Genomic DNA, 116,826 nt, shown 5'->3' on the forward strand with positions numbered 1-116,826 from the left:
TCTCCATCTAATTTAATAACATTGTTGTGTCTAAGAGATTTTGGTGGGGTTTTTTCAGTGCATGTTTGTCTTTAAAGTGCAAAGCAAACATGTCAAGTATTCTTTTCATGTTGATATGTTGATATCCTCTGAAGCAGATAAAGTGATTATGAATAATCCAATCTGACCTGTGAAATGGACAGTAAATGCTTTGAAGGCACATATTTTTTCAAAAGATCCCTTTATGTTACCGTATGCATGTGTTTGTTTGTGATAACATGGGTCGAAAAAAATTAATAAGAGTGCAATACTATGTGGTTTGATTGGATTTGAAATGGCTTTTTTAATTTCAGTTTATTTTCTAAGCTTTTAAAGAGAAAAAATAGCTCAGCATGGATGTTTTCTCTCAATCCGCAGTTATGAAGCAGTGCGCCACAAAACGGATAGCTCTCTTAAATGGAGATGAGGTATGAATTTATTACAAGTCATTTTATAATTAACAGTGAAGTTTTGTTTCTCTATTTACATATCTTGCATAGCAGACTGATTCACCAAACATCTATTTGCAAAACATATTTTTGTAACGCATAATTGTGAAGGGAAACTAAACAGGGGATATGCTTTTTATAAAAAATAAATAAAATAAAATATAAAAATGTATTCAGTTCTCTTTGTTTCATGCCACATTCACTGCCACATTCACTGCAATATCAGTTAGCACCAAAGGTTTACATGGACCTTAGCAGCTTCTTCTGATTCCTTAGGAACAGGGACAACGGCGACAAAGAGAGTTAAAGTGCCTGGAAAAGCTACATATGTGCTGCGTTAATTTTTTTAGCATGTTGTCACATTACAACCACAAAGCCAACACCTAATCCAAACACACAGTTCCACTTGCACACCAATGCATAAAACCCAGGTTTATCTACAGGTTCAACCTGTCTACTTTGATGCCAGAACCAACCCTGATCAATCAATCAATCAATCAATCAATCAATCAATCAATCAATCAATCAATCAATCAATCAATCAATCAATCAATCAATCAATCAATCAATCAATCAATCAATCAATCAATCAATCAATCAATCAATCAAATTTTATTTGTATAGCACATTTCAGCAGCAAGGCATTTCAAGGTGCTTTACATAATAAAAAGAATTAAAAACAGCATATGATGTGACATTGAATAAACAGTAAGAAAGAGTAAGGGATTTTGAAAAACAAAAAAGATTAAAAAAGAAAACAACATACTTTTGTTACGGAATTAAAGTGCCTGTCGTCGCTGGACTCCACCGTCCGTTTAACACGGGTATTATCCAGGCCCCATCGCCTAACAGGACAAGGTCTCCAACCTTGCAGCACCAGGCTCCGTCCACCTGTCATGCTAATTTTTACGATTTTTGTGCACTATTTTTACCTGTTGAAGTCTAGAATTTAATCAAGTCAATTCAGCAATTAGGATGCCATAAATATGTATTTTTTGTAAAGTAAGCGACCCCCTCCAGGCATATGAAACAACCAGTTTTTCCATATGGTAAACATAATTTAACTAATCAGACTAGATTGCCACATTTGGTCTTGTGTGTGCACATCTACACAAGTAAAAAACAATAAAAATAAAAACTTGTGGGGTCTAAATGAGCTGTCTCTTAAGATCATGTGAGGATGCAAATTATAAAAAAAGAAATTATGGCAGTTTTGAGGTGAACCCGCATATTAATTTTAAGATATTGTTTTAGGTCTATTTCCTTTGTCCTTTCTTTATGTGTATATTCTGAGTCTATTCTACAGATTTATTCAAACTTTTACCACCTTCCGAATAAAAAAATAAGGTTTTAGGTGCCTTAAAACTTTGTATATCAGAAATTACATGTAAAAAAAAGAAACTTGTTTTGTACTACTTAGTTGATTTTGTCCTCAAGCCTTTGACCAATGAAGGAAACTTCTTCTTTTTGTGTTTGATTAATTTGTGTCTGGTTAATTTATTATCCCAGGCACTATGGTCTGGTGTTATGCTGTTACTTGGTGTATCGTTGTTTGCTTAACCCAGTAATATGTTTGCCAAGAAAGAAAGTAACTGTACAAGTATTATCACAAACTAACAAACATGAGCAAGACAGTAAACAGTGAGCTGTGCATTAAATCCAGAAACTTGACTATATGTTTGGAAATTCTGAAACACATTGAAAGAGTTTTCCTCTCAAGCCTATAAGCTTGTGGAGCTATGGGACATGAATGTGTTATGACACTCTCTGCAGGCATGTAAATTTAAACAGGAGCCCTCATGGGAGGAGGCAAACATACTTAAGTTGCGATTTTCAGTTCTTCTTGTACTCCAGCATGTACGCAGAGCAGCTTGCTTAACGCACTCACTCATAGCCACACACACACCAAGACATTTACACAATCTTGCAAAAGCCGAGCTTGCATTATGTATCCCTGCTTTTTCTGAATACCGAATGGATAGTCTTGAATTTGTCATACTGCTGTATGTATTACTTTAACATGGTGTCAAACTTGGACCTTCCTACATCTTATTCCAAGTAGTTTGTTTTTTTGATGGTGTGAAAAGACACCATCACAAATGTATTTGTTGTTTATCTTTTTGTTAAGTCATAATTAATAATTGTCCAGGTCTATGATGACATCCTCAGTGGCAGAGTTGCACAGAAATTGCACTCAAGCAAATGCATAAAAGATACAGTGTAATAAATCTACTCCTAAAAGTTTTTTTTGTTTTTTTTTCAAAAACTTACTCAATGTAATGTTGTACTTCTAATTCCTAGTGTATTTAATTAGTATTCAACACACTTATAAAGTGGCAGGAAAAAAAGTGCTGCAACAGTTGCACATTTTCTCAGACAATGTAAACATTTTGATCTGCAGACTAAAGCGGACGGTGCACATTCTGATGTTTCACAAAGTTAGAAACACAGAGTTAAATATGTTCTGTCACCCCTTCTAGAACCGAGGTTCATTTGAGAGTACCCCTCTGCTCTGATTTTTCATATGTTAGCAGCTGCAGCAGGTGGTCCGTCCACCGTCTCCTCAGATCGCAAGGGCTGAAAATCTGCTCTGCTCTCATTATCAACCCAAATTCAATTATGTAATAAGAGGTCTCAGCTTCTATGAAGCTGAATGGAATTGATCTTGATAAGGAGCAGAGACCCGTGAAATCTGCAGGGTCTATGACCCACAGACCAAGTAATAAGAAAAACTGAGAAGATAGATGAGACTGCCATGATGAGCAGAGCCCTGCTGTGTGAGAGACTGGCTGAAAATTACTTAAGTCTAAAGTTTGCGTTCATATTCATGACTAAAGGTGCACTTCTGCTTTTTTTTATGTGTGTGTGTATAAGACACTTTTTAGTAAAATACGGATTCGCAGTTATCAAAACAGACAACAAGCTGAAGACAAACACACATCCTAACACGCCAACGTTGCTCTGTGTGTCTTCTGACTGAGCCTCCCATGCCACCCGAGGGTCCTTACTTGTCCAAAGCACTGTACTTTCACGTCAATTTGCCATTTCACAGCGGATATCCAACGCTCTGTTTTCCATTCACACGCTATCCCTTGACTCAGATAAAAAGTTTCAGAGTAAAAACTTCTGGAAATTGACAGCATCACTGACATCAACATCTTGCTGATCTTGCTCAATTTTAAATAATAACTATAAATTAATAATAAATGTCCTATAAAGATAGCAATGCTCTTTGCTTAACACATCTTAACTTTATTCCTGGACATGGAATACATTTCTGGCTCAGGATTTGTTTCCACCGTCAGTCCTGCACTGCGTTACAAAACTCTCCAAACAATCAGAAAATAGTCAGGATTCCACTAATTTTATGCAAGATGATTAAAGTTGACATTTTACCCATCTTGGCAATTAGCAAATAGGTTAGGTTTGCATTGCTAATAAACACCAATCTCTGTGTGTCTCTCTAGAGTTAGCAGACCTTGGCGCTAACTGTGGGATTTCAGATAGACTGCCAACATTTTCTAATTCAACATGATTCATCGCAAACATATTTGGAATCTTCAAAAAGGATAAAACATAACATTCAGCTTCCTATTATCTGCTGATCTATAACTCCCTATTGTGACAGCTTGAATAAAGAGAAGACATGCTGCCACAGAAAAAAATCGTCATATCTCTACATCTCTCTGATAAAATAGTCTTCTTCGATCAGGCAGCTTTCATAATGGAGATTGTTATTGTCAGTGCAACCTGGTAACACAGCTGGATTCAAATGAACCAGACCAGCCAAATTAGTGTTTAAAGCTTGAAAGAATTCGATTTTCATGAGAGAGTTTGTTCTTTGGGGACACATTCAATGCAAATCCAGTCATAAACTTGGCAGTTTTGGATGAATTCATGAATAACCGACTACAGGACTGTGGGCAGATTAACAGATGTTACGTTGATCTGTGTTGTGTTTCCCCCACAGCTCTACACCACCGCAAGTAAAAACCACAACTAATCATTTCAAGATGGCCCTAAGTAGTGTGTTATGCTCATGCTAAGGTGGATCTGCGCCACCATAAAAGCTTAAACATCACCTGTGTGGTCCGGAGCTGCAGGGAAACACTTATTGATGGAGAAAAGATGATCAACTTAACACTGGCACTTTTCACTGAAATTGTAACTCACGATTTTGGCGGGATCTTGCAAAAGTAAGGTTGGATCCTTTTTTTTTCCTTCATGTCCCCTGAGGATTCCAGTCATAGACAACACAGCTTGGTGGTTGCATTATTAAGCACATTTTAAATATCAAAAATATTTATCTAAACTTCAAATTTTCTTTAACATCGTCAAAGAGCAGTTATGTTAGGATACAGAAAACGTACACATTATATTGAAAAGATAAGGTTGTCAAAGCATTTGTCTGTATGGACATTGTAACGCTGTTTTTGGGTGCGCAGGTCTGACTGCACTGTTTTGTTTAAGTAATCAGTTTGTACTTTAATTTGATCAGAAATAGGAATGGCATGGAGTCATGATTTAGGTGAATGATTTAGACTGATGAAGAGATAATATCTGCTATTTAGAGATCTCTGATACAGAAATAGACTGCTATGTATTACGATTGGCAGTAATAATAATAATAATAATGACAATAATAACAATAATACAACAAAAAATAAACAAATTGGCTCAAGTGATGGAGAAAGAAATTAAATAAATAAATAAATAAATAAATATCAGTGACACTTCAAAACACAATACAAGTCAATCACATTCCGCAGAGTCCAAAGAAAGTCCAAGATCAAGGGGGGGATTATACTGTATGTATATTTTTTCCCCTTTAGTGTTCCTGAGAATTTGGTGCGATTGTTTCCTGAGTGGGCTGCACAGTGGCGCAGTTGGTAGAGCTGTTGCCTTGCAGCAAGAAGGTTCTGGGTTCCATTCCCCGGTCTTTCTGCATGGAGTTTGCATGTTCTCCCTGTGCATGCGTGGGTTCTCTCCGGGTACTCCAACTTCCTCCCACAGTCCAAAAAATATGACTGTTAGGTTAATTGGCCTCTCCAAATTGCCCCTAGGTGTGAGAGTGTGTGTGGATGGTTGTATGTCCTGTGTGTCTCTGTGTTGCCCTGCGACAGACTGGCGACCTGTCCAGGGTGACCCCGCCCCTCGCCCGAAATGTTAGCTGGAGAGGCACCAGCACCACTCCGGACCCCACTAAGGGACAAGGGTGCAAGAAAATGGATGGATGGATGTTTCCTACCACCAGGTGGTGTGAGGGTAGCTCATTATCTTCAGTCATCAGGTGATAACAAGGGGGAAAAACCCTGACCTAAAAGGCCAGAAAACACACATTAAGTCCATATATGCATATATAGTCACATATAGATATTTTAGCTAAATAGAAATTGTTTTCCTTAAAATTGTTAAATTATTTAATTTACATTTACCTCATTGACAGTGGGTTAAATCAGCCTATTGTCTCTCCTCCATGCAATTCTGCTCAAACTACAGAGACCAATTTGAATTTTAAGACAAGAGCAATCAAATCTGAGTTATGGATGCAACATCAAACACTATGTTCAATATATTCTGTTAATTTTTCCACATGGTTTCGATAAATACATTACTTTCTGTCTAGACTAGTTCGATTGTCCGCCAAAATTACCTTTTTAATTGACTGTCTTTTTATTTTGCACATTTGTACTCTGCATCTTAAAGAAATTCTAAAAAGTTCCACCTTATCCTCATGTTTTTACCTTTGTCCATAGCTGTCATAATGGATGCAGTATCCAACCTGCTGGCTCAAGGGAGTCAGTTGCACGATCTATCTGTTATGCTGACCTGCGTTTGCCACCCTCCCTATTACAGTCGAAGTAATATCGAATGTACTTTGTTGCTTTGAATTGACTTTACCTTTGTGGGTTCATTAAATGTCTTTGCTGGATGCACTTTGGGAAGTCAATTCTTAGAAAGACGGGTGAGCAGTACCGGGCTGTGTAGCAGTCATTCTCATGATGAGTGCTGATAATTATCCATTACCAATTATCTCTGGGCGGGTCGGTGGGGAGAAAAGTGGCGTTAAAATGAGAATTTAAATACGTAAATCACAATATTTTGCATGGGAGAAAGAAAGTAGAATCACAAGGAATGGAAATAATAAATTGACAGTTAAAGCTTCGATTTTAAAACTATTTAATTTGGAATCAGAAAAATACATGTATTTTATGTATTTATTTTTATGTAAAAATACACCAGAACTGCACCAGCTCTGCAAACACCACTGCATCACCACTAATAGTGCTGGTGTAGAAATACTACTATTACTAGCTAGTAGTACTATCGTAAGACTGATATCATAAAGTAATCGATAAGCCTGCAGGAATCCATCTGATCGTATGACAGAATGCTGCTGCCTCAGAACCTTGTAGAAATCACAGAGAGCAGACAGATAACTGACTTCAAGAAATTCAGACACTGGATCTTATCTGTGTTCTGCATTCATGGGGAGGAAGTAGAGAGGGAAGAGATCTTAAAGTTTCTTGGTGAGCGCATCTCGCCTGACCTCAACCTCACACCAGGTGGAGGAAGACACAGAGGATTTACTTCCGTGGGAAGTTCAAACACGTTGACCTTTTTGTATCACCTGCTGACATAGATCCACCAGGAAGGAATAGTGAGTGTTTGTCCTATTGCTGGACACTGTGATTCACAAACTGCCTTGCAGAGAAAAAGGAGTTTATTGGAGTTATGAAAGTGGAAGAATGTTTCACATGGTTTTTGTAGAACAATAATTAAATGGGAAAAGCATGCATGCATCCAGTTTTCCTCCTAAACTAAACAATGTCATACCAAACTTTACTTACATTTTTTTTAACAAAGAAGAAAATTAATAATCTAAGACACTTCTTAACTCTTACCACAGTAAAATTAGTAACAAAATTATTACTAATATTACATTTTGGCGTTAGTAATTATTGCATTACTAATGGTGTAAGTAAAACATAAAAGGAGGAACAAAAAACAGAAATGTATTGTTGTTCATTCATCAGGTTGAATGAACAACCTAACTTCATATATTTTTGCTTTGTGAACAGTCATTTAGATGAACAACATAATTAACATTTGTTCCAAGAGATGTAGATGGAGCAATAAAAAGAGAATTAAACATGGACTCGGAGCTAGAATCCTTTTGTCCTCATCTTCAGCTCAGAGGATCACAAATAGGAACTCTGAGGCAGAGTGCTATCAGTAGATTCAGCAGAAGTTAGAGCAACAGAAAGGGCCTGGTTTCTACACAAGGTGAGTTAACCATCTGACGTCTGCCTCATGAAACCGCTCCTCCTGATTGCTCTTGATGATGTTAAAATGGGGATCAAAATTGCCCGTCATGCCTTTCAGAAGAGGAAGGTAAGGGAGACAACGTACATTCACACCCACTCTCCTGCACACAATCTCCCTTTTTTTTTATTTTTTTCATGACTGCATGTTCGTTTTTTTCAAGGTTTTATTGGCTCTAGTGGCCTTTATTTGATAGTGAGTTAACAGGAAATTAGGTAATGAGAGAAGGGGGAAGACATGTGGCAAGGGTCACCAGGCCGGGAATCAAACCTGCGACGGCCGCTTCGAGAACTAAGGCCTCCACATGTGGGTTATGCTTAACCCCTCCACCACCACAGCACATCCTGCCACATCCTTTTGCCATAAAACTATATTTCTCCAAACTTTTAATTACCGGTTGCTCATCAAAAATGAAGAGCAACAGAGCAATCAACTTTTTCATGACCACTTTGATAGGTGATCCACCTTTAAATTGGAAACATATAATAACTTACAAAGGTCTGCACTTTGCTGCTCCTCCTCAATCTGACTTGTCCTACATGAGAAACCAAAAAAAAAATTGACTACCGGCCCTAAAGGACTGACATTGAACGCCGCTGCACCACTCCTAGCTGCACAGGGAGAAAGCAAACATTAGAAGTACATTTATCTGAGTCTTCATTACTGCTGAATTGTATGCCATGCACTGCTTTATATTTAATAGTGATAAATATAGCAATTTCTCCATTGCTCTGTTGGGACATGCATATATATCAACAGTAAAATTATGTCCATGCACACGAAGTTTATAGTCTTCATATTGCCAGCTGAGTTTCACTTGCACGATAAATGTTCTAATTTAAAGGTTAAGTTTGATACACACCTTCATTTAACGAATAATGCATTATGTAACAGATCATTTTCATTCATAAATAATCACACTAAATAAAGTTATAGAGGAGGGACCATACATTTCTCTGAACCTTTGTCATTCGCGTTTAGTGGTGAAATAATTTTAAAGTGTGCGTCGTTTGAACTGGAAATTGGATCAGTAGTCTGGAGTCCAGCATGTAGCACTTAAATATGCTGATGTAAACATTACAGAAAGATATGTTCATGGCACATTGTGGTTGCCTCAACTGACATCTCTTTTTTTTCAACTTTTGTGTATATCAAAACCTTAATCTAATTTTACATAACATGAGAATGAAAATATTTAGTTTTTAAATATCAACGTGCAACCTTGTCTATGAGGCCAACATAGTTTAATATGCAAAACTTGATGTAACGTCAACACCAGAAGTTTGCATACATCTTTTTTTTTTCTTATTGTTTGAAGTTAAATCAGACCAAACTTTTCTTGTCTGCCACCACCTGTTTTGGAGGGAAACTGCTGGTTGCAGTGCTCTGTTGCTGAGTTTCCTCCCGATGGGAACAACCAGTCACTTGGCATGAGAGGCTGGCTGTGCTGGCTCCACTGGCCCACATCCCATTTCTCAATCTACTCCATTTCTATCAGTTTTGAGAAACATTTTAACTTAAAATTGCCACATCCACTTACCTGCGTGCAGGTTGCTTGTTTGGCTGTGAGGTTTCTCTCCAGGGTGTAACGGCCAGGTGGAGCATGCGCAGCTGTATGTCATCACTTTCTGTAAGGAAGTTGCATACAGCTCCCTCAGACAGATAACAGATATTGTTATCAAGGGGTAATCAGGCCTTGGTCTCCACCTTATGTTGTGCTCCAGTTGTCCTGGCGCTAATTCCTTGTTTCTCTCCCCAGAAAGCTGAGTTTCCTCCCTGGGGCTGTCGAGCTTAGGCTCGCTGCCTCCTCCGTGACCTCTTTGTCTGCAGCAGAGCTCATTCACCTGGATCCTATTCATGCAGCATTCCTGGTAATATGCACACTTACCTGTCTATCCACTGCTCACCTGCCAGTCCACCCTGTAACGAGTCCTGCGATTGCAAATCCTGGCTGAGGAAATCAAAATAGATCTGCACAGTCTGCTTAACTGCAGCTCCAAGCATCTGTCAAGCTCCTGCCAACCTCGGATCAATGGTGCGACCATCTCCTCTCGCATCTTCTACTTATGCCGCACACATCCTTCCCTGAGAACCAGGTATGAGAATCTCCACTGCACATTTCATCCATCCATCCATTTTCTTTACACCCTTGTCCCTTGGTGGGGTCGGGAGGGGTGCTGGTGCCTATCTCCAGCTAACGTTCCGGGCGAGAGGCGGGGTCACCCTGGACAGGTCGCCAGTCTGTCGCAGGGCAACACAGAGACAGACAGGACACACAACCATTCATACACACACTCACACCTAGGGGCAATTTGGAGAGGCCAGTTAACCTGACAGTCATGTTTTTGGACTGTGGAGGAAACCGGAGTACCCGGAGAAAACCCACGCATGCACAGGGAGAACATGCAAACTCCATGCAGAAAGACCGGGGCCGGGAATCGAACCCAGAACCTTCTTGCTGCAAGGCAACAACTCTACCAACTGCGCCACCTGCACATTTCATTCCTGTGAAAATCAATCTGTTAAATGTTCCGCCTGTTTAGTTGTGGCTAAACAGATGGAACAGTCACGACAAATACAGGTTGTGTGCAACGCTGGGAATGTGGCAGGAGGCGACTCGGGCTTCTGGGAATACGGAATGATTTTATCTTTTAACAAAAACTACCAGTGCTGAAAGGCCTTTCTGATTTTTATCCTCTAAAACCTTTTTGGAAATAAATGATGATCACATCCAAAATCATAAAAATCAATGGAAAATGTGTTCTTTGTCAGCATGTGAAGCAACAAATGATTATATTTTAAGTCTAGTGAGTAGTATTTGAGCTTTAGTTATTTGTGGCACATTCACACCTACCATGTTGTTTGCTTTAAAAAGTCTAGTTTGTTTGGCAAGGTATGAATGTCAGGAGAAATAGCTTGCGGTCACATGTGAAAGAAGGACGAGTTTAAAGGTCTGGCAGAAATAGATGAAAGAACATTACAACTGCTGGTAAGTATTTACAAGAACAATTAAGTTTTAAAGTTAAATAACAGGAAATTGGGGGTTGTGAGATTCTTCCGTGCAGTAGAGCGACGCTGCACAAAGCTGAATCTCCATTTTGTTTTACAAAGTGCACTGTCACAGCAGACTCGGACGGGCAAAATGTGGCAACCCCAATCGAACCATGTCCCCAAATGTACCAGATATACTGGACTTTTTTTTTTTTTATCTATTAACAAGTTTGCAATATATTGCCGATCGCAATATTCTGCCATTATGGATACAACAGATCAAAATGTGCAACGTTTAACCCTCCACAAAAACATTTGTCCACATTTTAACAACTTGTCCTTTCCTCCCCAAATTACAATGTCAGATGGAAAGGCGACAGTCATCATGGGAAAAAGCAGAGTTTAACCATTTGGATTAATGATCATTTTTTCTTTTATGGTATTAGTTAAATTAGCATTAAGCATATCTGTCAAAAATAAGTTATGTTTATTGCAAACAGGATTAAATTTGCTTATGCATGAATCAACTCCTGATCCTGGGACACGCTACGTTCTCAGTATAGCTGTTTGTCCTCTTAATTGATTAAATTATAACAGCCAGCCCATATATGTGCATCGGCTCAGCAGTACATCGGACTGCCAGTCCACCCCTGAATGGGAGCATTTCACAAGGTAGAAAGAGGTAAAAACAATGCCAAGTATATAGAGAGAACTGGACCGAGGCTGGGGGCATTTCCTGACTGGCTAGAAACAATTATCTGGTGATGAGTGTTGGGAAGCTTTTTGCAGATATCCTGCATGGTCACAAGCAGATGAGCTGCAGCTTTGCCAGGAACCGTGCCAGGGAGTAGAAGGCCAAGCTGCAGAAGCCAAATAGGTAGAGAAGCTGACAAAGATGTACGGACACAAAACAGAAAGAGACAGAATGAAGAAAGAAGCACACTTACTGCCAGCATGAACTGTCATACAGAGGCAGATTGGCCTCAGTATCTGAGGGAACCAAAGGCCAAAAAATCTGAAAGACACATCTAACAATAATACAGAACATGTGGTAGTTGCAGGCATTACCAAAATCCCCACAGAGGTCCTACCCCCAATAGCAGGTGAGAACAGCAGGATGCACAGAGCGATGGAGTTCCATGTTCAAAATGGAGAGGATCACTTTCTGTTTCAGAATCCAACAGAACATCTTTTTGGAAAAGATGGGAGGGTTGGATTGAGTGCACAAAACATATGAGAGTAAAGCGATAAATGACCACTTTAATTCTATTGCTCATCTGACCCTAGAGAAAAGTTACTTCATGAAAAACACACCCAAGTGTTTATCATTTTGATTCTTTTTCACTCTTGCCCATATAACCTTTGTCAATAATAATAATACAAAAATGTGTAAATGCGATAGCAAATATTAAAATAGGCCTGGCACGCAAAATGTGACAAAATAATGATGTTACCATTTTATTTTTTAGCATACTGTATAGCAAACTATTCCTTAGAACAATGCAGGAAAATGCACACATGCACATACTTGTGTAAATGCAGATATACATTAAGAACAAACGTAGAGTGACACAGATGAGATGCTTAAGCATCGTATTGAAACACTGAGCTAATGAGGCAGAGTGACTAGTGAATAGTCACAAAAATATTTCAGGGTAGATTTTTTTCTTTTTTCTTCAAATCCTGGGGTACGTCATTAGTGTACTGCCTAAGAGCTAGTAGTGAGCAATTTACAGATAAAACAAAGTATTCCTTTATGTGAATCCCATTTTCCAGGAGCACCCATTTTTAGAACATTGAAGTGAAAAACCAGAAATAGTACATCAGAAATGTTTGTTTTTTTTTCAGACTTTTTACATTTAGAAAAAAATATCCTATGAATGTAGAATAATCATTGTTCTTAAATGCACAGCTCAGAGTGACGGAAGAAAACGGTGCTCTTGCTGAAATGCTGCAAAGGGAGAAAATTACACTAAAGTACAGGCTGAGTGAAGTGGCAGTTGGGAATGGATGGAAAGATAATGTGAGCCTTCGGCAGAGCGAGGAGGAGATAGGAAGCTAAAGAAAGCATTATTTATGCAGGGAAACCAGATAAGTTGAATAGACAATGAAGAAGACAGGCCAGTAATGCATGGGAACAGGATAGAGGGGCTTACCAGGAGTCATGCGTTGCATTGATTACCTCCATCTGTCATTTGCTACAGTCACCACACCTAGAGCAAACATAGAAATAAGAAAAAGATGAGATTGCAAACTACTTGGCTTCTTACTTATGAGAAACATCCCTGCACAAAAATCCAACAGTAAAATATTTTATTCTACTTGTGTATTTTTTTTTTTAATCTAAAGGCAATTTGATGCTCGCAGATGTGATACAATAGGCCTAATGCAGAAAAATAAAAAACTGTAATAGACATGTTCAATTTGCCAAACCCACTTTCAGAACTCAAAAAGACCATGAAATCATTTATGAAAATCATATGCAGCAGGCAGGCCAACATGAATCAAGTCTTCAAAGAAGCACACTTAGGGCCTAAAGGTTTGCAGGTACAAAAACAGGTGCAAACTTGCTCTACAAACAACACGCAAACAGGATTGCGTCATGAATATGTAAAACATACTGTATGCTGATCAACAGAAAGCTGTGCTTGCGTCTATATTTGGTATGCTTGAAAAGAAGTGGCATGCAAAGATGTCTTTGGTCACTGTGGCGAGAAGGAGGCGTACATATAATAATAGAAAGCACTGCTTGGCAAGTATTTGTAACATTTAGAGAATATAAAATAAAAATAATAATAATAAAATAAAAAGATTAGAAATATATTCTCCAGCATTGATGATTCTGAGGTGCAGGATTATCGAATAATTCCAGCGCTCCATCACTTTATGACGGCACACTGTTATGTCTTGATCCTGTAAATGAGTGTGTCTATAAAGCCCAGAAAAAGTGATGCAAATGACCTTTATCTGCTGCATGTTCCACAAACTTAAATATCGTGCCACGTCACTTAACAAACAAAACCGAACGCAAACAGCCAGACAACCATCAAGGAGTCGAGGGGACAATGAGGGTAAAACAAATAAAAGGATCCCTTATCGCTCTCTTTCTCAAACTTCCTCTACAGGCTTGTATGAAACTCATTCTTGTTGTAGCAAATTAGCATGTGCAAGGACAACTGCATGTGGTCATTTAAATCCTCTTCCTCACCTGTCACTAAATAGCTGTCTGTGTTTGTATTCATGTGTGTCAAAGACAAAGCCGCACGAAAAATTGACTTTGTTTAGATTTTTCTGACTCTGTAAAATAAATTGCCTGTTAAGTCTGGTGCAAACAGAACCCAATTCAGTGAAACAAGAGTATGAGCAGTGATATATCATTTTATTGTGACTCATGATATAAATGCACCAGTTCTCAAATAGACTGACCCTGGTGTTAATCATGTCCTAAAAAGCATAGGTAGAAATGGTAGATGGACCCTCATAAGTGAAGAGTTGGTGGTGGTCATTTTTCCGCCAACTCTTCTGCAGAACTAGCCCAGTCTGAGTGTGCTGTAAAGGCTTAACAAGGGTCCTCCACTTAGTTAAGAGAGGTATAGTCAGTGAGCGGTCTGTTGCCCAGCGACTTGAAGCCTCTATTAAGATGTGTGCCCAAGTATTTGCCGTTGTTTGATGGTGCATGTGTGTTCAATGAGTCATAAGTGCCAGGACAAAATTAAACCACACAGAGCAGACTCATAAAGAATTCAAAGAGACATGAGCTAATGCAAGGCAATGGCATATGCACACACACACACACACACACACACACGCACGCACACGCACACGCACGCACACGCGCACACACACACACACACACACACACACACGCATGCACACCCCCGCACACACACACACGCACACAGACACAGAGGAACATTCATACACAGACATTTTGAACCATAAACAGACTCATAGCCTGAGGCTAGCTTGGAAGGGTTGTTAAATGCAATCTTATTGAAGTATTTTTTCCTTTTTAATTTGGGTGGTCAGAAAGCAGACACAGTTTAATTGGGTTTTGGAAGGGCACAAGTGAGGACGTGACAACTAACAGTTTAAGACTGTGACTTTGCCTCCTGGTCTTAGCCTGGGACTATTCTTTTTCTTTTTTACATTAGGAAAATTGAAAAGAAAATATTTTGCTCATATTTAAAAAAAAAGTAAAACACTACCACTACAAAAAAAAACAAGATGCACTCACCTCCCTGAACCTAAACGGACAGGCTGGCAATCTATCAGATAAAGGAAAAGAAGTCCAGTATATTTATGGATCAACTGCTGAACTTAACCTTTAGGAAAACTATCAGTCATACATTCCACAGTCTGGTCTTTATTAAAAGTCTAGCAGGAAGACAGTCCCTGTTGAAAGATAGCTACTGCAGTTTGCCACTGGCCAAGTAGGGACACAACAAATATGCAGATGAAGAGGGCACTCTGGTCAGGTGAGATCGAAATACAATTTTTTGGCCCAGGTGCAACACACTATGTGAATGGCAGAAACATACTGAAAGTCCCAAATGGTGACGGCATGGCAGCATCACACAGTGGAGCATGCTTTGCTTTAGCAGGACATCACCATTGGTCACCGATGATGGGTAGATGAGTCCATCCATTTATCTATTCCCTGTACCCACTTGTCCTTGCAAGGTTGCTAGTGGGCTGGTGTCCAATCATTCATTGGGTGTTAGGCAGAGTAAACCCTGGACACATTGCCAGCCCATCACTGGGCAACACAGGGACACATAGGAGAAACAACAAAGCATGCACACACACACACACGCACACGCACATGCACGCACACCCCAACGCGAACGCACACGCACACACGCACACACACACACACACTCACGCACACGCGCACACACAAGCACACTTAAGTCAATACAGACAAACCCAATGGTCATGTTTTGGACTTGTGGGAGAGAATCCATGCATGCAAACTCAGACAGACCTTCTAAACACTGATGGGAATTTGAAAATTTGTGCATGTATGATTTGTAATAGGGCATTCACACTTAAGAAATATTCAAGTACTACTTTTTATTATGCATTGTTTTCTCTTGGTAAAATGTCTTAAATAGAAATTTATCATCATTATAGTTGCGATTAAGCAAATTGATGCCCCTCGAGGCTAAAATGTTAACACAGCAGTGACATATTTTGGACAATTAAGCTCATCATTATTCGTGTTACATTACAAAAATAAATTAGCTTGTAAAATTAGAAAAGTAATTTTGTGTGTATGGCATTTTTCTACAAGCTCTGGGGTCCTGACTTTTACAGAGATGCTCTGCAGAATTTGTATAGAACATGAATATCTGCAGCATTAATTCCACAGTTGTTGCAGAGGTTTTCCAGTCAGTTCCCAGGAAATCTCTGGTAGATCATGGAGTCAGATAATTTGTGAAAGTAGCAGTTAGCCTTCTGGGGCGTGCACTATGTGTTAGAGAGTAAGTGTTTAAATTGACTCTGTTGCAAAAAGTCAGCAAAAAATAAAAATAAAAAAAAATCAGCACATTCCCCAGAAAATATTAGCTGTTAATGTACGGAGAAAATGCTATTGTCAGTGTGAAAATAATTGTGTGTATCTGCGTTCATGTGGGTGTGGACTATAAGGAAGAATGTTCAATTGTGTTTTAGCAAAAGTCTATTTGTAATGCATAATTTCTTTGGTGTTTAACTTGTCCTTGTCTTTGCATATTGACTCGCAGTAACAATATGCAAGTGAACACTTAGTCATTTGGACAAGGATCTGTGGACCTCAGTTTAGTTGCTTTTGCAGAAGCACACAGTAGTGCAAAAAATTATAAATTGGAGTTAATTTATAATTTATAATTCCTCCCTGCCTAGATAGAAAAATGTGGCTTGAGATAGTGTGGATGTTGTTTTCTGATGTCTCTCCAACATTGGGAATTTGGCAGAAGAGCACCAAAAGTTTAGAAATCCTTAACTTTGACTTTGAAACACTAAGGAAGTAGTACCAGTAAAGAAATAATAATAATAAAAGAGCATGGTAGTAAAAATAGCTATGAATCATAAGATTTTCTCCCATTCCTCTTTAGATGTTAGAGAACATAGTCTGATTAGTGACATTAGCCACATTTTCATTGGCTCCTAGAATGAGATCTTTGTGTTCATTCAACATCTTAATTACATTTTCATTCGTCAAAACAAAGAACGTTACTTCTGTAAAAAGTCTAAATTTTTTCTCTGAGTCTTACATTTCTTTTCCACCTTGGGGAACATAGAACATCTTTAACAAACCAGTAGTGAGGTTAACAAAGCAGTCACTGTTCATTTTTTAAATATTGCAGCTAAAGGCAAGCACAACACTCCAGGACTCTGACATGAACGACGAGCGTCTTCTCATGTCAGAGACCCGGCCGCAACAACATCACTTGGTTTCGTTATTGGGATTGTGTCACATTACAGCAAGAGGCGTTGGTAACTTATTTAATCAATAATAGTAAATACTGCCAATTATTTAAATGAATTACAATCATAAAATCAGATTTACTAATCTTAATCCTACTAAAGACCTCTGAAAGATTGATTTAAGATATTTTAATTCAAATTAAGACCTTATTTTTAGATTAATTCAATGCCTGATAAGACTTTTTAAGGGAACCTTGCTCTACTTGTCCATGTGTCCGACAACGCTCCACTGCCCGGCCTGCTGCAAACCTCCGAAGATCCTTCTGCTCCAGCGGCTCCAGGTCTCTTTCTCGGTCTCTGCTCGAGCAGCCTGGAACCCACTCACATCTCCAACCACATCCCCTCACAAGCCAACCCTTGAGACTCCACTCATTCCTCCCTGGCGGACATTCACACCACCTCCAGTAACACTCTTATCTCTATATCTCACCCTGCACATTATATTCCTCAGCTCACCACCTTTCATCTGCTTCCTCTCTGTGTTCCTGATCCCCTGCGCCGTCGAGGTTCACCCGCTTCCCACACAAACTCGTCTCACTGTTCAAAATTCTTGTAAAATAAAACTTTGCTGCATGATGAGTTCTCCTAATATTGCAGGCATATTTTCTAATCTGTGTTTCTAATTTGAAAATATTGTTGCAATTTGCAATGCGCAAACCCCTTTGCAATGAAAATGTATATTTTCAAGTTAACTTTTGTAATAATTTTGCTTTTCGACCAGAATTATTTAGCAGTTCTTAGAGATGCAATTGGTTCAATCTCCCACTAAATCTACCGCTTGCTGCTTCCTGTCACGTTTAGCTCTGTGAATTTTCACTCATCTCCTTTAAACTGAGCTGCTGCACATTCATGTGTCTGTACATGAATGGGTGTTAAACTTAAATGGCATAACTACTGATACTGTCCTATCAAAGGTCAACATGCTATTGATTATTTCACAAGGAGAAATTTTAAAGGGAATGAAAGAAAAGAAGTGATGGGGTAGGAAACAGGTACCGCTGTAGAATTACAGTATTCCCACTAGATCACGGATATACAAGTTTTTGTGGTAAACAAAAGAACTTAAAGAACCTTGAAGTGAATGCTCATTTCTTTAATATATTTTAGTATTAGACAATATAAAATAAATGGCCATATAAAGAATAAATTGTTCTAATACAGTTGAAGCCAGATATCTGCATACGCAGAATAAAAAAGACATTCTCTGAAGTTAAATCAGCTCAAACTTCTCTTGTTTTGGGTTAGCTATATCAGAGGTAAATTTACCACGCACAAGGGGGAATTTGATAAGTTAAAGCTGCAGCATGTAACTTTTACTAAAAAATATTTCTTCTGTATTTGTTAAAACTTTCACTACATTGTGACATTATAGCAGAAGAGAGCTTGGTTGTGAAAAAAATCAAGCTCCTCTGCCTTCTGCCCGATGACGTGTACAACATGATAAACGTGTAATCTGAAACCCAATGACGACATAATCATAATGTTATTATTTCTGCTCACAATAGACAAAAAAAAAAATTGTTTTTTTGTTTTAGGCTCATCAGTTTCACATGATTAGCCCAATAATCACAGAGTCTATGGTATCAATATCACTACGTTTACGGTAGCAATCGTAAACTGTGAGACACTGTTTCATTGTCTCAAAATGTGAGATAAACCACAAATTGTTTTGAAGCTGCCGTCACAAGGCATGACAGGGAGTTCTAGGCAGACTCTGACAACGACTAACATAACATCTTTGGGACTCACTTAAAAAGAAACTTTAGAAGCCATTTAGAAAATACATAATATGTATTTTTTTTTCTTTTTTAAAGATATATCTTACAGGATCCTAAAATCCTGGAATTTAACTTTCATGTGTTCTGGAGTTACATGCTCTCATATAAAGAAAATGTTTCAGTCCCCTAATTTGATTTAATCTCCATCTGCTTCTGTCATCATAAAAACTACTCCTTTCTTTCCCATGTGTGCTTTTATCTTTTTCAGTTTTGTTTTTTATTTTTTTGACATTGCCTAATTCTCACTTTCACTCTCCCCTCCTGTCCTGCCTTTTACTATTTTACGCCCAAGTATTCACGTGTAAAGCAAACGCCCCGATAACTGCAGCGGCTGAAATTGATGTGACATGTTTCAAATTTTCTTCAGTTCTTTAATATAGCATCTGCCCACCCCATCTCCACCCTCGCTCTATTCAATATCTCACTCCCTCCTCCGTGCGCTCTTTCACTGAGTTGAGCAATTCTAAAGCTAGCAAAGTCATTCCATTCTGCAGGCTAGTTATTAAATTTGTTTGCAAATCTCTGTCCCTTTCACCACCCTCCCTCCCTCACTCTCCCGATATTTCTTTCTCCGGCGTCTTCATCTCTCCATCCCTCCCTGCTCTTGGCGAACTGCCACATCCCCAGCTGTCATCAGCATTCAGACCCATAAATGCTGTAATGGCAATGAGAAATTGAGGGAAGGAGAAGGAGGAATGCCAGTGTTGAGACAAAGAAATGGGGAGAAGCCAAAGGGAACAGAGAGAAACATATCTCCTGGAAAAATAGCTCAGTATGATATTTTTGAACATGGAGCAGCCTTTAATATTTTTTTTTTTATAACAGCAATTTGTTACCAACACTCCTGACTTCACTGGGGGATGAAAATGAAGGCAGAAAACCAGGCAAAGATGCAAAAAAGTGGAAGTGAGGTTTGGAGAACTTTGGTTTGGGCCAACACATCTACTGACATGTCTGAATGATTATAAAAAACAAAAGCCATACATGAATAAACTGAATTACACATGAAAGACTGCTTCACTGACATACAAACTCTCCACCGCTTTGTTAAATTATCAAGATTACTTAATATCATCATATCATCTCCTTGTTTTTATTTTACATTACTGCATTAACCCTGAGTTTATTATTTACATATTGTATGAATGAAGAATTTCCAATGTCAAATTTTGATCAAAAAGGAAGTGAAAGGCTTTGTGACAATGTAAAATTATTTCCTTAGTCTTCCTGATGCAACATATAGCATAAAGATGTTTACCATTACTGTTTGATGTACTGCATACTTGAGGCAGTGTATTAGTAAATGGCTTGTTAAAATCTTCTTATCCACCAGAAATCCATGTTGACATGCCTGTAGGAGCTGGTTAAGGAAGGGTCACAAAGGTCATGCTCAGAAGACAACTTGTTGTGGCATTGAGAAAAAAAAATTAAAAAGAAAGAGATATTCCCTGGCTTCTCCAGTTGCTGAAAGCTGAAACTTGCAAAGTGAAATAATAACAATAAAAAAATAACAACAAATAAACAAATACAATTTTGCTTTGCTTTTCTTGTTTAAATTTCTCTTGAAAGTGATTTTGAACAGGTAGACTGAAATTATTGTAACAGATAATTTGAGTTAAGTCAACTCAAATTATCACTAGGATTTAAGTTTCAGATATATTAAATATAAGAATTTGTCTTTCTAAGATATTTCTATTAAAATCAACTTAGAAAAAATTACAATAAACTTAAGCCATTGAATACATTACATATTGAAATAATACAACATTGCAAAAGATTTTAAGTTGACTCAACTTTTAATTGAAAGTGTTATGCTTATATTAGTCAGACATTAACCCATGCGATGGATTCTTAATGTTCAAAAGTTCTCCTGAACAAGTTTTCACTCTAAAATATTGTTGTCTTCCTCTTTGTCACTTCTGCATCTGTTGTTTGTGGTACAAATTCATGCTTAGGTTGTTCAGTGAGAACAACCACAACATAGCAAAAAAGGAGTAGTGTAGATCTACTGAGAGCGACATAGAATAAGACTTTAAAGTTGTAAAAGTAAGGAGCAAACTCTCACCATTTTATATACTTAATATAAAGTATTTGCTATATTATACACTATGCTACTTACTAATTAATTTATTTATTATCATAGAAACTGACCATTTTGTGGAGTCTTAAGGACACACAAACACACACAAATAAAATAAACTAAAAAATGAGAACATCATATACATGTTTCTTTTTGACATGACCAATCTGCTCTGTGAGATTTCTTTCTTCAAATTTTCTAAATGTGTTTACTTAAAAAAAAAGTGAACATGTTTCTATGTTGTGTGTAACTGCAAGTGGAGCACAACTGTGGAGTTTTCTCCACAGTTTCAATCTAATTGGATTTAGATGGACACAAAGGACCAATGTACCAGCTAACGAAATAATTATTATGTTGTCTGGGAATAAACACTGAAACTCAGAGTCTAATGATGGTGGGATCTTGTAAAATAATGTTTTCATATAGAATCCACTAATTGTAGCTGTAAAAAAACTTCAGCAGAGACCTTGGAGACTTGTGGAAGATACAGACATAATCTTCTGCAGACTGGGGGTTACTTAATTTGTTTTTGTTTTGTGGTTCTCTGTTTTAGCATTTTTCTGGATCTTTCCCATTACATTTCTGTGGGTCAGGTTTGATTACTTGGTTATATTTTACTACTAGCTTCACTGGGTCAGTGGAAGTCACTGTCCATGCTAGGCATCCAGACACAGTTCCCAACTCCTTAGTAAGGAAAGTAGCTTTAGTATTTACCTTCCTAAAAGTTGTTCACTGATGCCATCGCCTATAATGTGCACTTCGGTCATGTGTGATTGGGCAGTATAAGTAAAGGAATACAAATGCTGGCAAGGCAAAAATTATTTAAAATACTGTATATATAACTTCAGATGAACTTGTGTAAATGTAATAATGTAGATACTTTGCCTGAACCTAAAGTACATAAATCTGTCTTGTCTAAAATCACATTTATCCAGAGCCATACACAATGGAAGGAAGTATGTATGTACTTTGTGAGAGAGAAGCTTTTAGGCACCGGCTGCCACAAGAGAGTCAAGGCAACACTCTACGTATAGTTTTAATGAGGGGATATTATTATAGCATGATATAAAGCTCAATTTTACATAAAACACCTCTGCCCCTCTTTAATGCACCTCTCCACGTCCATGTATGCAGTTCACTTTGCCCTTCAAGGCAAACCTCTGCTCCTATCTTAGCTCAGCTGAGCTACAGTTCACAACAGGCTTTGGAAGCTCTGGTTTAAAAACTGTTTACTCAGAAAACAAGAGGTAAAAAAAGAGCCAAGAGGAAATAATGAACTGATTTGTCACTTGAATATCAATGTTTTTGTATCATTGTTGTCCAAGAGAGACAAAACATCCACAATGAAATATCACTGAATTTATTTAAAACAACATTTGTTACATTTTTGTCTTCATGATTTGACCCATTGTCTTTGTTATCTGTGTTTGGCGCCATGCTCTGACTGGGACTATTTTTGTTCCTTGCCGGCACATGAAGCCTATGTAGTAACATAAATCTTGGCTTCATGCACATTTCCACAGAGAGTTCTAGCCAAGCAGCGACGTTGCTTTTTGATCCTGTGATGTCAGCTCTTCCTATCATTGCTAAGCAGAATTATCTGATAGAGAATGAGAGCCAGGTTCAGACACAAGAGGGAGAATCTAGATGATGAGATTTTCATCAACAGCTTTTACAATCGAGGGGACAGTAGAGTAGACTAAGACGCATAAATTAGGCCAAAAGCACTTCAGACCACACTAGCCTAAGCTGTGGTCATTGTATGTAACTTATTATGAAGCATACTGAGCGACCATTGCATCTAGTGAAGAGTGGTGATGGTCCAGCACTGATGGGTCATGCTCATGGCGAATCAGAACAGCCGACTCCCATCGAACGAGTCGAGGGCACTTAAAATTATGTTGTAAACCAATTGCCTTAAAACAAATTAAGTAATTGCACTTTTGAGTGAACCAGAATGATTTTAAGTAAGTACATTGTATTTGTTTAGCACCTTTCACAGATAAAATCAGATATAAAACACAGGAAAAGTATGAAAATAGACATCAAATCTCTGCCACTAAGCTCCTTCAGACTAACCAGCAGTAATTAGCAAATAGCTGGTGGAATTGTAAATAGGCCAAGCTCATCAAAATAACTACTTTTCAATTCAACACTCTTACGAATGATGTAAAAAGCTTAAATTAAGGAATGTTGTGATGTTGTGCTGAAGGTGGCATGTCAGAAAAAGCAGGAGTTTCTTAAACAGAGACCCAACTTTCAAGGTGTTAAATTGCAAAGTACAATTTATCTACAGTATTTAATAACACAATGTTTTTTGACTGTTCAATAAAATGGCACCATAGGCCCACAAAACACATAAAACTTTGAGATCATATGAGCAATTTCACAAGGCAACAAAAATATGACAAAAGACAGCATTCTGCAGTAAATGTCACTTATTCAGAGAGTTGCGTGAGTGACAAAAGGGTGAGTTCATAAATGGAGTACAGAGGATAGTTTGGCAAAAGGCAAACAAAGTCAAAGAGAAAAACAATGAGAAAGTTTGACAAGAAGGTAGTGGACATTGAAGTTGAGAATGGCTCCAAGAACGGGGATTAGTAATAAACAGCGGTGTGGTGGAGACGAAAGTCCCAGGCACTTCTGAGCAGAAGATTGTCTCTTCTCATTTCCTTTGAGCAGAGCACCAGGCTGCCCTGCACCTATTTAGGGAGTCATCTACCAAATTGGATCAATAAGTAATTAACACGCTGGCTCTTTGCTGGCAAGTTCTCTTACCTCTCTTCAATGATGCTTGGTCTAGTGTGATAGTTTATGGAAAAACAAGCACACACAGAAAGGATAGCAATAGTGGTGCGGTCACGCATAAATACATGCAAATTTTTCAACTTTAGATTGTTGTGTTCATTGCAGGTTGTGCATGTTGTATAAAAAAAACTCTCAGGTCATCCAAACATCTTGGGTTTTAAATGTCTCACATTTTCCACACTATGCTCTACATCTTGATCCTTCTTCACACAAATACATACAGTAAAAGCCTCCTTTCCCTTCTTTTTCACTTTATATATTTTTCTAGTCTCATTTAATAACAGTGTGGTAGAAGTTTTAAGGGATAGTGGCACCTGGTAACATACATCTAAGGCTGCGTTCACACTGCAGCCTGAAGTGACCCAATTCAGATTTGTTTTTTGACGTAATGTGACCTGTATCTGATCGTTTCATGACAGTCTGAACAACACAGATCGGATTCTTTTCGAATGCGGCCCAGGCCACTTGGATATCCGATACGTATCTGATTCAAATGCGACATAATGTCCAGGTCGAATTAATTCGACTTGAACGTCACTGATTCTCGACAAACGTCACTATTCTGAGTCTTGAAATGCACAAGCGGGAAGAATAACAACAACCATGACGAACTATAATGAGGATTAAGTTAATATGCTGGCCCTGGTCGGACAACTTCAAATGTGTCGATAGCATCCATTTACTTCCGCAAACACTTATGGCGGTTGGCAAAACACCAACGCTGACGTTATTTCGCCCTCTACTGCACATGTGGGACAGTTTCAGGTCGTTTGCCCATTGACACTGGAGAACACATACAGGTCGCATATATTTGGAAGTAAAAAAATCTGATTTGATAAACAATCGGAATTGGGTCACTTCAGGCTGCAGTGTGAACGCAGCCTAACTTGTAGAGATAAGAAAAAGAAGTTGTGCATGAATGAATCAAATGGAGCAGATTGAATGAGTAGCAGGTGGAATACTGCAAAGGAAAATGTACCAGGTAAACCTCTACTGTATGCTAATGAGAAAAAAAGGAGAACGAGAGAGAGGGGTAGCGACTGACAGAATGACAAAGGCAAAGACAAGAGAGACAAGAAGACAGGATTGGAAAGATAACATCTCTGGGCAAAGTAGAGGATTGATGTGTGAGGATTCAGCACAGAGCCCTATCATCAATCCTATTGGCTAATCACATGTACAGCTGAATTATTGATAAGAGAGCTTCATCAATAATTGCAATGCTGCTGCTTTTGGACCACAGACCACAGAAGGGAATCAGGGCTGGTGGCTTTGCACAAGGAAAACATCCGACCTGGACATGGAGATTATATATATATATATATATATATATATATATATATATATATATATATATATATATATATATATATATATATATATATATATATATATATATATATATAGTGGGGGTGTGCGTGTGGGGTGTGCGTGCGTGTGTGTGTGCGTGGGATAATTTTCTCCTCCCCTTCTCACGTGGGATAGACTGATTGACAGGGTCAAACAACATTGAGTGAACATTGTGGAATATTTGGCAGCTGAAGAGTCAAATATTTCCCTCCCATGTTTATTCAGACCAGAAAAAAAAGCTACAAGTAGAGAGAATATTGAGCTTAGATTCACTAGAGGCTCAGAAAGACAAGTCCAAAAGCAATTGCAGTAAAACAATAAGTTCAAAGTTTCTGCTGCCCCCAGATGGACATAAATTGAGTTGTGCAAATGTAATATAGCATAGGTCAGTGTGACTGCATGTGTCTGCATTTTGTGAGCTGCAACCTATGAGGCTTTTACTGTAAATGTGGCTAATTGCTTTAACATATTGATTTTCTACTGTGTTGTAAAATGACACACCTCTCCATAGGCTCTAGATACTGACAAAATATGGAAAACGCATTCAGACCCGTTACCTTTACCTTTCATTTGCAGTTTGCATTCATATGGGGATTGCCATCTCAAAAGCAAATGTATATTTTTTTTTATTTTCTGTTAAATGAATTTAAAACTACAATTTATGCAGATCTACAGCTGCACACGCTGTGAGTCTATAACTAATTAATAATGTACAACTGAAATAATAAAAATGAGAACATATTGTGTAGAAAATACAAGATTTTTCTTAATCTGAGTTTTGTGACCCCAGCTTTACTTTTTTGCCTCAACTAAAAGCTCAGTATGCTGGACTTCTAAATCTTATATGTAACACTCTTTCTTCTCTGTCTCTCTAGATGAAAGTTGAAATGAATCTAAATTAATGAATATCATTACAGCCTCTTCCATAGCTGCGCTGTGTTACTAACCTCTCTTGGCTTTATCTCCCTCGGCACATGGGTCCTAGGCAACCAAACCTTTCTGGGACTTACAGATAGAAAAGTGTAACTACTGTTTTATATGTTTTTTTCCCTTCTAAATGGAAGAAATGCTGATTCTTTGATCAGCAGGGAGCAAGACATGCCATTCATGAGCTTTACACTTGACAAGGGCGCTTTAATGCCTGCCAACATGTTTTACACCGATATCAGTGTCTTACATTCTGTCCAATTTTCGATGGCATTAGACTACCAATGAATGTTTCAAACTATCTTAAAAAATACAATTTATTTGAAAGTCCTACTTGTTTTCAAATTGTTTATTTGCACTTGAAAAGTCATGTTAATAAAGATATGCCACTTGTTTTCCTGCTGAGCAACCAAAAGCCAGTGGTTGTTGTTTCTTTAAACAGTTAAATCTAAATATTTCTTTCAGTTTGCCCATGTAGGCTAGTAAATATGGTGTCGTGCAGCCTTTTATTGATTCTAGGTTTTGCTGTATTATTTCCACAGAATTGCTAAAATTACAGATAATAAAATCCCATTAATTCCATCTGAGATGAAAGAAAACATTCCGACAGCTTTTCCTCACCCTGCTACTTTTCACTAATATTTTATTTTCATGATTTATTCTCAGTTCACTTTTTGCTTAACCAAATCTGCAATTTCTTGTGATCTGAGTGGATGCAGCCAGGAGGCTTATAAATGTAGCCCCACCTTTGTTTACCCATTTCAAAACCACTAAAGGAGCTACTGCTGTCATTAACTACTCCATTATTTTTATCCCATATATAGTATTAGAAATTCAACATTACATTTATACTTCTCTTTCCTAAAAACCAATAATGGGTGCCATTAACTCTGGGCAAAATTATACTGCTGGAGGCTTCTCCCTGTTTAAAAGGAGTCATTTCTTTACACTTAAGCCACATGCTTTTTAAGTCAAGTTTATTGTTTAGCACATTTCAGCAACAAGGCAGTTATCCAGAAGTTGTTGTGACAAGATGGGGTGGACAGTATGAGTCCAAGAACAAAATGATGAGACTTTCATCACACAGTTGCGACAAAGAGAACTGATTTTGGCCGTTCGGTCCTTCACAACTGACAGGTCCCTTCTCAGTGCTTTCTGCGTTGCTACAGCTCTTTCTCCACAGCAGAGTCTGAACAGAACTTGATACATTTACAGCTTCCCTGTAATGTTACATTGTTTCCCCACCACTAGCACAGCTGCAGCACACCAGCATCCTTGAACATGAATGATGGTACCGGTTTGAGCAGCGCGCACAAGAGCTTGATGGACACCGCAAAGATCCTCCTCCTGGATCACATTAGTTGTTTCTGATTTGGACAACTGTATTTCTGCAAATTGGCAGTAGGAGCACAAGGAAGAGCCAAAGGCTCTTGATCTCGTCACAAATTATCTGTCTCATTGTCTGCTGTCATCACATAGTGATAGTTTTAACAAATCTGTGAGAAGAAATGTTTTAATAAAAATTACATAATGCAATTTTAAATGTCCATTTATAACCACACATGCCTATTGCCGTCAAAGCTGAGTTTCTAAGCATAAGTATATGATTTTTTTTGTACCATTTCCCTTGATCAATGGCTCCTGCCTGTGCTTCAGCTGCCTTGCAATTACACCTGTCTGCGACATCTGAGGGTTTAAAAGATCAAACACTGTCTCAATCCTCTCACAAGGAACAGATCTAAGAGTCAGACATTGCAGTAAAAGGTCACTTGCTGTGTTTGGATGCTACACAATAGTTTCCTTTTTTTGGTTCCTTTTTATCTGTTTGCCTCCCTTTTCTGTTTAGTCCCTTACTCCCATGTGCGGCGAATGATCCTGTAAAATGTCACTCGCTCTAAGAAGTGATTATTGAGCAGAGGACAGCAGGTGGGATAGGTTGACAAGCAAGCAACCAAGCAAAAAAAGAATTTTTATTATGGTTGTGATCAAGCTCAAGCATATAATATAATGGTTTTCAGTGTAGTCAATGTTGTGTGAAACATAGAGAAACACCATATGGCTCTTATATAACGCCACCAATTAAACAGGTGGAGGTGATTAAAATCCTTGTAAGAAAATGGCGTGCACAGATTAAATTAAAGGAGTGGAAGTTACAATTGTGTTCTATCTAATACGTATTCTTGTCGGCACTTTAAAGACATTTCAATGTAAAATTATATTTCTTCAATTTACTTACGTTTGTGCCTTTCTGCTGATAATGCATTATTATGCAGCTCTGAAATTTAATTTACGGGCAGATATCAGTCACACTTTTCTCATTTAGTTAGTCTTTTCGATGTCACACTAAACATATTACAAGAAAACATAATAGATTGAGAATAGAGAGAGGGTTTCAAAAGACGAAGCATGCAAAGACAAAAAACAGAAGCAATGATCCATGAGTACTTTCTACGTTGAAGAAAAGTAACAAGTTAATGGCAATAATAGCTTTTTAGTGGTTTCGTCTATAACAGAAACACAAATATGAAGATAGGTTCTGAGTCAGTTTTCAAATGTATAGCACAAAATACATTGGTCTTGAAAATAAAAGCCAGAACAATTTGTGTCCAGGATGTGTGGGGTCTGCAGAGATGTTAGCTGCCATTTTTCTGAGCCTAAATCTGTACAAGTACTGGCTGGAGGGAAGGTCATTCCTGATAAACTTCTCTCCAGACCTGATTGCTGTTTGGTCCTGTACCGTTTTGTGGCTGAGCCAGATCACACTTTGATGAACAAACAGAGGACTGACTAAATAATAATAGTGTAGAAGATGAACAGCAGTTAATGTCGAAGTTTGTACTTAATGTACTTCAAGAATTATGATGTCCATTGGCCCTTCTTCTGAACCATGTCTGTGTGCAAGAACCATCTCAAGTGAGGGAAATGGTGGTCCCTATAGCAACCAGATGCTACCCGCAGTAGACTCAGCGTGGTTGAGGAGGATTGTGTAAGGAAACATGGAGGTTGTTCTCTGTAAGTCCAATATGAACTCCACAGCCTTGAGCTGGTTAGAGCTCCAGGTGGTTCTGACTGCACTAGTGGACCAGCTGATCCACCACCTCTCTATATTCACTCATCAATTTCCTGGATTGGACTGTCACAGTGGTGCCATCTGTGAACTTCAGGAGTTTTGTGAATGGATTTGCTGATACATTTTTTTTCTGTACAAATAAAAGAGAGACCACACCCTTGTGGGTCACTGGTGCTGATGGATCTTGTGTTTGTAGATATGCTCCCCAGCAACTGCTGCTCCTGTTAGGTTCTGGTCGATGACATCTGGACTGATGGTGTTGAATGTCTACCAGAAGTTCACAACAGGATTGTAGTATATTTCTATGAATAGTTAAGATGGGCACCAGCAACCCTCCCGACCTTACTGAGGGGCAAGGGTGTCAAGAAAATGGATGGATGGATGGATGGATGGATGGATGGATGGATGGATGGATGGATGGATGGATGGATGGATGGATGGATGGATGGATGGATGGATGGATGGATGGATGGATGGATGGATGGATGGATGGATGGATAGTTAAGATGGAGTAAAGTCCCAAGTTGACCTTGATACGCAATCTGCTTGGTGTCCCTGTGATGCCCTACAGCAGTGGAATGTTATTTGATTGTGCTTTCTGGAAAACAATAGGCACTCCTGCAATCGTCACACTTTTTCTGTTACAAACTGACTCTGGCCCCCCACCAGAGAAGGGAAAAGTTATGTGGCCCTCACAGGAAAAAGTTTGGGGACCCCTGCTCTACAGATACTTCAATATCGGTAGCAAAGAAGTTTATGACCACATACATTACGATGACAGGCCTGCAGTCTCAGTCACAGGCTCTCAGACAGAAGGTGAAGAAAAACCATGAGCTCCTGGAGCTTTCCTTCCAGCTATTTTCTATTTTCTGCAATCACTTCCTTTTCACCGAGTCAAACATGAGTTGACACGACATCTGACTGATGTCAGTGACATAAAATTTCTACAGTGGTATAATTTTCCAAGAAACATCTGACATTGCTGGATTCCAGAAGCAATAAAGTAGTATTGAAACGGTTCAAAGTCCCATTTTGCAGGAATTGTTCTACATCTTTAGTTTAAAACAAAAAACAAAAGTTCCATTCAGACAAACTTCTTTGTTACTATTAACGCACACATACACGAACGCACACACTCGCATGTAATTGATTGCATCAAGCCCCAAATGGGCAATTTTAGTATATTATATACATTGTTGTTGAATATAATGAATGTCAACTGGAGCAGCAGACAGCTGGGTTGAATAAGCGATGTGGCCAGCTGGTACAAATATGTAATAGCTGACAGATCTGATTTATCATAATTCTCAACATTTTGTGACCCTTATCAAAATCACGAGCAGAGTGGCTCTTAAAAACCTCTCCATTACTTAGTGACCCACAAAAAACACAGTTTGTACGGAGCAACAATAAAAAAGATCAGAGCAAGCTGTTCACTTACGCTTAAGGATTATCTTCCCGGAGAGTAATTCATCACTGTGGTTCATGTGCTATGATCTGTTTATGAACCACATCTGCTCAGAGGACTATTAATAGGAATTTTTGTTGTGATCATGCCCACAGACACCCACCCAAGCAAACATTAGCTCAAGCATCCAATGAGGTGCAATTCTTATACCCGTTCTGCCTGCTTTATTTTTAGACAGTGGCTACAAAATCATTGAAGGACAAACTCGTTTACGGGTCATTTATGCTTAACTTTGTTTTGATTTCAGTTCAGTCTTAAGGCTTCATGTCACTTTCACAGAAAAAGAAAACTAAACAAGGACTTCCCAATGGTGTTTCATGTTTCCCTACTGACACTGGTTTGAAAAAGGGCAACTTTACAGAGAAGACAGACAGTCAAGTTTAATTAGATTCCCAAGTCTAAGGAATTTTAAAGATCAAAATACTAGCATAGCTAGAAATATAACTTACTTTTAGAAGTTCATGCAAGATCAATTTAATCATTAAATTGATCTTGTGTTCTGTTTTAAATCAAAACAGGACCGATTTTGTTTCATCTTTCCAGTTGGTCTCGAATGCACAATTTGCTGTTTTCCAATACTAAAGTAACTTTAGGACACCAGACAATTGGGTATTGTGTAGAAAAAAGAAAAAATAAAAATAAAAAAAAATAAAAAAATATATATATACCGATACAATGACTTCAGCTGTTTGGTGTCCTACTCACCCTCAAAGTAGAGTGAGTCTGTTGGCTGATAGGCAAGCAAGAAATGCATGTCAGCTGTAACTGGCTTCATAGAAGAGATGAAAAAAATAAGATCTAAATTGTGGGGGGAAAAAACAATGTGGTAAATGTTTTTATTTGGTACCAAGTAGAGTTTACGGCTACAAATTTTTTCCTTTAGCTTATTTTAATGTTTGTCTGTATGATGTAGCACCTGAGAAGTTTCTAAGCCTCTCTTACATTAGGAGAAGGAGACCAGGGACAGGTGCAATAGGTGTTGCACTTGAGACTTTGTCCATGGCAGCGCTCTGAGGAAACAACACAGATGATGGAATTTCATGAAGAGCATATTGCATTTCAGCACAGTATGCATTATGTCCTATTGTGCAACTCTAAGTATCACGACGTTATATTTTTGTAAAAAACTATACAACTTGTTCTGTGTTATCATTGCAACAACCAAACCAAGACAAGAAAACAAACGGCAAATGAGGTACAGGTTCAAAAGATGGAAGTAAAAAGTCAAAGTAAAAACACTGAAATATGGGACCAGAGGGAGTTGGTAAAGTGGGAAACCCAATCCGAGTTGATGGGGTTCCACAGCACAGCTGCAAAATCAATTTGACTGGTGGTGCTTCTGCTGTGAATGAGAGGCAAAGATGATGGACCAAGTAAGTGGAGAAGGCAGAGGAGAAGGAGAGCGGGATGACTGAACAAAGATGAAGCTTTGACATTAATAAGACTGTGGCAATAAAGAAGGGAATATGGTAAGAAGGATTGAAGGGGAAAGAATGAAGCGAGGTCATAATAGGGACAAAACAGAGAGACCCGCCAACGCACTGCGTGCAGGTGATGCAATGTAGCATACACAAACACATAGTGTTTACTTGCTGACATGAATGAGGACAGCTTTGACTTGTACTACCAAAAGATAAAATGTGCCCTGTACAGACAATATGCACCTGCTATACCAGGTACAATTTCAAAACAGAGTAATAAAATATTGCTGAGAAAATAAAGTTTAGGCCAATCTTGTATGGCTATCAAACTGAAATGAGCTGGTAAACAAAACAAAAAGTGTTCAGTCCATTACTTTTTTGTTCCGCTTATTAAATAAAAGCGAGAAGAGAAATGGCTGTGTTTCTTTAATGTAGTTACTTTAACCCAGTAAAGGCAATTCTGAGCCCTATATTACCTTGTCCTGTCTACAAAGAACCTCAGAGTAATGTTTTAAAGTGTCCTCTGCACACTTTATCTACTGACTTTAATGTTAATACATGGACTGCTGAGGATGTACATTCAGGAAAATTTATTTTTACACGTTATCAATGGGGTTAATCATGCTTATTGCCTTTTCTGGTGGATGAAACAAACCCCCATGTAGTTCTTATCCTGTTGGCCTAAAACCCTATAGATTTACAAGAGTAGCACTTGAATTAATTAACTCCACAGCTTATTAGCTAATTGGAAGAGGAGGAACAATGATGACCCACATTTTGATATCAGCAGGTACCGGAGTGGCTTGCCATCTCGCACACCGTCTCTAGCTGTGTTTGAATGTGCTAATATTTTCATAAGTTATGGTTTTATTATCCAGGTGGGCTGCAAAGGAGCTGCTTTGCCTTGCAAATGTGCTAAAAAGTACTCCTTGAAATTTTTAACATGTTATTACATTAAAGCAACAAACATTATAGTTTACAGGGATTTTATGTGAAAAATAGGGCATAATTGTTGAGTGGAAAATCATTTTTTAAATAAATAGGGCAACGTACTTGGATGTGGCAAATTTTTATCTATTTAATAGTGAGTACCATAATAACCTCTAATGTCAGCAAGAATTTATCAGTATAAAATAAAACATACAGCTGCTGCTGTGACAGTTACAACTTCTGAAGGTGTTCAGTGATATGTCTGACAGTAACGACCCAGCAATGATTCTGATTTTGCAGATTGTGAGCTTTGGGCTTTGAGACCAACTGCAGGAAATTGTAGGGCTACTGTTTGTAACCAGTAACACATAATTCACCTGGGTAAATAAACGTTAAACATAAAATAAATTCCTTTACTTTTTGTTGTTGAGAAAAGGCCACTTCAGAGTAGCACGGGAAATTAAAATATTCCTTCAGGTATGTTTTTGATGAGGGAATAATATTATAATGTGATGTAAAGCTAAACAATAGTAAGTTTTGCACAACATAGCCCATTATTAGGCACATTGGTCTTGAGTTAGATGGAGGGAAAAGAAATAAATCCAGTTATCGGGACCATAATTAGTGCATTTCTTTCTCCACTGTGGTAAAAGGCTACATGTATTCATCTGCTTGACGTGTAGATGAGACGATGTGGGTCCAATAATCCGCTTGCTAAACATCCTTTCAACCAAAAGAAAATAAAATGCAGTTGAATTTGCCATTATTATCCTGTAAAAACTTTTGGGAAAGAATAGATTATGAAGGGAAATTTTTGACTCCATGTGTCAAAAATACAGACATCGAGAAAGTTTAGCACTCCTCTTACAGAGTTCTGGTCTCTTTCCCGCCCTGCAGCCAATGCACCAATTAACAGCTGACTTCAAACAATCACTCCAGGGAGTGAGGTGGGACTGGGCCCTGCAGTGCAAAACGGGCTAAAATGCACAGAGGGAGAAAAGGAACCAGAGTTCATCCATCCTATGGTCCTTAACATAAAGTTTGTGCATTTGAGGCAACAGTGTAGTTCAGTGCTTTCCCTCAGCCGCCACATCCTTATTGTATTATGAAGGGTGCTACTTCCAGAATGGAACTCCTTATTTTCTCATTGCAGCTGACAGCCTCAGCCAAGAGGCTGCTATTTTTGAAAAGGAGTGGGTGACTGGCGATAATAAATGAGCACACACAGAAACACATGCACACACACTTTCACCCATTTAAAAGAGACACAAAAATGTGCAGGCAAATAATACATTTGAATAAAAACAAATTTATTTAGGAATTGTTTTAAACACAATATTGCTTTAGGATAAGAAATATTCCGAATATATATTTTAAACTGACACTCCTGCACACTCTATTGTCAACTGTTTTGATTTTCTGTCTTGTTTTACAAAACAAGACAGACAACCGTCAACCCAATGCCGTTAAATACATATCCTCTTAAACATCAAGGGTGTTTGTCGCTATCAAATAATTTGGTCAATTTTCCAATTTTTTTGTATGCTTCTTTGCCTTTATTTTACTATGCCAGTTGTTGGTTTTGGCTAATATTCTCAGTGATAGCTGTTGAATCTATAGAATGTCTATTGGGATTCTGTTTCAGCCTAATTGGATCCTCTCACTGACATCAGTCTAACATATGGCTATTGACCAGTAGGGTCAAATGCATCAGCTATTGTGTAGCTAAATGCCTCATTTATATCCCACCTCTAAAGGCAGAGCTGTTTGGTGGATTAGGCTGAGTGTTCAGTAGAGCTAATGACTCCCTCAGGGTTAAAACTGTGAATTCATAGTTATTTAGGGATACAGATTTCAATACATCTTATTTGAAATGTTAGGTATGCAAAATTTAGCAGATTTCAGGTCAAGATTCCTCTTCTTTCATTTTGGTGATGCTTGGACAACCAAACCTTTGTCTGCGCTGTGTTGTGTTGTGTGCATTTTTTTCAATAAATCATCAAATTATTTCTCACACTACACTATTTAGATATAGTATAGCACTAAATTCAGGAAATATCTAAAGACATAAAATTATACACATAAAAAAAAAACTAACAAAAAAAACTGTTTTATTCAACTGAAATATTTTGGTAAAATTTTGAGAAATCCAAAGTGGAAGTAAAACTTATATTAGCAAATAGCTGTAGGAATGTGGCTGTAATTTAGGCCCCGACATTGAGAGGTTTTATCTGTCACATGCACTGTGCTTCTTCTGTCTTTTAGCTCATTCTCTTTTTTGGTGTGACATTGAAACTGGCCGCTTATCCCTTGATCACACCTAGCTTCATTTGTCTCAATTAGCAGTGACAGATTTTGCTTTTCTCATGTCCACATCAATTAGCTGAATGCAGAACATTGCTCGTGGGTTTATGTCAAGGATCGGTTCCTGTATGTGTGTGTGTTGACCAGCATATGAATGTCGGGTAAAACTCGTAAGAAGGAAAAAGAGATTTTTACTAAACCTGAAAGCCTGGATATCTGGAGAAAAATATTGTAAAATGAAATTGTTCCCAAAGCTCATTTTGCAGTGAACTCAAGTCACCTCCAGTTGTTGAAAAATGAAGCGCAGCAGTTTGCTACATGCAGATTATGAAGCAAGAACAATTAAGTTTGACCACATAACTTTGTTGCTGAGAAAAAAAAATTAATGTACCAGAAAAGCTACAAGGCAAATTTGTGTCTTTGCAATGTCAGAAAAATCAAGGAAGATCTAAAGTAGAAATTTGTATCTTAGGCAGCATTATACTTTAGTTCACATCTCCAGAAATCATTGAGCAAGAAGCAGGGCATATCTTGGACAGATTGCCAGTCTGCCATAGAGCAACGATGCACACATACACACCACATAGTATTAGTACATGACTTACTCTAAATCTGACCTAAACTAAATTCACAACTTGGTCCTAAGCCTCTAACACTGCATATGTGTTTAAATTTTATTGATAATGCATTAATTTATAAGCAATGTAGACAAAAAAAAAACACGAAAAAAAACATTCTATACAACTGTAAGAATAAATACACATACACAAATACACAACCTGACTATCTATATTAAGGGGTATGAAGTTGAACTTATTTAATCATTTTTCCATCTCGTGGTCCTTCACTTAAATAACCTTGTACTTTTTTTCTGTAATTGCGACATTTAATTAGAGCTCTCATTCAAAATAACTTATTCAACATTTCCATTTCCATACACAATTTAATGCCTTTTTAACTCAAATGCCAAAAATAGATAGCAATACACAGAATTGGGAATACAGGTGAAATTCTGGTACCCAGTGTCAAAGCAATCACACAATTTGTTTCTCGCCCTTTTACTCTCATCTGCATGCAAATGAGTGTGAACATAACAAGGAAAAAGTGAAAGATGGTTAGCACTTCCTCCTGTCTAAGTAACAGGTTGAACAAGCCGTATGTTCTCTCACCAACAGCATCATCTTGTTTTCACACCTCTCGAAGTGTGCTTTCTTTACTGGATAAGACACTCTTTCAAAGGTGCTACTCTAAAGTGTGGCTTACTTAGCTTGGTAGACTAACAGGATACATTTCAGAGGGGAGGTTTATATTCAGATTTTATAGGTATCCATCTGTTGTTGTCTTGCTGCTGTGAACTTTCATTTTTAAATGATCAGTGTTTATCACCCAATAAAAATGTGCTAAATGCATATGATGTTTGATAACACTTCATTAAAAGGACATCGGTTTTACTATCATACTTCATGTTTCATTTATTTATATTATTTTATATGCATAACAACTTTCCTGTCTTCCTGTCAAGGTGTTTTTTTTGTTTACCCATTTTGTCTCCAACAAACAATTTCAGAACAACACAAGATATGAGAGTTTGTGTGGCTTTAAATAAATTGTAAATACTTGTGTTATGACACATGTTGTCTTCTGTTAATTGTTTACCTTTTAATAGTTTTCACTGGGTAAAACAGACAACAGAACTACAAGTGCGGTTTGCAAAAGAGACATTGATTGGTCCCTTGCCTGTGGCAGCAGTTAGAAGATCAAAGCAGAAGGCTAGACATACCCTGGGGAACTGAAAAGAGAGATTTTCCACAAAGCAACAGGAGTTCACCAGTATCCCCTGCTGCCAAGCAATTGATTTTGGTACTGACAATGCAATTGTTCACAATGCCAGCTCAGGACAAAAGGGTGACACTTAGTTATATAGTCCAGAGTCTCTACTGAGGATAGATAAGATGGAGATCTATCCAGGGGCAGGCTGGACTGTCCCAGATTCGTCTCTCCAACTCATTCTAGGACTGCGTGACTAACACCACAGATCTAGTTTTCTTTTTTTTTTTCTTTGGTCCCGTTTTCCTCCTCTTTCTAGTCATGGGGGGGCAGTGTTCCCTTTGTTATGCTGGACCTCCTCCTTCATTTACTCTCAGGATGTTACCATGGCAACTACAAGACACTAAATCACCTCTAGTAGAAGTTTCACTAAGAGTGCGTGTGTGTTTCAGTGTGCTCATGCATGCAGCTTCGGATAAGTGTGGTTGCCACCCCCCTTCATCGCTACCGGAGCCATGAGTCCTCTATTCCCAACCCCAGAGAAGATGCACTCAAAAACACAAACATACATACCAACCAATTTACTAACCACACACACTTATCAGCACAAAGACACGACAGAAAGTTGTGGTAGAGAGTGCTCGTGAAGTGTGATAAAGGACTACCCTATGTCTGGAAACTGTTACCATGGTAACTAAGGTATAGCAGAAATAGGCTTAGGTTCTTTGAAAAGATGGGTTTGATTTATTTTTTTGTCACATTAGGTAATAAAATAAGCAGCTACGACACTTCAAGAGTCATAAATATTGGTAAACTGATGTTTCAAATGTAAAGTTTTGAGGTAAAAAAAGATGACTGCGAGTCTAAATAGAGAAAGATAAGAAGTGTAAAAAAAAAACCAAAGAAAAACAAAGAAAGCCTGGGTAGAAAAACTTATCTCAAACTGCCTTTGTGTACAATAATGTGTGATATGAGGTTCTACTAACTGAATAGGCAGTGCTAATGCCGTTAAGTTCAGTGTGGGGCAGCTGCTTTTTCAGTGCAATGGGGCATGGGATTAAACACCGACAGTGAATCAACTGGTATGACTTGTGCTGTGTTGGGAAATCTCTATGCACTGCACCAGGTCAAAGAGATCGGGTGGGTTATAATTAGAGAAGCCACACAAGCCTCACTCGAACCGTCGACTACGCCTTTACAAATCACTCTCGTGACAGAAATAAAATTATATCTGTCACGATATACAGAGAGACATCTGTATATGAGATGTCTCTCATATACAGTTTTTTTTTTTTTAATAACAATGAAACACTTTTTATTTCTGAACTACCACCAGGAAGATAATTTTTAAGTAACATCCTATCAGTACATCTCTTCCCTAAACTGTTCTCTGGGTAAAAACTTATCCAGTCTATATAAGCTTTCCCAAAACTTCCTCCCTCCCCCGTCTACTGTTTTTTTGGGTTTTCTATGCACTATTTCTTCAGTATTAATCTTAAAAAAAAAATCCATATATATATATTATATATATCTATATAATATATATATATATATATATATATATATATATATATATATATATATATATATATATATATATATATATATATATATATATAGAACGATACAATACTTTGTATTCTATTATTTAAACTCTTCATAGAAAAAAAACATTTATTTATGTTTCAAATAAATGTTTCAATCCTGCATCAGTGGCAGAATCTTCTGACAAATGAATGAATTTTTTTAAGCACTGTAGACTTTGCTCCTTGGTATATTCCAGCAGATAGTTTTTTTAACCATGTAAGCACTACAGCAAGCTTTATATGTTAGGTTTCGAGTGTGTGGGTTTCTCCATGCTCTTGCTATTTTTGTTCAGGTAGGTGCAGCCGTGAATATGAGCTGAGGGCGGAAACTGAAAATAAACTGGAGGTGGCGAATCACGTCATTTGCAGCCAGTCACATGAGAGGCTCGACTCGGCTGAGCAGATGAGCAAGCTGCAATAAGCAATAAATGCAATATCCCACATCTGCATGTAGCAGCTCTTTATTAAGGTTCACTAGTGACTGAATAAATTGCAAAATGCTAAGAAAGCCATAACAAAAAAGTTTTAAACAATTGTAATTTTGCAGCACTGTACGATTTAACATAAGATGAAGGGACACACAAAAATTCTAGTGTGATGCACACACCTTTAAACATTGCTGTATTTCAAACACATTTAATCCTATTTTTTCTGCTTTTATATTTAGGTCTGATGTAGTTGTTTTTTTTTTTCTTTCGTTACTTAATTGTATCATAATTTCTTTATACAGTTACACATTTCTCAACAGGGATTTGCTGACAGGGCAATATTAACAGACAACATTTGTGCAATATTTTTGGCAAAACAAAATATAGAAATATGTAAATATTCCTCAATGAAACTGTGGAATGTGTTTTCCTTCCCTGCTTAAATTTAGCGGCAATAACAAACTATATGGGAGAGGTCAACTTTAGATTTGTTAGCAGCTCACAGTTAGCCAGTAAACTCTTCACTTCTCATTTTGGTTTTTACTGAATACCCAAAATTCTGTCACACAAATTATTTAAGAGTAAGAACAATATCTCTAGGTAAACTTTCCCCCCTCTTACTTAAAATAAGAGCTTAAAATCAAGATGCATGAAAGTATCAAGCCCAATGTATTCACCTTCATATTATAATAACAGCTTGCGTTTACACTATGTCACATCAAACTGATTAACCAACCTAATGCAAAATCTTTTGTATTAAAAGCAGCAAAATTGCAGGTAACAACAGAACACTCCTATTTATAATTAGCTGGAAACACTGTAGCATCCTGTTGTCTGCACACAATTCAAGATGCAAAGATAAAGATGCAAATTAGAGGGTACTAATTTATCAAACTGCCGTTCACGGCAACAATTCAATGAACTTAAAGTGTCATAAAAATGTGCATATGTAAAGAGCCTGTTGACAAAATGTGATGTAGATATCACTTGTAGTGGTCTATAAATCACTGTGGACTACCCAATCAATGATGCTGGGCGTTCTTAATTAATTTGTTTACTTGGGTTTTCTCCATCATTCCTGCATCTGCTTCAAAATGGTAAATGTTAATAAAATGTGGTAGCAGATTGCTGCTGTACCAAAGACAAAGATAGTTCTGAGTGTCAGTCTGGCTCCAGGGTTGCATGGTCTGATCTGCATTTCATGGCATAATCAATCTGATTACTTCTGTTTCATTTTTCTTCTTGCCCATCTTTTCTCTCTCTTGTATTCTTCCTTCCCCCCCGAGTCTTCCCCAGGATTGTGTAGCCTACAGAACTAGACTAAGAGACCATTTGAAGGGCTATGCAGGTGTTTTCAGTTAATTAGCTGATTAGTGTGTGGAAAAAGGTGTCTTCGATAATGAACCTTTTCACGATATTCTAATTTTCTGAGATACGGAATTTATAATCATCAACATTAAAAGAAACAAACATTTGAAATATATCAGTCTCTGTGCAATGAATTGATCTAATATACAAGTTTCTCTTTCAGAATGGAATTACTGACATAAATCAACTTTTTCCTGATATTGCAATTTTATGACCAGCACCTGAATATCTTACAATACTTTTATTTAATAGTGTAAAAATATTTTTAGAAAAAAAAAAAACATTGAAAAGAGACTGATGATGTGTCTAGGCTTGACAGAGTTGGAACGATGATTTGGTGCATCTGTTCTTTTGCATAGTTGTTTGTGTTTATTTACATCCTTCATGCATCTTTGCGTTGCAAGCATTTCCACAAGTCATGGTGTCACCCAACAATCTGCAACTTAAAAATGGTGTAAAAAACAGAAAACGTTGTTATTGCCCCTCTTAAAAGCAGCAGGAGGTGAATTCTGCACTCTGACTTGCAAAAAAAAGAGAAATTTATTCAGAAAACTTTACAAAGTGTTGTGGGGAACTGAGCTTGGAACATTGCGTTTAATTTAAAGAAAAGTGGTGTGTATATATATTTATATGTGTGAGTCTGCGTGTGTGTGTATTTGTGTTTTTATCTCCTCGCAGCTGAGAGCTTGAAGGCGTATCCCGCTGCTGGTAAATTACCCAAAGCAACATGGTGTGGGGAGGAAGCAGTGGGAGAGAGTGCGGAGAGGTGAAGTGGGGGATTGAAAGACGAGCAGAAAAAGAGAAAGACGGAGGAGTGATCATTTGGAACCCTGGGTCTTATCAAACATTGTTAGAGCACCCTACCGCCTCTCATTTACAATTTTATCCCCTTCTGAAACAACCGTAGACAGAAGTTACACAAACATATTACCTAGCATTGGGAAAAAAAAAAAAAAAAGCTAAAGACCAGTTCATTATCAATATATTGAGGGAAAACTTTCAGAAAGCACTTAGATGGTGCAAAGAGAAACAGTAACGGAAATGACTACTTATGTCAAACAGTAGATATATTAGTAAATGGTTGTGCAACATTGCTGCAAAATGATGGTTAACAACATTAACAGGATAGGAAATAAAAATGTAAAGGATGGCATTCCTAGAATATGCCATAATCTCAGACATTACTTTTAATATGTAATTGATTTGGTGCAAAGATGTGCCACTAATAAGTTACTGTTTACAATAAGTAAATGGGCATGTGTGCAACCTATAGCTGACCAAATTGTTGCCATACAAACGGTTTAAATTATCTTTCATTCTAGCATCACAAGAAGTGTTTTTTAGTCACCGACATCAACTCAAGAGGTGATCAGATTTCAGAATGTTGGCTCCAGTTCAAACCGAGATCCATGTCAGCCTCAAACGATAGTGTTACAAAACTAAAATAACTCTAGAATATACACACTGGGGAGAGACCACCAGCCCAACCCTCAGTCTGCTGGTCTGTGTTGCTGCCATTTGTTGTTTGGTTGACTTTAGTTGAAGTTTAGGCTAAAGACTAAGAGCTGTTGCATATTTATGTAATGAAATATATCCAATAGTTTAATATTTATATAAATAAGTCTTTCTTTGCCAGACGTCATAGAGTTTAGGCAAAACAATGGAACCTTGCTTGCTCAATGTATCCGTTGAAGATATATTAGGGCTGACAGTGTTTTTGGTTTTTTTTTAGTTATCTTCTATCTTTTTGTAGTTTTTCAGCACTCTCTGCTTCAAAATAAACATAAAAAGACATTATGCTGACCCCAAGAGAGGGTATTGTTGAGCAAATGTTCAGGGCTAAGGGGTGTTCAAATATAGGGATGAACATTTTCCTCCTTTTATCATTAGATCACAGGATTTTCTTTCTCGTGATTGGAAAGTACATTATATGCCCATGTGATGTGCCAAACGATGGCTTTTACCTGGCTACTCTGTTAAAAGTATTGTATGGACTTGTGAATTGCTGGTAATTATTCAGAACTAATTGGCAGTTGTTAAAAATGATTACGGCATACTGACCTAGAATATCTTCTTTAACTAAAAATAAAATGAAAAACATCTTGTGGAGTGGTGGTAAATGTCAAGTTAGTGAAAAAAATAAAGCAAAAAAGTAACTCTTCTGAACAGGAGTCAAAACCATAAGCAAAGGAAGGTTTCTTTAAACAGTCAAATATTTCGCAAAGCTTGGTACATCAACTGTTCAGTGAGATTGAGCATTTGTCTCATATGCAATTGAAAGGTCAAAAACAAAAGCAAAACATAGCCTGAAACTCAATCCAGCTTTTACTGTTGCTATGAAACCTTTAAGGTTATTCTGACAATTTTACATTTTTATTATTTTTGGACCCTATTTGCTGTATTCTTCACAGTCCCATCTATAACTGAATTTTTGGATAAACCTGCATAAACAGTGAACAAATCATGACAGAAAACTGTCCTGGAAAAAAAGATACAGAAAGGGAGAGATGATGCTGTGGAAAACCCAAGCAGCAGGTTGTAAGATTGTAAATATTTTACAGAGAAAAAAACAGTGTAGGAATTGTCAGACTGCTTGAAAATGGTGTGTATGTCGTTGACTTTGACTTATTGATAGCTGACCAGTTCCGACATAATGGCAACAACTTTAAAAAAGACAAAGAAATGATTTGTTTGTTTGGAAGTACAAATCAGTTTCCATGCACCTCAATGATCCTGATTCTAATCGTTTCAAATATAACAGACTTCCACATACAGTATGGTGTTCAGTTAGCAGATAGGACATTACATTCATATTCACTTTTTGGGTATCCATGATCATTGACTGACTAATAATTTGACAGAGCATTATGTTCACTAACAATATAGCATTATTCAAATCAAATTGAAAATGTGTTTCGATGAGGGTTGATTGAAAATAAAAACCTTTAAACAAGTATTAAACACACTTATCAGTAAGTCCACAATAAATTGGGCAACACTTTAGAATATGAAGAGATTAATTATTTCAACAAATGTTATAGGTATCTATGGCCCCCTTTGCTGGAGACACTATTTATGGATATTATTAGCTATTTTCCTGTAAATATAAAACATATAAAACTAGTCAATTCAAACATGCAAATTGATTTGATACGCATGAACAAATCTGAGTGGAGAATGTAAAATTATAATTTAATTACTAGCTTATCAAATCATATTCCATCTCTCTGTTAGAAAACTGCCTAGAGTGAGGTTCAAAAATGCTGACGCCTTTTGCACCAACTCTGTTGGACTATCTTATGAAAAGCTTTTCAAAAGCAACAGTCTGCATCATGACTTTATTAAAACCCTGTATGTAATGGCGTAATAAAACGTGCATCTATGTATTGCACAGTGATAAAGTCTTTAATACCCCACACACAGCATCTGCAAATTATTGCCTTCAAAATATATGAACATGTTTGACCTAAAGTAACCAGTAATTTATGTTTAATAGGACGCTTATCCAAATTTAAAATTATTTTTTTTATGCTGTAATTTTGCTAGGCACATAGACATACCCACTGACATATTAATTTTGGAGAGAAGACCATGACCTGAGATAAAAGGATGTACAAGTTGAGACGATGGATCACTTTAATTAGTATTTGGTCTTTGCCTGATGACACCCAGACGCAAATGTTCTTGCAGACCATCTGTAATGATAATGAAATGAACACGTTCACGTGTGTGGCCATGTGCTCATGCGGTGGCAGCTCTGGCTCCAACAAAACTCTATCTGTTATTTATTAGAAGACGCCTGCTTAGCTGAAAGCAGAAAACAAATCTGAGTTTCGCGAGAGCAAGACAAATGGGTGATACTGCCACACACTTGCATGTATAATGTCATGGTGACAGTGTTAACAAATATGAAAAAGTAAAACATTTTTTATAAAAGACACATACCCCACATTTAACTAAATATTCTTAAGGTCCAAAAATCCAAGTAGTTGCATTTAGTTTTATTGCATTAAGTTTTCTTATGTTTTTCTAAATCCTACTGCTTTGCAAAGTAATGTCTGCTGCTTAGTGCAGTATTTTGATTTGCTGGTTGTGACTGGTTGCTATTTATCAAAGTGAATGCGGTATTTGCAAGAAATAAGCTAACTCTGCCTCATCTAGCAGCGACTTGGCTAACATTAAAAATGTGGGCTAGGCGACGCACGTCCCCTCCATCAGATGAACGAGCAGCTCATTGTCTTGCATTTTTAACCATTTCACCAAAGATACTCTACCCGTCTTTGCAGTCACTCTTACTGGTATATAAAAATATATATATTTCACATTTAATAAACTTTAATTTAATAAATGAAATACATTTAATAAACAAATTATGCGTATCCTGGTAGCCTGTCAGCCTTATAATTCACTGGTATGTTCACCTGAAAATAACAGAAAATATTTATCTTCTGGTCATTGTGAATGTACTGATTTATAATAGAAAACCGGCAAAAACATTTTCAATAACCCCCTTCCTTAATAAATGATGAACCTCTGGAGAATAATAAAAAAACAAACATGGTTTCAGTCCCTTCTTTCATCTCAAGCTTAATTTCAATCCATCTATGAATCCATCCCTGCCACCTCGTCCCAATCTTTTTCACATCTTTTCTTTGCTTCTTATTACCCAACCTAATGATAGCCAGTCCGCAAAGAAAGAGGCACTGATGGCAGCGTGTGCCTGTTGTTATATTTAGATCTAATTAAAGATCATTATAATCTATCAGCACAATCGAGGCTGGGCGCTGATAGAGTCAGAAGAATGGGGATACAAGAGTGGGAGGGAAGCTGTGAGGGAGTATAAAAATGAGATGGATTGTGGGATGTGTGCTGAGGGGGCTTGATACTGTGAATGGATCTCAGTCAGATCTCAACCTCAAATACCCCCCCACTACTTGATATTATTCCATAACTACCCCCTTGATTTTTCAATTATCTAAATGTGATTACAACACATTACAATGATTGCGACCCTTGTACTGGCACAGAGGCAAAAAGGAGAGGGAGGAGAAAGGATAAAGAAACAGTTAATGAGAGGTGTTCAAGAATGTACTCCGGAGAGTTATTAGCTAGAGGCAAGGCAGTTATAGTATTACAATGTGACTGTAAGAATCTGAGCTAAGTGATCATTGTAACACGTACTGTTAGCAATTTAAATATATAAAAATTCTCTTTAAAATCCCAGTTTGTGCGGTGATACTAAAACCTGTTGTTTGCTTTAACTTTGAAAAAAAACAACAACTGGTAAACAGAAAATGTATAGAAAACATCACAGACAGAAATGATGGTCTAAGACAACAAGTATTCTGGCATAATTTGAAGCGAACCAGAAGACCTCCAGTAGAAATGTGTTGTTTTTCAAAACCATGCAGGTGGAGGTAGTAAGTGAGGCATTAGTACTCCCTATAAATTTGTTTCCCCCAGAATAAATAATCATTAATTATTTTTATGCATCCAGATTTTTGTGAGTTGCCAGATTAAAGTTTTTTTATTATTATTTATGTTGCATTGTATGTTTTCCATGTTTTGCTCTTTACAGTAAAGCTTGTAAATGTCTGTCAATCTTTCCTACATCCACTATTAAATGATGACTGTGACACAGATTTTTGTTTCTTTTTTTTTAAAGAGTTATGTTTTACTATAAATTTCAACAACATAGATAAAACTCCAGAAATTCTGGTTAGAGTTTTTTTTTCTGTGCATCCCAAACTATATTAGTTTTGATATTTAAATAATTATTTGTTTTATTACATTAAAACACAATTGATGATGCAGCAGGAGTGACAAACGTATACAGTTAGAGCCAGAAATATTTGGACAGTGACACAAGTTTTGTTATTTTAGCTGTTTACAAAAACATGTTCAGAAATACAATTATATATATAATATGGGCTGAAAGTGCACGCTCCCAGCTGCAATATGAGAGTTTCCACATCCAAATCGGAGAAAGGGTTTAGGAATCATAGCTCTGTAATGCATAGCCTCCTCTTTTTCAAGGGACCAATAGTAATTGAACAATGGACTCTAAGGGGTGCAATTAACTCAGAAGGCGTCTCCCTCGTTAACCTGAAATCAATCAAGTAGTTTAAAAGTCTGGGGTTGATCCCAGGTGTGTGGTTTTGCATTTGGAAGCTGTTGCTGTGACCAGACAACATGCGGTCAAAGGAACTCTCAATTGAGATGAAGCAGAACATCCTGAGGCTGAAAAAAAAGAAAAAATCCATCAGAGAGATGGCAGACATGCTTGGAGTAGCAAAATCAACAGTCGGGTACATTCTGAGAAAAAAGGAATTCACTGGTGAGCTTGGGAACTCAAAAAGACCTGGGTGTCCACGGAAGACAACGGTGGTGGATGATCGCCGCATACTTTCTTTGGTGAAGAAGAACCCGTTCACAACATCAACTGAAGTCCAGAACACTCTCAGGGAAGTAGGTGTATCTGTCTCTAAGTCAACAGTAAAGAGAAGACTCCATGAAAGTAAATACAAAGGGTTCACATCTAGATGCAAACCATTCATCAATTCCAAAAATAGACAGGCCAGAGTTAAATTTGCCGAAAAACACCTCAAGAAGCCAGACCAGTTCAGGAAAAGTATTCTATGGACAGATGAGACAAAGATCAACCTGTACCAGAATGATGGGAAGAAAAACATTTGGAGAAGAAAGGCACACCACATCCTCTGTAAAACATGGTAGAGGCAACGTGATGGCATGGGCATGCATGGCTTTCAATGGCCCTGGGTCACTTGTGTTTATTGATGACATAACAGCAGACAAGAGTAGCCGGATGAATTCTGAAGTGTACCGGGATATACTTTCAGCCCAGATTCAGCCAAATGCTGCAAAGTTGATCGGACGGCGCTTCACAGTACAGATGGACAATGACCCCAAGCATACACCCAAAGCTACCCAGGAGTTCATGAGTGCAAAAAAGTGGAACATTCTGCAATGGCCAAGTCAATCACCAGATCTTAACCCAATTGAGCATGAATTTCACTTGCTCAAATCCAGACTTCAGACGGAAAGACCCACAAACAAGCAAGACATGAAGGCTACGGCTGTAAAGGCCTGGCAAGGCATTAAGAAGGAGGAAACCCAGCATTTGGTGATGTCCATGGGTTAAAGACTTAAGGCAGTGATTGCCTCCAAAGGATTCGCAACAAAATATTGAAAAAATATATTTTGTTTGGGTTATGTTTATTTGTCCAATTACTTTTGTTTCAGCAAAAACGTCGACAACTGTTGTAGATCATTGCAGTGGTATAATTTAAGTAGTGGATGCAGACTGGTTCAAAGGCATCCCAGATGGCTCACTGCAGCTCAGGAGCAGTAAGTTTCCAGCTACCTGGGCATCACAAAAGTATGACATGCACAGCCCCCTTTCAATGCCTTCTATTGTTCTGTTGATCAAAGAACAGAATCTCTAAATCCAGTATTTCTCAGCCAACAAGGCGACAGCAATGCCAGGAAAACTCAACTGAACAAGAGAAATATGGGTGGAAAATAATTCAAAATGAATTTAGGATATAGTATAGATGTATTTAGGACCAAAAGAAAATAAACTCCATAAACTGAGACATGCCTTTGTCTCAATTTATTGAGTTCTTTTTACAAAGTTGCTTAATAAACATGGAAAAAATGATTGCTTAAGTAAGTATCTGATTACTGGCCAAGCCTAGTGGTTGACTGTTCCTGTCGCTAATCTGACTTCTCAAAACTTGTCTTACACAATCCAAATATTTGGCTGTTGTTGCTTTCCTGGTTGCAGTTTCACAATTCCACATTCCTCGCCATCTGATTTTCCTCCTTCTGGGACTGAAATCCCCACTGTGTGGATTACCTTTCCTCCCTTTGTCACCATCCTGCCACATTTCTAGAGTCCAAATGACATTCTGATGTCCGTGCAATAGATCCTAGGTCTGACAGTTCTTCATACCTGAGAGCCTTTGTTGAATGTCTGCCACAGGAATTGGTTCAGACAGATTAGTGTGGTTTGCTCATTTGCCTACTATTTCCCGCTTTGTATCATTGTTCTGTGATTCTCTCTTCTCCTATATGTTTTACCAGTATTGCTAAGTCTTGTAAATTCTTCTATTACAAGAAAATAGGAATTAGTTCCCCATCTTTTTCTTTGTTAATCTCTCATAAAAAAATAAATCTCTTTCGAATTAAACAACAGTACAGTTAAACATTTAAACATAAATTAGCCATGATGTATCTCAGTTTTATCAGATTCCCTTGTACATGATGAACAATGAAGGGAAGATTCTTTGAGCTGCAGCTGGACGCTCGCTAAGTTTAATTACCTTCAGAAATCTTTCAGTTGTATAATAAACCCCTAATTATCCAAGGCCATGACTCAAGACCATTAACGTATAGCACAGCTGGGCACTGTCTGACTTCCTCAAGTGGTTTCAGAGTTTGTATCTAACTGTGTTAGTATCAATATTTATATGTGTACACATTTTTCAGTTTGCTGCGTACAGTTTCCTTTTCATTACTGTGGCCTGTGTTGCTGCTGTTATCACCGGCTCCAGGCTGTATAAATTAAACAAGGCCAAGGAAAACAGAGGATAACAGGAAGAGGTTACGCACTGTAAAGCAGAAACATCATACTGACACCCATGAACTGGGGGTACTGATGTTTATTTTTTTTATCAGTTTGTTTGAAAACTGCTTTCTATCTTTCTAGCAGAACCAAAACTGTCGGAACTGCTTGTGCACAGTGCAAACTTCTATCTGAGCACCACAGTTAGCAATCCATAAATAAAGACTGTGAGGTATTAGAGATTAGCTCACACCCTAAGAGTTTTGCAGCAGGCATCGAGGATAAGAAGAGTGAAAACGTGAGAAAGCCGTGGAACTCACAGTTCGTTATCTGTGAATAATTAAAAGCATATGAGAAAAATAAACTGAAAATAGAAATTGCTTGTTGAACACAAATCAAATAATGGAAAGAATAGAACATGAGCCTAAGTGCTATGCTCGTTGGTCAGATCACAGTGGGTATTAAAAGCAGGTGAATGATGGACCTGCTGCAAAATGCAGCAGGTTCTGAAAGATGCTTCTTTGCTTACTCGGAATCTCTCAAGTAATACCTCAAGCATAGATTTCAAAAATGAAATCTATGCTTGAGGTAATTATCTGTACTAAACTATAATGTTGCTGAATGTATACACAGGTAATGCATTCCTAATATATTCACTTTATTAGGGTCTTAAATCTGACTGAAATAAAAGCACCTTGTGAGCATCAAATGACTTCTTAGAAAGGCCAGTTCTTTGAATCTTTCCTCTGTTACCCCAAATCAAGACACGTTTTGAGCGGCAGGCACATTCAAAACGCTTGGTTTACATTCAAAGTTTATCTGTTGTCGTCTGCTGCCGTTGCGATATGTTTGGCGCGTCAAGCACGTCCAACGCGTCCAACACTCCGCAGACTTTGAATGTAAACTAGACGCGCCGGGCACTCGAAACGCATTTGGTGTGAACGCACCAAAACTCGAACCTGAAGCGTCAAGTTTGAGGAACGCGTTACGTTCACACGTAACGCATTTAGTGTGAACGCACCATAAGTTCTCAATATGTCCTCCAAAATTAAGACTTTTATTCAAATATGGAGGCCCAGAGATTTACTCAAATGAACACTCAATATTTTTTGGACTACAAGTTGCTCCGGGGTATAAGCTGCATCAGGCACTTGCATTATGAAGAGAAAAAAAAACATATATAAGTCGCTCTGGAATATGCAATATTTATTTAGAAATTGTCGTCGTTCATATTAATTAAATATTAAGATTAAATCAATTACTCTCTTGGCAGTAGCAAACTGTAAATTTGACAGCCTCTCTCCCAATACACATAAATAAGCATCAAAAATAAAACTCATATCTTAAATACATCACACAACCTTGTTACACAAATGTTCATTTATTTCCTGTTGGCAAAGATGTGTATTGTTAGATACACCAATCCATACTGCAAGATTAGAAACATTGTGACAGCAGATTTAAGAAAGATTTACACTTCCGGTCATTGATACACTTGGTTTGATCCAAAAGCAGGAATCTCGAAAATGCAAATGCTTGCTGAGTTTGGCTCAGTATATCTTATGAAATATTCTGTCCAGCCCACTGTGTTTTTATCAAAGCTCATCTAAACACTTATCTTATTTGTAGAAGTTATTTAATAGTGTACTGTAGCATGTATGCCATGCTACAACTGAGCCTCACATGTTGATCGTCTTCCTCCTCTGCCCATGTGTGTTTGTCTGTGTGACTCCTTTCACTCAGCTGGAAGCAGCTTACCTCATATGAGCTGCTGCACTGGCTGCCATCCTAAACCAAACCAAAAAGCTCTTTCTCTTTGAATCTTTCCTCTGTGACCATAAATCAAGACTGTTCAGTGGTTCAGGTCTTCTCTTTTTTCCTTCCATGCAGCTTTGGAATTCTGTCATTTTCTTGTCTCCGTCTCCTCTGACAGAAACTTGTTTATATAAGGTTAATTTGCCTCTGACAAAAGTGTCCCGCTCTACTTCTTTGGGTGTCTTGGAGAAACACTTTGAAAAATATGAGGAACAGATTTAAGGTAAGACCTGGAGTCAAAAGCTCTTTATATATCTCTCTACCAAGCTTTCAGAATCCAAACAGGCGAGCTGATGCACATTCACCATCTTATTTTATTCTGCAAAAGACATTCAGTGAAACTTCACTTAAACATTTTTGAACTTCACTGATTTACATTCCAGGAAGCTATAGCACGGTTACTCTTTATGGGTTTTTTTTTCCATAGTCATTGACAAAAGAAAGTACACCGTCTCTAAATTCTGTGCTTTAATGTCTGAGTGACTTGTGTTTTGGGCTTGTGCCTAACTCCATTGTTCATTTAGTGTATAGGTTGCAGGTCCAGGATAGGGCCAAAGGCAACATGCCCACAGTTCAAGATAATCCAGAGCAGTGACTTGTGCAAACATACGTGTTTGGACTTTGGGAGTCAGACATTTTACCCAGACCAAAATCTACACATGCACATGAAGAACTTGCAAACGGCACACAGAATAGTCCCTATTTGTGTGTGTCTTGTATCAAGTCTCATACAGGGTGTAATGGGATGCGATTAACACCCCATATCAAACCTGTTTGGAATTTTGATCACTCCTCATTCGGGTAATTCACTGTTAAAGCAGCAAAAATTAGTCAATTTTACCTGAGACATACTCTCTCACAAGTCACTCACCAGAATGTTACTCAAAAAAATATATAACTAACCTGACTTACTATAATTAAATATATGAATATAACATATTCATATTAAATTTAATACTTGCCTGAAAGTAGATGTGTTAGTGAAAATGACAGACAGAAATTTAAATATTGGAGTTTATGAACTTCAGATGTCTTCAACCCACATAAAAATATTTTATCACCAAGTATTTCAACTTGTATATTTAATTCAAAGGGCTCACAAATCTCTCTCACATGTATCAATCTTTTTTTTAACACAACTGCAGTAAAAGTGGGCCTATGCAATTAACTGTAGTGAAGTTAATATTAAAGTTTCCCTGCATGTATTGGAAAGGATTGCCAAGGAAACGCGTTAGTTTTTGCATTCTCTCCTTCTTGGACAAGAATCTCCTCACCTCCGGAATTTATTCTTCTTTGTAGTCCTGAATTCTTGGCTCTGTGTTGCGAGCACACATACTGCCTGAGCAACCAGGTTGCATCTGAGTATCGGTTCATACAGTGTATTGAACTCTGCCTGTAGTCTTACAGTTTGAGACTGAGCTGAATACGACTAAAATTAACATACCGTGTATGCCTGGCCTAGTCCTCTCGAGCTACAGGTGTGAGTAAAGTTTGCTATTTATTTATTAATCAAGCTCCCAGACTGTGGAATAAGAGAGGCATAGACTCTGCTTGAAGTCCAGTGTGAAGCTTCCACAGTCAGTGACAGATTAAGGTGCCATGTCATCTGCTGGTGTTGGTCCAATGTGTTTCCTGAATTCCACAGTCAATGCATTTGTCTACCAGAGAATCCTAGATCACATTATTCTTCCCATTTGCAGAGAAGCTTTTTGGAGACCCTGATGTTAGTTTCCACCAGAACTTGACACACTGCCAAAGCTAACAAATGCTGGTTCAATGACCAAGTGTGCTTGATAGGCCAGCAAACTTGCTTGACCTTAACCCTATGGAGAATCTGAGGTGTTTTCAAGAGGAAAATGATGAACACCATACCCAACTATGCAGATAAACTGAAGGCTACAGTCTAAACAACTTCTGGTTTCATTAAATCTAAACAAAACAGGCTGATTCCTGCCATGTCCCACCATGTAATTGGTGAAAACAAAGTGCCCAGTCAAGTACTGACAGAAATTACACTTTTCAGAAATAAGGACATTTAGAACATTATCCTAAATATCCTTCTTTATAGATTTTATGTACTATTCTAATTTTCTGATCCACAGCATTGCAACTGAATCCCCAGATGATCACTTAATCTATAAACACAGAAAAAAGAGATTGTGATGTAAAACAAGTCATGTACTATCCTTGAGTAGTACAATTGTCAATAGCACTTAGTTGATCATTGGATACATGCCCCATCCGGAACTGGAACACCACAGACTGAACAACAGCTTTCAACCACAGGCTTGTCTTATTACATGTTCAAGATTTTAACATATCACTGACTTTATGTATGTTTGCCCCCTAATTTGTAAATATTCCAATTTATAGGGTACCTAGAATATAATTTGTTCACTTTTAGGTTTCCTGCACAGTAATCTCATTATCTGTGTATTTTTTGTGAATTTGTCCTACAAGTAATTGTGTGTGTTGTGTATGGCTTTTTTTAGTTTAGGATGCTATACCAAGAGTTACTAAACTGCTCTATCCTTGTTCTTGCAACAACAAAAACGTTCTATTCTATTCTAACTAGACTTAAAAACAACATATCTACTGAAAACATTTTATGTTCTACAAAATCCTTGTCATTTACACAATCTTCAATGCACAGTGTACATCAGCTTAATATTGACCCTGGGTATTATGTCTTGTTCAAAAAGCAGTCCTTACCATTGGGTTAGAAGTGATCTCATCTTTAAAACATATACTTTCACATATTTGTTAGTGCATTTTAAAACATGATTCTAAGACTTATGGATACTCAAGCAGATGAAATGGTCACAGTGTCCTGTAGCTTATTTTTCCAAATTAGTTACAAAGTAACTACTTTTCATTAGCCTTCTATTAAGCATGTGTACAATAAATACACAAACCAAATAGCTCTTCCAACAAACGTAATTCAAAGAAGTGAGAAAACAATAGACACTAGGCCAAATCGCATTTCACCCATAGCAAACCAGAAAACACACAGCAGCGGCTAATCGGGGGATTCTTCCTGTGATCGGAGCCCCCATGCTCCCAGTGTGCATGGATTCTCTTGGATAAACGGAACAGGAAAGGGACTTTGAGCTGTTTTTGTGTGCGGGTAGAGTTTTTCTCTCCCCCTCCACCATATCCCCAGAAAAACCTGGAATGTGGCAGATTCTGGATTTGTGTTTGGGCCTAACTAATTGAGTCCTTTAAAAACCTTCCTGCCCTGACTCCCGGACAGCTTTGCTGCGCAAATGCATCCCACATTCACAAAGACGCATTCACAAATCCAAGTGCAAACACACATGTGCTCCTCTTTGTGTCTTTCTGTGCCAAGCCTAATCCTGCTTTACCAGCTGTAGAGAGAGGGAGACACACAGAGAGAAAATCTCCTCCCTGCACTCCGTTCCAATTCACTTTTCAATTTCAAGGTGCTTTATTGGCGAGGCTTTGCCTGAGTGATGCCAAGGCAATTAGCAAGAAAAAAATCTTGCTTTCAAAGCAAAACGAAAGGAGGAAAAAACAAATTGGCTCACATGACAAGCACCACAATCAGAACAATAATAATCAGCATTGAAATCATTTCAATTTGCCTTCCATTAGTTTATTTTTGCACCCACATTTTCAAATGGTTTTGTACAGTTTATTTATTTTATTTTTTTTAAGTGTAATGGTCCATGGAACATGCTCCACGAGAAGTACAGAAGAAAGCAGAGAAAAGGCAGCAGTGGAAGACTGATCCTGGGTTTCTAAGGAAATGTTGGTTTTTCTTACACCCTAATTGTAGTCCCACAATTCAACACAGAACTTCAGTGTGGAGACACATAATCTTTAGAAAAATTAAAACATAGTGCTGTTAAGTCACAATTCCACATGTAAGCTATCCATGGAGAAATAAGTAATTTGACAATAACACTGGATGATATTTTATTTCTTAACTTTTTGAGAATACATTTTTTGTTTAGTATTTAGTAACAAATTGAGATGGGGAAAAAAAGGACTGCCTTGGTGATATTTGAGATACCTGGATCAAAAAGTAGTATTTGGTCAAATATGTGAACCACAGGAATCATTAAAATAGGCTCTTGAGGATGAATACCTGGAGATATTTTGAGCATGCCAAGATCTCATAATGGAAGAAAATAAAAAAGGTGCTTAGTGCGCCTCATGGAAATCCTAAAAAATGACTAAAATATAATTTGTTTATCTAAAAACTAGCACAGATGTTTGCTTTTATTCAATTGCCCTGTTCATTTGTGAATAATCAGATACTTTTAGCTCCATATGACTGAGAGTGGCTGGAAATGGTGGAGAAGAAAAAGTTTTCTCCTTTCCATTTAGTAGCTAGTAAAAAGTTATACAGATTTTTTTAATATGTTGACTTATTAGGTTGATTTGACATATTTCTGGCATAGCTAAAAACAGTAACAATTTCTTCTTTAGAGCAAATTAATAAAAATATCAAATTAATAAAAGCTAACTACACTCTAAAAAGAAAATAGTTGAACCAACTTAAGTTATTAAGTTTAACCAATTCAATATATTATAATCATCCAACTTGTTAATTTTTTAAACAAATTTATTAAGTATGTTTAAGATAACAGATTTAAGTCAGTGTTACTCAAATCATTTAGTTTACTTCAAAAAATTGTAAATGGACTGAACTTATATAGCACTTTTCCAGTCATTGTGACCACTCAAAGCACTTTACACTAGAGTCACATTCACCCATTCGCACTCACAAACGCTCAGACATTTATACACAGATCGGTAGGCAATTTAGGGTTAAGTGCCTTACCCAGGGGCACATTGACATGTGGCAGGAAGAAGCTGAAATCGAACCTATAACCTTCACAAGACGACTACTCTACCCACAGAGCCACGGTTGCTTACTAGGGAATCTGTCCCTGGTAAGCTTGAGTCACGGTGTCAGACGTGGGATACAAACTAAGAAGTTTGCAGCCCAAAATATTTAGTTTGGAACTACTGAAAGTTTGAGTTGACTTTCTGTAGAATTAAATCAATGAGATTTTAAATGTTTATTAGAACAAAATAAATGATTTGAGTAAGAGTGACTTAAATTTGTCATGTTAAACCCCCTTATGAATTAAGTTACAAAAACTTAGCAAATTGAGTTGGATGATCATAATAAATTGAGTTGGTCAGACATAGGATACGAAACTGGCATTGATCTCAATTGTTTTAAGTAAAGTCAAAGTGAAAAGTTCCTTTAGGTTAAAGATTTGTAAGTTTTGAGTTAAATGAACACAAAAACGTAAGTTGGCATAGCAAAACCAAAAGAATTAAGTGAAATTAATGTAAATAAGTCCATGAGATTAACTGCAGCCCAAATATACTTTTTAGAGTGTAGACAGCATAGCGTTTTTAAAACCTTTAACCTGGTTACTATCAAATAAAAGCAGTCAACACTGCATGGAAAGTGGAATTTGTGTTAGTATGTGGCCGTGTAAATTGCCAAGGAAGTTGAGGCAAGTGACTGTTCTTGTCAATTTGCAAGCTTATCTGGAATCAGTCGGAAATGACCAGGAATTGATGTAAAACTTTGCTTTAAACCGTGTGAGAACTCAAAGACAATAGCAGCCTTTTTGTTTCAAAGTTGTAATTATCCAGTCATTTGAATTGACAGCGATCATGTTTAATGGCTCTTGTCAAGAAGTGACCATTTGAGAACTCTAGCAGGTGCAAGAGTTGGAAAATGAAGTTATTAGCACTGCTTTCTGCACAGACAAAACCTAAATGTCAACTGAAAAAAGAGACTTATTCTGATTCCTTTGCAATGTAATTTGAATAGTTTGTACATTTGGTATGGGCCTCTATGAAAAGTCTAAGAATTGACTGAAGGGTCTGAGCATAGAATCATGTTGACATAACCTTACCACATTCTTCATATCATAAAATGTCATGGAGTTTTCCGAATTGCCCTAATGGCTAATAATAATATCGACTTGTGACAGTTCTCTAGCTCAGATGGCTCAGATGGCTTGTGGTGTAGGGCTGACAGCAGGACCTCTAGATTCAAAGGAGGGACAGCTGGCCTTTTGTCGTGGAGAGTAACACAATTTACACTGGTGCCAAAATAAAACTAGGACAAACAATCCCTCGGGGGCATGTGTCTTCCTAGAATTAAGGCTAGAAATTTTACTCTGACATTCAACTACGTGCCCAGGAACATCATGGATTGAAAGAGCAAGTGCCAGCCAGTTGTCCATGTCACTTAATATGGATCGAAGGCAGTTACAGACTTTGCGCATGCATGAGTGAAAGCGTTGTAACTTGATGCAAACAGACACACCAAAGCATTCAGATGTCAGAACAGAATCTGCTCAATAGCTGAGCGTTCATCTCATCTGTTTGACAAGGGACAAAGTTGAGTCACAACAATAGCAAATAACCCGATATTATGTGGGTCAATCTTATCCCAGAGAGAACTGAAAGAATCCATTGAGTCATGGATAGAAAGTTTGGTTGGGATGTCTCTCTGATACTTTGCACTGCAATGTAGGCATGGATGTTGTTTATCCAGTTGGGAAGACAAATAAATCCCTCTCCCACACACAAAGAAATGCACCATATGCCTTTTGTAAAGAAAGAGCAATATACCTTCACTACAGTGTGCTTGTGGCTCGTCCAGATTATAGAAGTAAAATAGGAGACAATCATTGAAATCATTACACTTCTCTCTTATGCCATTTAAGACTGTCCTTAGGAGTGCTGGACTGAATAGTTTATACAATAAGTCCAGCAGATGTGGTTTTCCACCAGGTGTTTGCTAACTGCTGCTGCCGCTAGTCTGGAGGAGCTGAGTGGGGGAGTCGCGGGGAGGGTACTCTGTGAGACGGAAGCTTAGCTGGACTACTTGGGTGCTGTTCCTCAATGTTTGAGGAATGTTCCTCAATGTTCCTCAATGTTTGAGGAATTGCATGAATTCCTCAAACATCCCAGAAGAAACCAAAGCAACGTTGTAGCTACGTTTTTGATATGGGAATATATAGACCTCAGAAACGACAATTTTACGTAGTACCATCGCTTTAACAAGACATATGTATGGTACATTTTTATAACAATGGGGAGATTTTGTGAGGAGACCACATTACAGACAGCAAGCTTCCAACAAATGTGAGATGTTATTTATCTTGTCTTGTGTATCTGTTGTTTTATCAGTTACTGTTTCCTAGTCTTACTTTCTACTCACCCAAAGTACCTGGTCCTCCTTTATTATTTACTTGCTTACTGTCACTGGTGTTTGGTTAGTCCTATTCAGATCTTTAGTTATTTTAGTTCCTTTGTGTGTTCCCTCTGTTCCTGTTCTTGGGTTGCCTCAGCCTGTTTCACTGTTTTGAGCTATGCGTTCTGGGAGATCATGTCCTGTTTTAGTTTCAATAATTCCTATTTTTATCTTCGCCTGTCTCTGGACTAAAGCTTGAATGCATCCTGTGCTGTTCACATCAATCCCCTGACAGCAATCTCAAGGAAACAGCTGTCAGAATTCATGAATATTTCTTTTTTTTCCCTTTTTTTTGCCTTAGACATATGAGTGAAGGGTTGATGTAGTTGCATATTATAATATGGAACTTATTTTTTAAATTTGTTATGATAAGAAATTCATTATTCTGTAGCAAGAGAGTTTCAACATGGTTTCCATCTGAAACATAAACAAATTCTGACACCATGTTGCACACCATCAGTGTTACAGTTGAACGGTTCTGTGTTGGGCTGTGTGTGCATATGGTACTCCAGTTTCTTGTTTATTTTTGGGTAGCAAGCCTAGGGCTACTGGTAGAGTGGTTGCCATGGAGTTTTGACATCATCTCATAAATGAGAATAGATGAGTTTGGGAAGTCAATATGGGCTGGAGCAGCTGAGGGGTGTTAGCAGGGGAAACAAACTCTTAAAAAACATTGCTCCATTAAAATAACATTCACTTCTCATTGAGTCACTTGTGCACGCTCATAAAGCGAAGGATGCCTATTAAAATGGAGATTTATTTTCTGCATTTTTCGACATGCGTTTTACAGGAGTCTTTTGTAAGGCATCGTCCATATTGTACTAATAATATTTATAGAGTTTTGAATACGTGACTACAGATTTGACAAATGTATTTTTTGATTGTCCAAAGTTCTTGGGGTTACTGTGCCTTTCTGCAAAGTACTAAAATGACAACCAAGAACGTTCTAATGCACATCAGGAACCATATACGAATAAAAAAAATTTGAGAGGAAAAAAATGAGCTTTGTTACCCACTATAAATGTATGGTCCTGAAGAAGGAAATCCAGTAAATGAATTGTTTTTAACATTAGCTGATTTTAATTAGGAATATCAGTGTAGTGAAATCTCTGTGTGAAAAATGAAAAGGATTTTTTTTTGTCATTTCTTTTCAACCCACTTTTTTATTCCTTAAATAATTTATATTCCTTCCGTTATATGTGTTAATTCTCTTCTCTGTGAATCTCACTTTACTTAATGTCAGCAGGAGTATGGTATTAGCTAGGGAATGTAATCCTTTTTCACTTAACCTTCCAAGCGGTATTAGGCAAATCATAGGGATATATAATTTTCTCAATGACTTGTCCAATTTCACAATGCACATACAAACAGACTGTAAGCTTGGTTAATGTTTGCTCTTTGAACATTTTACATCTGCACATTACATTTTGCACAGACTAATAAGCACTATAAAATAGTTTTCTTTTTGTCTGAAGATCTTGTTTAGAATATCTGTGTTACCATGTCCATGCTATTTTTTTATTCTTGTGAGAATGAGTGCTCATGCAACTGTTTCTCTTCAGATACAATATCAGGCTGGAAACAGAAAAGCAATCTTTCAGCTAAGTGATATGTGAAAAGTGTCACATTCTCACCTGGCAGTAATTGCCTACTGGTGTTGCTCAGCTGTAGCGGTAGATGTTATCAGGGTTTGAGGGTTTGGCCGTGCTTGGATTTTGTCATTCATGAATTGCAGTCATTTTCTCCTGCTTTGCTCAATGTTAATCTTGTTTTATTACTGTGATTGTCTTTTACTACTAATTATTGCTGTAGTAATTAGTTTATGTTGAAGTTTCTTTAGTCATATTCTGGATGTCGTTTTGTTTTATTTGATACAATTTGCCACTGCCTTGTGAGAAAAAACTGGTCCGTTTTGCACTCTAGTTGCTGTAATTCTCACTTGTACGAGTTGCCACTCACCCTTTGCAGTAAGTCTTGAAACATATACCAAACTGTACTTTTCATTGTCTGACTCTTTGAACTGCCTCATTGCTGAAATGTCCTATGCAAATAAACTAGATTGACTGATTTTGCTTAAAACAATCTCAGTGCTGGCCTCCTTCAGTCGAATGGATTGTTTGTTATAAGAGGTAAGCCTTTCCTTCACGTGCTACCGCTTTTTGCCACTCTGTCCTGCACCCTGTTTCGTCCCGATCTATGTCTAGATCCCCATAAGGTGAGAAAAGAGGTGATGGGGTAAGAAGATGTATGCATCTATGAATACTTTGAGGTATGTAATAAAATGCTCACATCACAAACTTACACCCTCCTAGGTGTAGGAAATGTACAGTTTCACCAAATTCCTGGTGTCTAAAGGTGTTACCAAGAATACGTGTGCGTTTGATGAAAGGGATTCTTGTGAGTCACACTTCGCTAAAAGACTAGAAAAAAAGTCATCTGGCCATGGGCACCGAATTAATAGCATCTGCTGGGACTGTGCAGCTCTACAAATGGCAGAAGAATGAAAAAAAAACATGAATGAAAGACAGAAAATGAATTGGCTGGGAAAATGTTTCTTCTTTCTCATCATCACTCTTTTATTTACATCACATTGTTGGCTGAAATCATTGTGACTGGTGCACATAAAGCTAATCAAACTTGCCAGACAAGCTGTTATTACTCACAACTTATCTCTCATAAAAGAATGCTGATAACATTGAATGTGAAAGGTGGATAATCCAATGAGCATAAAGACGTAGGCCAAGGCTTACACTGAAAATGTAAAAGTTCTTTGTCTAAATTTGTACTTATGCTAAAGTGGTACAGGTTTCACATAAAGATGTTGGTCACAGGAATTACTGATCTGTAAAATGACAGTAGACCTTAAATACTAGTGTGACCCATTCTGAAAAGTAGACAATAGGTATGGTTGTCGACTAAATGCCAAAAACATCAGCAATAATCTTAGGAGAAGCAACCGTTGCTTCACATCGAACAGGGTGTTATAAGTCCATTTCCAAATAATTTAAAGGGGATCAATTTACAGTAATAAAAACGCCAAAGACAAGTACATTCTTCAATGCAGTACAATGCTCAAGTTGTGCAAATGCTCTTTCAAAAACTTAAAAACTTCTTGCAATGTTAAATCAATTTAATTAAAAAAAACTAAGCTAAATATGTGTAAGAATGCATGTCTTCAGTCAGTGCTGACAGTTTCTTACTTAAAGCTCTTCAGAGCAGCAGACAAATGAAGCAGCCGAGTTCATCAGGATAAGGCGAGATGCTAAACCTCTTTTCCAGTTTCAGAAAAGAGGACGGTTTATTTCACAGTTTCAGAAATAAGGAGCTTTTGAACACCTTTCCTGATAAATGTATGACTTCTGCTCTCTCATTTATGATGGTCATCCTATAATTGTCTTCAGGGACCTCCTACAGGGACCTCCTACTACTTCAGTGGTATTGCCTTCTTAAGTTCCACTAGTAGACATAAAGATCATTTAGCAAGAGACCGCTGGTTACACAATCAACACTGACTGGTAAAGTCAAGAGGTTTGTAAACATAATGTGGCGCAAACAATTTGACATAGATAAAATGCAAATATAATGCAATAAATCACTGTAAACGAATGAAAATATTTTTTTCCTCATTGTGTGACATTTAATTAGTGCTGGAATCTGGCCATGAAGGATTGAAACACAGAGGGAACAAATAGACATATTAAAACTACCGGTATTAATCCCAGAAAGCACTGAATTTACCCACCTTCACTGTGTGACTATGCAACATAATTAAGAAAAACCCCATCCTGGATGAAGTAGTTCTCTTTTTAATCCCAAAGCCTACAGAAGCCACATTTGCAGCTTCATTGGCGTCAACCTTGGCTTTTTTGAAAATTTGCTCAAGGAATCGAGGCAATTATAAATTCCCCAAAAGAAACGCTGGTCCAGTGTCTTCAAGACCAGAATAAAAACCACAAACAAAATGCTTACTTATGCAACAAATAAAAAAAAGAAAATCAAAAGTCAACCAAGGAAACAGGAAGAAAATTGCATACATTCAAAAGCCTCGTTCATCCCATCGCAGTTTTTAGATGCCTGAAAGTGCTTCAGGCTCATTCACATTTACATTTCTTTACTCTGACAGAGCTTTTAAATTATTTAGTTTCATATCTGTGTTTCTGCATCTGGCAAGCCTTCAGATCTATTAAAAACACCAACAGGCTAGCCTAGGAACCAATCAAGCCTCGTATGTCATTGGCTATGGCAGAGTGCAGCTGGTAATTCCTTTGTTCAAATAAATTTCCACCTGGCCTTATACATGCAGGGACAATCATTATTGTTTATTGTGAACAAGTTTGTTAAACGACTCGGTCAGAAATAATCTGCTTTTGCTTATCCATGTAGATACGGCCAGAAACAGGCAGCTGGGGAAACAAATGTCTCTCATCATGCCACTGACAAGCCACATACAATTGCCATGCTTTGTGGTGAAATTGCTGTAGAAGACTGAGTAGCTTGTGCCATGTTCTATTTAAAAATTAAAAAAAAAATTTGTTTGTGTTTGGTTCTAGCTGAGTTTTTTTATGTTCCCAGAAATTTGAGGTGGGAGATGATTTTTCTACACTTCTGTGATGTTGGAGATCTTTAAATTGCTTCTGATATGGAGTGGTGTTACAGTCACAAGACAATAGGGGATTCTCTACATTTTTTGCCTGTTTTTGCTTTATGAAATAACATCAAACTTATGAACCTCTTGTCTGTACATTCAAAGCTGCTTTACAATTAAATCAAACATTCAAGTACAAGCTGCTGGGTTGTAGCCACAGCTGCCCTAGGGCAGTAGACAGAAGTGAGGCCGCAACACACCAACACCTGCAGCCCTTCTAGCCACCACCATGGCGGGTGAAGTGTCTTGCACAAAAACACAGACTCAAACCGACAACCCAATGATTGCAGGACAAATTCCTACCACCGTCACCACCATCAACAATTATGCATAATTATTACGGTGCCTGAAATCAAATTAAGTGAAAACAGCTAACTGGTAGTCAGAGGCTGTGGCCATGAGGAAATACTTCTCATTTTTGTGAAAATCCGAAAAAAACTTGCAACACCCCACATATTATTAAGTAGATTTGAGTGTGTAGAGACGTATGTGCCTGTACTGACTGAAAACTACAGGAATTGTTTTTATATCAACCTTCTTGCACTACACAGGTGCTGCCAACGCCTGAAAGCAAACTGACCTCAGGCGATTGTCATTTAGCAGACAATAGATCCATATCGAAAATAGGTAAACAAAGGTACGACACTTTGTGTGACAGGTTGAAAAAGATTGACTTAAATGTTACACAAAATGAGCAAATTCACAGTCTAAACAACAGTCACAGTAAGCAAAGACTGAAAACATAATTTAGTGACATACACTATTTTGTGCTTAAAATCAAGTCTATAAACAACAGCTCTTTAACAAAGAAACACAAGGATGCTGTGGTTAAAGTTATTCCACAGTACTATTATCAGATATGTGCTGAAACGACTTGGCTCTGTCACCCTGAGATAAATTGCTTTTGTCTCTACCCACTGTGCTTGCTGTGTTTTTCTTCTCTCGAGTAAATGCTTTTGTGGAGGAAACATCACTTATCAATCTTGTAATTGTTCCTATTTCTCTCGCATATTATGACTCCGGTGGAGTTGTTGAAATGTATTTCTAAGGCGAGTTGTGAAACGTGTGAAAAGCTTGTCATTCAACATTTTTATTTCAACATTTTGGCAGGTAAAGCTTCCGTGTATCTGGCATGCCCATCTCTGTGGTGTGGCAATAGATGGAATCCCATATTGATATCAATACATTTGCATCAGTATTTTGTTTCTTTGACAACTTTTTAGGTTTTATGAGAGTTTGCAGTCAAATACGGTACATTTATAAGGTTGAAGAAATAAGTGACTTTTTTTAACACTAAATGTTTATGAACCATTTTTTAAAAATATGTTGATATAATAATGGAGTTCTAGGATGTGCTGTTCAGTTTGGAAGCGTGTTTAAGTAACTCTGTTACATTAGTACTGATTTGTTCTTTTTGTAGACTTTTGTTCAAAATTATTTTGGTTAGGGGATTAGATGGTTATTCCCTCTGGTTTTGAAGGCTGCATAGTTGGAAGAATATTTCCTCTTATTTAATTTTGGACAACAAAAATGACAACAAGATATTGTTTTTAAATATCTGAGAGTGACTTATTAGCATCTCAAAAGCTCAAATAATACCCGAACTATGACCCCAAATCCCAGAGGAGTTGAAAACAAATCTTCATGGGCCAAAGAGCAGAGAGAGAAGGAGGAGGAAGCTCAAACCATCTATTCTCGATCATAACCTTGTAGTTAGAGATGTAAAGAGGAGCAGCAAAACAAATGAGATGGATTAGCATTGCTTGCCAACAACTGATGGTGTCATTCAACATTCAAGGCATGTTAGTGTGGAATGTTGTCTCTTAGGGCCAGGTATTAAGCTGTTAGCATGTCACGGCAGACATGAGACTATCATACAACAACATACATAATCTTTATCACCAAAAAGCAAAACTGAAATCACCAGGTTTTAGTGCCAGTGGTAAATGTTACCTTGTGAGCAAGGAAACATTTTTGTCACACACAATAAACAAATGGCAAATAACTTCAAACCTCCATTTTCCCAATAACATGATGATTAATGACCCAACCAGCAGGTTCAGCAAAAGTGACAAGAGTGTTGTTGTGCCTAACCGCATCATTAATATAAAGCTATTTTAAAAGTCTTTTTAAATTACTACCTGATCTTAAATACAAGTTGACATTTCCAGGTAAAACCTTGTGGGTGACAAAGGCTTTTGGATTCAGAAATAAAAGCATAACGAACACAATCCAAAATGTTTTAGGTGTTCTCACTTTTAAACAAAGGTGTTTTTTGATTTTAGCTGCTTACTGTTGAGCAATTTTCAGTTAAATGGGATCTCAATATTGAATCCTCCTTTTTAGGCCCAAATAGAAACCTGGCTAATAATAACCCATGATAACAGTTTGGGGGAAGTTGCTAGCTGCTGGCGGGTCATAGATTTTTTTAAAATGATATATATGAGACAAATTTCAGACAGACGTAAATAATTAAATAGCAAGAGAAATGTAAGTAGGATTACAAGTAGTTAGTAAATTATAGTGCCTTCCAAAAGAGTTATATATACCTTAACAAAATATGTGTATTTAAATGACAGTCAGGGGTGCAAGATGTGACTAGTAATTGCAATGCTGTATTCATGCGTGTGTGCTGTGGGTTGACTTTATCTTGACACATACTGATCTAGCATGGCAATCAAGCCTGATTCATTAAATAAGGCATAAACATAATCCCTTTGTGTAAAACAAAGCAAGAACAATTGATTTAGTTGCTTTTTTCCCCAAAACTAACTTTTTATTGAATTCTAGCAAACGTGTTATTAAATATGAGGTCATTCCTGTTCCAGAAACCCTGTGGGTTGTTTGTTCATCCAGGAACTTGACCTTTAATTACAGTGCCTTGCAAAGTTATACAAACCCCTCGGCATTTTTCACATTATCGCATAACAACCACAAACTTTATTGTACTTTATTGGATTTTTTGATAGACCAACACAAAGTAGTGCATAATTTGGAAGTGGAGAAAAAAAGGATACATAATTTTCTTGCAGTCATTCACTTTGATTCAACCCTTCCTAAATAAATACTTTCAAGAGCTACCTTTTCTTAACTTTACTGTAGCTGCAACCTTTTATGGAAAGGTTCTCCTATTCCAGTCTTGAGAGCTCTTGTCCTGCTACACTTAGATGCATCATGCTCTACCACGCCTCAATCAAATGCTGGCAACGTAATTTGTTGATTTTATTCAGGGAGGTAGTGACCCCTGCTTTCATTTAGGGCAGTAACGATTCCTCAAATGATTTGAGTACCTCGATTATTCGCTTTGTTAGAAAAGCCCGGACCCAGGAAGGGGAAGTTTTTGGGTTATGAGTTAGGTTTTAGGACTAAGACGTAAATTGAGATTGGGTCAGGTTTATGCTTAGGCATCAACTGCTAATGGTCAGGTTTAATAAGGGGCAGGTTTTGGCTAAGTAAATGAATGCAACATGAAAGATAGTCAATGCAAACTCCTTGTGAAGATAGAAAAACATAGTACTTGTGTATGTGCATGTGTGTGTGTGAGAGAGAGAGAGATAAAGAGAGATGTATTCAAACTGCCTGTCTTGCCGCAGACTTCGCCTTAAGTAAATAAGGACCAGTCTGGCCCTGTCATTGCAGACCTGGCTTTGGGGGAAACAGGATTGCATAGAGCATCCTTTTGCTTTCCTTCATGTGCAGCAAACCTGGTTTAGCTCACCAACATGTGGCCAAACTCTTGGCAATCAGGATTAAAGTGTTACTACAGGGTAATTGAGCTGTCTTTCTCCTGGCTCCCACACATACAAACTCTGACACATTAATTACAGTGTCTTTATTACTGGGCCTATGTATTATGTGTGAAGAATGCAACATTTATACGACATATTGTATTGTTTAGAAGTGATGCCTAATCACTAGATTTTATTTTATTTTTTTACTTATAACAGATTTGAATTAATGTGTCAAAGAAGTTAGTAAGATGAAGAACACTACAGCTAATCTGAAGTATATTCATATGGCATTTGTACAAGTCATCTGGAGTCTTTGCTGTAAGTTGATTGCACCTCAAACATCAGAAATCCTCTGATTTAAATTTAATGTCAACAAGTGCCCTCATTAGAAATAAGTTGGCCTTTAGCAACCGTCTCCTTTCTTACTCTTTTCTTTGGGTTTGACACATACTGCACGCAGGATAATTGCTCATTTCTAAATGTGCCAGATTAGCTGACCCCATAAAACAATAGTGACACAGAATGCCCAGAAAAGAATTACAGTCTCTAAATGAGTTTTTATTTTTGGGTTACATTAATTTTTTCATACAGGCAGTTGGAGACCGCGCCTGGGCAATATAATAAGCGCATGTTGAGATCAGGCCTTGCGAGATGTCAAAAGGGCAAAGAAAGGACAAGATATGGGTTAGAGGACACTGTGAGTTCAAGGATCAGCTGGAGCATCAGTGAGCCATATTGTATCTGCTGCCTTGAAGGACCAGAGATGCTTCAAAGAGGCTTTCACATTATCTGAAGCCTAAAGGCACAACACTGACAGAATAATGCAAAATCTTCAGAGAAGTATTAAACACACCCAAGAGTGATGTGAATTTTTGTTCATGAAACACGTAAGACAACGTATCGATGTTAAGGAATCCAAAACCTGCAGAGTTTTTTTAGACTGAGCTCCTGGGGAACATTATGTTGTCATAGTGCTGAGTTTAAGGAGGACCCACGTGCATAGAGCTAGAAGGAAAAGAAAAAGAAAAGAACACTAATGTACAAGGATAAATCACAGGAACAATGGCGAACATGGAAATTAGCTGGAGTGCAACGGAAGGAGCCAGTGGAGAGGCCGGGGGATTAATATAAAGAGGACGGACTGGAGATCACAAAACAACTGATTTGAGAAGGGAAATGAAGGGAGAGCAAACGAGGAGATGACTAACAACTAGGAAGAGGATCAAATGGAAGGCTGAGGGTACGAACCAAAACAAGGACAAGAAAGAGACAAAGAAAACCTAGAAGTAAACAGTAACTGTTAACTCAGTTTGCAACATTTAATCAAGATTGCTCTGTGTGATTCTTAAAAGAGAAAAAGCACAAATAATCCACTGGAATGTGCCTTTTTTGCACCCAGTAACATTTAAAACTTGTTTTATACTATAAGCATTGGTTATTTGTCAGCTTAGTCAGCTTATTCCTTTAAATTAAGGTATGTAACCCTGTCCGTGTGAGATGGTACCTCGCTACTTCCGAAGACTGCGTTGTGTTTTAAGGGTTGTTGTCGGAGTGCAGGCTGAGGCAGGAGTCATACACACGGCGGTTCTGTTCGTGGTTGAGACCATTAGGTTTATTTGCCTCACTTTACAGCAGCTTCACCTTCAGAACCGCAAGCAAACGCTCACGTTACACTACCAATTCATAGTAACAAGTCAAAGTATGGTGTTCATTAAGGACATACTACACCAACTGCCAGAACCCAAAGAATAAATATAACATCTTGGTTTCTTCTGCTGATGTATTAAAGCCAGTGCTCTACATGTAAAACTTTTTAGCATATTTTTGTGCAAAATATACAACAACATTGCTCATATTTTAGCTTATGAGAAGAGATAAAAAATGCATAACATTTTGCATTCATAGTAATCTCAAGGGTTATATATTGACCCAACTCTGGACATAAATTTTATGAGCCTGTTCATTCTGCTTGTTTTACTGGGTTTAACAGATCCTCTGTTGATTAGTTTGAACACTTCTCCCGCCTGGTGACTGGAGGCTTGTTTACACTTCAAATTAAGACACTAACGTTAAATAAATCCTCCTGTCTCTTAGACCTCCCACCCTCCCCATTATTTGAGAGGTACTGACTTGGATAGAGGTTCTCAAATAAAACAGCATGCTGTGGTGAAGATCTCTTTTAGTTAAACTACAAATGTACAGTTAAGTACTGGACTAAAATTATGTGCTTCCAAAAATATTGCTACAAGCTCTCTGGCGTCAAAAACGCACACGTCAGCAGAGTTCTTTTAATGATGCCTTTTATTTTTATCTTCATTTGTAGCTTTTTAATTACATTCCTTTGCAAGTGCTTAGTTTTTTCTGGTACTAAAACCAGTACTAGAAAGTACTAGTGTCTAGAAACTAATACAAAGTAGTACTAGTTTCTAGAAACTAGTAAAACACATGGATTTATGAACAATTTGGGAATGATAAACAAATTAAAATAATTTGCATCAATCATTTTTCTCTGAGTGGAAAATGATTAATGCATTTTCAATCATTTTTAAAGTCAAAGAAGATGGTTGATGTGTTCCATTAGGAATCTGGTACTGAAAGTTGATTTATTCCTCAAAAAATGTGTCACGCAAGTCTTGGAGACTTCCAGCTACATCTGCCACTACTGAAAAGAATGATTATTATTCTAACACCCTAAAGTCACAGACTATTCGTACCAGTCAGCTCTACCAGGTATGCACCTACAATACAGTCTGTACCACAGCCCACATTTGTGCAACACAATTACAAGAAGGCACAAACAGTATGGTACAATCAACTTTATCTTAACCACAATTCACTCTGGGTCAAGTTTTTATTTTTTTTTTTTTTTTTACTACTGCAGTTAAGCAGGATAAACTTCATCTTATGGTAGATATCCAGTAAACCGTTTTAGTTAAAAACTTGGAGTCCTTTCTAACCATGAATATTTCCATTCAGCTCTACCACAAAGTGAAAAACAAATTTGCAAACACAGTATGTTTGTGTTTGTAGAACATTTACCTATAGATGAAAGGCACTAATGTCTAAACTAATACGTACACTAACTCAAGGATGTCAACAAGATGAAGATGAAGATGAATGAAGGACAGAAAACAAAAACTTACAAGATTTAAATAAAGATTATTAGGGATTATGAATTATTACAGATGTGTTTATTTGGAGGAGAGTTGTATTAGAAAAAAAAACCCAATAACTAAAAAGCTCATGAAAACAAACTGCAACTTTAAATGGTTGTGTATTGACCATTATCTGTGCTAAATTTTTGTGAGCCTGGGAGAAATGGTTCTCACAGGTAATGATAAACTCTTCACTGGCTCAATTACACAGCACTGTATGACCTGAGGGGACTGTTTGATAGGTCTATTAGCTCTTAGTCAGGATAGCAATGCTGCCTATGGGACCTTTAGTTTAACACACACCCTAACCACTTGAAGTTGCCGACACACAAAATGCACAACAGCACACACACACACATTGCTGAATTATTAAAAGGAATTGACCAAGTTCAGTGTACATTGCTTAACACTGCTGAGCCGTATAATATCTCGGGCGATTTGGCCTGATTCTTTGAATTTCAAGGAAGCACAAATCTTGGATGTCAGTTTATGCTCTCTGTTTAACATGTCACTACACTACCACATTATTTATCAGTTTTGAAAGAACATATACCATACTTATTATAACAGGATGGGAAAACAGAGAAGCAGCTAACGTTTTCAGAATTGTAACTCTTATTGACACATTTTGCAACAAATCTAAGCATGAGTCACAACAGATTTATACCACGAGATATCAGCTCGACTCTTGCCTGACTCCAAGACATTTATGATTATTTAGAAAGAGCAGGAAAATTATCTGTACGCCTATTTTTTCTTTTTCTCTGTTTCTCCCAGGTAGCTCCCCACCTGTATCGAAAGCTATGAAAGTTTAAATTAAATAACATGTGCAAGACATTACAGTGGATGAATAAGTTTGTATGTGTAAAAACATACTGCTAAACTAGGACTACACACAAATTATTAAGGCAACAACTTTTTTTTTTTTATTGCACAATTTCTTTAAGTGATCTTGTACAAGCTGTGGGTTTTTGTATGTGTACTTCTGTTTTTTTTTTTTCTTTTTTTAAGTAACATGGTTACTGTTTGCACATAAACTCTATAAAAACCATAGTTTTTATGGTTAGTTACCATAAAAACTAACTTATTTGTTAGTTTTTATGGTACAAACTGCTGTGACCTTTCTGTGTTTAATAAAGTATAATCTGTATATTGTCTCTAAAAAGGTAACAATATAAATGTTTCACTTGGTACAAAAAAAACAAAATCACTGAAAGAAAATACATTTAACTAAATTGAACTTTTTGTATGAAGCAATCCTTTTTTCAAAATATTAATATGAACCACATTTTCATCAAGCAGACATTCTCTTTGTATATGATCTTTCTTCTTATGCATTTCTCCTCAGTTTGATGCATTATGCAGTAATAACCATGCACTTTGGCATCTTGCTTGAAGTTTTTCTTATGTTGAAAAGTGCTGTCGCTGCAAGACCGCCTTTGCTCTACGATTCTCTCTAGATATATCCACGCTAATAGCCACAGAGTAAATAGCCTTACAAAAATGCACTTTTGAAGACATTTGGAAAATGAGCCAGTTATACGAAAAAACATTTAGTCATTTTTAGGGGACAAACTACAATAATAATTTCTTAAAATATATTTTGCATGAAAAAAAAAACACTTTTAAATCTAACTTTCAAAGTTTATTGCCACAAAGCTTTTCAAACTGGACAGCCACTTCATAATGTAGAGCAGGAGAGTTAAACACATTATAATTCTGGGCCATGTCAAGATCACAAACGTTCTCATAGTGCTGGTTATGCCAAAATATATTAATAATATATTATTACTAAAACTACCCAATAATATTTTTAACATCTACTTTGGTCCTATACAAATGAAAACTGATCTAATTTTAATGATAAAATAAAACTGAAGCACACAACCTGTTATATTAAAGTTCGATTTATGTGGTCTCCTAGAGTTTAGAGGGCCAGACAAATAGTTACGGAGGGACGAAATAACAAAAAGAGCTAGATCAGCCCAATCAGATATCCATAGATGCTGTAGAGTCTGTATACATTATTATTTTATTCAACCTATTTTACCTAATGAATTTCTGAGTAGATTGTTTTATCTTAACAAAAAGAAATGATCTTGAGCGCACTTTTATGTTCATGCCCACTCAAAACCCACAACAAGCAAACTACTCTTGACATGTCAGTACCGTGTGGCAATTTGAGGCTTCAGTGCTTTCCATTAGGAGTTTGAAATTGATTGTAAATAAATATGGATTCATTATAATTTCACAACTAAATAACTGTACTTTGATTTGCATCCACATGGCGTGCAGCCCACCTGATGTTAGAGTTCTAATGTGGGTCCCGTGTTTTAAATTGGTTTCAGGATTGCAATGATTAGCGTGGAAAGGCAACACATCACAAACACATGCAGAAACAAACATACAATGTGAATGCTGAAACTCAATTGTGTCAAAGGCCATAGGGATTTTAAAATGAGTTCCCCAGTGCCATAAATTGAATATTGCCAGTAAAAGGAAATATATTCATGAATGTCTTAGCTTGTGTGGGAAAGAAAATGTTCTTGTATTTATGTGTTTTTAGCTGCGTGAACCTCTGTGTTTCTGAGGACATGGATTGCATTTCTGGGATAATCAATGCCTTAGTTAATATAACATCTTTACAGTAAATGTCACATTCACATGTGGTCTCTGGGAGACGTCTGTTTACAATAATCTGAACTTAAAAACATGAATTAGTCACAAACATTTTGAGAACGGTGATGCAATTTTGGAGAATGGTGAAAGTACTTGAATAATTCAACATTTTTATATAATTTATTTCAACCAATAAAAAGTGGAATTGAGAATGGGATTGCACACATTTGTAACGACCTTATAAGCACCATAAAAGTTTATTTTTTGCTCCACATACTTTACTTGAGTCATCCCCAACCCTGATCACCAGGGTCCACTGCTTTGCATGCTTTGAATCCAGCACAGCAGATTCAAATGATTGCACAACCTTGTTAGGATGCCGAAAATTTCTATAGAAGCCTGTTTTTCATCTAAGCCAGGTGTGCAGCAGCAGGGAAACATTTAAAACATGCAGGACAGTGGGCCTGGAAAGAGAGCTAATATTTTGTTGTCCTTTTTGTTTTTGGATGGAGATAATGATAACTTCTTATGATTCAGATGGCGTGTTTTAAACAGGTGTACCACCAAGTGCTGAGCAGGTTGAAAAAGGATGTTTAGAATGCGGACTGCTTTTCACATTAAAAGATTTGTTTTTATTATATTTTGCTCCACCCACTTCAATTAAGTTTTTGTTTCTTTGTTTTTAGATTTAAATAGTGATAAATGTTGATGATTCATTAACTATAACAGGCAGAACAGGCAGTTGTGGCAGAGGAGCAGCCTGAACAGCTGCTGAAATGGCAGTCAGCTGAGTGAACTAACCAACTGACTATGGTACACAGAGAAAGAGGCTAGTCAGTGTTGTTGATGGTTGGGGACAACCTAATTGAAACAACTACACCATTTAGATACTGCACATCGTGCAAATCCACAGGACTGCTGTGTACTTGTTTTGACTGGCTCCGTAGTAGTGTCTTTCAATGCAACAGGGCATATAGCGAGGCTGGCAGCTAACGCTCATCCATCCACGTAAGTGGAAGTAAGTGGAGGAGTTGTGGCCAAACATGTATCCTGATGCTATGTTGATATGTCAGACCAAACATGTGGAAGCAAAGGAAGCTGTGAAGACTACAGCCATGTATCATCAATGAAGGCCAGAGAAGAGTCGTTGCTAATGCTCCACCAATTTCTAATGCAGCTTCCACATATTTACTTTTATTTATGGACCGCTACAAGAGAGCTTTCCTGCCAACAGCCATCACTATCTATGATGGCTGTTGTTCTTCAAAGAGTTGTTCTTCAACAACTCTTTGAAGGAATTAACATGAGATACAACAACATATATTTTCCCTTTGGGGTCAATAAAGTATTTTAGCATTTTTTAACCAGCTGACCTGGGCAAGAGATGTCAATGTAAACCAATATTACAAACATAACAAATTACAAGTAGACATGTATAATGGAGAGAAATAGAATACACCATTAATAGATAATATCTGATAAATACAAACCAGAAACAAGTACATTGCACTCGCAATGAACTATGGAAAGAAGACATCGGATTGAAGTTACAATGATTTTATGTTTTTTGCAAGGTGGTCATATATTTTTGGAATGGTTATGGCGGTAAAGTTAGCACAAATTGTGGCAGTTGTAAGAAATTTGGAGCAGTGCACAAATAAAAAGGCATCTCATAAATAATTGTCTCATAAATAAACTGGTATCAATGTAACAATCTCCAAAAGTAGAATGATGGCCATTTGAGAAGATAGTACAGAATTACAGTAGAATAGATGACATCCGGTTTATGTTGAATGTTTTGGAGGACGTTTCTCTAGATGCCATTGTAATTTAGGAATAGGAAGTAAGAACGATTGCCATTTTAGCCATGGTATGCATTGCACAATGGTCAAAGGACATTGTTTTATGATACAGAAAGCAAAATTCTTGATTTGACTTGATGCAGGTATCAAAGGACAGTGCTTGGACAACAAGACACTTGACAGGTGCTGGTTCCCTTTGAAGCTATGTTTGATCATACTTTGGAAGAAAAATAACCATATATAAATATTTTCCAGACAAGAAGAAGGACAATTTTGTTTAATTTAACTTGTTTTAAACAATGACATTCTGTTAAAGTATATTTCAGCTTCGGAAATAAATATTATGTACCTATAACTAATTTGTGAAAGTGTTATGTTTTTTTTTATTATTATTATTTTAACTCAATCTTACCAAAAATATAATTCACATTCAATTGTTCAAATCTAATATAGTTTTGGGTTTTAATTTCTTCACATTTAATTCTTTGTTCTCTCATCTGAGTACTAATGACTTTAAAGCTCTTTTTGCAAATAATAATAAGAACAGAAAGAGACAGTAAAAGACCAAAAGAGATAAAACACAATAGGAAAACAAAAACATACAAATAGAGTGAGAGAGAGGAAGGTACAGGAAATGAATAAGAACATACACAAGTCGCTCACCTCACTTTCCTTTCCTTCAGTCTCATATATAAATGTGATGGCACCTCTCCCCATACAAAACCCCATAGGCAATTTAAAAGAAAGTAGGCCAAAATGAAATATGGCTGCAATATAAAAACAACACTTTAGACACATACAGTGTCTGATAGGACCCTTTTGTGTGTGCACATAAACAAAACTGCATGCACATGACCACACAGTGCAGGGTAGCTATAGATGCAATGGCACATTAGGTGAGCTGCATGACAGAAAAGTGTTTTATTAAGATTGAACAGTACGTAAGATTTGAAATGCAATTTTGTGCCACTAAAAGTGCTGTATAATGAATCACCCCCTACACCTCCACCAACACACACGCACACACACACCAGTGCCACACGCAAACTCCATTATTTTCTCCCTCTTATGTAGACCCTGACTCACAAACAGAAACACACACATGTGATTTCTGTGGAGTCAAACTGCTTTCACAGTGTCCCAACCTTTAGCCACCACTATACTGTCACATAAACAGGCTAAATCCCTGATAATCTGTGTGACAGCCACAAAGTTATGTGCTGAGTTACATTTTAAGAGTGAGACTGACCCAAATATGGATGTGGGCATTAGCCAAGAAACTGACCTATTAGCAGTGTGATGTCATACATGACTGCATACAGACCAAAGAGCAGAAAGTGGACATGGAAGCCAAGTGTCAGTAAGAGGTGACTGCATTTCCTTGTTTGAAGCTTCAGGGCTTAATTACTCAGAAACCACACACTGCAACATCAGTACAGTGGACACTAATCTGGCTTAAACATCCTACTGAAAATGGTGTAAAATCATTTTAAGGAAAAAGAGTAACGAGTTTAATGACCTCTAATAAACTCAGGACCGACCAAAAAAAATATTTAACTGGTTAAGCTTAGGGCTGCACGGTGGCGCCGTTGGCACTGTGCAATCTGTGAAAGTGTACCAACTTTCATAGATTGTTGGTACACTATCTATGATAGTACATCAACTATCATAGATAGTTGGCACAATAACTACCTATGACAGTATCAGTGTCATAGATAGTTACTATAATAACTATCTATGTTGCCCTGCAGCATGAATGTTCTTGTCATGATGGGGGGTAGTTTACGAACCCACATGCGAGAACACAACCAGACAGGCAGTAAGGTTTACAATGATTTTATTGAAAGGTAAGGAGGTGAGTTCTGGAACTGCGGACCGGGTCGTCTGACTGTCAACAGGGGAGCACAGGGTTAGACAGAGAGCTGTGATGAGTTGAATGATAATGACTGAGGAGGGCTTACTTGGAAGGAGGATGAAGTAGATGTAGTGGAGTGAGAACGGTAAGTAATCCTGGAACGGTCAGGTGACTTCACCTGAGGTGACAGCCTGGAGCTAGATCTGTCGGAGGTTGTTCTCCGGGAACGGTGAGTAATTCTGGAACGGTCAGGTGACTTCACCTGAAGTGACAGCCTGGAGCTAGGTCTGTCGGAGGTTGTTCTCCGGGAGGGTTCGGGCGCGGGTCTCCTGACCCGTGGCGTCCCGAAGGGGAATCCACCGGAGACGGATCGACAACAGGGAGTAGTACGCACACACACTCGGGGTTGGCGACAGCCGGTAACACCGGCTTCGTCGAGGGAGGACACAGACGGGAGGATCTCACGAGGGGTGGCGTCTAGGCCGGTAATACCGGTAGCGTCGAGGGAGGACACAGAGGGAGATGATCCACGGAGGGAAAGGCACACTCACTCAGAAGCCAGCAACGATGGAACGAACCAGAGCAACGAGGAGGCGGCGGGAGAATCTGACGAGGAAACAACAGAGGTTAGATCCAAACAAAACTCAGAGGGCCTAGTTCTGGAACGTAGTGTTACCAATGCGAGCAAACACTCAGGCGGTGAGATGAAGTGGAGCCGCTGCTTATATCCACCGTCACACGCCTCCTCAACAAGCTGCAGGTGTGTGTACGGGTTGACCCAGGCGGCTTCTCAGGGGTGGAGAGGTGGTGCCCTCTGGTGGACACCAGGCGTAATGCCGGTTCCAACCAGGATGGAAGACAAACAAAGACTGACAAACAAAAAACATAACTGGGGAAACACGGATCCTGACAGTACCCCCCCCTCAACGGACGCCACCTGGCGGCCGATCAGAGGACGAGGGCTGAGAGTCCCAAAAATCTCTTATGAGGGTGCGGTCAACAATGAAGGAACCGGGAACCCAGGACCGTTCCTCGGGACCGTAACCCTCCCAGTCCACCAGATATTGGTAGCCGCGCCCACGTCGCCGGGAGGCGAGGAGCCGGCGGACAGAGAAGATCGGTTGACCATCTGTGTCAAGGGTGGGTGGAGGGGGCTCGGCCGGAGGGCAGAGCTCACTGGAGATGGAAGGTTTGATTTGGGACACGTGGAAGGTAGGGTGGACACGAAGGGAAGGGGGAAGGCGGAGCCGCACCGCCGAGGGTCCCACCAGCGCCAGGATCTCGAACGGGCCAATGAACCTGGGGGACAGTTTTCTGGACATGGACTTGAGAGGTATGTCATGAGTGGACAACCATACCTTTTGTCCGACGGAGTATGTCGGGGCAGGGGTCCGTCGTCGGTCAGCTCTCTTTTTATTGCTGGCAGATGTGTTATTGAGAGCTGTAATGGCGTCTTTCCAGATCTTGTGGGTCTTGCGGATGTGATGTTGAACGGAGGTGACCGAGGTATTATCTTCATCAGACGGAAGGAGTGGTGGCTGATAACCCAGAACTATCTCGAAGGGGGAGAGACCAGTGGCGGAGGAAATGTGGCTGTTGTGTGCGTACTCTACCCAATGAAGGAGTTGGGCCCAGTCATCGGGGTTGGAGGAGGTGAGGCATCGCAGGGTGGTTTCCAGTTCCTGGTTCATCCGCTCAGTTTGTCCATTTGTCTGGGGATGATACCCGGAACTGAGGGCCACTTTAGCCCCCAACGCGGAGCAGAACTGACGCCAGACCTGGGAAACAAACTGGGGTCCACGGTCGGACAGAATCTCCTGCGGGATACCATGGAGCTTGAACACATGTTTGAACAGTAGCTTAGCGGTCTGAGCAGCGGTGGGTAGTTTTCTGAGAGGTATGAGGTGACAAGCCTTGGAGAAACGGTCAATTATGGTGAAGATGGTGGTCATACCTTTGGAGCTGGGAAGTCCAGTGACGAAGTCGACTGCGATGTGGGACCACGGGCGTTTGGGTATAGGTAGCGGCTGTAACAGACCTGCGGGGGGTTGGTTAGATGATTTATTTCGTGCGCAAATGGCGCAGGCAGACACATATTCCTTGACGTCCTTGTGAATGGACTCCCACCAGAACCTACGGTTTATCAGCCCTACAGTGCGGCTGATGCCGGGATGGGCTGAAAACTTGGAAGCATGAATCCAGTGAAGAAAACGGGAACGGACTGCGGGAGGAACAAACAATTTTCCAGGCGGGCAGGACTCAGGAGGAGGTTCAGTACCTTGCGCCTGGCGGATTATGTCCTCTATCTCCCAGGTGACCACGCCTATGGTGCAGCTGGGAGGAAGGATAGGAACGGGAACATCCTCTGAGTCGTCAGCGGAATAGACTCGGGACAGAGCATCCGGCTTGGCGTTCTTGGACCCTGGGCGATAGGAGATAGAGAGGTTAAAACGTGAGAAAAATAGAGACCAGCGCGACTGGCGCGGGTTGGACCTCTTGGCCGTCTGGAGGTAGGAAAGGTTTTTGTGGTCGGTCCAAATGATTACGGGGTGTTCTGCTCCCTCGAGCCAGTGTCGCCACTCCTCTAACGCCAATTTGATGGCGAGCAGTTCTCGGTCCCCCACATTGTAGTTCTTCTCTGCGGGGGAAAGCCTGCGGGAGAAGAAGGCACAAGGGTGCAACTTATGGTCCTGACTGGTGGTTTGAGAAAGGACTGCCCCAACCCCAGTATCAGATGCGTCAACCTCGACCACAAACTGCTTACTGGGGTCGGGCTGGATGAGAACAGGGGCTTTAGCGAACCGGGATTTTAGCTCCAGAAAGGCTGCCTCGGCCTGTGGAGTCCAGGAGAAAACCCTTTTGGTGGAGGTGAGAGCCGTCAGGGGGGAAGCAGTCTGGCTGTAGTTGCGGATGAATCTTCTGTAAAAGTTCGCGAAGCCAAGGAAGCGTTGGAGTTGTTTGCGGGTCTGCGGCTGAGGCCAGTCCAGAACTGCTTTTACCTTGTCTTCCGCTGCCCTCACCTGACCGCTCTCGAGGACATAACCCAGGAAGGTGACTGATGGAAGGTGGAACTCACATTTCTCTGCTTTAACATAGAGTTTATTTTCCAGTAATCTTTGTAGCACCAGGCGGACGTGCTTCTGGTGCTCAACAAGGGACTTGGAATAAATCAGAATATCGTCCAAATAAACGAAAACAAAAACGTTAATGAAGTCTCTAAGCACATCATTAACGAGTGCTTGGAAAAAGGATGGTGCGTTGGATAACCCAAAGGGCATAACCAAGTACTCATAGTGGCCCATAGGAGTCTTAAACGCGGTCTTCCACTCGTCACCCTCTCTAATCCTGAGCAGATGATAGGCATTCCTGAGGTCTAGCTTAGAGAAAATGGTAGCCCCCTGGACGGGTTCGAATGCTGAGGAGAGGAGTGGTAGCGGGTACTTATTTTTGACGGTGATCTGGTTGAGTCCTCTGTAATCAATGCACGGTCTTAGGGATCCGTCCTTTTTCCCCACGAAGAAGAAGCCGGCCCCCAGCGGGGAGGAAGAGGCGCGTATGATGCCTGCGGCCAGGGACTGGTTGATGTAATCCTCCATGGTTTGCCGCTCGGCCCTGGAGATGTTATAGAGCCTGCTGTTCGGTAGAGGAGCCCCGGGCAGGAGGTCGATGGCGCAGTCGTAGGGTCTGTGGGGCGGTAAAGACAGAGCCTTGTCTTTGCTAAAAACCATCATTAAATCGTGGTACTCACTGGGTACGTCGGAGACATCTGGGGGATCCCCGTCAGCAGGGGTAGGACTCAAGCCCTGTACTGGAACGGCGGAACGGAGACAGGTGGAATGGCACCTGGTGGACCAGGAACCAACCCTACCTTCTACCCAATCGATGTGGGGGTTGTGAGTGTACAACCAATTGAAGCCCAAGATTATGGGTGAGCTGGATGTGGGGAAAACATAGAACATTATTTCTTCAGTATGATTACCAGATATGAGGAGACGGAGAGGTTTAGTCCGGTGGGTGACTTGGGGTAGGTTTTTTCCGTCCAAGGATGACACTCGTAGAGGTGCAGGTAACTGTTCTACCTCGACGGAGAACTGGCGCACTATATCAGTGCTAATCAGATTCTGCTCACACCCAGAGTCGATGAGGGCCGATAAGGGCAGAGAATCATGGTGAGAAAAAAGGGTGACTGGAATAATGAGGCGGGGTCTGGTCAAAGTTGGTTCCGGCAGCTTCCCCGCGCTTACTGCCGGACCTGTGAGTTTAAACGGAGAGGACAGTTAGCAATCATGTGGTTTGGTTCACCGCAGTAAATGCAAAGCTTAGAGCGTATCCTCCTCTGGCGCTCCTCAGGTGTGAGTCGGGTGTTTCCCAGTTGCATGGGTTCTGGCTCATGAGCGGGAGGAGGAGGTGGCAACCACTGCTGGGGTTCTGAGCGACTTCCGGCTCTGGAAACTCGGGGGGTTGAGCCCTGTCGGGCCCGTTCCCGTACCCTGGCACGGATACGATTATCTAGTCTTATGGCTAGGTTAATGAAATCGGTCAATGACTGAGGTTCATCTAGCGTGGCTAGCTCGTCCTTTATTTGCTCATCTAAACCGTGGAAGAAGGCACTTTTGAGTGCGGTGGCGTTCCAGCCTGAAGCGGCCGCTCTGATTCGAAAATCTATGGCGAAGTCTGAGACGCTTCTCCTACCTTGTTTGAAGCCATGTAGTTCTCTAGAGGCGGCCGTTCGTTCGGTTTCCTGGCAGAAAACCTGCTTAAATTCTGCCAGAAACTCAGGGTAGGTACATCCATAGTTTGCTGCCTCGGAAAATCGGGCTTCAGCCCACTCTAAGGCTCGGCCAGAAAACAGGGACAAAAGAAATGAAATCTTGGAGCTGTCGTGAGGAAAACTTTGTGGCGAATGGTTAAACACAATTGTACATTGTAGAATGAATCCCCGAACCTTGTTTACATCACCAGAAAATCTTTCGGGAGTAGCTGGGCGGATATCTGAAAACCCGGAGTGGGTAGGTGGATCGGGAGTTGCTGGAGGGACCGACGAGGACGTGGAGGGGTGATCTGAAACCTGTTGAGTTGAGTTCTGTAGGAAAGTAGAAAGTTCAGTTAATTGTCGGTTAGTTTCGGCTTGGCGGTTTCCCAGCTCTCTCAGAGCTGCGTCGTGGGACTGAATTAATGTATGTTGATCTGATAAAGCCCGTCTGATAGCGTCCGCGGAGGTCGTGAGTTGGCCTGAGTGTTCTGTCATGATGGGGGGTAGTTTACGAACCCACATGCGAGAACACAACCAGACAGGCAGTAAGGTTTACAATGATTTTATTGAAAGGTAAGGAGGTGAGTTCTGGAACTGCGGACCGGGTCGTCTGACTGTCAACAGGGGAGCACAGGGTTAGACAGAGAGCTGTGATGAGTTGAATGATAATGACTGAGGAGGGCTTACTTGGAAGGAGGATGAAGTAGATGTAGTGGAGTGAGAACGGCAAGTAATCCTGGAACGGTCAGGTGACTTCACCTGAGGTGACAGCCTGGAGCTAGATCTGTCGGAGGTTGTTCTCCGGGAACGGTGAGTAATTCTGGAACGGTCAGGTGACTTCACCTGAAGTGACAGCCTGGAGCTAGGTCTGTCGGAGGTTGTTCTCCGGGAGGGTTCGGGCGCGGGTCTCCTGACCCGTGGCGTCCCGAAGGGGAATCCACCGGAGACGGATCGACAACAGGGAGTAGTACGCGCACACACACTCGGGGTTGGCGACAGCCGGTAACACCGGCTTCGTCGAGGGAGGACACAGACGGGAGGATCTCACGAGGGGTGGCGTCTAGGCCGGTAATACCGGTAGCGTCGAGGGAGGACACAGAGGGAGATGATCCACGGAGGGAAAGGCACACTCACTCAGAAGCCAGCAACGATGGAACGAACCAGAGCAACGAGGAGGCGGCGGGAGAATCTGACGAGGAAACAACAGAGGTTAGATCCAAACAAAACTCAGAGGGCCTAGTTCTGGAACGTAGTGTTACCAATGCGAGCAAACACTCAGGCGGTGAGATGAAGTGGAGCCGCTGCTTATATCCACCGTCACACGCCTCCTCAACAAGCTGCAGGTGTGTGTACGGGTTGACCCAGGCGGCTTCTCAGGGGTGGAGAGGTGGTGCCCTCTGGTGGACACCAGGCGTAATGCCGGTTCCAACCAGGATGGAAGACAAACAAAGACTGACAAACAAAAAACATAACTGGGGAAACACGGATCCTGACAGTTCTGGGTTTGAATCCCGACCGCAGGTCATGTTTTCCCTGTGCACCCCTTGCACATTAATGCATGACACAAAAGCCAATATTAAATGAGATAAGTGTTTCACAAAACTTTATTGGCATTTCCATATTTATAAACTAGACAAAACTTTCCAACCGTTTTTTCCCTGTATATCAAGTCAGTCATAATTATTCCTGATAACTGTATTTCCCCATAAATGATGCTTAAGTTAAATTTTTTAGGCTCATTTCTGCTTTTTTAACTTCCTATATTTACATCTGTTTGTGCTTTTACGATGGTAGACATGAATCAAGGAAAGACAAGTAGACCTAAGGTACACAGCTCAAACCAGGTCAATGTTTACCAAGTCTTAAAGGGGTAGTTTTGGATTTCTGATTTCTTTGACTAACACTCCTGAAATTAAAATAGAAACGAGAAAGTTTAGCTAAAGTAAAACACTGCAGCTTCTTGGACTTTTCATAACACGATATGATGTTAAGCCCTAATTTTTTACCCCCTTACCCCCAACAACAACAAAAAGAAAATACACAACACAAGGTAAACAAGAAATACCATAACCGTAACAAACTTGGTAATAGTACATACAGTAAGTTATTTAGGGAGTGCCTGGTCACAATCTGTGAGAAAATAACATTGTATTTACACATGTAGGACTGGATGTTTGGTGATGTTTAGTTTAGGAACCACCCATATAAGTAACTATGTTACCTTCAGTTGTTATGAAATTCTGTATATATTAAATATGACTTAAAAGAAACTTAATGTAATGCCTTGAAATTAGGCCTCTTGTCTCTTTAAGAAGCTCTTGTTTTTTATGACACTTTGCTTTTAGGAAGTCATCATAACATCACTCCTCCATTAACCATTTAACATTAATTTTATATTTAATGCGAGCATGAAGATAATTACTTTCTAAGAGATTTTTTTTTATTCCAGAGAACTTGATGACTATTGATGAATATACTTTATGTACTTACTTAATTTTAAATAATGAAGCAGTTATAAATGTATTCATCAGTAAATTTAGTTGGTGTTTTTTTTTCAATGTTATTTTGTAAGATTAAAAAGTCTGTTTTCTAATTTGGTTTATTTTTAAGGTAAAACCATGTTTTCCTATTGTTACTTGTTAACAGTGAGTTCCTGTAAAGTTGAAGAAAGTTCAACACCAATTACTTTAAAGACCTTTTTATCTATCACAGAGTTATTTTCTATTGCTTAACCTTTGGGTGCAGTACAAAATCTGCTATTTCAGCTATTTCTTTGTGTCTGAAAACAGTTGGTCCTGTTCAGGCCAATTTACTCTTATCAGTCTACAATCCCCAGCAAGTTATCTTGTTAGAGTGGTGCAATTGGAAACCAGTTAATAAGATGTCACACACAGTTTTTCTGTTTTGCAGTCCACTGGTTTTTAAGTAAACTTCCTGCTCCAGCTCCCTATTTTTTTTTTCCATTCTCTCTTCCATGAACTGGAAGCGAGAATATTTCTCTCTTCCAGTTAAAGTGAGATTTATGCTTATATAATGCCAACATTTTGTATTTTCACTATGCTTTCACTGTGGAGGATAAAGAAACCAGAACGTTTCAGACCATCCTGATTGCTAGGCCGGTGCACATGTTGAGAAGGGCTGAGCTAAGAATTCAAAGAATTTTCTCCTTTGAATTCACTCCTCCATTAACCACAGTTAATGAGCAGGCTTGTTTATCACCACATTTTTCTCCAAAACTGGCAACAAATATTTTGTAGACAGATTTATCACTGACTCATAAGCACATATTTTACATTTGAAATTATGGTTTGAAATATTTACAGTTTGAAATCAGATAGATGTGAAGTACATGTAAGAGTGACAGACAGAAAGAGCATGACATCAACCAATATTCTTCTCTCTGACACCATGATTGGATATTTGCTATCGCTTTGCTCCAGGCTTTTACTCGAGAAATGAATTAAATGGGTTTTTTTTTTTTTACCCCTGTCTTTTTTTCATAACTTCTGGGCTCATCCTTCATAACAGCATATTGATATTAAAGGGGCATGGGTGGAATTAACTTGTATGTTTGGGGTTACATTTCACAACACAGCCTATTCTGATGATGCCAGAATGAGAGACACTCACTCAAAGGCCCCCATCAAATTCCTGTCATTTCTTCCTTTAACCACCTAATCCCTGATGGTGCGCAGTTAGGATGGAGACGAGGCGGTTCCACATCTCTAACAAATTGCTTCCTTCATATCTCTCTAGTTTTGTATGTCTGTCTCTGTCCTACCTCCATCTGTGCAATCGTCCAACCATACTGCTCCTACATGACAAAACTCCATGGACCCCATGCATACAGGCTGATGTCCACTTTAAGGTTTACTTGCAGGCTGAAAGACACACAAAAAAACGAATAAAGCTGAACAAGTTGCGTCAACAGAACTGATTCCTGCCTATCCAGTGAAGATAAAAATACCAGTAAATCTGACTGATTCCTGTGTTACTAGCTTAATTACTTTATTTTTAATCAAAATAATTTGACTTTAAAAGCATATATATGACAGCAGCACTGATATAGTATCTCTCCACAACTATAATCTCAGAAATAAAATTTTTCCATAACTGAAAAGAAGGGGCATCACACAAAATATATAATTATTATTTCTAGCAGCATCTATAAAGAAATTAACAGTCAACGTCACGTTGTGTCAGCAGCCACTCTGCTGTGCATGTCGCTTTCAGGGCTCAGGCAAGAATATATTATTCTAACTATTTAAAATATTTACAATTAAGCTAATACAATAATTTACATCTTGCCACCAGTGCAGATCACCTCTCTTTGTCCCGCGCAGCTTCCGTGTGCAGCTTTTTGCCATCTACATTTGTGAGAGATTTTATTTTCAGCACATCGTCTCTGTAGCACCGTCTCCTTTTTAACCTGCTGCATTTTAAATTTCTGATGGCTTAGTTTATCCACCTTCATGGATGCAGCTGTTTCCTCGTTTTCCCTCTAATTGTTACCAAACAAATGGCACCGGAACAGGGGTTTCCTAAACCCTATTTGTTTCTATTTTAAAAAACACAGCATTTATATCTAGCTTGCATAGGACAAATAAAAATACTATAATTTCTTCCTAGTTTGGCCACATTTAGAGGGAAAATGAAGATGTAGCTGCATCCATCAAGGCAGGTGATAAACTAAGCCTCGTTGATCAGAAGGCCCAAAATATTAAGTTCAGTGGAAATTTTGGTATTTTAAAGACAAAATGAAAAATTAGTTTAAATAGTGATGCTTCATAATAAAATGACTTGAGTAAAAGTAAAAAGTTCAGCATAGTAAGAGTATTCCTAAAAGTTAATTTGAGTTTCAAAAAGTTACTCAACTATATTTGAGTAAATGTAATTAGTCACTCTTAAACTCTGCCCTTCTGAGGGAACAGGAGAAGGAAATGTTAAGGAAATAAATTAATTTTATTTTGATACTAAACATCGTTTCAATTAACAAATGAATTATAACACCCAGAACATATTCTGTTATGTTTATTCAAGGGTGAAGGAACAGAATGACTGTGGAGATTCTGGCTGAGAAGGACCAGGGCTGACAGTGAGGAGAACCGTCTGCACTGTGAGCAGCACCAGAACTCCTGATGGATCTCCTTCAGAAAGAACCAGAGAGATGGCCGACCTCCACAGAGAAGAGTTCACCCAAACATTAGAGGAAAAATGAATGCTGGTGCTCAACAGAGCAGCCTCTTTTCTTAAACCCAACACACACAGGGTGTTGTGGCCCTGATTAAAAACCTGCTAACTTCAATTTAACTGAAACACAGAACATCCAGAAATGTGATGAACTTCAGCTATAAAGTGGAAATGACACAGTGAGATGAAAACATTTGTCTATATCACTCTGTTATACAGGACATTAACATTTTACATTTTAAAGTGTTTGTTCCAGAGCACCTGATACAAATGATAGCATTAACTCATCCATCAGACATTTACTGAGGCCTGAAACATGCAGGGCAGACGACCTGAGGACTGACTGGTTAAACTATTTCACTGATACTTCAGATTGCAAATTTCCAATTGAAGGCATCTGTAAATGAACACAATCATTATTCAATAAATCAAGCTGTGTAAAATAACTGCTAGGGTTGCTATTAAGAACCCAATATGTCATGTTTGTTCATTTCTACGTTGTCGTACATACAAGGTACTCCACTCACTGTTTAGCTTCATGTTGAAGAATCTTCAGTGTAATGAAACCAAAAAATAAAACGGGTCCAAAACTTTCAATCTGTATTCTATTTTTGTAGCTTTGTTCTATTAAGATTGTTTCGTTTATTTTAAGCCACAAACAAACGATCATTTTATTGTCTCTGGGACGTGAAAACATGAGATTTGATTAAATTAGAACTTCACAGATTAGAAGGAACACAGATTTCATAATAAAACATTTTGTTTATTCAAAACGGTAAAATACAGACGGTTCATGCACATCAATGGTATAAGAACAGCCACATTTTTTTAAATGAATGTGTCACCAGTGCATTTGGCCGAGTGTTTCTGCTCCAGAAAGGTGAAGGTCTCTGGTCATCCTGAAGCTGTGAGCCCACTGGGAGTCTGAAGGGAAACACTGAGACCAGAGGCCTGCAGGATGGACTGCATCTGAAAACATACATGATGGAAACATTAATGAATGTACTGCACCAAAAAGCTGTACTTTTGACCTGGTGGCGATGGTACCAGTTATGGTAGATCTGAACTTTGGTTTGATAACCTAAATATGAGAAGCTTCAGACTGACAGGAGTTGGGTTAAAGCCACATCTTGTGAAGTTGGGATATTTTTCCTCCAACAGGATCCAGAGGAATCGCAACAAACCAGAAGTTGGACTAGAATTTATTTCAATGTCATTTGTGAATGTCAGCTTCTCATTTTCAACAGTGCATATGCATGTGGGCCACACTTGGCACACTTCAGGGATGTAACCAAGAGAGGCAAAGATTGTAGCAGGAGTTCAGCTTGAATTCAGCTTTTATCCATTCTCCATTCTGTACCCTCACTAAAGGTCACTGTATTCAGGTTGTCTGTTTACAAAGGTAAAACAAGGCGATCGACTCTAAACCTCTCCTACCTTTTTACTGTCTTTAATCAACCTGTTGGGCCATTAATTTGAAGACGTTTTGTTGATTTTATCCTTAATAAGATGTATTGGATCAGAGGACGTGCTGGTCTCAACATCCTGGAGACGTTCAGTTTGTCACCTACTGCCGAGATCAACTCAAAACCTCCCGCGATCGTAATTGAGCCCTATTGATTAAATATGACTGTAGTTGGAAAACAAACATCAGCGGTAGCTTAACGTGTAACGTCTGGGCAACCGGAGGATCCTGGACGGACAGCAGCGGTGCAGGTCTGAAAGATGGCCTCCGATGAAGATCTCCAAGGCTTGCCACTCTCATTCTTTCAGCTCGATGCTCCGTAGAGCTGCCTCTGGATATTGCAGTTCACTTACGATGTACAGTAAAGTATGCTCCTTATAGTTCAGTGTTTCTCAACCTTTATAGGCCCAGCGCCCCCCTAGCCTTTATCCAGGTCCCTCAGCGCCCCCCACCAAAGAATTTGCAGGCTACTTTGCACTGACCATTATTTTATCATTAATATAACTATCACTATTGTAGATGTTTTGATTTTTATGCTTGTTTCTGTATTTATCATCAAAAATAATTTCCCAGAGAACAAAAAAGCCATGGGAATAGATATTATTTTCACAGGCGTCTACGAAAACAACTTAAAATTGGCAGGCCTAACAGCAGCCAATCAGAGTGGAAACAATATTCTTATTCTTTGCCATTTTCTAGTTGTTAAATATTCCACCAAATGACCAGATAAAAGATGTTCAACATGCCAGTTTAAACTTTGAACTATTTGCAAAGGACTGATCTCTGCAACATTAAAACATGGACAGAACTGTAACTACATTAATCATAACTCTTCTTCTCTTCAATGTTTCTGTGCTGCCTTCAGGGGAATGGGACATCAGAGAATCAACCATAAAATGTCACCCACATGGCATTTATTGTGCAAACCATAGCTTTCAGAGGAAAAACAAAAGTTTCAGGTCCCTTTAATGCCATACAAATATGAGACAGAAACATGGATTATATCTTTATATAGACCTGCCTATTGATTTATAGATTAATAGTTTTACTGGACAGAAATTACAAAGAACAAATCTGGTTCTTAATCAAATCCTAATGAGTCAAATTGAAAGTGTCATGGAGTCATCAGCCTCATGACGTTAACACTGACATGAAAAATAATATTGAAGAAATAAATATATCAAATCTAATTAAAAACATAAAAATAAGTGATACAGACTATAAAGTTAAATAACGTAAGATATATTTATTCTCGGTACTAGATGTGGTCTCAACAAACCCATGGCACTTCATTATTATTTTACCTTTCATGTGGAAATAGTGTCTGTTTATTCTTGCCATACAGTCCTCTGTATTAAGTATTGCTAGAAAGGTCTTGCCATACCACTTTATTCCTTGTATTTTTTTAAGTATTTTTAAATTGAATTGATACATGGGTCAGCATATTTAAATATTAGTGGGGACTACTGATGTTAGGGCTATTGGTCGGCAGTCATTCAGGCCTGTCACTGTAGAGATTTTAGGGACAGGGACAATAGTGGTGGTCTTTAAGCGGGAGAGGACAGGTGACAGTAACAGTGAGGTGTTGAAGATGTCTCAGACAGTTGATGTACACATTCCCTCAGAACCTCAGCCTTGGTGATATATTACCAGTTGTACTGTCTCCAATGGCCATCAGCTAAGCACAGCTGCATTCAGCCTTAAAGTTTGTTTTCATTCAAAATTCAGCAGTTTTCTAGTTGTTCTGCTGAGGTAGTGACATCAATTTGTGACATCACGCGAATTGATGTCACAAAGAGAATTGATGTCACTCTTATGGAGCAAGCTGCACCGTCATAACCATTGCAAAAGTCAAGAGAAGGAGAAGGATTGTCAACAATTTCTAGCTAACGGACCAACAATGAGTGAGAGCAGTAAGCCATCGTCTTACTTAGCTAGAGAGACAAAGAAACTCGAAGGCATCTTGAAAGAATTCGGCAAGTTGTCTATTGAGGGAAAGACTTTGACTAAATTCAATGAAGAGCTCAAGATTAAAAAGGAAAAGGCTGCATATGAAAACGACAAGCTGCTTAAGGAGAAAGAAGAAGAATTTAAAAAACTACTCAAATTAAACAAAATTTTAAATGAGGACAATACCACCCTGGAGCAGAGAAACACTGCCCTGGAGAAGGAAATCACTGCTCTGGAGCAGAGAAACACCGCTCTGGAGCAGAGAAATACCGCTCTGGAGCAGACAAACACCGCCCAGGAGCAAACAGACAACACTCTGGAGGAGATAAATGCCACCCAGGAGCAGATAAACCACACCCTGGAGCAGAATAACAACACCCAGGAACAGAAAAACACCACCCTGGAGCAGAAAAAGACCACTCTGGGGCATAAAAACAGCAACATGATGCTTAGAAACATCAACCTGGAGCAGAGTATCACCGAAGTGCAGGAGAAATACAAGACCCTGGAGAAGGAAAAGATCACCCTGGAGCAGAGAAACACCGCCCTGGAGCAGACAAACATCGCCCAGGAGCAGATAGGCAATGCTCTGGGGGAGGTAAACGCCAACCTGGTCCAGACAAACGACGCTCTAGAGCAGAGACTCTCCAAAGTGGAGCAGAAATACATGACCATGAAGCAGAGAAACACCACCCTGGGGCCGAGAAATGTCAACCTGGTGCAGAGAAACGCCGTACTGGGGCAGAGAAACGCCGTCCTGGAGAAGAGATGCACTGCCCTGAAGCATAGAAATGCCGTTCTGGAGCAGAGAAATGCCCCCCTGGAGCAGAGAAACACCATCCTGGAGCAGATAAACGCTGCCCTGGAGAAGGAAAAGACCGAACTGGAGCAGAATTACACCGAACTGGAGGAGGATTACAAAGATCTGCTGGAGAAAACCAATGAGCTGCTAGAGAAACACAGCATCCTCAGACAGAAAAACAACATCTTGGAGGAGGAAAACGATGCCCTGAAGGTCAATCGCATCGTCCTCCAGCAGGAAAGCCTCGCCTTGCAGCAGCAGAACACTGCCTTGGAGCAGCAAAACACTGCATTGGAGCATATAATGACTGAACTGCAGCTTGAAATGGAAAGGCTGAGGGACATAGAGGAGCAGCAGAACCAGCTTCCATCTGAAGAAGAAACCCACGAAGACATCCAGTCGGTTACAGACCAGCCACAGGAGCAGCCATCTGTATTCAGACGAGTGGTCAGGGGCTTCACTAATACACTTGTGAAAATGTATAAAACAGGCACACTGAGGTATTGGGTTCAACTTTAGTATAAAGAAGTGTCATGAGAGCCCAAGCCTCATGCTTGATTGTCGGTGGCAGAAAAGTTTGAGGCAGCAGGACTGCTGTGTCAGCGGAGCTTGACACTTGGGGGCTGATGGTGGAAGAGCTAATCACTTGAAAGATGTTGGAGGGAGAGCTTGAGGCCCGCAGGACTGCGGTGCTATGGGAACTTCACTCCAACGAACTCAGGTCATTGTGATGATTGAATGAATTATGTTTATGTCCACTAGGTGGCAAGCATGCGTTTATGTGAATGCATAAATGTAAAGCATAGAACACAGAAGAAGACAGTTACATTTTTTAATATTGAAAAAGCATATGAGATGCTTTGGAAGGAGGGCTTATTAATTAAGATGGATAAAAATGGGAATAAAAGGGAAAATGTTTAATTGGATTAAGGATTTTTTTAAAGAATAGAACGATAGAAGTAAGAGTTGGGGTAAATTGTTCAAATATTTATGCTATACAAAATGGAACTTCAGAAGGTAGTGTATGTAGTCTGTATCTTTTTAATATAATTATTAATGATATTAGTAAAGCATTATATGCAGATGATGGGGCATTATGGGTGAGAGGAGGCAATATTAGTATTTTAAAAAATAGAATGCAATCAGCAATTAATAAGGTTGAAACAGGGTCACATGAATGGGTGTTTCATTTGTCTGTTGAGAAGACACAAGTAATATGTTTTTCAAAGAAAAGGGTTAATCCTACAGTAGATCTTAGGTTATATGGGCAAAATTTAAAGCAGGTAAATATCGTAAGGTATCTAAGTGTAAGGTTTGATGAAAAGCTTTCATTTAAAATGCATACAGAAGATTATTGATAAATGTAAAAAAGGGTATTAATATATTGAGATGGGGCTGCACAGTGGCGCAGTTGGTAGAGCTGTTGCCTTGCAGCAAAAAGGTTCTGGGTTCGATTCCTGGCCCCGGTCTTTCTGCATGGAGTTTGCATGTTCTCCCTGTGCATGCGTGGTTTTTCTCCGGGTACTCCGGTTTCCTCCCACAGTCCAAAAACATGACTGTCAGGTTAATTGGCCTCTCCAAATTGTCCCTAGTTGTGAGTGTGTGTGTGTGTGTGTGTGTGTGCGTGGTTGTGTGTCCTGTGTGTCTCTGTGTTGCCCTGCGACAGACTGGCGACCTGTCCAGGGTGACCCCGCCTCTCTCCCGAAACGTCAGGTGGAGATCGGCACCAGCAATCCTCCTGACCCCACTAAGGGACAAGGGTGTAAAGAAAATGGATGGATGGATATATTTGTCAGGCAATGATTGGGGGCATCAAGTACATCTTTAAAGAGAATGAATGATGTTTTAATTCGCTCTGTGTTGGACTATGGATGTATCGTTTACAAGTCAGCTGCAAATTTATTGTTAGTCGATTTAGATAGAATACAAACTAAAGCGCTCAGAATATGTTGTGGGGCTTTCAGAACATCTCCAATTCCTGCTCTTCAGGTTATTACTGGAGAAATGCCACTGGACTTAAGGCGGATGAAAATGTCAGCAAATTATTGGTTAAATTTACATTACTCAACAGGTATTTAGAGAATGTTGGGAGTATGGTCATAACATAAGGAGTTTTGGATGGGATGAAAATATTCATGCACATCATTTGGGGATAAATTATATAGCATGCTGTAAAACTGGAAGTAAATCTAAAATTGCTCCATGGATATTTGAAATGCCAATAGTAAATTTAGAAACCAAAAAAATAGAACAGTCTTGTGGAGGTTTGTATCAAATTATTCAGCAGTATTTAGAAATAATGTATGAAAGTATGACACAAATGTATACAGATGCATCTAAAGAGGAAAATGGTAAAACAGGAGTAGCAGTATATATTCCTAAACAAAAAGTTTTTATAAAAAGAAGAACAGATAATTTATCAATTTTTTCAGCAGAAATGTTGGCAATTATTTTGGCATTGCAATGGGTGGTGGAGGTAAAGCCCAGAAATGTATCTGTTCAGATTCAATGTCTTGCCTAACTAGTATTATCAGTGAAAAATCTGAAAGCCGTCAAGATCTTTTAGATCAGTGTTTCTCAACCTTTATAGGCCCAGCGCCCCCCCTAGCCTTTATCCAGGTCCCTCAGCGCCCCCCACCAAAGAATTTGCAGGCTACTTTGCACTGACCATTATTTTATCATTAATATTACTATCACTATTGTAGATGTTTTGATTTGTATGCTTGTTTCTGTATTTATCATCAAAAATAATTTCCCAGAGAACAAAAAAGCCATGGGAATAGATATTATTTTCACAGGTGTCTACAAAAAATTTAATGAACATTCAAGTTAAAATTGTTAGGCCTAACAGCAGCCAATCAGAGTGGAAACAATTATTCTTATTTTGTGCCATTTTCTAGTTATTAAATCTTGCACAAAATGACCAGATAAAAGATGTACAACATGCCAGTTTAAACTTTGATCTATTTGCAAAACGACTGAGCTCTGCAACATTAAAACATGGATAGAACCTTAACTACATTAATCATAGCTCTTCTCTTCAGTGTTTGTCAGTTTCTGGTGGTGCAGCTCTGTGCTGCCTTCAGGAGAATGGGACATCAGAGTATAATCCATAAAACTTCACCCACATGGCATTTATTGTGCAAACCAAAGCTTTCAGTGGAAAAACTAAAGTTCCAGGTCCTTTTAATGCCATACAAATATGAGACAGAAACATGGATTATATCTTTATATAAACTATTGATTTATAGATTAATAGTTTTACTGGACAGAAATTACAAAGAACAAATCTGGTTCTTAATAAAATTCTAATGAGTCAAATTGAAAGTGTCGTGGAGTCATCAGCCTCATGACATTAACATGAAAAATAATATTGAACAAATAAACATATCAAATCTAAATAAAAACATAAATAAGTGATCAGTTCTTTACTGTTATGGTCTGTAAGATATATTTATTCTCAGTTCTAGATATGGTCTCAACAAACCCATGGCATTTCAACAATATTATTTTACCTTTTATGTGGAAATAGTATCTGTTTCTTCTTGCCATACAGTCTCTGTATTGATTATTGCTCGAAAGGTCTTGCCATACCAGCTTATTCCTCTGTATTTAATTTTGTTTCTTAGTTTATTCTTGCATTTTGTTCTTCATTCATTTCCATTTAGTTTCATTTTATTAGTATTATCCTCTCTTGGTTTATTGCTATGTCCACTTTAGTTTCTTTCCTGTTGCTACATTTATTTTATCGTTTATTGACGCTCACCATCAGTAATCTCATCACCTGCTGCGCCGCCTAATCGTCATGTGTTTCACATCATGTGTTGATTTTTTCACTGTTCAGTGTCGGATTCTCTGTTTTTATGCCATAATTCACATCTAGTTCGTGGCTCCGTTTTATGTCCCGCTTCTCCTGTTTCAGAGTTTTGCGCAATGTGCGCGTCTTTTTTTAAGCCCCTAAGGTGCAGAGCGGTCGGGAAGAGAATCGATGGGGAAAAGGCAGACTGACATAAACCTTTTAAAACAACGGAAACAATTTCTGCATTCTGATTATTGAAATTTAAAAGTGCTGTGTTGTTCTATCACCCCCGTTTCATACCGGACCACTTACAGCACCGTGTTAACGCTATAAAATGAAGGTTTCACCCATGGAGGGATTTCTTTATTTCTTTATTTAAATGGGTTCATTTTTCAGAGGGATACACAGTGAGGGTATCATGATTTTAGCTAACAGTAGCAGGAGAACGGAGCTGCGCCAAGAAGCTAACAGAAGCTACAAACACTGAATAGAAGAAGAGCTGCCATCGATACAAGCATGGTTTATTGTTACACAATACAGTTTTACCAAGTTGCTCAAAACTTTACACCTTTACATTTAAGGTGTAAAGTTTACCTTCGGCCAAACGCCCCCCAAAGACATCCCAGGCCCCCCTTTTGTAAAAATGTCCGCCAGCGCCCCCTGCCGTCCTCTGAACGCCCCTGGGGGGCGGTACCGCCCACGTTGAGAACCGCTATTATAGTTGGATCACAGCTGGTAGCTACGAAGGTGTCCCGAACATTCAATCGTAAGCCAACTTCAGCGGCCGCTTCGTTCAAACTATAAAAACTCCCCGACGGTGAAGCTCTGAGTCCATGAGAGCCGCCAACTGAAACACGTTCTGTCTGAGCGGCCACACGAGAACTAAAGTCAGGAGTAATAACACTATTTTCTAATGAAGTTAACGAGCTTCAGCTTATTGATAACCCGTTAGTAGGTCGCCATCTTTCTTGAAGCAAAGTATGGGTGTGACGCTAACCAACCAATTGGGGAAGTTGTAGCCTGATGACGTGTCTCTCCTCATTTGCATTTATTTTTTTCCTAAGTTTTGCGGGGAAATAGAATGTGATAAATAAGAAAATAAGGAAATACTAAATGAATAAGGGGAATTGGAAAATGGGAAAAGTAAAGATTTTTCAAACAAATGTTGAATGAAAAATAGATAAAAGAAAATTGGGTAAATAAAAAAGGGATATATGAGAAATTGATTAATGAAACTGGGAAATAGAAAATCGGGTTAATGGAAAAAGGAAATCAAAAATGGTTAAATTAAAAAATAGATTAATGAAAAATGGGTAAATAGATAAAGGGATAAATGAAAAATGGACAAATGAAAAATAGATTAATGAAAAATAGATAAATGAAAAAGAGAAATAGAGAAATTGATAATCTGAAAAATAAATAAATGAAAAAATTGGGTTAATGAAAAAGCTAAATTAAAAAATGGTTAAATGAAAAATAGATTAATGAAAAGTGGGTAAATGGATAAAGGGATAAATAAAAAATAGATAAATGAAAAAGAGAAATTGGGAAATTGATAATATGAAAAATAAAGAAATGAAAAATTGGGTTAATGAAAAAGCTAAATTAAAAAATGGTTAAATGAAAAATAGATTAATGAAAAGTGGGTAAATGAAAAATAGATAAATGAAAAAAGGGAAATTGAGAAATTGATAATATGAAAAATAAATAAATGAAAAATTGGGTTAATGAAAAAGCTAAATTATTTATTTAACAAATTATTTATTTATTTCACTCATTTTCTTCATTTTTTGATTTATTTTACTCATTTTTTATTTATTTTACCCATTTATTTATTTATTTAATTTTGGCTGAAATGGCTCTCCATAGTTGCGATGGAGTTGCTAAGACAACAAGAAACATTCTGCATGCTCAGAACTAGCTCTCCTCTCTTTCTATCTAATTTGAAAACAATATAAGTACACTACAAGTATTACTCGACCACTATTATTATTTTTTTTTGAGTACTCTACATCCTCTCAGTAATACTAAGATAAATTGTGGTATTTGAACTAGCAAAATTAGCTTAGCTGATGTAGCTTTTATCTGCAAGCTAAGACGGACATAGCCTATGTGTATGTTACTACATGTACTTACTGTGCCAGTCACCAGAACCTTGTAAATTATGTGAAGAGGTCGCACGCCCTTCACAAATTTGTTTAAACGCAAATTGTATGCATCCATGAGTTCCAGGCATAACGCTCCCCCATGCCATGCACTCTTCCTGTTTATAAGCAATGATCATGGATCTTACCACAGGGGCCGTGTTTCATTGGCTAATGCCCATTTTACATCACAGCGCAGCTACCACGAGCGTGACCATCTCACAAACGCAAGCTACTGTAGTAAATACATGCTTATGTACATTATGGACTAGCAGACCGGCAGAAAGTTTTTGCGTCAGGACTCAATAAAGAATGGTTCTCCACTGTCAGTGGGGTATCTGCACAGGCAATGTCAGGTATCCTGATCGTGTTTGTGGAACTAAAATTCAGATTTTCAAAATCTGAAACGGAATGTCTTGCTTGGATTAAAGCTTGTGCACGAACGCATTTGCAGCTCAACCGTCATAGGATCAATAAGAACAAAGGAGCGTCTACTGGTGTAAGTATTATTGCTTTGCTTTCTTTGTGTTTAGTGAATGAAAAAAAGAAAGTCAATAATAAACACATCCATTAAGAAAACATTTTAGCCAAGTACAGCATAATGGCAGTACCGATACAACTTCTCCACCTTGAAGCCTGTCCGTTACACAGTCTTACGTTAGCTGAACAGATCAATATGCAATGTGTACCATATCTGACATACATTAAAGATTTTATTTTACCTGAAAAGGCTTTTTACTAAACTGTAATCGTGTTAGCCACGCTAGCACAGAGTACCGTGTATAAGACCTAGGCACATTCGAACCCTTTAAACCATGAATGCCCGACTTACCCAGCCTTGCAAGAACAATAGGCGTCAGTGATCTTGTCCACAGCTATATTTATGCTGAGGGTGTGAGGATCTGCTGTTTTCCTCATCGACCGGTAGCTTTTCCCTGTGACTCGCACAATGTTGGAGGCATCGCGTGGCTAAAACACCTTGATGTCATCCAAAAAAGATGACATGGACTTGTTGGTTCCCTTGTCCATTATCGTGGCTGATATTTTGTGAAAATCCGGCAGAAATGCCACACTAATCAACTCAGAAATACTCTGCAGAGTCAGTCAAAATGAAAAATGCCATGTTTACACATAGAAGCTAAGAACCGCGAGGCTTTGCTTGTGAGACATGTAGTCAAGTGGGACTTTCGAGGGGCGTTTCTGGGCGGAGCTTGGTAAAGTCCATAGAGATCGGAGGCAGCTTGTCCACATTGACTGACCTGTTATCTATCCCATAAGGGTTGATCAGTACAGCAGCGATTTTGTTGATTTCTCTTGCACATTGGTCGAGACTCATATGGTTCCTCTATGGTTTGTATCGTATAGGTTGTAGCACTTGGTACAACTTCGTCACAGCCTGGTTCGGTCAACCTCCCCTTCAACCCACGCACACGCACACACACACCCACACACCGATGTTGTCGCCATAAAAAGTCTCCAACAATACAGAGAAAGAGTTGCTAGATTTACAATACAGTAGTTGTTGTTTTGAAAAAATGATAAATATAGAGACAAAGTGGCTTCTTTAGTCCTGATCACAACATACCATAATTAAATTTAGAGCAGGCAAACATGGCCGACAGTGTGGCAATAGCGATAGTTTGTGGACTTGTTTTAAGCAATAAAAGACTTAGCAAAAAGAAAAAGCCTTTGGAATGCTGAATCCATGTTTCGTTCTGGTTCTGGGGATGCTGAGCAGATCAGAATCATATATATATATATATATATATATATATATATATATATATATATATATATATATTGCTTCTTTGTGTGCTTTGGAGTTTCTGTGCTGATTTTTTTTTTATTAGCTCTTGAATTGCTACAAAATAAAGCTGTATATGTCCCTCAGCCCACTGGCTGCAATGTTGACACCTTGAGATGCCATGAGACCTAAATTCTGAACATCATGGCATGGAGTGCATCCCAGTTTTCCATGTCTGGCATGTCTGTTCATTTTAGCCTTTAATATTGATCCTGTGTCCAGACAGAGGGATAATCAGTAGCCTAGCATCATGACCTGTTTGTTCTGAAGATCCTGCAGCTTCCACTTCTCTTCCTAACATGGCGCCTCCTCACCCTGACTCTCATACTGATAGGAGGAACCACAGAGCTCTGTTAGGTTAAAGCTCATCTTCTGAAGTTGGGATATTTTTCCTCCAACAGGTTCCAGAGGAATCACCTCAAACCAGATGATGGACTGGATTTTATTTCAATGTCATTTGTGAATGTTAGCTCCTCATTTTCAACAGTGGAGCTATAAAGGATGAAAAAGGTTAATATTTTGGAGAAAGTCTCATCAACATCAATATTTCCACTAAATAAGAGGCAAAAAACAAAATTTGTTTGATAAAGGAAAATCCTCTCAGACTCTGAATCCAACAACACCAAATTATTTTTTAAATTAGACAATTTAATTTCACATAATTATCGCAGTAGAAGCCATTTGTTTGTTAAATACTTAATGAAACATATTTACCGTTTTTGATGTTTGTTGTAAATGACTTATACTCACAAAGAACGAGGTAATTAGTCCAAGTGTTTCGTTTTTTGAACGTTCATAAACTGCAGCGGCTGTGATGCGCCACAGGAAAGGTAAAGAAAGGTAAAACAACCCGAACAGGTGATCAACTTAAAACCACTCACACCTTTTTACTCACCGTCTCTGTCATTTAAGCACACCCGTTGCCATGGCAACCTCCTGCTCTCCACAAGCCGACCCGAGATTAAAAACATAACATTCAGTCTGTTACGATATTAGGTTTGCAGCCTTGATATTGATATTTATTTTGATATCATTAATAAACGCTCCTTGAACACAGCGGTGGTTGATTAGTTAATTTTAAACTCCTGCTCTGCTCGTTATTTTGGTAATGGAACCGAAACGCACAGAATTGCGCAACACCTTGTTGAAACAACAATTACTGAGATTATTATTTTTGTTGTGTCATTAATTTGAACACGTTTTGTTGACTTTTTTGTTGTTCTTTCATAAAGTTCCGAACGTTTTAAGCGAGTCAGAGGAGGATGTGCTGGTCTCAGCGTCCTGGCTGCGTTCAGTTTGTCACCTAATGCCGAGATCGACTCAAAACCTTCCACAATTGACGTATTGCACCCCTTCTCTAGCAAAGAACGAACAGTTCAGAAACAATATGAAATGAGAAAAAAAAGTCGTGTTTTAGATTGTTCTTGGAAAAACTAATCAGTCACGGCTAATTAGTGGGCGCACTCACAGCTGCACCGTGAACCCATTCACTTTTTACAGCAGACAGCTGCTCCCCTCTCTTGCAGGTACTGCGTACCCCCACTAAATCTTTTAGGGGTATGCAGTACCCTTACTTTCACCACTGCTCCCTACAGCCAAGAAGAAGGCAAAAAAAAAAAATTCATAAGATGAACTAGTTTTGCAACGCTTTACATAGTTTGTCACAATTTTTCTTGTTATTGTTATATTTTGTATAAAGCTTCCATTACATCACTTTATCTCCAAAAATGATAACAATGGTCAGTTTGAACACAAGGTGGAAGTGACAGCAAAATATGTTAAGTACAGCACTGACATGTTGAATGCTGTTAGTATTTCTTTTTCTTTCTTGTGGTCATGATTTTTAGATTGGGGCCACTTGGATTTCTGGCTATTCCTAACAACAATAACATTCGGGGAAATCGAGGTCTACTGGATCAGCGTTTGGCACTTCAATGAGTGGTCGATAACATTGCTGCATTTGGAGGTGATCCTACTAAGGTAAAATAATATTGTCCTTATTTTTCCTAAAATCAGAGAGTAATATTGTACAGACCATGAATGAATTAATGTAAATGCACTGGCATTTACCTTTGTTCCCAGATAACAATATTTGGGGAGAGTGCTGGAGCAGCATCTGTGGGGTTCCACCTGGTCTTTTCAGGCAGCCAGGGCCTCTTTCAAAGGGCTGTGATGCAGAGCGGCGCCCCTAATGCAGCATGGGCCATAGCAACTAAAACTGAGATTGAGCTAGTTGATCCTGGATATTCTGTCAAATTCCAAATATCTACTCACATGCAGTGCAATGTTGTCAAAAAACTATCATTTTGAGTACGAAATGCATTCTCTTGAAAAAGACAGAGCTTTCTTATGTTTTGGCTTTTTTAGTGCACTTCATGGATCACTAAACTATTTGTAATATCAAATATGATCTTAGGAGATATGAAAAACAGTTTTCAAATGTTAATTTTAATTACTGTATTTTCCGAACTATAAGGCGCACCGGATTATAAAATGCATGCTAAAACATATAGTCAACAAAAAAAAAGGTAACGGAAACAAACCAGTAAGCTTAGTTGAACTCTATTTTTTTTTTCCATTTTCCACAAATCCATCAAAGTCCTCCTCTTCTGTATCTGAATTGAACAGCTGGGCAATTTCGCCATCAAACATGCCAGGTTCCCTCTCATCATTGTCAGAGTCAGTCTCGTTGCCAGGTGGCTGTTCAGCAATGATGCTGGCTTTCGCGAAAGCTCGGACAACAGTTAAGGCAGATACATTAGCCCAGGCATCCACAATCCATTCACACATGGTGGCGGAATGACGGCAAACTCCGAATTAGTTTGCTTCACTTCCTTTTTCACAGTAGCAGTGAGATGGAGTCACAGATGAACAGGGACGGTGATGCGTGGAAAAACCTATATGGTTTTTACCGGAGGCGTATGCGGCAGAACTCGGACAACAATTCTCTGATTGGTTTATTGTTCCTGGCGTACGTACTTTACGTATTACGTAATGTCCTCTGATTGGTTTATCGCTGCCAGTGCACTGCTGATTTTTGAGAACATTTTAGGCTTTTAGGTGCGCCTTATAGTCCAGAAAATACGGTAAGAAGTTAAACGCTACCCAAACCACCCTAGGTTTATGTGAAAAAGTAATTGCTGTTTGATAAACTAAAAATAACTGGTTGTGCCACCTACAGGTGTAACAAGGTTTTCATTAGCCATTTTCGTTCCAAGGATCAGTGACATTTAAAATCTTGCCACAGCATCTTAATCAGATTTAATGGTTTACTCCCAGTTATTTTCTTCACCTTAAAGCAACTACAAAAGAACATCAACAATTACAATGAACACATATCTAAAATTTGAGTCTGAATTTAGATAAGTTGATCAAACCTGGATGGTGAAATACTCACCTTTACCATATATGGAAGTTCAGATCGGGGTACGACAAGACATGCTAGCTTCTGTTACTACAAGATAAATAGATGGGTTGTTTGTTTTTTATAATGATCAACTGAATTTTTTAAAGTAAATAAATAATAATTAAAGTAAAACTAAAAATCATACAACTAAGATAAATACTACAGGCACATTTGCAGAAGTAAAAACATCCATCATGTTACTTTTGCAACAAACAGGACAATCAGGGAAGGAGAAAATGAGATGAGAATTAGTAAACAAGCAATTTGAAAATCTTGTACCGCTTTCACTTTTGCCCTAACCATTTGTCCCAAATATTGATGGAGACGTCATACCATCTGACATAGAAGTAAGTGATTTCTTCAAAAACTGAAGGACTGCAAATGTTTTACATATTACTTACAATATTTGAATTGTATTGAATGAGTGTTAAATTACCATTTGAAAAAAAAAAATCTTGCTAAACAACAGCAAACCTTGTTTCATTGACCAAGGACCTCTAATTTTCTCCTCTCTTATGGAATTCCAAACATTCAAAGGGAAATGAAAATTTTTTAACTCTAGTACAAACTTAATTTTTTATATTTTTTAATATTAAGATTTTATGGTAAATGTTTTTAGGTTTTCCACCGAATGGCACCGTAAACTTATGGTCCCAGAAATGTCTTAGTTTGGATATGGACAGACAACATTTTGCTCATGTTAAAATAGTAGTTATGTGGTTATTGCCTGTTAATGTTCTACTCACTAGGAAAGTGACATTTATTGCCAATAAACAATGCAATGCAACATAATTTCTAAAACGATCTTAGAGACCTATGTGTAACTAAAAAGTTTGACATGACTATGAATACCTAACGAGACAATTTTTAATTGAGGATGGGCCCAACATAATTATTTTAATCATGTCTTTTTTCATCTGCAGATGTTGCTAACAGCTCTACTCTTCCCAAAAAAGAACTGTTGATCGGCTTGAATAAAGATGAAGGAACCTTCTTTCTTTTTTATGGAATGCCTGGTTTCACTCGCGAGGGTGAAAGTTTCATCACCAGGAATAACTTTATGGATGGTTTACCACTAGTGATAAACTCAAGTGAGATTGTTAAAGAAGCCGCAATTCTTGACTACACTGATTGGCGAAATGAATCCAATACGAAGTCCAACCGTGATGAATTAGCTAGGATGGCTGGAGATTCGCTGTTTACTTGTCCTGTATTGAACTTTGCTACCGGTAAGTTCCAGATCTCAGGTTAAGTGCTTTTATATAGAAAAAACATCCTCTGTTGTAACTGTGGTGTACATGTTTGATCCCTGAGAGCAATACCAAAAAACTTTATAGAACTATTTATAGAAGTATATTTACAGAACTCTATAGAACTACTACTTAATTTCAATTTGGGATTAATAAAGTATTTTTGAATTAAAATTGAACTGAGAACAAAATACAGGTTAACTTTCTAAAATAAAAAAAATACATAATTTTCACTAGACTTCAAAATTCATGTACCGTATTTTCCACACAATAAGGCGCAAAGAATAGTCGCTACAGTTACGTTGCCAATTTGTTCTGTACTCTATTATTAAACATCCACATTTGTAAAGAAGTGGTCCCCTAGTGCTTTATATAGTAGGCTGCCCCAGTCGTTGTTTCACTCATGGTGTTGGTGTTGCGATATTGTGCCCAACTGCTTTCTGGGTAACACAGACCAACTGACACGCTGCCGCCGCACTCTCTGTCTTTTAAAACATCAGTAGTTACTTTAATGTTTCAGTTGATGAATTTTTAACACATTTCAGTAACACTGACACTTTTTAATATGCCTGTGCAAATAAGGTTGTGTTTGTAATTGGAACATTATTAAGAAAAAAAGTTGAAGGTGGTAGCAATAGCTACATTATGGGAAATTAATGTTTTCTTATCTTTACAAAATTATCAAGAATACAAAAAAAAATGGTCTGATTTTCTCAGTGAGGAACTGAATGGATAATTTGAGGCAAAAAAGACAAAAAAAAAACCCTATCAGTCAAACCTTTAATTATTTGATGTTGTCAATGTGTTTCAAGACAAAAAATAAATAATGGATTCTTTAGATGATGCTTGTAGCAAAAGCATAACATATATGTAAACAGCTACAATAGAGTCCATGATACTAAAAAAAAGCTAAAATAAAATTAGATGTGGCTCTTTCTCTTAGTATCATGACTTACTTCCTGAAAAGCATAGTTAGAAAAAAGGCCCTCTACATTGTGTGTGTGTGCAAAATATATATTTTTACACTGTTTGAATAACTTGCTTCCTATGCTGATTAGGAATAGTTGTTAAAGTGGTTTATCATTCAAACAAATTCATTCTATTTGTCCTTGACAGTTTTTTTTATTTGTTATAAACACACAAGAAGTCACCAGTTCTTGCTTGACCTTTTTACACCTTATTATCAAATACAAATGTGAAAATGGGGAAATAGCAACAGAAAAAGGTCCAGTAGCCTCTTTCTCTTGTTTAAAAGCTATATTTGCAAGACCTAGTTCTAACCTTGTGGTTTGTTTGTTATTGCTATAGCAACTCCATAGCATCTGTCTGCCAAGAAGGCTATCAATTACAAAGTTCACTGAAGTGTGACGTCACATGATAACTTTTATTATTAAGCCATCAAAAGCTTACAAAACTATTACATCGTCCTTTGGGCTTTCAGATATTGTATCAATGCATAATAACAACTTCATGTCAGTTTCTACTATTCAATCTTGAAGCAAACAGGCACAACTCTGGTCATCTGGACTAAAGTCTAACATGAAAACTGACTCAGTCTCCTCAATGTTAGATTCTGAAGAATGTGCTGCCTTCTATTATTGTTATTATTTTAGGTGATATTGTCCATAGAAAAGAAACTAAAATTAATTGTCTACTAATCAGACTCAGTAGATTAAAACGCAGGTATTAAAATCCTGTAAAAAACATTTCAATGGTAAAGCATCCAAGAGGGTGAATGCATTTTTATCTGCAGATTTGTTGATTTATATTTGTTTTTTCAGTTGATTTGTGATGACTTAATTTTAGAAAATTTATATATTACACTTTGTTGGTGTTAAGTATATGAAAGAAAGATTAATTCCAAAATATCAATTAAGTTCTTTGTCTTAGAACAACGAACTATTGACTGTTTAAGATCTATAGCAACTAATGCTGGAGAGAAATTATTTTCTTGAGGTACTCCTTATGTTTGTCTCCATTGCAATGCAAAAAATTATCTGTTTGAGGCACCCTTGACTCTCTTTACTTCACAGGTCGTTTTTTTTCCAATATGTGATAAAAATCCAAATAAGTTGCAAAGATTTAGAAACCACTGTTTGTTTTCTTTCCACCCCAGATTGAAATAAAACAAAGCAGCAACTGAAGCATGTTTTTAACATAATCCAATCTAACTTTTCTAACTTTCACTCATGTCCTCAAGCAACTTGAATTCTTTTATTTATTGTTTTTATGTGATCTATCTGTTCATTTAAAATAAAGATGTTCTATAAACTGCTCTAAAAGTTTTACAGTCTCACAACTCTAATATTTGTGATAGATAAATGAAAAGTAAATGTGAACTTCTTGCTTCGTCACTTCATTTCTCTTTTCAGTGCTCTGCATTTGCCAAGCGCCTTAGTGCTGTGCTGAGCTGCTCTCTTTTCAATTCTGCTGATTAAAAATGTCTGATGCATCAACATAACTAAGCTGATTACAGATTTTGTTTCCCTGAGCAAAGGTTTCTAAAGAAAGAAGAAGTGAGCAAGAAGTGAGGTATATTGGGGCACACATTGAGTCAAAGTGGTTAAACTGTGTTTAGTCTCATCTTCCTAAAGTGTGCATAAAAGAGGAAGCCTTTGCGTCTGTGTTCGTGCAAATTGCTTTGACCATGACTAAATGTGAAGTGTATAATTTTAAGAGGCAACCCACTCAAGAAGGAAGAGATTAAATAAAACCATGTAAGTGTAAAACTTGCAGGTTCCCAGCTTTTGAAGTTACTATTGTGGTTAATTTTTTAAAAGATTGTAGGAATTTGTGAATATCACACTCCCACTTTCTCTGGCTGAAGAGAGCTGTGGCACTAAGCGTCAGTTAGCTCTGCCCCGGAGCTGTACACACCAAGGTGCCCACTCCAACTCGATGAGAGAAAACAACAGTCTCTGATGGGAAAAGATTAGAGGGAGAAAAAAAATTGACCTATCTTACATCTGATATTTGCTTTGAAGTGTTGGCGAATCAAGCAAATGTTGTAGTGGTAATACACATGAATCTTTTAGCTGCTACTTTGCATGGGGACTCTCTAATGCAGATCAGGCTTATAAGATTATTTGTTGGTGCCCCAGAAACGAGACAGAATCCACTCTGAGTGGTCCGATGCTGAATCAGGTTCAACGTTTTAAAAGTATCAGAAGGCACTGAAAGGTTGGAGTTTCTGGATTTTTACTCTTGTATTAAAAATACCAATTGGCACTACCAAACAAGATTTATTTTCTTGCTATGGAACAAGTTTAACTTGCACAATAATGAGCTTCAACTTCAACTTATTTTATTTGCAGTCTCAGACTTTACTGCATTCTCTTTGGTTAACTTCACACATAACTTTCCGCATTTAGACACATAACGACCACCATCTGTAATGTATATTTATTCAAATTTTATTTCGCAGGCCAACACAAATAAATACATTACTGTGAAGTAGAAATATAATGATATACGTTTTAAAATGGTCTTACAAATGAAAATCTGAATATTCATCCCCCGAAATGGTCCATTTGTTTACAATCTCTTACTGACATCAGCGCTAATGACAGTAATCTACTGTCATCTGGTATTATTTACGTCACTTCGTCTGGAATTCCACATCATTACTGATTTCACTTTCAATATTTATGAGACTCGTGTACTTTACTATCTCCAGTTATCAACTTAGACTGGGTGACGGGTTAAAATTGCAGAGAAAGGAAGAGATTGAGGAGAGAAAATTGAAACCAAGGAATGAGAATCTTTTATCTCATCTTTTAATATTAGCACTGCACCTAATATTAAAAAAGAAAAAAGAGGGATGATTGGAAAACATTATCCTATATTCATACAACTATGCATCAGCAGGTTTTATATATATCAAAAGACTGTTTTACATCTGTATATACAACATAGCACATTGGGTAAGGCATTGGAGGGATTTGGTCGAGCAAATTTGGATCACAAAAAAAAGTTACTTTGAATGCTACAGTCACAGACAACAAATTGAAAGTCCTCAACAGATGTGCAATCTTTGCATTTCAGAGCTTGATGAAAAGGGAGAAAACAGAGAAAAATCCCAGATTATCCACAGACAGATGATGTTCTTAGTCATGATAGACAAGGTCACTTTAAATCTGGCATCAGTGAAAGCTTCATGTGTGACCCAGCAGCTTTGGTCCTCTGACAAAACACATAAATCCATGAACCCTTGACCGTCAGAAACAAAGCTGTCCTTATGGACAGCAGATTGAGAGTCATTTCCTTAAACTGCTTAGAGAAAGATCTGAACATCAAAGGCTTTTGTTGTTTTTGTATACTTCCTAACATTATTTCATGTTTCCCTATATCAGTTCATTGTTTTCTTGGCTAGGGCCCTGTTACACAGAAACCTGGAAGAAGAACATTTAATCATATACTGAGTCTGAGCATGTTCTCTCTTTTTTTATTTGTTTAAAGTTTAATCAGATTTAAAAGCCTATGTGATCATTGTACTTTGGAAAGGATTTCTAGGTGATAAAAAAAAGGTTTATGCCATAGAAGACTTTAGTGCAGAGAAAGAAGTATCTGACTGAACGCTTTGCCAAAACAGTTCATGCAGAGGATGTGATCTATTGTACAACTAACCCTACTTATGAAACTGATTCCAAACCACAGAAGTCAGAGTGCTCGTGTTTGTCACAGCCATGGGAGGAACAAAAAGAACAAAACTGCATACAGAGCAAAAGAGACTGGCAAAACATTCAGACACAGAATGCAGCATTAACCCATTTTTATGCAGTAAAGAGGAATCACAGCTGGAATCGCCATGATGTCAGATCTATAAAACTCTGATCAACAGAAAAAGTCCTTCCTCTTTTGGCCGCAGCACCCATTGCCCCGTTGCTTTGGGGATTACACATGCATACATCTTGATGTATATATATATATATATATATATATATATATATATATATATATACTTACACATGTCCAATGTATTTTCTCTTCATCATCCTAATTATTTTCCTGCAGCTATATTTCTTTTTGCATGTATTCCACAGCTGTAGTCAACTAAATTTGATCTGGTTTTTATTAGTAGTCACCAAAATATCCACCGAGTCCACCAAGGCTTCGTACATACTGAGAAAGAGGGGTGGGGGGAGAACCAGAAACGCAAAACATTTACATCTTTTTATTGAAACAACAGCTGGACGCTTTCAAGAAAAGTCTGAAAGCAGAATATGGAAAAGAGGTTTTTAATCTCAATTAGTTATTTCTCCCTGGTTAAATAAAGGACACATACATGGAAATATTTAACCACTGCAATAACAATTCGCTCACCTTTTATCCTTGATCAATTTGAACCAATTTAAGAGAATAGTTTTTCCACGGGTAATACCACTAAAGAAAAATTTTATGAATTTTTGATGTCACACTTTCCCTGAAGGCAGCACGGAGCTGCGCTACAGCTGAGAGAAACAGAAGACAACATCAATATTGTTACAATTCCGAGTAGGTTTTAATGATTCAGACCACAGATTTTTTACAAATTGTTCAAAGTTTAAACTGGTATTGTTGTGCATCTTTAGTGTAAAGTTTACCTTCAAGCAAACGCCCCCCAAGAGAATGTCAGCGCCCCCCTTTTGAAAATATTGCCACCAGCGACCCCCGACGTCCTCTCAACGCCCCCTGGGGGGCGGTACCGCCCACGTTGAGAACCGCTAGACTAAACAAAGAAATAAACCTAACTAGAATCACTAAGGGAGGATAGACATCGACTGTGACATAAAAGAATAACTAAACCTAAAGTAACAAAATAAGATAGAAACACTACGATTTGGGTTGAAATAAAGGAACACAAGAATGAGAGACCCAACAGAAATAAGTGTCATCCAATAATGAAACTAGAAAGAACAAGAAGGGTGAAACAAAAATGAACTAAGAAATAGAAAAACACAGAAAACAAAAATCTCAACCCAAAAACCTGGAGTTCTGACATAAATACCAACAAACACGTTACACAAGATAACTTTTAAATTAAATAGTTAATTGAATAAGGAGGCCAACATATTTCAAGCCTTTCCGTCTTTATGAAACATTGTGTGAAATTAATTAAAGTTCATTCCCTTCTGAATAGGATTTTGACATAAATTACATTAATAGCTTGTCTGTTAATGGACTCCATTAAGGTCCAAATCTGCTGCCAAAGCCAAAAATATAGTACAATTTATTTGCACTTATGACAGAATGAGCAACAGGACCTAAATCCAAAATAGTTCACCAGCAAATAAGTGGGAAGTGTTGTAACACCTCAAACACACTGCTTCCTTTTGTAGCATCATGATGAAGTCAAAAGAATTTAGTAAAGATCTGAGTCTAAGGCCCCATTTACACGACAACGATTTCGGGGGAAAACGGAAGGGTATTGTTGCGTTTGTAGTTTGCATTTACACGAAACCACCGAATGTTTTCTCTAACAACGGCACAGATTGAAAACGGGTTCCAGAGTGCGATGTTTCTGAAACGTATCGTTTTCCGTTGTCGTGTAAACCTAGAAAACGGATCTTTTCTTCCAGAGAATCCCCAGCTCATGCATAGTATGACGTAAAACATAGCTGCTTCCTACAATCCACAGAAGAAGAAACTACACACAATGCTGGTGTTACTGTTTCCCCATCAGATAAGCTTCCCTCAGCATCTCTTCACCGCTCCGCACCGCCCAGATGGCAAAAAACACGGCTGCTTGTTCAGCGCTCTTATCTAGAGAACTACGGACCAGGACCAGCCCGGCTCCAGACCAGTTTAACAGGAGGGGCATCGACTTATTTTGGGGGGCAAAATGAATCTACGTTGCTGAACATAGACAACAACACCAGCAGCCTACAGGCTACTTGTTAACAAGCTTAACATGCTGTATTGATATTAGCTAGTCATCTTTTAGCTATCATCACCTGCATCCAACAGCTTTACTCAACTCAGTTGGTTAGTTCGGGGAAAAAACTGTGCCAAGTTATTTACGTTTTGCTGGGTTGCTGCCATGATTCTAACACACACCTGCGCAGCAGCAGCAGGTCTCCCGCTGCCTCACAGGTGTAAACCCAGCGCAAGCGTCTCAGCTTTCATGTTGCGCTTGAAGGCGGCTCGGAAAAACAGGTTACGACTTGTTAGCGACGGATAAAACTGTTTTAACTGCTGAAAAGGGTAACAGAGGACACGGATATGGGACGTGCGAGAACTCCTATTTTATCAAATTGATATAGGAATAACACACTGTTGACCATTCCAAGGTAAAAAGAATAAACAGCTTCCAGTCCGGGGCCGGTACAGACACCGTGAAAGCTCAAACAAGGTGTTTCAGCAAAGTTATCCCACTTTTTCCAACTGCATGCGCCCTAATCAGACGCACACAATGCGTGTTCTCTCACGGAAATCCACATGCCTTCAAGTACAACTTTTTTTTAAACACATGCGCACTTTCAAAGTTTCAAAGAACGTAGCACCAACTAGGCGCAGCGAGAGCATTACACGTTTTCGATGTGTACCGTTACTGTGTAAACACAGATCGTAATCAGAACGTTATTGTGTAAACGATACAACAAAAACGGAACAAAAGTGCCGTTTTTGTTGGATCGTTGTCGTGTAAATGCCCCCTAAGACTGCATTCACACTGCAGCCTGAAGTGAGCCAATTCTGATTCTTTTTTACGTAATGCGACCTGTATCTGATCTTTTTATGACAGTCTGAACAACACAGGTCAGATTCTTTTTGAATGTGACCCAGGCCACTTGGATACACTTATCCGATTCAAATGGGACCTAACGTTCAGGTCACATTCATCTGACCTAGACGTCATTGATACTTGACAAATCTCACTGTTCTGCATCCGGGAAGAAACAAGACAACCATGGCAACCATGGGAACCATGGCGGACGACAATACGGAGACCAGGCAGAGGAGAGAAAGCGAGGTTTCTGACTTAATAAGAATTTGGGGGGATAGGTCTATAAAGGCCAAACTGGAGGGGTCTTTTTCGAACCAGGCGGCTTTTGCTAGCATTTCCCAAGAAATGACATGCTGACGCACGTGGGTATAAATTTTCCTGGCTCCAATGCCAAAGAAAAATAAGGAATCTCCAGGCCAAATATAAGGAGGCCATAAGACTCAAACAAACGAATCGGCCGTGGATGTGGCACCTGTCTGTTTTACAAAGAGTTGGACCGCATTTTAGGAGACAAGCCCAGCATTCAACCTTCGGAACTGAGAGTTATAAATCTTCTCAAGTTGTCTTTCTTTCTTTTTTTATATATCTGTGACTAAAAAAGTAGGAGTCTGGTTTGAAGTAAACCTCTCCTAACTCAAATTAGGAGGCCTGGGGGGCGGTACCGCCCACGTTGAGAACCGCTAGACTAAACAAAGAAATAAACCTAACTAGAATCACTAAGGGAGGATAGACATCGACTGTGACATAAAAGAATAACTAAACCTAAAGTAACAAAATAAGATAGAAACACTACGATTTGGGTTGAAATAAAGGAACACAAGAATGAGAGACCCAACAGAAATAAGTGTCATCCAATAATGAAACTAGAAAGAACAAGAAGGGTGAAACAAAAATGAACTAAGAAATAGAAAAACACAGAAAACAAAAATCTCAACCCAAAAACCTGGAGTTCTGACATAAATACCAACAAACACGTTACACAAGATAACTTTTAAATTAAATAGTTAATTGAATAAGGAGGCCAACATATTTCAAGCCTTTCCGTCTTTATGAAACATTGTGTGAAATTAATTAAAGTTCATTCCCTTCTGAATAGGATTTTGACATAAATTACATTAATAGCTTGTCTGTTAATGGACTCCATTAAGGTCCAAATCTGCTGCCAAAGCCAAAAATATAGTACAATTTATTTGCACTTATGACAGAATGAGCAACAGGACCTAAATCCAAAATAGTTCACCAGCAAATAAGTGGGAAGTGTTGTAACACCTCAAACACACTGCTTCCTTTTGTAGCATCATGATGAAGTCAAAAGAATTTAGTAAAGATCTGAGTCTAAGGCCCCATTTACACGACAACGATTTCGGGGGAAAACGGAAGGGTATTGTTGCGTTTGTGACTATCTGTGACTAAAAAAGTAGGAGTCTGGTTTGAAGTAAACCTCTCCTAACTCAAATTAAAATTAAATGAGGATCATATAAGTCTTCCAAAAATCGTTTTGGTTCTGTAATGATGCTTGTATCATTACAGAATATTTTACTGTTCTTTGAGCACGGTACTGAGACTCAATGGTACAGAATTAATTGCTAGCAAATTTGACTTTTAAATCTGTACTTGTATGTAAGTGGTGTCTGAAAACCACTAGTGTCTTGCTGTTTTTTCCTTTAAGTATGCAAATTCATAGGCTGATTTATTGTGATGGTATTTTGAAGTGAACAACTGAAATGCAGGACAAAGGCTTGTAGCCAGGCATCATGAATACCAAATCAAGCTGATTAATATTGAAAACTGACACTTGCCAAACATTCTCAAATGTTTGTGAATGTTTGGCAAATCTCAACCAGGTTGACAAACACGAACACTGACAGCATGGTCAGAGGTTGTACCAGGAGCAGCAGTATCTGGGAAAGTACACAACCAGAAAATCTGAATGACTCCAACCAAGGTGTAGGAGAACTGAGAGGTGTTATCAGAAAAAAGACCAGGTCAAAAATGCAGTATGTGACTCTTACAAAAGTATGTGGTTGTCCTTTTTTTTTTCTTCATATTTATCAAAACTGTCAACATGTCAAGACAGTATGGTATCAGACAAACAATCTGTGAAATAATCGTGCTCCTCCACCTCCTCCTAGTGTTACTATTGGAGTCTAGAAAAACGTACCGGTCCTGGTCAAAAACAACCAATCAGAGCCAAGAGGAAGGTCTTACCACTGCCAGTCAACGTCCCGTATCCTGCTCAGTGTGCTAATGGTGGAAAACCATTAGCGCACTTATCATTACAGAAAAAACATTTATCCGATATCATCAATTGCTATGCTAATTAGCCTTTGCATTGGTGGCAGGCTATGTTGTGGTCAACACAACATAGCTAAAGAGCAAGTGAGCACGAGAGTGACTGACAGCACTAAAACTCTCCTCCTGGTTCTGATTGGTTGCTTCTGACTGAGAGATGTTTGTCTGCAGTTATTACAGGGAAGAGTATGAGAAGGCAGAGGACCTCAATTTTTTCCCACAGATTATCTGTATTATACTGCCTCATCATAGTGATGATTTTAACAAATATGTAAAAACATATATTTTTATTAAAAGTTACATACTGCAGATTAAATCATTCTGCCCCTAAACCAATGAATAATCTGGATTAATCTGGGGTTGAAGTAGTCAAATAGTTGGTACTAAATTATCAAATGAGCTTAATGCTTAATGTTTCCCAATGAAACAAAAAACAAATGCAGCCTGTAAATAGCTTCAGGCAGTTTATACCAAACAGGTATAACTGGAGAAAAAAATAATTGTAGCATAAGCATGCTATGCTAAAATAGCATGCTTATGCTATGGAATTGATTTTTCCAAGGAAAATCAATTCTTCTATGTAACATATTACCCAGGTATGTTTCTCACTGTTTTCATCGCTGAAAGAGTTTTTCTCCGTCTCTTAGTCTTTTCCTTCCTCTTTCCTATATTTTATATATTTTTACCTGAGACTATGTTTCCTGTCCTCTGTGTTGCATCTCGTTTTTCACTGGCACATGTCACAAGTGACTCATTCAGGACTACACATAACACTGTCAGCATTTCTTAGGATAAATAAGGAAACCAGTGTGGATACCAAAACGTATTTTCCTGACTAAGCACTAAACTCCACATGACGAGCTTTGACTCCAACATTTCCCATGAGATTCCTTGCATATTGCTTACATAGACGTGGCAGACAACTTTTTATCCACAAACAGCCAATTAGCGGTGTTATGGCATAAAGCAATGTTTTGGAGTCTTGTTCAGAGTAAAAAAAAAAAAAAAAAGAAGAGAAGAGAAGAGAAGAGAAAAAAAGCTGTGCTAAAAACACGTTCATGTATATGTAATGTTTCTTAGAAAAATAACGGATTGAAATGCTTGTGTCAGCAAAAAATAAAGCACAGTTAAGAGTATGCTTTATTTGAGTAAACGTTCTCTTGTGCAAAAGCTATGAAATGTTTTGTAGACAAGTAAATATTCATAACCATCCACTGAAAGCTGTAACAACCTCTGGCCCATCGACCCTGAAAAGAATAAACAAATTAATCTGTATGGTTAATATGTGTAAAATGAACAATCCTATGTTCATCAGATTCACCCTATTTCAATGCATTATTAACATGCTTGTTCAAGATCACAATTTTTTAAAAATAAAGAAATTCATAAGGACTTCCAACAGGGAGCGGTAGAGAATGGATGGCCAAAATTAGCGTTCATAAATCGGATTAACCTTGAGCTAGACGCCGCTTACGCTGTGGAGCTCCAGTATCTAACTTGAAGCTAACTTCACTGTGGTATAACGCATGCGCGATCTGATCTCCAAATTATGCCCCGCCTCTTCCGTGACACCTCTCACACTTACAAAAACTGTCCTTCACACATACAAAACTGAGTCTCTCACATACAAAATAATGAGTCTATATTTTGTTAGCTTATATGTGCAATCTTAGTCTTGTGACTAAGGCAAAAAAAATTGTTTGCGTGTGTGATATTTTAGTAGTGTATGTGCACAATTTTAGTATTTTGTGTGTGCGTGTAGGAGATGTTAGTACAGTGTATGTGGGAGAAAGATAAAATGTGTGTGCGTGTGCGACATGTTAGTGGTGTGTATGCGCAAGTTTGGGATTTTGTGTATGCATGTGGGATAAAATGTGTGTGCGTGTGTGACATTTTAGTAGTGTGTATGCGCAATTTGAGTATTTTTTGAGTGTGCGTGAGTCTTTCGTAGTGTGTGAGAGACAAAACATAGATTTTGTCCTAAATGGGGCAGCTGGTAGAGCTGTTGCCTTGCAGCAAGAAGGTCCTGGGTTTGATTCCAGCCCAGGGTCTTTCTGCATGGAGTTTGCATGTTCTCCCTGTGCATGCGTGGGTTCTCTCCGGTTTCCTCCCACAGTCCAAAAACATGGCTGTCAGGTTAATTGGTCTCTCCAAATTCTCCCTCGGTGTGAGTTTACAGTGTGCATTTGTCCTTTCTGTCTGTCTCTGTGTTGCCCTGTAACAAGACTGGTGACCTGTCCAGGGTGTATCCCGCCTCTTGCCTGAAACGTTAGCTGGAGATGGGCATCAGCAACCCTCCCGACCCCACTAAGAGACAAGGGTGTACAGAAAATGGATGGATGGATGGCAGGAGAGATGGAATTTAGAAGAAAGGAAGGCATTTACATAAAATACAGAAGGACGTAATCATAAGAAATAATAGTATAATAAATAGGAGAGAGGAAATATGGATTAACAGGTTGAGGATTGGGCATACCAGTTTAAATAGTGGTTTAAAAATAATAGGGAAACATCCATTAGGTGATTGTTCTTATTGCAGAGAAATAGAAGGATTAATTTAATATAACATTTTTCTTTTCTAAGTTGCTTGCTTTATGATTAATGCATGTGTCTGAACATCTGTGCGCAGAGTCCCACTCTCTTGCATTCTCCCCTCCCTTCCCAAAGAGATTGTGAACATCCAGTAACCTGAACTGTCACACACTCAAAGTTCACAGATATTTGAAGATTATAGAAGATGCAGAAATCGCAACACACTTGTGGCTTGATCAGTTCTTTGTCGGCTGCTCGCCTGTCACAAGCAGCGCTCATGCCACTCACCGCATTCAGCTCCTGACCACCTTGCACGTGGCTCGGAGACTGTGAAAGTGATCTACTTGATTCAAAGCATAAGATACTCTAACCCTAGTAGTTTATATATAAGCGAATAGTGTATGTTGTGAGTCAAGTGATATTTTGCTGACAAAGTACATTCCACATGACAAACACATAAAAACAGCACACAAAATAAGATCCCATAAAATCAGATAATGAAAGACGCGAATATAGTTGAATAACAAGGAGGATAAAATCAAGTAAAAGCACCGTTGTTAAAACTGTTAGTTCTTGAATGAATAGTAATGGGTACCTGTTCCTTTCCTCTTTTCTCTCAGAATTCTCCGGAGCAGTTGTGACTACAGTCCAGAAGATTGCTGTATACCAGTGTGCGAGTTTGTGCATTAATGGGAATGATTTATTTAATATAAATCATCTTTGAGAACCCTCTGAGTGTTAAAAAGCATTAGGTCTTTCCATTTCATTAATCAAATATTTGGATGCGTGGCAAACATGGACTGAACGGATTTGTTTACTTTTTCTGCTGTCCTTGCTAAGGCCCCGTTTACACGACAACGATTTCGGGGGAAAACGGAAGGGTATTGTTGCGTTTGTAGTTTGCATTTACACAAAACCACCGAATGTTTTCTCTAACAACGGCACAGATTGAAAACGGGTTCCAGAGTGCGATGTTTCTGAAACGTATCGTTTTCCGTTGTCGTGTAAACCTAGAAAACGGATCTTTTCTTCCAGAGAATCCCCAGCTCATGCATAGTATGACGTAAAACATAGCTGCTTCCTACAATCCACAGAAGAAGAAACTACTCACAATGCTGGTGTTACTGTTTCCCCATCAGATAAGCTTCCCTCAGCATCTCTTCACCGCTCCGCACCGCCCAGATGGCAAAATACACGGCTGCTTGTTCAGCGCTCTTATCTAGAGAACTACGGACCAGGACCAGCCCGGCTCCAGACCAGTTTAACAGGAGGGGCATCGACTTATTTTGGGGGGCAAAATGAATCTACGTTGCTGAACATAGACAACAACATCAGTAGCCTACAGGCTACTTGTTAACAAGCTTAACATGCTGTATTGATATTAGCTAGTCATCTTTTAGCTATCATCACCTGCATCCAACAGCTTTACTCAACTCAGTCGGTTAGTTCGGGGAAAAAACTAACTGTGCAGTTATTTACGTTTTGCTGGGTTGCTGCCATGATTCTAACACACACCTATGCAGCAGCAGCAGCAGCAGCAGCAGCAGCAGCAGGTCTCCTTCGCTGCCTCACAGGTGTAAACCCAGCGCAAGCGTCTCAGCTTTCATGTTGCGCTTGAAGGCGGCTCGGAAAAACAGGTTACGACTTGTTAGCGACGGATAAAACTGTTTTAACTGCTGAAAAAGGTAACAGAGGACACGGATATGGGACGTGCGGGAACTCCTATTTTA

The 116,826-nt window shown here is 38.4% G+C and overlaps 2 long non-coding RNA genes across 2 annotated transcripts; one reads left to right on the forward strand and one right to left on the reverse strand.

Annotated features, from left to right (window-relative positions):
• Positions 1-6,206: 6,206 nt before the first annotated feature.
• On the reverse strand, positions 6,207-97,561 carry LOC145554598 (uncharacterized). The gene is made up of 3 exons (XR_014090591.1): positions 96,103-97,561; positions 84,542-84,641; positions 6,207-12,997 (listed from the first exon to the last, which is right to left on the reverse strand). It is a non-coding gene; the product is annotated as an uncharacterized LOC145554598 (long non-coding RNA).
• Positions 50,904-86,547, forward strand: LOC145554599 (uncharacterized). Its single transcript, XR_014090592.1, has 2 exons — positions 50,904-51,165; positions 85,801-86,547. It is a non-coding gene; the product is annotated as an uncharacterized LOC145554599 (long non-coding RNA).
• Positions 97,562-116,826: the final 19,265 nt, after the last annotated feature.

The sequence above is a fragment of the Poecilia reticulata genome, chromosome 13 (genome assembly GCF_904066995.2).
Source record: "Poecilia reticulata chromosome 13, P_reticulata-male-v2, whole genome shotgun sequence".
Lineage (NCBI taxonomy): Eukaryota > Metazoa > Chordata > Actinopteri > Cyprinodontiformes > Poeciliidae > Poecilia > Poecilia reticulata.